The sequence below is a fragment of the Eschscholzia californica genome, unplaced genomic scaffold, assembly GCF_041429995.1.
Source record: "Eschscholzia californica isolate CP2 unplaced genomic scaffold, dmEscCali1.0.p SCAF_1, whole genome shotgun sequence".
NCBI classification, from domain to species: Eukaryota; Viridiplantae; Streptophyta; class Magnoliopsida; order Ranunculales; family Papaveraceae; genus Eschscholzia; species Eschscholzia californica.
Window position 1 is genome coordinate 84,421,182 of NW_028238198.1, and position 138,175 is coordinate 84,559,356.

Below are 138,175 nucleotides of genomic sequence, written 5' to 3' on the forward strand. Positions count from 1 at the left end.
CAATATGTATATTCTATTTTTATGTACAAATTAGTAGAGGCCATCTTTACCAAAGAATACACAAAACCGGTAGATTGTTTTCGTTAATAATATAGATTTTAAGTAAACCAATGTGGACATATAATACATCAAAGCCCGAAATGAAATTGAAATTAGAATGGAGGACCTAAACCTTAGCATATTTAGAGAGAGGAATAGCATTTAGAGGGCGGAAAAGGGTACCCTTCTATCTAGACCGTATATTTCAGTTCCTATGTTTTTTTTTTTGTTTTGTTGAAGACTCAGTTCCTATGTTATTCTTTAGTTTTTAGGTGTCTCTATCATTTTTCATATTGTTAAACAGAAGGTAGTTATATAACTTGTTTTGTTGAAAATCATAAATTATATGACATTATCAAGACTAGGGTATATCCTAGGGCACGGATACTCGTATCAATCAAATGTTACGAAATTTATTGTTATATTTTATTGAGAGAGAGAGATTTTTATTAGTTAGTATTTTTTTGTATTACTTTTTTGTTTCTTTTCTCTTAAATTAGTTATTATTCTATTGAGAGAGAGAGAGAGAGAGAGATTTTAATTTCTTTTTTTAACCCTTGAAATTTATTTTATTCTAAGAAAGAAACGATTATTGTTTTTTAAATAGGTAACTTTATTTCTATGAAGGACTATATTTTAAATTTTGAGAAGGACTTCTAGACAATATCTCTTATTAAAAAATGATGTATGTCCCAGTCATCGTTTTCCCTTCTGTTTTATTATATAGACTGGGGTATATCCTGTGCCCTCACACGGACACTTGTATCAATCAAATGTTACGAAATTTATTGTTATATTTTATTGAGAGAGAGAGATTTTTATTAGTTATTATTTTGGTAGCCAATATACGGACAACCATATTTCTTACGTGGACAACAAAATTGGGCGTAAATAAATATATTTGGTGGCAACTAAACTGAAGGATCTAAACCTGAAACTAAATATCCATTTCTTTTTTCTTCTTAATCACTATCTCCAACGGCAACACAATACACTCACCGCCGACCACCACCAGCAAGCACCATTTTCTCAGACAACTACCACCATGTTCGTGTTCTTCTTCAGCCCTTCTTCATTTTCATCCATTAACACATCATCTCATATGTTTCTCTTCTTTCTTTGGTTTATAAAAAAATTAGGGTTTTCTTGTGCCCGTGAATGCCGCCGGCTGAGGAGTTCTTCTCCTTTGTCTGTTGACTAAAGTTGCAGATGAAACTTAGCAGTATATGTTTCGGATATCACAAAAGCATCTCTAACAAGTACTAGAATGTTATGTAAAAGCATCTGTAATTACTGTCTAGCTTTACTAGACCGAGAAGAAGACCCACCATAATGAAGTTCAAGTTATAAAGTGGTACCTAAACTTCAAAGTTTCTCTTTAAGTATACTTGGAAATTGGAAGTACAGTAAGATGTGGTTGATGTTTATGGAATTTATAAGAATCTAATACTGAACTTCTTGAGTTTTCCATAGGATGCACTAAATTGCACAAATGAAAGTTGGAGGACGCCCTAAATTGCACAAATAGAAGTTGGAGGATATCCTAATTTACAGAATTTCAGATGTTTGTAGGTTCCTGAAATCGGCAATTGTGATGAAATCCTAGGTTTTTTCTTAAGAAAAAAAAGGAAGAGAGGCAGAGGAGAAGATGTGTTGTTGGTGGTGATGATGATGAAGAGGGCGAATCAAATATGAACATGATTGTAGTTGGTGAAGATGAAGAAGAAAAAATTGTGTACTTAGTTTTAGGTCCTTCAATTTCTTTTTGTTGGTGAAAGAGGTCCTTCAATTTGATCTCCTCAAATTATAATTATTTACGCCCCATTCATAGTTGTCCACCTAAGAAATTCGTTTGTCCACGTATTGGCCACCATTATTTTTTTGTATTATTATTTTTTTTCTTTTCTCTTAAATTAGTTATTATTTTATTGAAAGAGAAAGAGATTTTAATTTCTTTTTTTAAACCTTGAAATTTCTTTTGTTTCTTTTTTTCTTAAATTAGTTATTTTATTTCTAGGAAGGAAATGATTATTGTTTTTAAATAGGTAACTTTATTTCTACGAAGGATTATATTTTAAATTTTGAGAAGGACTTCTAGACAATATCCTTTATTAAAAAAGTATGTTTGTCCCAGTCATCATTTTCCCTTATGTTTTATTATATAGATTTATTTGTCCATTCACTTGAGAATTTTAACATGGTTTATGGTTATAGAGTTCCAAATAAACATATCACAAACTCAAGGTTGAATGATAAGAAATGGTAAGAATAAATCTATCAAAACAAACTTCTCAAGAGTGTACAAATTTAGTCAAAACTCTATTTCACGTTAATAAAAAAATTATACTATTACGTACAACCATTAGTTCCGCTTTCAACGGACTGAATATTAAATTAACGGTTGAACCTTACTGTACGGGTCTATGTATATTATTATTATTATTTAAAAGAGCTATTACAATAATTTCACTACCAAAATAAGTTCGCTCGTACATTATTCAACAAACAACTGTAACGGTAATAAAAACAAATATACAACTATTTTCAAGATCTTTTCATTATTTTATTCATCGTTATATATTTCTAAGTTGGCGGGAGACTATGATCGTATTTCCTTATACTTTACGTTACAAGAATCCAAGAAGTGATTAAGGCAACTTTTTGAATTACAAACAAGTTTTTTTTTTTATTGTCGAACTAAACTATCACAATCAAATAAACCATCAACTATTGAGACGAAATAAATATTACGACACATTTTGGTCGAATCAACTCAAGTTGTAATTTATATTTCACATCTGAATCGGAATAAGTAACAACGACAACAATTTTTTTTATGACCACCAAACGTCATACATTCAATATTACAACCACCTGGTTTCTTAGGGCATGTCCAACATGTAGAGGATGGGGCTCCCAAAAATTTGGGAGCCCCAGCCGCTCTAACTCGAGAGCCCTGGCGTGGACTTCCGGTGGGACTGGGAACCTCTACTCTTCGTGGAACTTGACATTGGAATTGAAAAAATTTGAGAAACTCTCAAAATTCAAGAACTCGATAAAATTGGGAGTCCGAACCCCTCCATTGAACTCGACCTTACAACAGGAGCATCTGTGCCAAGTTTACTATTTTCAGCGCTTTAGAAATTCATAATAGAAATTTTTAAAGTAAAAAAAAAAACAGAATCAGACAGAAAGAGAAAATTATTGAGAGGAGTTAAAAAAGAAAAACACAATCTCATTATTTTTATATATTTTATATATTTTATTTCTCTCTCTACCCACTAACTTCAAAGCCGTCGATCTCTTATCGTCTTCTTAAACTCTCTTTCTCTCTCTAAAACTTCTTCCTTCCCTTGCTCCAGAAGAGAAATCTCTCTCTCTACTTTCTCTCTCTCTCTCTCTCTAAATTATCAATCAGCTTCTCAATTTCACTATGTATTCTTCTTCTTCTTCCTTCGCGATTATGATTTGATAGCTTATCCTCAATCAGATCTATCTCCTCACCTACCATTACTATCGTTATCGTTCGAGTGACTCTTTCCATCTTAATTTAGGGTTACGTTTTTAAATTAGGGTTCCATTTTGGGAAATTTCATTCGGTTCGATCTGATCAGAAGAAGCTCCTTCTTCTCACACACACACACACTAAAAATGGCTTATCTACGTTCGGATCTGACGGTTAAGAGATGGTCGGAAGAGGATGAGATCGATCATTTCGATAGATTACCTGATTCTTTACTATTAATAGTATTTAACAAGATCGGAGATGTTAAAGCCCTAGGTCGGTGTTGTGTAGTTTCACGACGTTTTCATGGTCTTGTTCCTCAGATCGACAACGTCGTGGTTAGGGTTGATTGTGTGATTTCCGATGACGAATCATCTGGTACTTCTGCTTCATCAGACAGGACTCGTGGTCTTTTCTCCAATTTGTTTCGTCTTGTTTTTGGTCAAATTGTTAAGCCTCTTCAAGCCCTAGGTCAATTCCTTGGTCCAAAAAAATCTTCATCTTCTTCTTCAGCCATCAATGGCGGTGTTGGTGGTAATGAAACCTTAATCAATGATGACGAAATGGAATCAGGTGGTGTGATTCACCATTCTCCAACACAAGTCTTGAAAAACTTCAATGAGATCCGTACGTTACGGATCGAGCTTCCTAGTGGTGAATTAGGGATTGAAGATGGTGTTTTACTCAAATGGAGAGCTAATTTTGGATCTACTCTTGACAATTGTGTTATTCTTGGTGCTTCTTCAATTCTCTACCCAGAAGAAAGCCCTAAAGCTTCTTCCTTTGACGAAAATGAAGAAGATGGGTTTAGGGGGGTTGGTGGTACAGGTATTGTTGATGATGATGGAAGTATTCCTGAATCTTTTTACACTAATGGTAGTCTCAAATTAAGAGTAGTTTGGACTATAAGTTCTTTAATTGCTGCTTCTGCTAGACATTATTTGCTTCAACCAATCATAGCAGATCATCAAACCCTAGATAGTTTGATTTTAACTGATTCAGATAGTCAAGGAGTACTTTGTATGAATAGAGATCAATTAGAGGAGTTAAGGGTAAAACCATTATCAGCTTCAACTGCATCAAAAAGGACTCTTGTTCCTGCCCTAAATATGAGGCTTTGGTATGCTCCTCAGTTAGAGCTTTCTGATGGGGTTGTCTTAAAAGGTGCTACTTTAGTTGTAATTCGTCCTACTGATCAAACATCGGCGAAGAAAGAGATCTCTGATGCATCATGGGTTTCAACAGCATTTGAGGAACCATATGGGACTGCTGCTAGATTGTTGGCGAAGAGACGAACTTACTGTCTGGAGATGAATTCTTTCTGAGAGTCATGGAAATAAAGGTAATGAATTCAATTAATCAATCTTCATCTTTATTTTTTTACCTTGTGAATCTAATAGTATAATTCATATAGGATTGAATCTTAGTGAACTTTGTTAAAAATGGAAACTTGAAAGTTTTACTTTGAAAGTTTTACTACTTAGATCTTCTTTAGTGTTAACTATTTTGATCCCTCAAGGCTTCAGTGTCTTAATTGAATCTTAGGTTTTCTTTTAGGAAAGTAGATTTAGGTAGGCATCTACTGGCTTGTTTTATTCAACTTAATTTGAAAACCTACTCACTCTCTGAGACAGCTATTGCAATCCTATATATAACAACAATAAATTTAACCCTCTCGAACCATTAGATGAATTAGGTTTCTCCATGTTGGAGAAAACCTTTAGTTAAGCATAAACCCTTTTGCGTGTTCTGTATTTTATTTCTTATAAAAGAGGGACCGATATACCTTCTCTGGATCCCAATAAAGTCGCAGTAAATATATTAAAATTTTGGCCTCCCTAAATTCAAAACAGTCTACGTTTACGCCTGCTAGACCGACTTGGATGGGAGAGTCAGATATGTCAAAAACATTTTAGGAATCAAATAAAGGATTGAAATTTTCAAAATATGTAAGTCGAACAAAGAAAAACATCCGACCTTTACTTCAATTGGTAGTCCTTCTCAAAAGGTTTAACTTATCTCACTTTCGGTTTGTCGAATTGTCCAGGCAAAGTGCAATGACTCAAAGGAACAGGATGATCTGGGTAAGTTGGCAAACAGAGAAGATTAATATTCTTTATATTTGGGTAAGTTTTTACTGCAGTCTACCATCAATTCAAGAAATTGCTTCCGTCATAGCCAAACGATGATCTCCTGTATATTTGTTGCCATTTGTGCTTGTACTGGAAGTTAAATGCATCTGCTTTGTTTTTCTTTTTTTACTTCGAGCTTATGCATGTAAAGCGAACATCTACCGAGATTTATGTTATAAGAGCTCGAAGTTCGAATCGTAGCCATCTCCACCTTCAATCGAAGTCTCTGTGTTAACATGTGAATATTGTAGGCACAAAATGTACTTTGCTTATGTGAACATGCTTTCTTATGTTCCTTATTGCATTTAGTTGCCTCCTTTAGTATCTTTCTTATTATTTATCGCTTCATTAGGTCTCATATTATTGTAAACAACAAAATTCTCTTGCTTAATGCTAAGATGTTTCCTGTTTCTTTTGATTGATATGTACCTAAATTAATGCTTCTTGATGATTCTTAATGCTCATTAGCAAGTAGGATGAACTTTATAGGCTTGGGAGGAACATGAAACCCCACTAGTTCACTAGTACTACCAAGTTGAGATTTTTAATTACTAACCGAATATTTGTATGAATGGTTTCTTTGTCAATGACTTTAAACAAACTTCCGTAAATTTTCGCGAGGAGTAAGAGAAGCCTATTCTGGAGATACTTTTTGGAGGGATTTGGTAGAGTGACTCGAAGTCTCACTCAATATTAATGCGAGTAACTTTTAAGTCATATAAGCATTTCTTCTTTTTTGAATAAGATTGTAATGGAAGTGCAATCACTCTGCTCTAGTTTATAGGGGGGACAGTAAGGAACACCACCATGATTGTGTAGAGGAAAAAGCTTGTCTTGTTTAATAATATTCTTGCCAATAACTAAACTCCATAATTTAAGGTGCTCTTTTTGGATCCCAACCTGGAACTGCAATTCCAAAATAATTTGTATTTACTTGGTACAGTTTTTGCAAATGATCAAATCTTTTTAAGGAACACCAAACATGCTGTTGTGTGTGTGTGTGTGTTGTGAGATACAGGTTGTATGACAGAGAGTTGTATTCAATAAAGATTAATAATATTATTAGGTTGGGTAAGAATTGGTTGTCTATTGATAATTATACAACTCAATTATCCAAAGACCTCTAATTTCCAACTTGGATCCTCCTGAGGTGTCAAAAGGTGGGTCCAAATGGATGGGCTGTGCCCCGCCTCCAGCTCACCGATTATCCAAATAGCCATATTATAATTCTGTCAGCTCTCGTCCACTTAAGTCATTTCACAAAGTTGGATATGAGTCAAGTTCAACAGGGTCTTTGTTCAACGTTGATTCTACCAAGCCCGTTCCCATCGTAGTGGTTGGACTTAGCAGACAACAAAGGGGGACCATTTTTCAACCATACAATCGAAAAGCAAGAGAGGGTCTTCCTCTCTAATCTGGATTTTTTTTGAGAAATCGACTACGATTTACGTTAGTCGTTATAAGGCATTGATACATCATTAAGATGTGATAAACACGATAAATTGCCTGAGTTAAACCAATAACTAAAACGGTCTAAAGCTCGACAACAAAGAGCCTAAAGCCCGACTCTCTAATGTGGTGGAACTGGAAAGAGCAAAAGCTTGAAGTTTATTCTAGAACTGGACAAGTAAATGGGTATCAATTTCTGGTTGAGGAAACAACTATGTATTCTCATACATTATGGACCCAAACACGCGAACAAATCCAAGAATGATTTAGGTACAAATCATTAATTTAGTAGTCACATTTCACAAGTTCAATAAAGAAATTCACAAATTCCCTCTCTTGATCATGGAAGGTGAACAGCTTTCTTGATCAAGAAAGGCAAGTAAGTAGTAACACCCTTCCAAGTCAGTTTAACTACTTTTTACATACACAGAGAGTGCAATATTCAAACTCTTCATACTAAAAAAAATTTGAAGTCTTTCAGAGATTCCATCCTCTTTCCTTCTGAAACTGGTTTTGCTTTGGTTGTACTTCCTTCACTCCCCTGTTAGAGTTATTTATTAACAACCTCTGTGCCATTCTTCCCCTACCCACAATCGATACTCGAACTTTCTCCATTCCACCACCTCTTCTTATATGGTGGTGTTGCCTTGGTGATTTTATAGATATCTTCTTTTGAACACTTCTTCTCAATATACTATTGAACTTCTTAGCACCACTTCTCTGTCCTACTTTATGATCCCAATTCTTCTGCTCCGAACTCTCGCCTTCATTAATCTCAGCATCTATACTTTCTTTCTTCAAGTCAGTCTGGGTTGGTAGTGGGAGAGGGAGTAATGGTGGAAGAGAAGCTGGAGCTAAGATCGAGGAAGATGGTATTGGAGCTAATGAGTTTCTTCTAGGAGCAGTAACCAATGGAATCCGACGAGCAGGTGGACAAACTGAAAGTCTACCACTTCTAGTAGGTAGTTTTGGGTTTATTTCGGGCTTGTTTTCTTTCTCTGTTGGATTGTTAAATTTAAGGAAGCTATCTATTGGAGGTATCGGTGGTCGAAAGTTGTTATTTTCTGTGAGTGGACGGACGACGTTCGCCGACTCTTTACTTGATGGAGCTACATTGAGGGTTTTGTGGTTTCCAAATGGTTGTGTGGGTAGTGGTGGCTTTGAGCCCATGTTGTTCTGCTCTTCCTGCTGATTTTCCGCTATTTTAGTCTCCACGTGTTGCCGAGCTAGCTTTCTTTCTATAACAAGTTGCGACTCCAATTCCTTAACCTGCACAAAGATTCCAAATGCATTATAGAATTATACTAATATACATCACAATACAGATTTTTAAACGAAACAAAAGTAACTGGTAAGTTTCTCAGGAAGCTTTCTTTATCATGTAATTTCCGCGAAATTTGGATGCTGGAGAAAGTTTCGATTGCATATGAAATGTTGTTAAGTTCTTCTAGTGGTTATATGCAAAAACAAAAAAAGGTTCTTCTAGTGGAAACATAAAATAGAAACTGAATATTGCTTGCCAAACTAGAGAGAAAATGACGCATTAGATTGTCAAAATTAGTATTGCAATCAGGAAGAAAGGATTTCATCTCTCACCTTGTCTAATAAGTTCTTGTTGTTAAGGTCTCTTGACTTTGTCTTCTGTTCTAGGACATGAATAGTATCTTCCATCTTCTGAATATAACTGTCCTTGTTCTTGATGTCTTGCTTCGCCTTTTCAACCTGTAAAATATTTTTGAGAAAGCTTGCGCAGATGAAATAGCCTGGAAGTCGAATATAGTTCATCTTGCACTAAAGAATAGCTAAAATTATTGGTTTTGTACTACAATACATACCATTTGTTTGTATTTGACAAGTTCACTGCTGTCAAACTGCTTCTTAGAGGGACCGAGTTCAATTCCTCTAACTCTACTTGCAAAATTCAGTGAGCACAGTGTCTCACTCAGGTCATTCTCGCTAGGGCTTACTTGTACAAACATTAACGTTTTCGAATCTCCTCCTGTGATGAATCAGCTTATTATTAATACAAAAGCAAAAGAAAAAATAAAGAGAAAAGGGCAAAAGGAAAAAAGGAAAAAAAAGAAGTCTAGTTTATCGAAAATTCCATATATGCCCTTTTAAGTGACCGTGGAACCTAAACCCAAATTTCCAATCCTGACTCAAGAACTTTATAATGGAATATGGAAGTTGAAGAGATACCTAAGGAATCTTGAAGCAAGTGTGTGAGCTTCGAATTCCTACACAAATTTTCCAGGAACCAATTCAAAATCACATTATAAGTTTAGCAAAAAGTTGAAGAGTAAGGCAAGTTTGAAAAATGCGAAGTAAAGGAAAAGGTTGATTGATATAATCATACTAAGAGTTGTCCTTGCAAGCTGACCTGAAAGGAATATGTGGGCTTTTCATTGCCAGGGCAGATATCACGTCGCCAAGTGCAGATAGAGATCTGTTAATATTTTGGGCCTCCTTCAGTCTTTCTCCTTGAACATCTGTCTTTGCTACTCTCTCACTTCCAGCTAGATCAACAAGCCATAATTTGCTTCGTGTCGCTTCCCCATTTATTAAGTTTTCTCCTTTCACCATAACACAGTGGATGCTGCATTAAACCAGTGTAGATATTAATAAATGTCAAAATCTATTCGGATTAAAGAAAAAGAAGAGGACTTTACCAGTGTGATCGGCTGCTATGTTCATTTGCATTGGTTGCACCAACAGCTCTAGCATTGCTGCCTGTTTGGAGAACATCCCAGACCTCATCCATGTTGTTTACATGTGCTTCAACCAGTCCAGGTACATGATGGGTTCCTTCTGAAACTTGTCTTATTTCAAGCCTATATGTAAACAAATAAATACATAAACAAAATAAACCATTTTGAAGTAGGCATGTGTACAACTGAAGCAAATAAAACTGTTGGTAATTTAAAATACCTCCTCGTGCCCGATCCTGGTTGAGAACCTGACACGAGTAAATCTCGTATTTGCTCATTATAGACTTCTAAGACGCTAACGGAAATTTCATATCTGTACTGTCCCTGTCGATCTCTCATGATGTGAAATAGTTCCTCAAGGGTCCTATAGTTTACTCCTCGAGCTTTTTCTGTCCCCTCCATCGTGAATGTCTTCCCAGTTCCTGTCTGCCCGTATGCGAATATGCAGACATTGTATCCATCTAAAACCGATGTGGCAAACGGGGCCGTGTCTTCAAAAACATCAGCTATTTAAGCAAACACAAAGCAAGAAATATTTTTAATTAGGACACTACAGATGTACTACACTGAATGCAAGTGAATCTGTATCTCAAAAGCAATAGCCAATGATGTTAAGCGTTCTGATTAATAATTAGTACTAAAATTTTACCAATGAAGGGGTATTGAACAGAGAATCTTAATAATTTTGGATTGAACAAAACTGCGAAATACAAGGTACAAGGGATATGGTGTTCTTTCGGCCTATCAAGTACCTTGGTCCGCTTGTGGGCTAAAAACAGAATCGAACTTGAAGACCTTTTTGGGTGCTCCATTGGATTTTACTGTAAGCTCTCCATCTTTTGCAGATTCAAAATCAATTGACATAGAAGCTCCTCCAGCAACTTCTTCAGCATTCAGAGGCCTACATCTGCAAAAGACTCTTATGTTGCCTGCAAGTAAAAAAGAATGATAAGTAACCCGTTCCCTCACTCTAAATTCATTTATGTAACATGTGTACAGTTTTCTTACCTTTCAGTTCCAGAACCTTGTTATAAAGTTCTTTCCGTTCTTTAGCTCCTTTGGTGAATTTCATTTTGAGATCTCTGTTTTCCTTCTCCAAATCTATGTGTTGATTCACTATCGACAGGAAGAAAGAAGGAACAAATAACTTAACATATGAAGATATAGTTGATACCAAAGGATATGATCAAATGGGTTTGTAAGTTACTTGCTGATTGAACTATAGTTGTCATTTGCAACATATCGGCAAGGCACTTCTTATATTCCAATGCTTCCTCAGATAGTTTCAAATGCTCAAATTTCAGAATCTGTTGATATAAGTATTTGGAATGAACAAAATTGTATTTGCATAGAAGGAAATATTCAAATTGTTGAAAGAGAATCTGAGGACCTTAAACTTTTTGGTCAGGTCTCTGAGAGATGAAAACCATCTACTCTTCTCTGTAATTTGCCCCTCAATTGCAAAAGCTACAAAGAGCAAGCCAATATCAGGATGCTGTCTTATAAGAATTAAAAGAAACTGCTGGCCTGAACGGTGAAGGTTAATCCAATTTCTTTACCTAAAGATCCGACATGCATGGATTTACGCATAAGTTCACTTTGAAGATCTCTTAATGACATCCAAGCTTCTTGGCATTCTTTGCTCTTTAGTTCATACTCTTTCTTAAACCCTTGTAAAGTTCTTTTGGTTTCTGTTAGCTCCTTATACTGCTCCTCAAGATCTCTTCGAAGCTTCGAAACCTCCTCTTTGGTCAGTACATTACAAACATTTTCGTTTCCCTATAAAGTGCACAATTAACGAATACAGATGAGAACTTGTATTACTTCCCTACTTGGCAAGAATTAAGTAAAATAGAACATGAAGAAATCATATTTTGGAAAGCCTAAGTTCAGATAATTACTTCACTCATTTCATGCTCTTCGATTTGAGTATCTTGTCTATCTTCCACGAATTCCACATTTTCCGATCCTAAATACAGAATCTAATTAAATGTTGAAAATTTGTCGAAGTTGACCATTTGAAGCTCAAAAAAGAAATTAAAACTTACTTGCCAAAGAATCATCTAAGAATTTGACTCCACATTGTCTAGTCCTATCTTTTCCCTCTGTTTTTACGCCTATCACAGGTGACACGGAATTTTGAATTTCTCCGTTAGATGTTCTCACAATAAGCTCAAGAGAAGTTTCTGTAAGTTCGTCCTGTTTTTTCGTTTTCACTTCTGGAAATAAATCTGGAATTCCATTAGTTGTTCCCTCGTTTTCTAAACCAGCAATTCCTTTATCAAAAGAGAGCTCAAAAGAGGGTAAATCGACAAATCTATTGGGGCTTTCCTTGGAACCAAAACATTGAATATCAGGCGAAACAGCGCAGATTACCAGATCTGGAGATGTTAAAGAAAACCCTAGAAGTGATCGACCTAAAAAAGAAGATCTTGAATTAAAACCCCAAATTGCAAACTGAAAATTGGAGGCACTACTGATATAAAAGTGAGAACTTTTTTTGTTATTTACCATGGATTGGATCAGAAGAAAGCCAATCACTGGACTTCTCATTGTTATGAATCATTTCATCAACTTCCGCTGCTTTCGAACATTGTTCTTCCAACGTTACGTCTGTCAAAGGAAAAGATCATCAAGAAAATCATCAGTAACTAAGATGAATAGAACTTGATAAACAAATTGAAGAAGACTTACTATTAGTTACGTTAGGATCATGCATTTTTGAAGGAGTCGAGCTATGAACATGAAAATAACTGTCTGCGATGAAAACTAGGGTTAGATAAACCCTAAGAACCAAAATGAAAAATGAAAAAGATTATTCTTGCCAAGAAATTAGGGTTATAAGTGAGAATACCTTTGATGGAGTTCTTTTGTTGGCAAGAAACATCAGTTAGAAGAAGCGGATCTTGCCACAACTCTTGTTCCATTGATTGATAAAGTGATGGATCTCCGAGAAAAAGAGGGGGAGAGAATTCAAATCCGAACTATTTTGAAAAGGAAAAGAAAAGAAACGTCGACGAGTTTGAATCGCTTAATTAGAGAGAGAAAAAGAGAGAGAGAGAGATGAATCAGAAAAGAAAGTATTCGACTAATTAGATTAGATGCCGTTGATTTCGTTAAGGGAAGAAATCATTCCACCGTTATGTTTATTCTCTTTATAAAAGGGACCGTTGTGCTTTTGAAATTTGAATTTTTTGGTGCTTAAACTATCCAAGACTACGGGAGAGAGTCATCATGGCATTGTATAGTGGTTTGACACCTACTTTGTAGGTGTGAGCTCTCAAGTTAGATCTTTCCTTGTTGAGAAAGTGATGGCGTTTTTCGTCTGAAACAAAATATTTGATTCATGTAATAATAGAATTTTTTCGTGTGAAACAAAACATTTGATTCATGTAACAATAGAAAGATTTCTCATTCCTTAGCGGACGACATATGTGGTCATGAAACAAATTTATGAGAGACTAAAGGAATGATGAAATGTAACGCATCTTGTAAATTCAAGACTTATTGAATTTTGGTATAAATAAAGTAGAGGTAGATTAATTGGAATTTAGATCTCTTTAGTATAGTCTTTAAGGGCAAATATTTATGGTCATTATGGCTGAAATCAAACAGTTGTAGTGTTTATCCAAATCATGAATCTTGACGTATATTTGTATTATCGCTTTATTATGTATCAATGTCTTGTGATGATGACTCATGTAGTCCATGTCTAAACAAAAAAAAGTCTCCCAAATGGGTCATACCTCCCGAGTACATGTATTACAATTAGGGTGGTCAACTATCAAATGATCAATTTTACGGTCTTGTACCTATTACAAGAAAGAGCCTACTAAAAGTTGGTAAATGGTAAATGGCCTGAAATATGGAGTTGACCACAGGCCGAATGATGTATGTTTGTCTCCCACGAACCTTGTTGAGAGAGAAATGACATGTTCAATGTGAGACGACCATATAAGCATTCGACCTATAACCGACCCTATATTTTGGGTCATTTATCAATCGCGGATCTCCCCTCGCCTCATAAAGTTAAATAGATGTAAAGAAGCTAGCCTCAACCTAACGTAGTTAACAGTCATCGTTCATCAATTGTTTAATGCAGCTCCGATGGTTAAAAATCATATAAGCAACTAATTCTTTTAAGCTAGAAACTTGAAACTAAGGAGTTTAAAATCCTATAAGGCTATGTTTGGTTAGTTTAAAAATATAAAAAGACCAGCGTTTTAAGGAAAAAAGAAAATTTTCCAAGGTATAAAATTTTCAACGAAAATGCGAATTTTGACCAATCTTTCGGGGTGTAAAATTTTAAAAGGAAATAAAACTCTTCTTCCTCACTCCTACCGCCCCCATCAGTCACCACCAAATCCAGGTTCTTAAGTTTTTTTTTCGTCTCTATGTCCACCATCACCTATGTGTATCATTCTCAACTTTTTGGTTAGTCATTTTATGACATTGATACATCATCAAGATCTGTTAAGCACAATAACAACCTTAGATAAATTAGGAATGAAAGAGGTCTAAAACCCGACAACATAATGAAGAGTCCTAAAGTCCAACAACATACTAAAGACATAAAGCCCAACAACATACTCAAGAGGCCCAAAGTCCAACAAACTAATTAGTTATACCTTTAATAACTTAAATTCAATAACTATAGATTTCACCTTCTCTAAGAATCGAAACTTAGACTTTCAAGATTGTAGCGTTTATGTCAACACTTCGATTCGTATAGTTTAATAACCCAAATTCTTGTACATTTCTTGTTCAATTCGAATAGTTTGATAACCCAAATTCATGTACATTTATTGTTCAATTCGTATAGTTTAATAAGAGCATCTCCAATGGGACACTAACAAACACTCTATAAATCCTAATTGTCAAGTGTCAACAGAGATTCTCTTTCCTAAATGTTAATATAGAGACACTCTAATTTTTGTTGGTCTTCAAGGGAGACCTCTAAAGTCTCTACACTTAATACACATGTCTCTCTTCAATCCAATAGATAAAAAGTAGTTGAAAAGTAAAGTTTACCATTGATTGAAATTTTAAAGTAACACTTGAAGAGTCTCAAGTAGACACTCTCATTTTAGAGTTTCTCTCTCTAGACACTCTATAATAAATGTGTCCACCTCATATTAGAGTGTTTAACAACGTGTTCCATTGGGGATGGTTTTTTAACAAAAACTCCAAAAAGTCATATGTGGCACTCTAAGTGTTAGAGATTGAGTGTCCCATTGGAGATGCTCTAACCCAAATTCATGTACATTTCTTGTTTATGCGTTTGGGTGGTCATTGGCTTTCACACGAAATGTAAATTTTTCTGTTAGTGTAACAGAAAAAAAACTATTGGTTTTGTTTTATTTTGAAGGAAAAATTAGTATTCAATTAGGTATAGGCGGTGGGTGGGTATGGGGCCGGAACAGTTTGGGTGTCGGTGAGGTCATGCATTCAGTTTAAAACGTGTATGATTCCACTACTAACCTCACACTTGGTAGGTGGAAATTTTGTGGATCCCCAATTACCCATTGTCATTGTTGCCTTTTCACACAAGATAATGAAAAATAAATATCTGACATCTAATTGGTTTGAAAATAAATCATATATTAGACCCAAAAATTATTTACACTAGGAGAGAATGGCAAAGTTGCTCGCTTTTAGCATCTTTTGGAGAGTCATAAATTCCTTTCTTTTGTATAATTGATTCTACCGTTCGTATTAGAAAAACAAATTTAGAGTGTCACGTAAGAAATAGATACGTCTATAATATTATATTTTACGGATAAAAAAATCTAATTGATATGTTCATTAGTTGTTTCAGATATGTTAAATGGATCTAGACCGACCTTCTGGTCATCCTTCCACATATATTTGCCTCTAATGGAGAAGGTCGGCGTTTTATATAAACAAGAAAATTTTAGAATTTGTCAATTTTTTAGAAAACGAAACGTTTTTTTATTTCTCATCTCCGCGCACCACCACTACCATATCTCTTCTCACCACCACCACTCCCATTTATCTTTCCTATTTTTCCCCTTACATCTTTCTTTATTTGTTCGGGCAAAGAGAGAGTCCTTCACCGAGACACATACTTGATTTGGTGTGGAAGGAGTGGAGAGAGAGAAGAAGAGAGAGGCAAAATGAAAGTGGTAGAGGAGGTGGTGATGGTTTGAGCAGGGTCGTGTCTGAGAATTTAGGAGGTCCGTGCGAAATTTGATTGTGGGTCTTTCGTACAATGAAAACTATAGATGAATCCAAATGAAATTTATTTTTTTAGTATCATTTTTATAAGAGATCTAGTCAAAAAATCCACTATCACTTAGTGATTTGTGGACAAAAAAAATATGTTTTATTCTATCTTAAATTATACTTATAAGTTATAACTACATTTAACATAATTAAATTCTAAATTTTCACGGAATGTTTGGATCTTAACATAAAATCATACCAACAACTGGTAGTCCATTTCATTCGTCGACTATATCCATTTAATTTCGTTGGACTTTAGGCCAATAGTAATTCGACAGTTATCGTGCTCATCACATCGTATCGATGCCTTTGTAATGACTATGTTGTCAATATTAAAAAAAACATAAAACCATATTAAATATTGAGTTTGCAACTAAACAAACACGACTAGGAGCAAACAAAGGCTTTTAGCGAGCATAGCAGACTTAAAACGATAGGAAGCAAATAATATCTTTTTTGTTTTTCGTTGAAATAAAAGAAAATTATATCTTAGTACAATGTGTAGTTTAGAATATAAAACAGATTTTTCGAACACGAAATCTCTTATATCACGACTCAGAATTGGAGGTGGAGTACTGGTCGAAAGAAATAAAATAAAGTATGAAAAATGATAAATGTCGCCTACAAATTTTGTAGTAAAGAGTTTTTTTAATTCAAATTTGATCAAAGGATTTTTCATTTTTTCTGCCAAATAGGTGTCATTATCTTGTTCACATGTTTGTAAAGTGGGTAACCATAAGGCCAGTTAGCTGCGGTGGTTTTACCGGGCAAAGTCCAGCTGGCCAATCAATGCCAACTGATTGGCTAATACCCTTTCTGATTTTCATACGTAATGTTAATTTGCACGTTATCAAAATCTGCGTCTCCCCAAAATTGAACACTGGACGGACCCTCCAGATAATAAAACCGATGTTACAAAGAAAAAGATCTTTATAAAAAGGTCAGAAGTGACGAACGACGAAGCTCTCAGAAAACGATTTTTTCTCTTTTTCGGATTTGGTTTCTGCTATAAATTGGTAATCCTTTTCCCAGAAGAAAACCCTAGAAAAAAATATTTACTGATTTATTAGCAGAATTCCGATAGAGAAAAGAAAGAGTTTTCTAGATCTATTTAGTAGTAGTTTATACGTATGAGCTGGTTCGCTAATCTGGGGATTTCTTCGAATTCAAATCACTTCATTATTACTATTCTTTTGATTTTTGTTCTTCATTATTCTCCTCAATTATCTCCTTCTTTGATTAATCTCCAAAATCCATTCAAGTCTAGGTTAAATCACAATACTGGGTCATCATCATCATCATCAGAAGGAGAAGAATATGGATTCTCAAGATAAGAGTAATAATCGTCAATTAACTAGAGGTTTGTTTGTTTGTTCAACAAAATCTGTTTTTTATTTCTCACCCTGATTCTGTTTTATACCTTTTTTTTGAACAGTTTGAATGCGATCTAACATGAAGAAATCTTTTATTTTAACATCTTGAGCTTCCTGTGTAATTAAATTTAGTATTTTTGTGGATTGAAACGAAAAAAAGGAAGAAAAATTGTACCTTTTTGTTATGTCGGTGAAATTGGTATGTTGAAAATCATATAATATGTAGGCAAATCCATAAAATATTTTAAATCTCTTCATGTTATTACTAATGGGATATATGAATTTTGGGGTTTTAATGTGAAAAACTTAGTTAGTATAGCATTGAAGAATTTGGATCTAGCAGGTGAGAATTTGTAGTTTTGTCAAGGCAGTACTAATTAGAAATAAATCTTGCTACCCTACCCAGTTGAGTGAAGGGGGAAACTAGTAAATTATCTCAATAGACTGCATAATCATAGTTTGATTTAGGTAATTGTAGTTTTCTTATAAGATTCCTCAGACTTGTAACATTGGGTAGAGAATGACTTTTTTTAAATTCTTTCTTATCTGTCTCTTTACACGGTTTGACATGGAATTAAATTGGGAAAGAACATCGGTGCTAGGTTCTGATTTGCAAATATCATGTCTCTTTGAAGTTGTTCACTTACTGGAGGCGGGCTTGCCTTTACCGAGCCCAATTACCCTGATCCGAGCATAGCGGCTCTCCTACGTATATGACTATCTTGCCTTCCCTGCACATGTATTTTTAGTGAATTAGGAACTTTAGTTATATTTATGTAAGTTCAAATCAGATTTAGAACTTTGACGTGTCTCGTACGGATAAAAAGCAGTTATATACATGAAGCTCCATAGTTAAGTTAGAATTATCTCCTCTACTGATTAAGTTCTTCTGGACTTTCCAAATTGTGAGTGATAGATGGAGAAACCGAGAAAGTTACGTACAAAGTCGTAAATATTGTATCGGGATTGAAGTTGCTTAACATGAAGTATTTCTAGATTTTCCAAGTAGGCTTATGACAGTAAATAAAAACAATGTTCTAGTGTTCGAGCTAAAAGATTGATGGGTTTTTTTTATACTCCTTGGTTCTCATACTCTGGCCCTGGGTCCAATTGTACAATATGTCATACACTTACGCCTTTTATTTCTATCGAGACACAATAATTTACTCATCTATTGTTCCAAGTTCCAACCATTATAGCATCTTCTCAAATGATCTAAATTAAGCTCGTTATCTATAGGTTCTTGCTTTTCACATGAGGGAAAACAGTCTTCGCCTTCAGTTATTGTGATAGGTGGGGGTTTTGCTGGCATTTCAGCGGCTCGTGCTCTCCATGATGCTTCCATTCAGGTACAAACCAGACTTCATATATTTTTTAGAATTTGGTTTCATCATGAGAAACATGAACACAATTATAGGTACCAGTATCCAGTACCATGACTAGGTGTCACTTGTCAGCACTATGTCCGTGAGGTGTTGGACACCATGTCTTAGTTACTAGGTGCTTTATTAATCACAATTTTTTACTTTTGAATCAACTATCATTATATTGCACACAAGAAGTTAACTTAGAGTGGTACTTACGGTCTTAAGACGTTTTTATGCGAGCATACAATATGTACATCCATAATCTCACATAATACCCACATAATTGTCTCCAAGTGGCCGACATGAGTATCGGTGGATATCACACTGCTAAATATCCTTAACAAGGGTATCCATGTTCTTAAGTTTCATTTATTTTTTACATTGTCTGTTTTATTTTGACATCATTTGGTTCCATGTGAATACAGATTTATATAAGCCTTCGTGGCAGATTTTGTTACTAAAGCCGATCTACATGTTTTCTTAGGTTGTCTTGCTGGAATCACGAGATAGGCTTGGTGGCCGAGTCTACACTGATCATACATTTGGATTCCCTGTTGATATGGGTGCATCGTGGTATGCCTTCTTTCTTTTGTCTTATTAGTTGGTCAACATATGGCTATGAATCTAGAGTTCACCTTATCAAGTATATACTCTCATTTTTCAGGTTGCATGGTGTCTGCGATGAGAATCCCTTGGCACCTTTGATTGGAAGACTGGGATTACCCCTTTACCGTACAAGTGGCGATAACTCTGTTTTGTATGATCATGACTTGGAAAGGTAGCATCTTTAAAATTGCCACGTACCCATAAAGTCTTACTTTTTGGTTTTTTCAATCTAATAGTGATGGCACTTGTTTCACTTGTTTATATATATATATATATATATATATATATATATATATATATATATATATATTTGAAAATGAGGGCTTTCTGACGAGGTATTGTGCTTGTTTTCTTTTTGCAGTTACGCACTATTTGACACGGATGGAAATCAAGTTCCTCAAGAACTTGTAACAAAAGTTGGTATCATTTTCGAGAACATTTTAAAAGAGGCAAGACATTTTAACTTATCTATGCCCTTGTTGTGTGTAAATATGCTTGGCACAATTTTTCCTTGTAACGGATGTATTATTTTCTCGATGTTGCTTTTCAAACTTGAGTACTACGTTGCACTGGGGAGTTCTGGTATCTGTCATTTTTCTCTTCCCTAACTTTGTTACTATGGTGATTTCAGACTGAAAAAGTTCGCGATGAATACAAGGATGACATGTCTATAAAGGAGGCCTTTGCTATAGTTTTGGAAAGACGGCCTGATCTGAGGTAATTGTTGTATAAAGTATTTATATTTTCATATACCCGTAACTTAGTTGGTTAATTCAATATGTCTCGTATCTTGAAAAATGAGTGTTCTTGCAGGCAAGAAGGGATTGGTCACAAGGTTTTGCAGTGGTATTTGTGTAGAATGGAAGGATGGTTTGCGGCCGATTCAGATACCATCTCACTCAAGTGCTGGGATCAGGCATGTCTATATTTTAACTCGAATTAATCATGTTTTTTGCCATTCTGCATGTGCTTTACTGGTTGGTCCTCATCGCATGTTGGTGAAACCAGGAACGTATTTTTGTTTTGCCGTTAGCCTACCACAAAAACATTGATGATTAAACTCGTATCTTGCTTCCTTGAACTGAAAATACAGGAAGAACTGCTCTCTGGTGGTCATGGGCTCATGGTCCGCGGATATCTACCAGTTATCAACACTCTTGCTAAAGGTCTCGACATCCGCCTAGGGCATAGGTACGTAGTTAAATCTTAATAATTTGGCTTATAGATTGGTTGCAAACTCGGGTCAGAACTTTCAACATCTAGCATTTGCTCATCCTCATCTGTCCTTCAGGGTAACAAAAATATCTCGAAGAAATAATGGAGTAAAAGTCATTGTTGAAGATGGGAGAACATTTATAGCAGATGCAGCAGTAATAGCTGTTCCTCTTGGTGTTTTAAAAGCTAACCGTATAAGTTTCGAACCAAGACTACCCGAGTGGAAAGAGAAAGCCATTGCTGACCTTGGAGTTGGAACTGAGAACAAAATAGCCTTGCACTTTGATAAAGTCTTCTGGCCAAATGTGGAGTTCTTGGGAGTGGTTGCTTCAACATCTTATGGATGCAGTTATTTCTTGAATCTTCACAAGGCAACAGGTCATCCTGTTCTCGTTTATATGCCTGCGGGGCGCCTAGCTCACGACATTGATAAAATGTCGGACGAGAATGCTGCTAATTTTGCATTTCTTCAACTAAAGAAGATTCTTCCTGATGCTTCTGAACCGGTAAGTTTACCCAAACTCTCTTTAACCTCACTTGCCATTTATTTTTTCTACTTCGTCGGTAATAAGTTAAATGGTACGACACTTGGGTCTGTACTAATCGACGCGGGTCAATCCCTCCAATACGGTAGCCTACTAAAGGAAAGAAAAATTATCGGCAAAAACAAAGAAAAGAAATTGACGTTCTAGCTAATTTTTTCGAGGCGTCAATGATTTTAGTGTACTTACACAATTTTGTTTCCTTCCTTTGCAGATTCAGTATCTTGTCTCCCACTGGGGAAGAGACATTGATTCACTTGGATCCTACACTTATGATACAGTAGGTAAACCCCATGATCTGTATGAGCGGCTTAGGATCCCGGTCGACAATCTCTTCTTTGCAGGGGAGGCAACAAGTGCAAGTTATCCAGGCACAGTCCATGGTGCATTCTCAACCGGACAAATGGCGGCTGAGGATTGCAGAATGCGTGTTCTTGAACGGTATGGGGAGTTAGATATATTTCATCCTGTAATGGGCGAAGAGACTACAGTTCCTATCCTAATTTCTCGTATATAAACCCTACATGTTATACTTCGATTGATCATTTAGATTGTTATGGAACAACACTTGGTATATATTTATATCAAGCTTACAGACAACTTGGGCTTCCTTTTCATTTGCCCATTATGATTGATATATGCTTTAATTGGATGGGCTGAAATATATATAATATAACAGTCAATATTTTTCGAATGTTCATATTCGCTGAAGTTCATGTTAGCTTGACAATGCTTTATTTATATTTTTCATTTTATCTATTCAGGATCTGTTACCACTAATTTTATTTAACCATGATATTTTCTTATGGGGTTCAAGTACTTCAAGCTGGCTTCAACAAAAAAAAAAAAAAGTACTTCAAGCTGGCTGAAACATAAAGTTATGTGAATATTATGTTGTTTTGAAGTCCCTGGAAGCCCAACCATCTCATTTTGTCTTAAAAAAAAATCAACTTTAGTTTTCTTTGAAAACATAATGAACAAACTTTCAGAGACCTTTTGTAACAAGTAATTTCGTACATTGGTAGCCATAATTCTTCAAGACAAACAAAAGAGAAGTGAGAAAGGCAAAGTTACTTATGGTGTGTTTGGTTGCAGGATTCCTAAGTAGGATTTCTATCAAAAGTGAAATTTGGTAGGAATCATGAATCCTTGGTCTGTTTGGCTACCAAGAATCCTAGGACTCTTGAATCCTAAGCATTCCTAATTCCAAAATTTGTATTGGATCAAAATCTCACTCTACCCCTTAGGATTTGTTAGGATTTTGGATTAATGAACTTAAATTTCAACCTTAAAATCAACAAAAAAATGTTTTCTTCTACAAAATCATTATTTTTTTTTCAAAATCATTATTTTTTTCAAAAATCATATTTTTTTAAAGACGTTCAAAAATACTCAAATAATAATAAATTATAGGATTCTTAGTTGCCAAACAAGCCAAAAAATATTACTTGGATTCATGAATCCGTGGAATCATGAATCCCAAGGACTCGTGAATCCGCGGATTCATGATTCTGCCATCCAAACACATCATTAGTAGATTGGTATCCCATGTTCAACAAAAATCTTTTTTTCTTCATCTTCGAACGCCACTTTTGACCACAATCAGCTTCATTTTTCTCGAATCTCCTCCCTTTGCCTTCTTCCTCTCCTCCCACTACCACAACCATCTCCATGTATAGTAGCGGTTTGTCAACGACATTACCAACGTAGAGCAGAAATAGTGGTTGGTGTTGGAAAAGATCGAATATTTTCTCTCAAAATTTTGTACTCAACTAAATCTTCTTATTCGCGAGACAACAACATTTGGGAAAAACAATCGATTCGGACAATTGTGGGTGGGCTTCATAGTTAAAAAGGCTATAATAGATAAGAGCGTTTAACCTCTACGAAGAGTACCACAACAGTAGAAATGTTTTTAGTAAGAATTGTTTTTTGCAACATTATGTTCTGTTTTTCGTTTGGGAGTCAAGTCTTCTGGTAACAAAAAGTAGGGCAGACTTTCAATTACTCCATAATAGTTAAGTAATTGATAAAGACCAGTAACCAAATGAAAACCAAACAAATCTTAACCATTTCTTAATATAACAGCTGTCCAAACTTCTTTTCAATTTGATTAGTCTTCAATTAGAAACCTTCAAAATTGAACTTTACAAGCTAGCACACAACTCACTATCCATCTTATCTCAAAAACCCTTTGGTAGGCCAACCTTATCACAATTACACACACTCACCAATTGACACCTACAAATTTGTGGGTCTTTCAAATAGATAAAGCAAAATTTCATATTTAATTCTAAAAGTAGGAGTCGGCACTAATTGTTAAATTTTTCAAAACCATATTGATTAAGATTTGTGGATCAATTTCACTATAAATTTCACCCTACTTGTGTTTCTTTCTCATCAAACTTAGTCTCTCTTCCTCTCTCATTCTCATCCTATTAGAAGAATTCTCTAACTAGAAAAAAAGAAGTTAACGTAATGGCAAATTCATCTAGAGTTGTAAGGCTTGTAATGGAGGTAGCACCATCAAAGTTTGTCACTAAAATGAGACAAAGAACATCAAAGATGTTGGATACTATAATTGAAGAAGATCATCGAGATGTTAACGTTAATGAATCTCTTTCTTCATCTTCCTCTAAAATGTCATATTCGAATTCATCTTCGCAAGTAACAACCGTAAAAGCAACAACAACTTCTTCTACTTCTGCAACAAATTACTTCGTTAGGGATGTTAATCGGTCACTATCGATACATGGGTACTAATTAATTACCAAGGTTTTTCCACTCATGGATGAATAAGAAGTAGTTGGTGCAGTTAGATTTTTTACCCTAACTGAGAGAGTTAATGGGCTCAATCTAAAGTACTGCACTAATTAAGGATATGATATTATGATGTACTTTTCTAAATTTCTCCTAGGGTGGTGTTAGTGATTGTTATTTTTTTTTTGAGTGAGGAGTTGTTGCAACTTTTTTTGTGGGCTTACTCCTCTCTTTCAAGCCCATTTGGGATAATGGGTTAAATAATTAAGTTAGATGTTCGGATTGTTGATTCATCGCCAGAGATGGCTTAGAACCAATAGTTCATTATCTAATGGATCTTTCCGTTCTAATACTCCATCCCAGAGTTATCATTATTTATCAAATCTGTTCCTATCTAACGGAACGCTATTGGATATGAGGGAGTCTCTCCCAATTCTTGTACCCAAGAATTTAGCTAACTTAATTATCCCCCATGTGGTTATGTAAATTCAGTTTGTTATATGAATATCTATTAAGTATCAGTTCAAACATGATTAATCTCGAAGAAAATTTTATATTCAATCACCATATGACAAAAATGGCGAGTGCATTTAACATTTCCATTATTTGAATCCGTAATATATTTTCAACGTCATTTTCTTCGTATAACAAATCAGAAATCAATGTAACACTGCCTTGAATGGATCGACCAATATTCAAGCCACTTCTGTATAGAGAGTTTGGCCCAAGTGAAGTGTCAAAAGTGTTAGTTTCATGCCCTTAAAAGGGACATTGGTATTAGACAGTCCACATAAATCTGCACTAACCTACATACTAAGTTCATATTTGCACTAACCTACATACTAAGTTCATATTGAAATTGTAATTTTAAAGGCGCCTTTCAAAGTGTCGGCGCGGACTCTTTTCATCACACTCTCCTTCTAAAATTTGCTTTGAGGTAACACTTTGGCCGGGCGCCTTTTAAAATTACCCATAGTGAAATTGTATATGCACCAAGGATTGACTATAGGGTTCAATGTTTCTACAAACTCCATGGGGATAGAGGCACACCGCCCAAATTAATATTTTTCTAAACTCGCACACATTACTAATACACACCACGGCAGGGAAAATGCTAACGGCAAACCACCAGCAACATTTCTTCGACAGGTAATGACAAGGTAAAAATACCTATTTTTTTCCTAATCCACCACCACTACTTCAAAAGAGAGAGAGGTAGATTTTTTGGTAGAGTACGAATTTGTTAGCAGTATCATTTTTTATACGTGTAACTTTGTGCTATTAACAAAAATCTCCAAAATAATTCTACAAAAATAAAAAGTTTTAGGTAGAAATTAGATGGGACTTACAGGGATTAAAGCAGAAGAAGATACAAATTATGAGAAGCTCAAACAACCAAAATCTTGCCCATTTTCTTATTCCTTGACACTCCTAAAACTTTGGGTGTATAAAATTGGTCCCATCCTTTTTTCTTAATGAGAACATGACACATTCACAAGCATGAGGTGGGAATGTATTATACGACCACCCTAACTAAATAATATCTCAAGCGGGAATTTCTTTGGGTTATTTTGACCTTGGCGGCCTTGAACAGTACGTGCTCAACAATCTCAATCGCTCCTCTCTTTCTGCTCTCTATCTCTATACTTGATTGATTACCCATCTCTCTCTATCTCTATATTTGATTGATTACAGACATCATCATGTCAACAAGATGGATTTTGAAAAATCTGAGTTCCAAGAGAAGGTTTCTTCTCACATCTTCTTCTTATATCAGTACAAACCCAATCGAGCTCTACCCACCCCCATTCCTTTTTGCAACTAAGGTTTGATTCTTTTTATCTGATTCTGTCTTGTTTATAGATTTAAAAACTGTTTGCTTTTTCCTGCAATAATGGTTATGAAAATGGGCATTTTCAGAAAGTGGGTATTGGGTATTAGAGCTTTTTATACATTTGATTTCATTATAAGATCATTAACTAAGTCAAAAATTCATTTTTGGGTAATTGGGTAGATCTGTCATTAGACATCTGAAACATTTTTTTTTTCTAATTTCAGAGTTTCTTGAGTATCTATCTTAATGAATATAAGAAGATTGATGGTGTCATAACGACTACCAATTATGTACTAACTTTTAGGTTTTTTGGTATTAGTAGATTTTGGGTTGCCAAGAAAATACTTATTCATGGGGTTTTCGAGCCTTACACAGTCTCAAGTATCAAATTCATGATCACAAGAGCTCCTTGGTTGAGGTGAAGCTTCTCAGACATAACATATCATTGTTCAATTTCATGTTTTATTTTCATTAATCTTTTGCTTGCCCTTTTCTACTACAACTATATTCATTTTATTAAATTATTGTTATACTTAGACACACTTGCCCCTTAGAAGCATGATAGCAGTTAAGATGTCACTATCAACAAGACATGATTCTAAAACGTCACTAATTCTCGGCATATAATTGCTATATTGGGTTACAATTTTCTTTCACCACATGGTTCTTGATTCTTAATAATTGCTAGATTTCGCTCGGTACTCTGTGAATTTTATCAGATACTCATAACCTGGTTTATGCCTTGGAGGTGTGCATTTATGTGTTAGTTGACGAACCAATTCATAGTTTTCCCACATGAATTTGCCAACATTGAGTGTAATACAATTGTAAACATTTGGTTTATCCTTTTGTAAGATTTTGCTTGTAGAGCAAATTCTCAAAAAAAAAAGCAAAAAGCTAGTGGTTGTTTAACAATGTATAGTTTAGGGGAAAATGAAATGAAAAGACCATATATGAAGTGCTTCAACTCTGACGTTTTAAGATTTTACTCCGTAAAAATTTGGTATGGAACTCTAAGTTATTAAAGATTTGATAGCTTTTCTTTTCAAGTGATACATAGAATGTTGCAAACAAAAATATATACATATGATATCTGATGTCCTATAGGACCATCTTGTCTATGGATGAGGCGATGATCACTACCGTATCTATTAATGCAGTTAAGGTGATGTTTTACAGGAAGAGTTGGATCCATTTTCTCTTGTGGCCGATGAGCTATCAATTGTTGCTAATAAACTAAGGAGTATGGTGGTTTCTGAGGTGTAGTAACTTCATTTCCATTTTCTAAGTTATGTTTATCACTTATTAGCATTTTCTAAGTTATGTTAATCAAAATTAAGATTTACGAGGTTCATAGTAAAATTCAAGATTATTACTTTGTGTTTCGTTGAGTTAGTGAGAATTCTATGATTACATAATATGACTTATCCCTCTACAGAACCCTAAGCTTGCCTCCGCTGCCGAGTATTTCTTCAAGAAGGGGGTAGAAGGGAAGAGATTTCGTCCCACGGTAAGAAATTATGCTGCTTTTTTCTCAGGCTATATTAAAAAAGAGATTTTTATAACCGTGTTTTCGAAGTAATCTGTTATAGCTTTATTTGTGTGGAATTAGTGCAGAACTTTCTTAATTTAAGTATGACTGACAGAACAATCATATACGTCTTGTGAGACCAGGTTCTATTGTTGATGGGATCAGCTTTAAATATTCCAAACTCAAGCCCTGATGCTGTGATTACGGTATCTTCTGAGGAGCTACGCACTAGACAACAGGACATTGCCATGATTACTGAGATGGTCCATGTGAGTTTTTTTCGATACATGCTTGATGGTTTTACATGCGTCTGATGTATGTTGTTTTAACTGTTATGCACATAACTTAAATTAGTGAATATAGCGGAGGTTTTACTGACATTGAAGAATAGTTAACTATAAGCGCTAAGCTTGATACATTTTGAAGCATTCCTTGAAATGAATGAACATCACGGATACTATTTGAGCTGGAATTGTTATCAGTGCGGAAAGTAAAGTGGAGAAAGGTTCCATGTTTAAGTATTCAAAACTTTGAACTTGGATTGTACTCATGGGATGAGCTTCTATGGTGCTGGACCAACTAATGAATTTTGATTTTATATCATAGACAATAAAATTTTTCTTTTCCATGGCAAATGTTTAACTGATTCGTTTCTTTCTCAAGGTAGCAAGCCTTCTTCACGATGATGTTCTAGATGATGCTGAAACAAGGCGTGGTATTGGTTCATTGAACTGTTCCATGGGAAATAAGGTATTTTCTATGTACCTTAGTAGGAAAAAGTACATATGATTGCGTGATTCTCCTGTTCGCAAGAGAAACTCCTGTTCTCAAGCAGATGGTGGATCATGGCCTGCCTGTATCAGATATTCATGCCTCACGGGATGATGGCAACCCATTGTTTGATGTGTCACAGCTGGTAGAGCGCTCTGCTAAAAATTAATCCAGTAAGATAATTGTATGCTTCTGGTCCTTAGTGTCTTTGGATGACCAATAGGTGTAGTAGACATTATCTCGGTTAGTTGGTCAAGATTTCTATGACCACTGTAGACAGAGTTTCATAAGAAGCCAATTTAACGTGGCTTCTGAATCTGGATATGGCCGAACTTTTCAAAAAATTAATTGGGTATGGCTGAGTGACTAAACCTGAAAAAATGGGGTAAATCCTGGTCAAGGTCTCATTGTTGCTTGAACTTTCAGTCTTCTTAAGTCATAGGGACACGGCAATGGCTCCAGCTGTCGTGGCCTTGATCAGACATCTTCGGATTTGTATCTTTACGGATCCGGGTCCTGGTTGCAAGTTTTAAGATTGTACATATTCTATGATCATGCTCTTATATGTACATAATGTACGTCACAGGGTTGAGGATGATCAAATCTCTCGTGAAATGTCTATGTTTCACTATTATGAACCGAGGGGACTGTTTAATTTTTGTGGAAGAGGTAATTCATGAGGTAGCGGCGACTTGATGGATGAATAGTTCGCACAATACACATACCAAGAGTGATGTCAATAACCATGAAAGTGGAACAATGTCCAACCTATTTCAGTTTCATCAGTCATCGCTTCAATGTTTTTTACACTTCTATCTTTTTAAGAAGGATTTGTTATGTAATCTTTTTGCATATATTTTACTGGAATTTTTGTTTTTGCCTTTTCTTAATGTTTTTTCTTTACATATTTTTTTCTTGTTTTGTATTGATCTTGTGAGTTGTATGCTGAACCCATTCTCTCTATATGCAGATGGCTGTATTAGCTGGAGATTTTCTACTTTCTCGAGCTTGTGTAGCTCTTGCTTCATTGAAAAATGACGAGGTAGTTTACTAGATATTAATCACATTGTTCATCTTCTTTGAAGAATGTTGTCAAATCCATGAAATGGATTTATCTCTTGTCTAACTTTTTAGAATTCATAACATGAATGACCCATCTAACTCTGAAGAAATAAATCTTCTTTAGAAGGTCCAGCTAAAAGGGCTGATTCACTAATACAGTGAGCATGATGGTGCAGCTTTTTATTTATTCAACTTTGTTCAAGTTTGTCAAGTCAAATTTCCAACTCACTAATCATTACCGTGGACCTGTAGGTCGTTAGTTTAATTGCAAAAGCTGTGCAGCATCTCGTGACAGGCGAAACCATGCAAATGACAACGGCGTCTAAGCAACGATGTAGGTGCGCTACTCTGTTATTTCTCATTTACTTCTTGCCTAAACCCCAAAAGTTAGGGTTATCTTGTGATCTGTTAAATTGGATTTACAAATATATTTCCCTTCACTTGTTCTTTCTTCCCGCACTCTCACATGCTTCACAAAATTCAAACCATAGTTCTCTGCCTCTAAAGATCCGTTGGCTTAGAGAGTTAAGAAATGCCTTGTTTGAGATCAATTGCGCACCGCTGGTTAGCCACACACTGTCAGAAGAAATATTCTTATGTACAATGATTTTCTTCTGGAAAAATAAATATGCATGCAAATGGCCTTATCATCACCATCGATGTATTGAGCTGGTTTATCACCATCACTTGTCTGCATCTGTTGCACGTGGATTGAGGGTACGTCTAGATTTTGTGGGTCGATCTTGATGAGAATGTATTTTATGCGGTCCGCTGTTGATATAGCATATTATGGCACCGGAATGTTGGTGTCATTGTTCATTTCCCCTCCAGTTATGTTTCTTCATGTTTACATTTGGATAGTTCAAGTGATAGCATAGACTACAGAGGGAACAAGAACAACATAGTAAAAGTTTTGGAAGAACCGAAAAAGTTAAGATCGAAGTGGGTATCTTCCTCTGTATTTGTATGCTGCACCTCATATGCCTTCAATGTGTTTTCATATATGTGGAGAGGTCATACCTCTTGGTCAACTATATCGGTTATAAGTTAAAGTCCAAAATCGGGGTATCTGTACTCATGTGTGTTCATTGTTTTTTACGTGTTCTTACCTGTTTTTTGCAGCATGGAATACTATATGGAGAAGACATATAACAAAACAGCATCTTTGATATCGAACAGCTGCAAGTCAGTGTCTGTACTCACGGGCCAAACTGCAGAAGTCTCAATGTTAGCTTACGATTATGGAAAAAATCTGGTTAGTTTTTGCTTTCCCTATTCCTCATTTTCTTAGTGAAAATTTTAAGCAGGAAAACAACTTTATGAACCACTCGCTTTGCGTGGCTACTGGCTAGTGTAAAATTCTACTTTGGGAAAAGAATTGCAAAAACCAAAGCAGAAACAGAAAATTGAAGGAAAGATGATTGCAATAGACATACAGTTTGTTTCTTGCTTTAACCGTGTCGTTGCTAATTAGATTCGTCATATTTTACAGGGACTAGCGTTCCAGTTGATTGATGATGTACTTGATTTTACGGGGACATCAGCTTCCCTTGGAAAGGGTTCCTTATCTGACATTCGCCATGTAATATGTTTGTTCGTTCTTATGTGCTTTCAGTATGACCTATTTGTACGACATGATGGGCTCCTCAACTCATATTTAAATGTTACTTTCTGATTCTATTCATTATGTGTAGGGTATAGTAACGGCTCCAATATTGTTTGCCATGGAAGAGTTCCCTGAATTACGAAAAGTTGTGGATCGGGGCTTCAAAAACCCTGCCGATGTTGATCTTGTAAGCTCCAATATCCTTATCATTCACAGAGTTCATCTTTAGTTGTGTTTATACATTTTCTGTCTAGATATACATGTGTGTATTTATATATACTTTTATGAAGCGTGAATATTTTTTACTCACTGATCTGTATCCTGAAACTATAGGCAATAGAATACCTCTGGAGAAGCCGTGGAATTCAAAGGACGAAAGAATTGGCATCTGAGCATGCAAACCTAGCCGTTAAAGCAATCAATTTGCTTCCTGAGAGTGACGATGTGAATGTGAGAAGATCAAGGCAAGCTCTTATCGATCTCACCCAGATAGTCATTACAAGAACAAAGTGAAGATGAACAATGCTACATCTTTTAAATGAAGAGATATATGGAATCTATCGGTTGATTTTCTTGCAAGCAAATCAACTGCTGAAACACGAAAAAATACACTGAGGCTGAGGCTTGCCCGTAATCTACGATACCCTAGTTTTGGTTTTTGTAACTGTCCTTCTAAATTATCCTTGGTGTTGTAATTCTTGTTTTAGTTCTTATTGTTTCTCAACAATTATTTGAGAAAGCTTTTTGGATAGAAAAGATTGATAATAATGGTATAAAATCAATTGAAATAATACTTCCTCTTTATGATATATGTCAGTTCGTTGTTGGTTAAGTTATGAGATGTAAAAACCCTTCTCTCAGGAAAGAGAAAATCAGGCTTAAATGTTTATAAATGTGACGCACTGTGTCCCAAAATAGACACGAACACGCCCTGACAATTCATAGACGAGATAGAATTCCGACATGAATCTCCTCTGTGATGCTGATCACTTGACTCTCCCATGCTTAAGTTTTGAACTCTTCAAGCTTATATGTAAAAACCCTTTTCTCACAAAAGAGAAAACCGCCTAAAACTTTGGTGTTTGGTACAAAATCATCACATAATTTTCATTTCTTTATAAGGGATGGACTTGAGGCGTGTCTTACCAACTACTATACTTTCTTAACTACTTCATTTTTTTTTTGTTGCAAATACTACTTTCTTCAACTGTCCAAGTCAATCAACACAACCAATAAAGGGCCACATCCCTCTCTTTAACTAGATTACCTACCTATCTCTCTCTCTCTCTCTCTCTCTCTCTCTCTCTCTCTCTCTCTATATATATATATATATATATATATATATATATATATATATATATATATATTGATTACAGACATCATTATGTCAACAAGATGGATTTTGAAAAATCTGAGTTTCAAGAGAAGGTCTCTTTTGACATCTTCTTCTTCTTCTTATATCAGTACAAACCCAATGGAGCTTTACACACAGCCATTCCTTTTTCCAACTAAGGTATGATTCTTCATACTTTTCATTATAAGGTCATTAACTCAAGAGGGTGTTTGATTTTTTAGCACAACTGGTTGCTACTACTTGCGTGATATCAATTTATACGTATTATGTTTGTTTGTTTTCTATCAATTCTAAGTGCGTGAGTTTTGTTTTTATATTGATTCTAAGTGTCATAAAAATGAGAAATTGTCTATTTTGACTTTAAAATATTCAAATATTGTTAGCATTTCATATTAATTTAGTAAGTTCATGATTTAAGTACTAAAAGGAACTAAGATTGATGAGTACTTAGTGTCGAAAACATAAAAACAAACAATGAAGAATTATGAGGGAGAAACTGATTACGTTGTATCATGGAGTTTGGGTTGTCAGGAAACTTATTCATGTTTGGGTAGATCTGTCATTAGATATTTGAAACATTTTTTTTCCTCATTTCAGAGTTTCATGAGCTTCTATCTTAATGAATATAATCTTGATGGTGTCATAACAACTCCCATCATGTACTAACTTCTTTGTTTTTGTTATTACTAGATCTTGGGATGCCAAGAAACTTATTCAGGGGGTTTGCGAGCCTTCCACGATCCCAAGGATCAAATTCATGATAACAAGAGCTCCTTGGTTGAGGTGAAGCTTCTCAGATACCATAAGAGTCCTGTTTTCTTTTCATCAATGTTTTGCTTACACTTTTCTACTATATTTCATTTTTAGATACATTTGTTCCCCTTAGAGCATGATAGCAAATAGCACATACCACACTATCACCACGACATAATTCTAAAACATTACTAATTTTTTGTACATAATTGCAATGCCAGGTTACATTTTCGTTCACCTTGCTACTCCGCAAGCTTTATCAAATACTCATAGATATAATATCTAATGTCCAATATGGACTGTCTTGTCTATGGATGAGGGGCGAGAACTATTATAGATCTATTAATGCAGTTAAGGTGATGTTTTTACAGAAACAATTGGATCCATTTTCTCTTGTGGCTGATGAGCTATCAATTGTTGCTAATAGACTAAGGAGTATGGTGGTTTCTGAGGTGTGGTAACATACATGTTTTTATTTTCTAAGTTATGTTTATCATTTATTAGCATTTAACTTGTTAGTATCATCTCTATTACAATCAAACTTAAGATATACGCGGTTCATAGTAAAATTCAAGAACATTACTTTGTGTTTCAGTGAGTTGGTGAAAATTCTATGATACTACATAATATGACTTATCCCTCTACAGAACCCTAAGCTTGCCTCCGCTGCCGAGTATTTCTTCAAGGAGGGGGTAGAAGGGAAGAGATTTCGTCCCACTGTAGGAAACTAATTATGCTGCTTATTTCTTACCGTCTTTACTATTTTCGAAAAGAGATTCTTATAACCTGGTTTTTGAAGTAATATTTTATAGCTTTAATTGTGTGGGATCAATGACATAATTTTCAATACGTCTTGTGAGACTAGGTTCTATTGTTGATGGGATCGGCTTTAAATATTCCAAACTCAAACCCGGATGCTATGATTACGGTATCTTCTGAGGAGCTACGCACTAGACAGCAGTATATTGCCATTATTACTGAGATGGTCCATGTGAGTTCTTCGATACATGCTTGATGGTTTTACATGCGTCTGATGTATGCTGTTTAATTGGTTCATTTCTTTCTCAAGGTAGGTAGCAAGCCTTCTTCACGATGATGTTCTAGATGATGCTGAGACGAGGCGTGGTATTGGTTCATTGAACTGTTCCATGGGACCTAAGGTATTTTCTATGTATTCTTAGTTAGAAAAAAGTACATATAATTGCGTGGTTCTCCTGTTCGTAAGAGAAACTCCTGTTCTCAAGCAGATGGTGGATCATGGCCTTGCTACCTGTATCGAGAAATTCATGCCTCACAGAATTATGACGGCCCATTGTTTGATGGGTCACAGGTGGTAGAGTGCTCTGCTAAAAATTGTACGCTTCTGGTCCTTAGCATCTTTGGATGATCAATAGGTGTAGTAGACATTATATCGGTTAGTTGGTGACTCGAGCTCTCGTTGCTGCTTGAACTTTCAGTCTTCTTATGTCATACTGGGACGACTCTGGCTCCAGCTGACGTACCCTTTACTCAGACATCTTCAAATTTGTACCTTTACGAATCTGGGTCCTGGTTGCAAGTATTAAGATTGTATACATTTTTTTCAGAGATTTCGGACCTTATCGTGCTCTGGTATGTACAGAATGTACATCGTAGGGTCGAGGATGATCAAAATCTCTCGTGAAATGTCTATGATTCACTATCATGAACCGAGGGGACTGTTTTACTTTTATGGAAGAGGTAATTCATGTGGTAGTGGCGACTTGATGGATGAATAGTTCGCATAATACACATACCAAGACTGATGTTTTTTTTTTCAGTTTCATCAGGTCGCTTCTATGTTTTTTTCTTGTTCTGTATTGAGCTTGTGAGTTGTATGCCGAACCCATTCTTTCTAATGATGCAGATGGCTGTATTAGCTGGGAATTTTCTACTTTCTCGAGCTTTTGTAGCTCTTGCTTCATTGCGAAACAATGAGGTAGTATCTTCTTTCAAGAATTTGATCAAATCCAGTTAACTGGGCCGATGCACCAATAGAGTGAGCATGAGGGTGCGGTCAATTTTATCGAGTAAATTTCCAACTCCCTAATCATTAATATGTACGTGTAGGTCGTAACTTTAATTACAAAAGCTGTGCAGCATCTTGTGACAGGCGAAACCATGCAAATGACAACGGCATCTAAGCAACGATGTAGGTGAGCTACTCTGTTATGTCAGCACTCTCATGCTTTTCAAATTGTTGTTCACTGCCTCTAAAGAACCTTTGGCTTGAAGAAGTTAAGAAAATTTCGTGCTTCAGATCAATTGCGCACTGCTAGTTAGGCATAAGCTATTGGAGGAAATATTCGAATCTACAATGATTCTCTTCGTGAAAAATAAAAACGGATGAAAATGGCCTTAACATCATTATATTGAGCTGGTTTATCCTCATCATTTGCACGTGGATTCAGGGTACGTCTTGACTTTGTTGGTCGGTTTTGGAAAGAATGTATAGCATATAATGGCACAGAAACCTTGAGATGGTGCAATTGGATGATACAAGTTGGTGTCTTTGTTCATTTGCCTCCACATACGTTTCTTGATGTTGCATTTGGACAGTTCATGTGATAGCATAGAGTTCAGAGGGAACAAAAACAACATAGTAAAAGTTTTGGAAGAACCGAAAAGTTAAGATCGAAATGCGTATCTTCCTCTGTACTTGTATGCTGCACCTCATTTGCCTTCAATTTGTTTTCATATATGTGAAGAGGTCATACCTCTTGGTCAACTATATCCGTTATAAGTTAAAGTCCAAAACCGGAATATCTGTACTCATGTGTGTTGTTGTGTTATGTTGTTCTTTACGTGTACTTACTCGATTTTTGTAGCATGGAATACTATATGGAGAAGACATATAACAAGACAGCATCTTTAATATCGAACAGCTGCAAATCAGTTTCTGTCCTCACGGGCCAAAGTGCAGAAGTCTCAATGTTAGCTTACGACTATGGAAGAAACCTGGTCAGTTTCTGCTTTCCTAATTCGTCATTTTCCTACTGAAAATTTTAAGCAGGAACACAACTTTATGAGCAACTTGCTTTGTGTGGCTACTGGCTGTCTGGCTAGTGAATATTTCTACTTTGGGAAAAGAATTATATCGAGACCTCCATCCGAAAGAACTGCGAAAAACAAAACAGAAAATTGAAGGAAAGCTGATTGCAGTAGACATATAGTTTATTTCTTGCTTTAACCGTGTGGTTGCTAATTAAATTCGTCATATTTTACAGGGACTAGCGTTCCAGTTGATTGATGATGTACTTGATTTTACGGGGACATCAGCTTCCCTTGGAAAGGGTTCCTTATCTGACATTCGCCATGTAATGTGATTCTTCGTTCTTATGTGCTTCCAGTATGACTTATTTTGTACGAAATGATAGGGTCCTCAAATCAGATTTAAATTTTACTTTCTGATTCTGTCATTATGTGTAGGGTATAGTAACGGCTCCAATATTGTTTGCCATGGAAGAGTTTCCTGAATTACGAGAAGTTGTGGACCGGGGCTTCAAAAACCCTGCCGATGTTGATCTTGTAAGCTCCAATATCCTCTCATTCACATTGTTCATCCTAAAAGTTTGCTTGCATCATTTAGTCACTGATCTGTATCCTGAAACTATAGGCAATAGAATACCTCTGGAAAAGCCGTGGAATTCAAAGGACGAAAGAATTGGCATCTGAGCATGCAAACCTTGCCGTTAAAGCAATCAATTCGCTTCTTGAGAGTGACGATGTGAATGTGAGAAGATCAAGGCAAGCTCTTATCGATCTCACCCAGGTAGTCATTACAAGAACGAAGTAAAGACGAACAATGCAAATGAAGAGATTGTTTGGTGAAAGGTTCAAAATGTGGGCCTTAATAACACATCAAGTCCAATATTACCATAAAATAGGCGAAAAGTCCAAAAATAATACAAATTTTAATTTTCACTAAACAAATCATTTTTGCATGACATCATTATCTTGCATTAAACAAAACGTAATTAACTCCATACATTTTACGATTTAACTTCACGCAATTTGATTTTTATTCCGTATAAAACAAACCTATTCCTACACATATCTACACATTCACTAAACAAGTATCATATGAGTGATACATTTATGTATTTGTATGAGGAAAAAATCAATTGAAATAGTTAATCCTCTTTATGATATGTCAGTTTTTTTTTGTTGAATTAAGTTACGAGATCGAAATAAAAGGCAAAGCAAACAAAAGAACGAACAGAATACTGTATAATAAATGGAAGATGTTTGTAGATCGATATACTAATTCTTTCTCTTGTTCAAAACAAAAACATATATCAGTTTAAAGAGAAAGTGGTTTCGATTTTGTTTCCTAGTTATGATAACCAACTACACTTACAGAAATGGGTTGGCGGAATCTGCCCAGTTTTACGAATATATTCTACTTCTGTTGATGCTTTTGCAGCTTCTCGATTCTTATGTGCCTCTGCAACGGCACGTTTCTCTTCTGATCGATGTTTAGTAATTGCTGTTCTCTTTATCATTTTCTCTTGAGCATTAGCCTTTATTTTTTCAGCCCGGGCCTGAAAATGGTAAATCTTTGATCTTTAATATGGTTGAAGGTAATGCCTAATGGATTTATAACATTGCTTATGAACTTATATCTTCTGCCAAAGACAACAAACAACACTACTATAAATGACGAGAAAGAAATACCTCTATTCTCCTTAACTTGGCTTCTAATTTTGCTATCCGTCGACTCTCCCATGCTTGAATTTTGATCTCTTCACGCTTATATCTGGAATGCATAAACCCTTCTCTCAGGAAAGAAAAAAACGGCCTAAAATGTTGCCGATCGGTAAAGAAACAGAAACTTACAAACACAGAGAGATAGACGTAAGAGAGTAACCTGGCTGCATATTTAGATTTTTCAGCTTCTTCCCACGCAGCTGCACGATTATCAAACTCGATCCTTTCACGTTTTTCAGCTTCAATGGTTTCTTTTGGAAATGCACTGTTTTCTTTCTCTTCTTTACTTGCCCAAGCTGCAATATTCATTTTGCCAAGTTGGACACCAAGAGCAACAATCTCCTTCCTCGTCTTAAGATGCAAGTCTTGATCAGATAATTTATTTTGATTACTTTGTTTTCTTTGGCCAGTTTCATCCTCGGTGGTGGCATTCGAACGGGTCGATGCTCGTGCAGCTTGTCTAGGGCTTGATGGAATTGAAGAGTTTGGGCTTCGAATTGGAGTTGTGGCTCTAACAGGAGTTGCAGTTCTTGAAGGCTCTTGGCTAGCTATAGGTGTCATTTCAGTCCCCATATCTCTCATTGACACTGATCTTATGAATGGACCTAGATGAATTAAGCATTGAATTCATCATCGACGAATTTCGCACATACGAAACAAATTTATATATGGTTTATTGGTACACGTAGGAGCATTGAGAAGACCTAACTGAGGAAGAAAAGACGATGCAATATTGTAAATACATACTTAACGTACGCGTATCAGTATCCGACTCCAGTACAGACATCGTAAACGTAAACTGAAAAAGCTAAGAAACAAGGACACAACCGAATATTTCATGTCTTAGTCATTTGGTCCACTATTACATTATATGCAAAAGAAGTTAACCTAGAGCGGCATCTCATGTTTCTAACACGATTGTGTTCAAGAACACACAAGAATGAAAATATAAAATAAGTGACTGAGAGAGTTTAACACAAGTATTTAAGTATTCGTAAAGGAAAAACATAATTCTTCACATATGTAAGCGCTCGACATGATTTAACTTCGATAGCACAAAAAAAACTTACATGGAGGAATGGTAGTGTGTCTCTGGTTACAGGTCTGGTCTACTTCCTTCAAATCCTTATTGAGTGAATGCAGATCAATCGAATCATTTTTATTGCTTGATGTGTTAGAAGTTGGAGCAACCACAGGGGGAGCATACGGAAACTTCTCGAACACTACTTGTGAGTTTGGGTTATAGCAACTAGATGGAGGAGCGGTTCTGACAGAATGTGCGACTGGATGCCGACTTACTTGACTCTGTGAGACGTTTTTCTTAGAAGGCCTATATTGTCCATTCTGCTTATTCATTATCCATTTTTCAGCATCGTTCCACTTAAATGAAATTGGTCGAGAGACGGTCCGAGAAGTGTGATTTTGGTTGGATCTTTGCTGTCCGTTATTATGAAACTCGAAACTGGATGAACTAGCATTGCTATCATAATCAAGATTATCTTCTTCTATAGTGTGGCCGCCCCTCGAAGATTGTTGAATTTTCCCATGACTTGAATCTTCAAATTCCTTGGGCAATGTATTGTTTTGCATGGAGTAGCTATCGTTGCTTTTGCATGAATTCGATAATTTCAATGATGAAGCTTCAGAGTTTGACGATGTATGATTAAGGGTAGAAGCTTTTGAACTACCTACAAGAGAATCAAAGTCGAAGTAGATAAATATTTACTAAACCCCTAAACTAAAGAGATGAAAATTTCAGATACTTCATCAATCTAATTTCATCATGAAATCAAACTTGTGAGGATTAAGGGTTTGATTCCTCATTACCTTCTCCGACGAAAACTCCTCCATTTTCGTGATCTAGTAGGCCATTCGTAACGAATTCAACATCATTAAATCTGTTTGGAGATGTTCTAGCAGAGTTACTCTTTGATCCATCTTTTCTTTTATTAGGACTTCCAATAAGTTTCAACCTCAATTTACTTGGAGAAATTATCCCACACTGCATTTCAAAATCCCCAAATACAAAAATCAAAATCTTCAAATAAAAGTTTAGAATCAAACATGCAAATACAAAAATTATAAAAATAGGGGTTTAACAAATAGAATCCTTAAATACAATGATTCAAGAACAATATATCTAATCATTTTGACATTATTCATCAAAATCATTCAAGACCCACATACACAAATCCAACAAAAATCACAACAAACATAAGCTAGGGATACATACATTAATGATTCACAAACCATAAACCCAAATCTGAAATGGTTAAGTTGCTAATACTATCAGGAGCTTCTAATATACTCAATAGTAAAAGATGGGTTGTCTTTAATTTTGTTGGTTCTAAATGAGAGAAATTTGAAGAGAAGAGAAAAACATACCTGAACTTTGTTAATCCTCTCATACTCCATTGGGTTTGTTTCTCTCCAAAAAATTTCTGGGTTTGATAGAGAGAGGAAGAGAAAAGGTAGTAGAGAGAGAGAGAGAAGAAAGGTAGGTGGGGTTATGAGTTTGAAGAAAATCTCTCTCTCTCTCTGAACTCAGAACTGTTGAAGTCTAGTTAGTGGTGGGGGATGAGTGAGTGTGAGTGTGTATGTTACTTACTGGTAACCGACAAGTGAAAGTGAGGTAGACAAAGACCAGGGTTGGTGATTCTTTGACCATTCTATCTTTTGATGAACAATTTTGCTGTTAAGTCCTACTAATACTAGAGTACTTGTGATGGGTCCCTATGATTTGGACTTTAAACTTTAGACCTTTCATGACCTTGGAGATTTGGGATGGTTAATTAAAAATAATATTAGATTAGGTCTGTCGATATGTAGTCGAATATCTAAATCTGATATGTTAATCGAAGTTGACAAACTTGAGTTTGATTTGGTTAGACAAAATCTAAGCATTTTATACTTGTTTTCGAGGAAAAAAATTATCTTTCAAATACTTTTTTGAACCATAGACCATAACACATACGATTGTTTGCTGGTATCGATTGATAGAAGCGAAATTTTACGGGTACTGGGGCTAAGTTAGATCCAGTTATATAAAATTATAGAGATTTGTGTATAGGTGTATTACAGATCTTGTCAGACCTTAGACACTTATGGAGTAATGTGATTGGAAACCTAGGGCCCATGATGATTGATTGGTTCATGTTATCATGTACATTTTCATTTGTTTCTTCCCAGGCTTGTTTACCAGAAGAAGCTACCTGACATATTCTCTTTTCATTTTCTAACTTGTTGGACAAAAGTTTGATTTCTATGGGTCTCTGAAGTTTGTGCTAAATCTTGTCATCTGATCATGGTGATGTCATGAAGAACTCTATATGAATGCTCCCTCTACCTAGAAATATTATCAAATGGGAGCTTTTAATACATAGTCCAACCTTACTTGTTTTGTTTTGACATATCTAACAACCTTGATAGACTTACTTTTGCTAGCCATTTTGTTTGAACATTCAAATTGAGGAGCATAGTCACACCTAACCCAAATATTAGTATAAGTATAATATTTGTTTGATTTTCCGAAGATATTAGAAAATTAATATCAGTCTAAAATTTAACGGTGGGAATCTAACATTTGAACCAAGTTTTGTATGAAATACGATCTTCATAGCTAGACAAGATGGGAAAGAAGATACACACCCTTGATCTGCAGACGAGACATTGGAGAAAAGTAGAAATTGGGTACAGAAGCGACATGTTATTTTCATTTCTTAACTGCCACTAACATGTAAAGATAGCCTGAAGAAAAAAAAATACTAAAACTAAACCCACATACAAAAACCGTGAAGATATATCAACGGCTCAATATTTATAAATAACGAAAAAAAATCATAGAAATATTCTCGAAAGTCTCGCCTTATTAACAGTATTTTTATGTATATATACTTACAACGAGGAAATTTATTTCAGTATGTTCCTTTAGTTATTATATGGATATTCTTGCCTTAGCCATAAGTCTTATTTTCGCATTTATTTTCACCATTCTGTACTCTTGGCATGGTAGGCGAAAGTCGGTAGAGTTCAGTTGTAGACTTCCACCTGGTCCTCGACGATGGCCTATAGTTGGAAATCTATTACAACTAGGTTCTGAACCGCACAAGGACTTCGCAAACTTTTGTAACAAGTATGGTCCACTAGTATATTTCCGGTTAGGATCTGTCGATGCAATAACAACAAACGATCCTGATATCATACGAGAAATCCTCGTCCGTCAAGATGAAATATTCGCTTCTCGACCACGAACTCTAGCTGGAATACATTTGGCGTATAACTGCGGAGATGTAGCATTAGCTCCATTAGGACCAAAATGGAAGAGAATGAGAAGAATATGTATGGAAAATTTGTTAACTACTAAACGAATTGAATCGTTTGCTAACCACCGAGTTGACGAGGCTAAACACTTGGTTCAAGACGTATTCAATCGGTCGAAAAATGGGGAGCTTGTAAATTTGAGGCAAGTATTAGGCGCGTTTTCGATGAATAATGTTACGAGAATGATACTAGGGAAACAATATTTTGGAGTGGAATCGGCCGGGCCGGAAGAAGCTATGGAGTTCATGGACATAACACATGATTTATTTAGGTTGTTGGGGGTGATATATTTAGGTGATTATTTGCCTGTTTGGAGATGGGTAGATAACTTTATTGGGTCTGAGAAAGAAATGAGACAAGTAGAGAAGAGGGTGGATGAATTTCATTCAAGAATACTTGAAGAACATAGAAAACAAGGAAGAAAAAAGGAAGTAGATGAGATGGATTTTGTGGATATTTTATTGGGATTGCCTGGTCATGAAGATGGAAAAAGTCAATTGGATGATGTTGAAATCAAAGCTCTAATTCAGGTATACCTAAATTCATACAATAAAATGCACATAAAGGGATCATTTTATTTTATTTTTTCATTTTTGAGGCTCTTTTTCCACCCTTACATTGAGCCATACTACGAGTAAATCTAGGAGGCCTAAAATCCAACTAAAAAGTGGGCGTCCAACCACTACACTAAAAAGTGTGGACAACCACCGTCATAGTTAAGCATCTTAACAATCTAAATGTTGATGAATTTGTATAGGACATGATAGCAGCAGCAACAGACACGTCATCGGTGACGAATGAATGGGCGATGGCAGAAGTGATAAAGCATCCGCGAGTACTTAAAAAGATTCAAGAAGAACTCGACTCAGTTATAGGCAAAGATCGAATGGTAAACGAGTCAGATCTGACTAATCTCAATTACTTACGTTGCATCGTTCGAGAAACTTTCAGAATGCATCCAGCTGGTTCATTTCTAATACCGCATGAATCGATAAAACCCACTCAAATCAACGGCTATTATATTCCGGCAAAAACCCGTATTTTCATCAACACTCACGCACTTGGCCGGAACCCTCGTATTTGGGACAACATCGATGAGTTCTTACCTGAAAGACATTTGTTACAAGATGGAAGTCGGGTTGAGATCAGTCATGGGTCGGATTTCAAGATTTTACCATTCGGGTCGGGTAAAAGGAGGTGTCCTGGTGCACCAATTGGGTTGTTTTTTGTGCTAATGGGTTTGGCTAGATTGTTTCATTGTTTTGATTGGTTTCCACCACCAGGGTTGAAACCTCAAGATATTGATACAACTGAGGTTTATGGGTTGACAATGCCCAAAGCTCAACCACTAATTGCTATTGCTAAACCTAGATTAGCAAGTCATTTGTACTAATTATTTTATCATGGTTACTGTTATTAGGTTTAATGAATAAGTAAATTGTTGTTAATTAAGTTTTAACTGGGTTTGAGTTATCTTGATATAATAGTGGTGTTAAAGGGGGCAAGGGGTTTTGTTGTTGGCCAAGGTTCCACGAGCCCTCAACTCTGATATCACTTGCGAAATCCAAGTCTTAACAGTTGCTAATATTGTCTCTGCTTTTACCACCTCACACATGTACGGAGTTGTGTTCTTAGAGAAGGCTCCGCAAACCCCCCAAAAGGCCTCAGCATTTACTAAGTTTGAGCATACACCTAATCCCAGACTCCGAAAACTCTCGCGAACGATGTGGGACTATCATAGCCGGTCTAATCCCGACTCATTTAAAGTAGGCCCACCGGCTTGGCCGGGCCAGCTTGTGCTACCTATAGACACGGGTATGGCCTAGTCTGTTCGATATAAGTGTTTTATTCTTATTTTCTTTTCCGATATGACAATGTGTGTCGAAAAAGTATCACTGGCACACATGAGGCATCTTGGTTAAAAAACTCATCAACCGTTACAGATTTGTCCCATTTGTGAAATACACAAGAAAAAAACTTCTTTCTTGATCAGTTTCTCTTCACAGACTAGGTACTCACGATTATTTCATTCCTCACAAAATCTATAGATAAGAAACTGCCACTTTCTAGACCTCTAAAAGCCCTAAATAACTCAAATCTTGTCTTGTAATGGGTACTAAAACACTTCAAATTTACTATATATATGTATACCCCTTAAGCTCACATACAAAATACCCATAAATATATACTTAATTGGAAGACTAGTTAGAAGAAGATGATGATGAAGAAAGGAGTGTTGGTGTATGTCATGGTGGTTGTTGCCATGGTTCAATTGATGCTTGAACCAAGTGTTTCCATTAACTGTGCCGATGTAGCTCGAAACTTAGTACAATGTACTCCGTTTGTGACTGGGGCGACCCCTGAGCCAGCAAAAGAATGTTGTACTGGGGTGAGTAACCTTCGAGGAATGGCGACCACTACTCCTGACAGACGCGCTGCTTGTAATTGTATTAAAGAAGCCGCGTCTAGATACCCTAATTTGAAGGATGATGCTGTATCTGCTCTTCCTGGAAAATGTGGCGCTCAACTTCCTTTCCCTATCTCCAAGACCTTCGATTGCAACTCGTAAGTCCTCCTACTTGGATATTAAGTTTTTCTATTTCCGTTTTAGAGCCAATTAGGAAGAAGTAAAGAGACACTAGATATTATATTTTGGTCATGATTTTTTCTGTCTAAGTGGTACTGTTCTCACATCGAATATGCATCAAAGCAGAAGGATTATAAATAAAAATCCCCCTCATCCCCCACTCTCTTCCAAACAAATCCGTCTATTGATTTATTTTGTGAATGCAGGATCCCTTAAATCCAAAGGAAGAAAATATGAAGCAAGGGGAATAGGTGGGAGCACATATCTAATATCCATCATGTCAACTATGAGTTATAAATGAAATAAAAGTAGGTTTCAATTATGAGAGGTTGGTTTGAAGGAGGAATACTATGTATTATGTTTCTCTATAGTGTAAGTATAAAAAGTATATAAGAAGAGGTGTGCCAACTATATTAAATGAATCTTCTATCATTTAACCACATAACTTGGTCTTACAAGGAAAAGTTGGACACACACAAATAATATTGGATAGCAAATAGTGCTTTATGTTTTATTAAAAGAATACAATATATATTACCTCAAAACAAATCAACAAGATGATTATGCTTTTTTACTCTCCCAACAAAGAAGTTGTTTCATTAGATACAAATCAAGATCAAACCTATCCATATCTATTTCTCCGAAAAAATGTAATACGATCGAAGGCTTTAATTGGCCGATAGCGATGAGTTTACAATCTATTAGTAATGAATTAGTTCTCATTATGAGAGTTTGAGTAATCTTCACATCTATTTGGTTTATACTTTGAAAGTGTTATTTCCTCCAAGCTTCTAAATACATCTTCCAATGAAGATAGTTCTTCTTCGACATCGAAGGGTTCTTCCTCATTCATCCTTTTCCTGAGAAAAGCAATCCGCTTAAGCCCAATTTTAGCTTGTTCATCCATCTCCACCATCTTTTCAAGAGCACCTCTATTTTCTTCTTTCGCTTCCTTTAACCTCCGCTTTATTGATTTATAGCCGTCTAACGACTTGAGGAGATGTTCTTCTAGGGTTACATTATCGTCTTTGGGACGAATATCGTCTCCCCCTTGGTGCTCGATAGCACAAGCTTGTACCTTAGCCGATAACATAGCATTTTGGGCTTTAAGATCATTGAGATGCTCTTCCATTCCTTCTAATTCATGGGCTTTTCGGGCTAGTTCAGCTGCCATTATCTCTTTTTCCTTACCCAAGCTTGAGAACATCCTCTCTAGGCTCTTTCGTGCAGCCAAACTCGCGTTTAGCTCCTTTCTTAGCACTTCTTTTTCGTCGGTACTACTCGAAGTTCCGGTTTCATGAGGTAACTTCCTTTGATCTCTATGTGTTACATTGTGATTTTGGTGAGCCCTTAGTTCTGTGTTGCACCTTCTTAAAGCAGCCTCTCTTCTCCTACCAAAAGTTTGTGATTTTTGAAGCCTTGATTTAACTTCATCAATAATGGAGATCATACTTGCCACTCTTTGAGTTTTACGGCCATCGTAGTCTTTTGTGCACGCTTTATGATCTTCTATTAGTTTCAGTAATAGCTTAACATTCGATGCCAAACCTATTTATGTAACAAACATAATCAGTCATAAACAAAACCTAATGAGGAATTTTGATGCGAAATTAATCGTTCCAATATGATGTTTGTTTGTTTTCTTATCATTAATTACATTTGACTCAGTTTGAATCTGAATGATCTGACTCATTAAATTAGTAGGCCCAAATCAGGCCAAATTAATCATTCAAACCAGTAGGATATCACTAGTTAGACAAAAACAAACATTACGAAATCTAACATGAGTCAATTCATACTCTTGTGTAATAAATATCGAAAATCAAAACATGAACATATAGAAAAATGGGTCACCTTGTAAAATCAATGAAGGATCTGCACCATCAAGATTAGTGGGTGAAGAAACAGGGGATGAAACTGGTGATAATTCTGGAGATGAATACGTAGCTCGATCGAAATTACTCATTCTTTATTTATTTAATCATCAAAATGAGGGTAGAAAATCTCTTAATTTGTTTCTTTTAACTGAGAGATAGTATTATTATTAAACTGGTAGGCATAGGCAGGCAAAACACCAAAGAGAAGAGAGAGAGAGAGAGAAAGTTGAAAGAAAGAGAGAGAGAAATTGAATCTACCCTCTCTTTCTGTCTAATGTTTCTTCTTTCTTTCTTCCTTCTTCTTTTTCTTGATTTTCTTTATGTTTTTTTCAAGTTGCCTACCTAATCCAGTTAATTTTTCTTGTTTACAGTTTTCTTATCTATTCCTATCACTTCTATTTTTTTCCTTGGTTTGTTATGTCTTATTTTGGGAGATTGGTTTCAAATGAATTGTTTCCCTAAACACTTGCTGAGTGGTTGACTTTGTATTTCAATGGTTCAAATTTTGTTGACACCCTAACACATAGGTTGTTCTAGACCAATAGAAACATTTCCCTCTTTGCCCAAAAATAAAAAAAAACTTTGGTTATTGATGAAATTATGTGTATAGGAATAGAGTGATGCTGGATAACAAAAAAAAAACAAGATAGAATCGACAGAATTCCTATATGGTTTTTCGTGACTCGTGGTTCGGTAGATCAAGATCATTGGAAGCACGAATGACAACAATTTTAAACTGAGTTCTTACTTATACCCAATTCTTTTATACATGATTGAACCGAGTTCTTAACTCGATAAAAGAAATTAGAAAAGAAAAATTCCATGACCTCTTTCAGAGAGAGAGAGAAAGAGGGGTTCGCATACTTTGTTATAATCAACGAAAATGTGATCGGTACCCCAATCTCGCTTTGGTTTAAGTTGAGGGCCTTAGTTAACTCCATCGTTAATGAGACCCTTAAATATAACTTATTAACATGTTTGGGTTATTTCGAGAATTATCTCTTTCACTTAAAAAGTAAAAAATACCGATTTGAAGTGGCAGAGCTCTCCTTATACTTCTTGGGGTCCATGAGTTTTAAGTCCAAAATAAAGTTCAAAAAGGGTTTAGTATCCCATCTTCCTAGAAAATGGGTTTTTAATCCTTTTCCGTTTTGAAAGAAACACCAGGTTCCCACCCCACCCTACGAGCGCGCTAGATCCCTCTTGGCTAACGTCGTCGAGACAGATCACATGGTCTGACTTCCCGTGTAGATGTATGTTCGACACGGGAAGTCAACCCATGTGATACATAATGTGTTATGTATGACACATATAAAAAATAAAATAAAGTATGAAATTTTAACAATAAATAACAGGTAAGTTATGAAACAAAACAAAAATCAATAAACATAAAAACATTGTAACTTTGACATCTAGACATACTTTAACTAATTGAGAAATTTGGCCAAAACTCCATAAAAAATTTGAGTTTTGGTTAAAAATGATTTATCAACTTTTTATAGGCTTCAGCTCCCTATGACATTTTTGTAAATAATCTAATATAGGGAAAAGACGAAACTGACTTTATTGCAAACGAGAGCGCAAACCAGTTTGCAAACGAGATTGCAAAGCTTTGCAAGACAAATCAAATCGCAAAGTAGTGCAAACTAGTTTGCAAAGCTCTGCAAACAGATTGCAAATTGTGAGCAGAGTCATTGCAAGGCAAACCAGATTGCAAACTGGATTGCAAAGCTCTGCAAACCAGATTGCAAAGCAGTGCAAACCAGTTTGCAAAGCTCTGTACACCAGACTGCAAAGCAGTGCAAACCATTTTGCAGAGCTCTGTAAATCAGATTGCAAAGCAGTGCAAACCAGTTTGCAAAACTTCTCAAGCTAAGATTCTAAGGGCAATTTCGGCATTAGAAATGGGAATGTTTTTAGAATTGTCCTTCAAGACTATTTCCAAACTATATATGGGGCCTAAAAGGACAAAAAGATAACTTGTCTTTTTGACAAAAAAACACATGAAATTGGACATCCGGCCCAATTTCCTGGTAATAATATTAGGGTGGACTAAATGTGCCTTTAGTTGTAGATTTTTTGAGTGGAAACCTAAAAATTATATACCAATGGGCATAATTTATTGCTCTTCTTTTACGTTTGAGAAAATCTAAGGTTCTCTGTTAAACCCTAGAAGACGTCGATTGAGTGAAGAAATGGCAGCAGAATGTAGCAGAAACTGCCATCCCCGCGTCTCCAAAGAAATGGCATCTGGTCTGTAAAACCTTACAATTATTTCTTTTTCTATGATTCCTGTATTTAGAAGAAGTTCATAATTTTTCCCCAATTTGAAACCCTACAACTTTATCACTTGAAAGATTAATTTGAATCACTTGTTTTATTTCTAAGTAGTAATCAAATTTAAATGTGTGTGTGTGTTGATGAAGTCTTGTTAATTCAATTTAGGTTCATCAGAAGAGATGAGGGACTGGACTAAATTGCCACCAGAAATTATGATAATCATATTTTTAAAACTAGGGTTTTTTGAAACGCTAATGAATGCTCAATGGGTTTGTTCTGAATGGAAAAAGATTACCTTCCAACCTCATCTATGGCGTTCGATACATTTGCCTAGGCATTGGGATAAGTTACGAATGCCGAAAGTTGCAAGAGAAGCTGCAGATAGGAGTCATGGACAATTGGAAGAGTTGTTTATCGAAAATTTTGCAACTGATGAACTTTTACAGTATGTGATTTCTAGGTCAGTATCTCAAATTCTCAATATCTCAATCAACATGTTTAGGAGTTTCATCTTTCATTTCCTGTTATGAATGTTGGACTAATAACTTCCTTCTCTAGTACTAGTTAAATGTTATGGATCTAACGGTTGGTCGATGATATGATCCGCAAATTATGAACTCATTCGGACATCGGAATTCCTTAGTTTGATACTAGTTTTAGCCTGTTCAGAATACCGCCATTTCTTTTGTTCTATGTAGCAAGGATACACTTCTTTTGTACATATAATCACCCGTTTGGGCTTCCACAATCAAGGGCGGAGCGAGGGACGACCAGCCTGGGTTTAGGTTTAACATGTCCCATCCTTGGCACGTCGTAGTAGTGCAGGTCTTCCAAGAGTAATGGTACCCTTACCATTTTCCATGTTACATAAGTTTCAAGAAGATGTATATCTCTTTAATGCCGAGAGCAGTTTGAATCTCACCGCTTCTAAGAGATTATTAGTATTCACTCCAAGAATGCGGGCATGACATGAAAAGTCTGTTTTTTACTTTTTATAATGTATATAATGGATAGATGGGTGCATATCACTTTATCTTACCAATATAGCTTTACAACATAGTGCAAGAAATCTCCATTCTTTTTTTTTTATTGTAGAAGCAAGAACTTGAGACGGCTTGGGTTAGCATATTGTTACGAGGTTTCAGACGATGGGTTGATTGATATGGCTAAAAGACTCCCGCTTTTGGAGGAAGTTGAACTGCGGTTTTGTTCATTTTCACCAGAAGTTGTTGAAGCTTTTGGTAAACAATGCCCTCAGTTGAAGTCTTTCAGACTAGATTGCCCGGAAAAATGTATGGGAGTGGATGAGTACGCACTAGCCATTGCAGAGACCATGCCTCATATACGCCACCTCCGTCTTTTCCTAAATCAATTATCAAAGGATGACGTGAAGGCCATTCTTGATGGTTGTCCTCACCTTGAATCTCTTGACTTTTCTCAAAAAAATGATCTTCTTATGGATGATAAAGATCTACGTAAAAGATGTGTAGATGCCGGACTTAAAACATTAGGGGTTCCAAATTATGTTGATGAAATTAAATTTGAAGATGATGATTTTGAAGTACCAGAGGATGGATCTTTCGTTGATGAAGATGATGGTGGGATGTTTGTCGACTTTCTAGATGAAGATTATTCTGAACTAGAACACTATTCTGAAGAAGAGGAATAGTCTGGTTGTTGCTTTTATTTATATTCTTCTAACCTTGATAATGTGTTTCGTATTTCCAGTTCAGAAGGTAAAAAAATTGGTGTCTGAAGTAATATAGTATAGTTTTGTTCCTTAAGTGAAGCCCCAATAATTGAGAGATTTTACTGCTTTTAATCTTTTATCACTTAAGATAGAGCTTTGACTCTAAATCATTTGTAAAATTTCACCCCTTCAAGACATTTTTTTTCCATGCAGGAGATTCTAGGCCGGGTACTTGTTTTTTTTTTTTTTTATTGAGAAATTGACTACGTTAGTAGTTACAAAGTATTAAACTCACGAAGATGATAAGCACGATAACCGCCGAAGTTAAATCATGATAGAGGCCTTATGCCCGACAGGATGAAAGAGGCCTGAAGCCCGACGAGTTTATACATTAATTGTAGAAATAATAACCTAAGTTCAATATTTCCCAGATTAACACTTCTGGTGGATCGAACCCGAACTTCTACATTGCAAAGTAATGCACTAACTAACTAGACTATCAGTTGTTGGCAGGCTGGTTGCTTTTTGTTGGAGAAGAAAGAAGAGGACATTCATCCCTTGATCATCTTGTTTAAAGAAAGTGTGACCTAAGGTTGGTGGTATATTAATTAATTGGGTTAATTACATCTTGGCCCAATTTGTGATCAGCACTGTTTTGGCTTCCATCTGTGTTTCGCAGTTTGATTTGGCTTCAACTTGTTCCGAAATTATCCTTGTGGGTCAAAATGAAAAAAATTTCACAACACAATTAAAAGTACCAACGTCACCTTATATCTCCCTCTCTCTCTTCCATTTCATCACCTCTCACATTCGCTTCATCTTTGTCGCCACCTTATCATCTTCTCTTGCGAAGGTCGTCGGCCTACTAAATTTTTGTCGACCTTGTATCTTGCAATGATGTTTCTCCAGCTGGATTGATCGAAACGGCAAAAAAACTTACTGGAAGAACTTGAACTGTTCCATTGTTCATTCACGGCAGAAGTTCTTGAGGTTGTTGGTCGTTTATGTCCTCTATTGAAATCTTTCTGTCCAAACTACTGAGCCTACTGGTATTTACGCTTACAGTGCAATGACAAGGCCCTAGCCATTGCGAAAAGCATGCCTCAACTTTGCAAACTCAATCTTGTCGGAAATAAGTTGACAAATTATGGCCTAAGTGTCACTCTCGACAGCTGCTCACACCTTGAATCTCTTGACTTGCGACAATGCTTCAATCTCAATTTGGAAGGTGATCTACTAGAGAGATGTGTATATGGAGTTCGACATTTGAGACTTCCGAGTGATTCTTCTTACAACCATGAGAATATAGACATCCTCCCAACTAAAATATGTGAGTTTGGATATGAAATATTAACTTCCATATAGTAATTAGTAGCTATGTCAAATTGAATTCATATTAGTTAATAGTTTATAGTTGGAGGCATTTTCATCTAATCAAAGAACAACTCAACATCATTTTCGTTTGTGTAGTTTTTGTAACTGATTCACTTCATTGATAAGATACTTTAAGTATTGATTAATATTATCGTTCTACTTTCGATTTGTTTATTGAAGTATAAAAAGGGATTGAGGTATCGATTTGTTTTTGACGCTTTAGATTATGGGTAATGAATTTGATGAAAGGATTAAATGTTTTAGATCCCACAGTGAAAATGAAATGTCGTTTCGTTCGTGAATATCTTGATATCTTCTCAATCATGAAAGAATACTTAAAACAAGTGGGAGAACGAACATTAGACCCATCTTAGAAACATGTTTCGTTGGTAAGTCAGTTGTGCAACATCTATTTACCACATGTTTGGGACAACCCGTTTGCCACTCATCAGCCTAGATGTCGTACAACTCGTTTCCCTCTGGTAGAGATTTTGGCCCTTTTTACTGACTGCGAATCATGAGTCTATAAACTTCTACAAGAGTCCATAAACGTAGAAAACAAAAATATAGACGTGCAGAGAGAAAATATAGTCATTCAACACTAAAAAGAAAAAAAAACTGCAGATGCAAATTGGAGTAGAAATCGATGAACAAAGATAGATACTTCAAACATGTGTTTCGAACAACTTGTTATTCATAAGAAACTGATGGAAGACTGGAAGAATGAGATTTAGATTGGTTTTAATTTATTTTTTAGAATTTTATTTTAGTTATTTTAATTATACATGAAATTTAATATATTTTAATGAATTTTAATTAATTTTTAGTTACAACAATTCAAAAGTCGAATTCTATAATCTCTGTTGGAATTCTGACGTTGAAATTGAAAGAGATCAGAGAGTCCCAAATTTAAAGACACTCAGGATTGACAAATAGGAACCTCTACGTTAAACTTGCTCTAAGTGATATAATCTTGCTGGTATGATATTGTTTGGAGTCTCCCTCAAACTCAAAAACCTTGATGCCCCAAAAAAGCAAAAGTTAATGCCTACATCAATATCAACCTTTAGAATGTTGATGGAGCATTAGTTGGAGCATATAGAAATTAAAAGATAATTATTATCTTGTGTTTTGGATGAAAATAGAAGTGAACGAGGAGAGAGAAAGTCCCGTTTTTCACCCCCTTTTCACCCAAAACGAAAACCCTAAATCTCAATTATCTCCTTTCAAATCCTATCAATCTAACCACAATACTCACATGCAACTAGCTATTCTAACCCAGATTACCAAATTACTCCAAAAAAGATCAAATCAAAGCCTCATAAACAAAAATTAGCAACAAATATCTCACTTTCATCAACAGGGACATGAACTAAGAGCCAACAACATCAGTGTGTCGCGAAAATCGGTGGCTGGAGTTGACTCGGATCTGAATCAGGGCAGTATTTCCCCCTTTTCACCTTTTAATAGTTACTAGGCAGTTGTACTTTAGGGTTCTACAACACAATATCGATTTAATCGTATAATTTTCAAGTAGCTTATCATTTCTCCACTGTTATCCTTAATCACAGATCCAGTTTTATTCTTTATTATCGTTTTTCTTTTGTTGCTGTACGATCTTAGTTCCATGAGCAGAGTTAAGCTTGTGTTCATCTTGATTATCTGGCATAAGGTTAGGATCACTAATCATCCTCTTGCTGAACCCTTATGCCTTTCAATCAGGTCTGAAATAAATTTCATTCATCTTAACTTTCCGTTTGACCCAGGCCGACACAAGACTTCGAATATAAATCTCTATCCTCATCATGAAGTTTCTCTTGCTTATACTCTTACTTTTGATGATAGCGTTGGGCTATGGTGACCTTATAGATGTAACTCTGTTGACTATTTCTGTAACATGTTCACTTCCACCCCTTTTCGCAATTTTATTGCGTGCATTTGTCGGATTAGCGAAGTATTTATACTTGGGCTATAACGGCGATCCCAATTTCCAGGTGTCTGACCTTTGTCTACTTTGTAGGAAGTCGATCAGATACGGTCTCTGAATATGGAGAATACTGGTGGGATACCCCGGAATCATTCTATGGTTCCATCTTGCAGACACCTTTGTTTCTTCTTGAAACTATGGGTGTGTTTAATCCATGTTAAGTGTTACCAGAAGTTAGGTAAGAGTTTTATCTTTAATACAACCAGACGGACTCTCATGATCAAAGTTTTCTTCATGCTTAAGAAGAGAAGCCAGCCTTCAAACTCACAGAATGAAGAGTGCTATACAAAGCGAAGTTATTTTCTGCACTTCTTCAGCTTTGTTATTTTGGTTTACTACTTTATGTATTGTAATTTTGTGTTTGTACTTTGGATACTATAATAGACTCTTGATGTTAATGTATTTCCTTTCAACAAAAAAAAAAATCTTGTGTTTTCAACAATTGGTAGGTGATATCTCCCTCAAGTAGCAGCAGTCCATGCATAGTAGGGGATAGGGTTGTCCAATCTCCTCGTAATTGTAGTTGAAAAGTAAACCCTAGATTCAAAAAAAAAAAGTTAATTTCTATTTGGCCCCTATTTTGTGACCAGCTTTCTTTATGGCTCCCAAATTTCTGTAAATTCAAATGACCCCCTATTTTTCATGTAAATGACATAACTACCCCTCTCATTAATATATTTTCAAAATAAAATTAAAAATAAATCTTTAATTCCACCTCATTTCCTTCGTCGGAGAAGGTAATGTGAGTTGGAGAGAGCATGGGTCAGTTGGAGAGAGAGAGAGAAAGAGGTGAGTTGGGAAGAGAGGTGAGGTCTGAGGTGGAGAGAGGTGACATGGAAAGAGATGTGTGGTGGAGAGAGATGTGAGGTGGAATTAAGGTTTTATTTTTAATTTTATTTTGAAAAAGTATTTTAAAGGAAGGGTAGTTAGGACATTTACATCAAAAAAGGAGGCCATAGTTGAATTTACAGAAATTTAGGGGCCATATAGGAAACTGGTCACAAAGTAGGGGGCTAAATAGGAATTAACTCAAAAAAAAGGTTAGCAGAATTGAAATTAAAAGATACAGAAGGAAAAACGATGACTGAGACAAACATTCTTTTTAATAAAAGATATTGTCCGGAAACCCTTCTCAAAATTTAAAACACAGTCCTTCTTAGAAATAAAATAACCAAGTTGAAAAAAAAAATCGGTGTCCTTAGAAAAAAAATAACTAATTTAAAAAAAAAAAACAAAAGGTCTTTTAAGGGTCAAAAAAAGAAATTAAAATCTTTCTCAATAAAATAATAACTAATCTAAGAAAAGGAAACAAAAGAAAATAATACCAAAAGATTAGGGTCTTTCGAATATAGCAACATTAAATATGGAAAGTCGGGTGAAATTAAGGTTAGAATTTCGTCACATGTATGTTTGTGCCCTGGGGCACGGGATATACCCTAAAAGCCCTATACTCAAATATGGTCTAATAGGCAATCTTGGGGATAAAATGGTTAGTTAGTCACATTTGGGAGGCCAAAGCAAAATGAGAAAGAGAAAGGAACGGAAGTTTAGGTTAGTGGTCGGTACTTAGGTTAAAAGGGACGCCATTCAAAAACAACGCGGAAATTTGATCGTTAACGACTAATCGTTATTTCCGTTGTTTTACTCGTTTTCTTTTCCTCCTTTTGACCTACTAGACTATTACTATAAATTTAACCTCCATTTTCATTTCTCCTTCAATCTTCCCAACCCCAAAATCTCCAAACCAAGAAGAAGAAGATCTTTGAGGATTGAGATTCATTTCTTGATTCACAAATCTATCAATTTCGGATCATCTTGTGAAATTATTGACTTCGATTTCGAGCCCATTCGAAGAGAGTGAAGAAACAATGAAGTGAAAGAGTTCAAACAAGCAACTAAGGGGAACTCAATAGATGGATATGCTCATATGCACCAAATTTCCATGGTGGGTGAAAGTTACTCGAATTTCGACTCCGATTTGTCTCTTGACTCTACTTCATTAATCCCTGAATGGGTTACAAAACTCGACTTCGAGTTAGGTAATTCGTCTCATTTTACTTCACCAAGTAATAGCCAAGAGCAATCTAGCTCGCCCGATAATTTATCGGGTATTAGTCCTATTGATAATTCTTCCTTCGACACGGATATTACCCAACCCCGTTTCTCAAACAATCAAGAACAACGGGAAGAAGAACCAAGGTCCCATTTGGATTCAGTCTTTGTTAGACATGTTCTTCGAGAAATTGAAACTGTTCTAATGAGTCCTGATATAAACGAAGACGATGAAGGAACAACTCTGGGTGGTGGTGTAGATCATGGGAACAGACGGCCCGACCCTATATCAAGTCAACCTCATAAAGAGCAACGGGTTAGTCAGCAACAGAGATCTAGCCATGGGTTTAAGGCAGAAAAACGTCATCTGAGTGACAAAGGAGCCAATGTCATACCAAGAGAACCCTAAAGGAAACTTGAAGAAGTTGTTGATTGATTGAGCAAGAGCTCTATCTGAAAACAGGATATTTGATTTTGATAAACAAGTTGAATATGCAGATCTGTTGTATCAATCAGGGGAAACCAATCCAATGTTTAGGGGCTTATATGGTAGAAGGTCTAGTGGCAAGAAAGAACGGGTCGGTACGAATATATATCAGGTATTGATTGACGAGTACCCGGAAGCAGTGAGTTGCTATCATATATGCGGATCTTATACGAACTATGCCCATATATGAAATTTGGATATATGGCAGCAAATGGTGCAACAGCAGACGCATTCAAGAACGAGCACAGGGTTCATATAATAGACTTCCAGATCGGTCAAGGAACACTGGAACACAATGGATGACTCTGATACAAACGCTTGCAGCAAGGCCTAGATTTATTAAAACAAATGATTCAATAATTAGTTATTATTTTCGGAGGAGTAACGGAAACAAACATCCTTTTTTAATAAAAGATATTGTCTAGAAGCCCTTCTCAAAAATTAAAATATAGTCTTTCGTAGAAATAAAGTTACCTATTTAAAAACAATAATCGTTTCTTTCTTAGAAATAAAATAACTAATTTAAGAAAAAAGAAACAAAATAAATTAAGGGTTACAAAAAGAAATTAAAATCTCCCTCTCTCAATAAAATAATAATTAATTTAAGAGAAAAGAAACAAAAAAAAATGATACAAAAAATAATAACTAATAAAAATCTCTCTCTCAATAAAATATAATAATAAATTTCGTAACAATTGATTGATACAAGTGTCTGTGCCCTCACTTGATGAATGCACGTGACGTTTTCGTTGGCCCTCATGTCTTCACCTACCCATCATTTATATGTCTTTTTAAGGTGGTCCCACATTTAGGGCGCGTCTATAGGGGCTTACTAAAACTACTGTAGGCGCCTCTTCTCTGTAGGCGCCTATCAAATTTGCTTGAGCGCCTCGAGCGAGCACCCCCCACCAACCTGTCGTTCTTCTTTCTTCTTCTTTCTCAATTTACTTTCTCTCTCTACTTTCTTCTTTGTTCTTCTTCAATAAAATGTTCCGCAATAACTAAACTCAAGGGAATGAAACGAACAAGAAATATGATATCCACCCTTGAAATCTTAAACATCTACCATAGAAATCTTCTCTTAGAAATCTTAAACGTCTACCATAGAATTCTTCTTCAAAGCTTTAAAACAATAAATAAACCCTAAAAATCTTCTTCAAAACTCTGAAACCATAAAAACCCCTAGAAAATCATCTTCAAAACTTTGAAAGCATTTAAAACCCTTGAATCATCTTCAAAAGTTTGAAAGCATTAAAACTCTAAAATCATCTTGAAACCTCTTCAAAGATCAGAAACCCTAAAAATCCCATTGAAACCAAAAAAAAAAATGAAAACCCTGGTTCCGGACTCAGACTGAACTGTTCGAACTCACTCGGGTTGGACAGTCCGAGTTTATTCGGACTGGGCTAGTCCGAGACCACCCTTTGGGTCTCGGACTGATCACCCGGAACGGGAGGCGCCTTCAGCTGTCGGGATTTGACCGTGGGTCAAACCCTTTGGGAGGCGCTTACAGCAATTTGGGAGTCGCCTTTAGATACACCCCCACATTTAACTCAACTTCCAACCTCGACAATCAACAAATAAAAATTGTAAAATTATAGTCAAATCGAAAAGGTCACCCTGGTATACCCACTCAAGATTGCTATCTTTTTTTAGTCTGATCCACTGAAGATTTCAATTCTAAGTTAATAACCTAACTTTTTTTATCGGTTGAAAGGGTTAATAACCTAAGTTAGGAGGATAATGAAATTATAATTTATAGAGTTATTTCCATTTTGGCCCCTTACTTTGTGACCATCTTTCTTTTTGGCTCCCTAATTTTCATAAATTCAAATTTAGCCCCTGTTTTAATGTAAATGTTATAAATACCCCTCCTATAAATATTTTTGCAAAATTAAACTACCCTACTAATTTTTTTAAATTACCCTTTTTGGCCTCTCTCTCTCTCTCTCCACCTCACTTTCTATAAATGGCACAAATACCCTTCCTATAAAATAATTTTTTATGAGATATTTTTTAATAATTTTATTTTGAAAAAATAATTATAGGAAGAATATTTATGACATTTACATTAAAATAGAAGGTCAAATTTGGATTTATAAAAAGTAAGGGACAGACAAGAAGTTGGTCACAAAGTAGGGGCCAAAATGGAAATAACTCTAATTTATAAGCATAAAGTTTGTGTAATTCCTTATAAAATGTTTGGTATTTTAATAACCTAAGTTGGGAGGGTAATGAAATTATAATTTAGAAGCATAAAGTTTATGTGGATTCCTTATAAAATGTTTTTTTTACAACTCTTTATAAGATGTTTTTTTCAGAACTCGTTATAAAATGATTGGTATTTTAATCCGTTTCAATTTAGTTGTTTTGTCAGTCGGTATCTGCATCAGTACATAGGCCTCACAGTGTAGAACAATAAACTATTTTTTTTTTGTTGAAATGGAGAACGATAATCTTTTTTTTTTTTGTTTGTTAAAAGAGGAGAACGATAATCTAGTAACTAGAAATATAATGTCTAGGTCCAAAAAATGAAATGTCGACTCTAATTCAAATGAGGGAAATGAAATTGTACATACATTTTCGAAATCAATTTTTTGGATTTAGAAGGTTTCAAAATTTGTTGGATTCTTCGAAATTGAAACAAAAAAAAAGAGAAATTATTGAGAAGAAAAGCTAGAAAGATAAGATTCTCATGTTATCGTGTCTGATTGTTGAGATTAAATACTCAATCTTTCTATATAATGAGAACTGAAGATCGAAATTTGTTTATCATACCTTCTTCTATCTTCAATAATCGATTTTAAAGTTTTGTTGAAGAATTTAAAAGAAAATCGAGAGAGAAAGAGAGGGAGACAAAGACAGGAGGGGGGAGTGGATTTTGGTGGAAGCTTAGAATATAAGGGGACCATTTTTACTTCATTACAAGTAACTCTTGTGTTAACTCAGAATAACCCTCTAACTTACTAGTCATTTAAGTTCAGGCTCCTAATCTAACTCTAACTGTTTTAGAGTTGTTGGGTCAAATGATTAAAATTTTCTTCTAAATTTTTATTGCAAATTAGAGACCCCTAACGGTCTATTTTATTTTAGGGTTATTATGGTCAAATCATATGGTTTAGATGTCTAGTATAGTTTAAGAGAAAGAGAGAAAGGAGAGAAGTGATGATAGAGAAAGGAGAGAAGTGAATTAGCAAAAGGGTGCTTCTAAAGGCACCGGGTCAAAAGGATGTTAGCATCCGAAAATTTTATTGATTCGGGTCAATGACAATTGACCCGAGTTCTCTCTAAGCATCGGTTTTAATGTGGGTGACGTTCACCTTCATTTGCTTCTTCCATCTTGTTCTTCCAAAACAAAACTGATACTATCTCCTCTCCTTCCTCCTCCTTCACTAAGAAGAACACCATATATTATGTCCATTTAGATGGTGTATTTATGAAAAAGATTAAATAAAGTTCTCCACTGAAACTCAAATACGAAGATCAAGCAAAAGATATATATATATATATATATATATATAGCAAATGTTAAAGGCCAATCCCTTTGCATTATTCATCTATACTCAAAATTGCAGCAAAATTACTCATCTATATATATATATATATATATATATATATATATATATAGATGAGTAATTTTGCTGCAATTTTGAGTATAGATGAAGCTAATGATGAGTAATTTTCTCTTGGCATCTATCATTAGCATCTTTATGTTCTCCACCTTCATTAGCATCTATCATTAGCATCTATATATATATAGATGAGTAATTTTGCTAATGAAGCTAATGATATTAAATTGTCTCTTCAGTATTCTTTCAAACATGATAATAATCCCCTTAACTTTATATCAGGTAGTCACTTATGGTTCTTGAAAAAGAAGAACATAAAGATGGTGCTGATGATATTAAATTGTCTCTTGGGTATTCTTTAAAACATGATGATAATCCTCGTAACTTGGTATCAGTTAGACATCTTATGGCTCTTGAAAAACAAAAACATAAAGATGGTGCTGATGATATTAAATTGTCTCTTGGGTATTCTTTCAAACATGATGATAATCCTCATAACTTGGTATCAGGTAGTCATCTTATGGCTCTTGAAAAAGAAGTGCATAAAGATGGTGCTGATGATATTAAATTGTCTCTTGGATATTCTTTCAAACATAATGATAATCATCATAACTTGGTATCAGGTAGTCATCTTATGACTCTTGTAAAAGAAGAACATAAAGATGGTGCTGATGATATTAAATTGTCTCTTGGGTATTCTTTCAAACATGATGATAATCCTCATAACTTGGTATCAGTAGTCACTTATGGTTCTTGAAAAAGAAGAACATAAAGATGGTGTTGATGATATTAAATTGTCTCTTGGGTGTTCTTTCAAACATGATGATAAACCTCATAACTTGGTATCAGGTAGTCATGGCTCTTGAAAAAGAAGAACATAAAGATGGTGAGAGAGAAAGTAGAGAGGTGAATCATGAGAGAGAAGTGACACGTGTAATAGTGGGAGTACTAACTTGTGAGGATGACGTAATTAAGTGGGACTTTAATCATCAAAAGTGGTTTTCGTGGAGAGAGAAATATGCCAAGCGTGGGCATCTGACGAGTTATAATTTTAGATCACCCGGATCGACGATATACACCGTTGATTGTTTAGATTAAAAAAGCACAAGTTGGTACTGTTACAAATATTCAGTTTAGCCTATAAATATAAAGAACGCCTCCTTCAATCACAACCACTTTCAGTCCAACAACTCATTCTCTCTCTTTAAAATCTGAAAGCCCAATCACTCTCTAAATTCCATCACTCTCTAAATTCCATCTCTGTTCTCTCTATTCAATATCAAAAATGTCAAAAAAACCTGTGGTTGATATTGGTGATTTCAGAGCGATTTCAGAAAATATTGGTGATTTAAGAGTGGAGACTTAACCCCTTCATGACGATGCTGATGATATTAAATTGTCTCTTGGGTATTCTTTCAAACATGATGATAATCCCCTTAACTTGATATCAGGTAGTCATCTTATGGCTCTTAAAAAAGAAGAACATAAAGATGGTGTTGATAATACTAAATTGTCTCTTAAGTATTCTTTAAAACATGATGATAATCCTCATAACTTGGTATCAGGTAGTCATCTTATGGCTCTTGAAAAAGAAGAACATAAAGATGGTGCTTATGATATTAAATTGTCTCTTGGATATTCTTTCAAACATGATGATAATCCTCATAACTTGGTATCAGGTAGTCATCTTATGGATCTTGAAAAAGAAGTACATAAAGATGGTGCTGATGATATTAAATTGCCTCTTGGGTATTCTTTAAAACATAATGATAATCATCATAACTTGGTATCAGGTAGTTATCTTATGGCTCTTGTAAAAGAAGAACATAAAGATGGTGCTGATGATATTAAATTATCTCTTGGGTATTCTTTCAAACATGATGATAATCTTCATAACTTGGTATCAGTAGTCATCTTATGGTTCTTGAAAAAGAAGAACATAAAGATGGTGTTGATGATATTAAATTGTCTCTTGGGTGTTCTTTCAAACATGATGATAAACCTCATAACTTGGTATTAGGTAGTCATGGCTCTTGAAAAAGAAGAACATAAAGATGGTGCTGATGATATTAAATTGTCTCTTGGGTATTCTTTCAAACATGATGATAATCCTCTTAACTTGGTATCAGGTAGTCATGGCTCTTGCTAGATTGAGAAAAATAGTTTTGTAAATAGTATATATTGTAACTGGTTTGATAAGTCGTTTTGCTGTCACGATGTTTATAACTTATTAAATGAACTTTTGAAAACGTGACGGGTTTTGGATTGGTCTTCTACCAGAATAACTCGTGTCGGTGAGTACTAACCCCCTACCAGTTGTTAGTTTGCAGGTGTTTGATCGTAGCCTCGAGGCGGAGTGTGTGTTCCAGCCGGTGATAGTGTTTGACAAGGCTAGCAGTGTTACGCCGTTTTCTTTGGTTTTTCGTTATTTTAAAGTTATGTTGTTATTGCAGAACCAAACTGGATTATGTATATATATAACACTTAAAGTCGTTTATGAGTTGTATAGATGTTTATGCGGCTTTTGTAGCTTTTTTTGGTGGTTCAGGTTTCGACCCGAAACTGAGTTGAGTTTTTTTAGCTTCCACTCGATAGTTTATTTCTTGTATATGCGAATGTATGGTTTGCATGACAGGTTTTACAAGTACGACCGATTCGATTTATAGAGGAGACTCTGCCGGATTTTTGTCTCGTCGTGAATTGCCGGGGCGTGGTCGTGTCTTTTTTTAGACACGGGGCGTCACATTTCGACCGGAAGGGGCATGTGCTTCCAAGTCATATTGCGAAGTCTATTTCTACTGCAAAGTAATGTTAACTTATCAGGGATCAAACATGTCCAATTTCTTATTAGGAACCAATTCTCGTTTAGCCGAAAGTACTAGAGTTAGCTCAAAAACTAATGTTCGGAATGGGAATTTTGCTACATTTAGTCCAGGGGCTAATTTGAAATGTGGTTTTGGTTCTGGAGTTACTTCAGGGGTTAAAAGTCAATCTGGAACAGGTTCTGGAGTTACTTCAGGGGCTAATGTTCAATCTGCCAATACGTTGGGAGATACTTCAAGGGCTGATATGCAAGGAAAAACTAATTGGGCTAGCCTTTTTGCTAAAAAAGAGGTCACGGGTCGAGAAAAGCTTAAGTTTATACCTCCTTCCCGCAATGATGGTAAGGTATGTGCTTCGATTCCTCCTTCTAAAGACTCACATATTAAATTTTGTGAGCGATTTGTTATTGGTACTTTTGTTGGTAGACGTCTTGATTTTGGTTTTGTGAGAGATACCTAGCTTAAGTTATGGAAACCTAAGGGTGATGTGCAATTTTTATTGGCTAACAACTGAAAAGCCGATATCTATTGCTTAAGTTATGGTTTTGTGAGAGATACTCCTTTGCTTGAAACTATGTAAAATAATATGACATTGTTATCTGTTACTCCTTCGCTTAGATATATTATAAGAGTGGTGGAGTTGGAAACTTGGAACTTTTTGTCACTTTGCCTCTTTATAACCTATGAATGAGAATGGGCAATAAGTACTGGAACTTGGATTTTGTCAACGCAGTATGTTTTGTATTGAGCTCTGACTTGCGATTATTCTCTCATTTTCTGCCCTATTTTATAGTATAAATATCATGTGCCAGCTTTGTCTTTCCCTGGATTGGGCTCTGTCCGGGAGCTTGACTTTAAAAGTCCCGAGAGAAGGCAAGGGATGTGACTTTGCTTAAATGCTTTAACCTTTATGTGAGAGTTGGCTAACAACTGAAAAGCTGATATCTATTGCTCTTATGGTCTTATCCAATTTATTAGTTCCCGTTCATTTTTTATTTTTTTGTTAAGGCCTATCCGAATAACATCTTGATTCAATGAAACAAAAATTATATGCAAGTCTTGTTTGGGATTTTATATATACTTTACGTTTCTATGATATGTTTGCATGTTCGGAGTATAAATAGTTCATATCTAAATCCTTCACAAGTTCGATAGTCCTTGTGATGCGGCTAAGCATATGGAGTCCGTTGATGTTGTGGCAAAGGAGCTAAGCAGCTGGAACGAAGTTTCTGATTATTATCCCGTTTTGAATACACGCGCAGTCATCTGACGAGTTATAACTTTCGATCACGGGGATCAGACAATCTATCCCGTTGATTAAAAGACCACAAGTTGAAACACATTTTGTTCTTTCTGTTATAAACATTCAGTTTAGCCTATAAATAGTAATTAAAAACTCATCTTTTAATCACATCCATTTTCAGTCCAACTCACTCTCTCTCTCTCTAAACTCTCCAATCACAACCATTTTCAGTCCTGGAACTCGTTTTCTCTCTCTCTATACTCTCCTTTAATCACAACCATTTTCATTCTCTCTCTCTAAGCCCTCTCTCTCCCTCTCTAAATTCCATCTATCTCTAAAATCCGTCTCTGTTATCTCTGTTCATCAGTACCAAAAATGTCAAAACAAGCGGTGGAAGTTAACCAAGAAGAAGAAGAATTTGCTGATTATAACCATGACTTCAATGAATTTGCTGATCCAGAGAATTATTTCCCAAATGATAAAACTGATAGTGTTAAAAACCTTGAATGCAAACCAGATACTATTAAGTTTGATGATCCAATCGACTTTGTTGAGGGTGGTGAATCATTTACATATAATCTTGATGAGGGTGGTGACTCGTTTAAGAATCAAGAACCATATACTATTAAGTTTGATGATCCAATCTACTTTGCTGAGGGTGGTGAATCATTTACATATAATCTTGATGAGGGTGGTGAATCTTTTAAGAATCAAAAATCATATAATCTTTCTGAGGGTGGTGAATCATTTACATATAATCTTGATGAGGGTGGTCAATCTTTTAAGAATCAAAAACCATATAATCTTGCTAAGGGTGGTGAATCATTTACATAAATCTTGATGAGGGTGGTGAATCTTTTAAGAATCAAAAACCATATAATCTTAATGAGGGTGGTGAATCATTTACATATAATCTTGATGAGGTGGTGAATCATTTAAGAATCAAGAACCATATACTATTAAGTTTGATGATCCAATCGACTTTGCTGACGGTGGTGAATCATTTACATATAATCTTGATGAGGGTGGTGAATCTTTTAAGAATCAAAAACCATATAATCTTGATGAGGGTGGTGAATCATTTACATATAATTTTGATGAGGGTGGTGAATCATTTAAGAATCAAGAACCATATACTATTAAGTTTGATGATCCAATTGACTTTGCCGATGGTGAATCATTTACATATAATCTTGATGAGGGTGGTGAATCTTTTAAGAATCAAAAACCATATAATCTTGCTGAGGGTGGTGAATCATTTACATATAATCTTGATGAGGGTGGTGAATCGTTTAAGAATCAAGAACCATATACTATTAAGTTTGATGATCCAATCGACTTTGCTGAGGGTGGTGAATCATTTACATATAATCTTGATGAGGGTGGTGAATCTTTTAAGAATCAAAAACCATATAATCTTGCTGAGGGTGGTGAATCGTTTAAGAATCAAGAACCATATACTATTAAATTTGATGATCCAATCGACTTTGCTGAGGTGAAGAAGCCCCATATAATCTTGATGAGGGTGGTGAATCATTTAAGAATGGTGATTTTGGACCAATTAATAACAACACATAAATCTGGGATATCTTTAACCATGATATTGGAGCCGGGTTTTGGGGGTGGCACTAAGGGCAATAGCTAATTAGGGTATAAGGGCAATTGCTACTGCAAAATTTTTAGGGAGAATTACTGAAACCCCCCAACTTTGATAATGTCTTTACTGAAACCCCCACTTTAATTAGTAATTACTAAAACCCCCAACTTCGTTAAATTAAACGGTTTTGTGCCGTTAGAGAGAGTGAAATGACTACAAAACCATTTACTAAAACCCGACCAGAAAAAATACATGAAAATGGGGCGCCGGATGCTAAATAAGGGGCGCATATATCAGTAGTTCTCTTCTCCCTCACTGCCTCAACAAAAATCGCACAATCGCACATCTCCAACCCTTTTACCTCCATGAAAAGGATTGAAAGTTTTTCAACAAAAATCGCACATCTCCAATCTAGGTTTAATGTTCTTACCAAAAAGACAACATCTCTAGAAGCCATGATTACAATATCAACACAAGAAATAGCATTTGGGAAATTTTTCTCGCCTTTTTAATTTCATCAATGGCTTCATATGATTGAAGTGAGTCTATATTAGAAAGTGATATTTTCTTACCAATTGGTGATCATGTGATCATGGTGGTTTTTACCTTAGAGATAGACTGAAGGTTATTAACTTATTAAATTTGAGAGATATTGGACTTTGATGATGGTCATTGAGTTTGTTAGAAGGGGAATAATGAGGGTGAGAAGCTTGAGGGGTAGGATTCATGATATGTTCTTTCCTTGGTTGTGTCTTCTGGCTTTGTGGTGGGAATTGTTGGTCTCCTCCTGACGCCATTGTTGATTAAGAAAGCTTTGATTTGCTAATCAAACTTGTTGTTAATTAAGTAGGATTGAATTATGAATATGAAGAAGGAATTGAGTGATGATGAGATTTATATAGTGAGAATGACAAAGGGACATGGCTGCCATGTTTCAGTTAAATGAGGTATAGGTGTCAATTGAATTGAATGCATGAATGAGGTATTGGACTTTGATGAATATGTGTGTTGTTGGATTCTCTGAACCACCAAAACCCTAGTATGACTGAAATTGATAGGGTAGTATGACTGAAATTGATCACTAGTAGTTCAGAGAATCCCATCATATAAAATATGACCAATGGTTGCATATACATGTGATAGGGTTTGGGTGGTTGTGCATGGTTGCAATTTGATAGGGTCTAGTATGACTGAAATTGTCATCTCATATGAATTTTGAGTCATCTTGGCCCTCCATTTACATCTTCTCTATTCATTTCAAATAGTTGGGAGGTTTCAGTAATTACTAATAAAATTGGGATTTCAGAAATGGGGTAAAACGTTTTAAAATATCAAAGTTAAATCTAACGAAGTTGGGGGGTTTCAGTAATTACTAATTAAAGTGGGGGATTTCAGTAAAGGCATTATCAAAGTTGGGGGGTTTCACTAATTCTCCCAAATTTTTAGTCTTTTTCTTCTTCATCTTCTTTTGTTTTTTTACTGAATTGGGGGGGAGGGAAGGGGTGGCGCCGGTAATGTTGAAGATTGGATGGTGCTGAATGGGTCTTGGTGAGTGGCGTCATCTGTTAGAGGGAGGGTTATATTGTCTTTTCATGTTTTTCTTTTTTGTTTTTTACAAATCAATACTGAATTCCAATGAATAAAACTGTTCCCCTGATATTATTAGGGTTTTTTTCAGTTTCCATTTCGTCTCCTTACAAAATGTTTGTTTGTTCAGTTTCCATTTCGATCTTCTTACACACAGGTATCTCTTTCTAATCTGGGTTGGAATTTTGGTTTATTTTCCTATGATAGTTTATAAACCCTAAATTACATTGAAATCTACCCAACGAGTTCGTGTGAAGACAGTTAGGGTTGGAATTTTGATTTTTTGGATATTTTTTCTATGATAGTTTATAGGACATAAACCCTAAATTACATTGGGAGATACTTCAAGGGCTGATATGCAAGGAAAACCTAATCGGGCTAGCCTTTTTGCTAAAAAAGAGGTCCCGGGTCGAGAAAAGCTTAAGTTTATACCTCCTTCTGGCAATGATGGTAAGGTATGTGCTTCGATTCATCCTTCTATAGATTCACATATTAAATTTTGTGAGCGACTTGTTATTGGTACTTTTGTTGGTAGACGTCTTGATTTTGGTTTTGTGAGAGATACCTTGCTTAAGTTATGGAAACCTATCTCATCAAAAAAAAAAAAAGTTATGGAAACCTAAGGGTGATGTGCAATTTTTGTTGGCTAACAACTGAAAAGCCGATATCTATTGTTGAAGTTATGGTTTTGTGAGAGATACTCCTTTGCTTGAAACTATGTAAAATAATATGACATTGTTATCTGTTACTCCTTCTCATATATATATTATAAGAGTGGAGGAGTTGGAAACTTGGAACTTTTTGTCACTTTGCCTCTTTATAACCTATGAATGAGAATGGGCAATAAGTACTGGAACTTGGATTTTGTCAACGCAGTATGTTTTGTATTGAGCTCTGTCTTGCGATTATTCTCTCATTTTTTGCCCTATTTTATAGTATAAATATCATGTGGCAGCTTTGTCTTTCCTTGGATTGGGCTCTGTCCGGGAGCTTGACTTTAAAAGTCCCGAGAGAAGGCAAGGGATGTGACTTTGCTTAAATGCTTTAACCTTTATGTGAGAGTTGGCTAACAACTGAAAAGCTGATATCTATTGCTCTTATGGTCTTATCCAATTTACTAGTTCCCGTTCATTTTTTATTTTTTTGTTAAGGCCTATCCGAATAACATCTTGATTCAATGAAACAAAAATTATATGCAGGTCTTGTTTGGGATTTTATATATACTTTACGTTTCTATGATATGTTTGCATGTTCGGAGTATAAATAGTTCATATCTGAATCCTTCACAAGTTCGCATATGGAGTCCGTTGATGTTGTGGCAAAGGAGCTAAGCAGCTGGAACGAAGTTTCTGATTTCTACAAAAGAGCATCGGAGTTGTACATTGAGTGTGGAAGATCACAACCTGCTTCAAATGCTTGACATTTTAAAAACTAAAATTTTATAATCTCACTGTAAAATGTATTCGCTTTCACACCCTATTTCAACAACAAGTTCGACAACTATGACAATGTGACTATGATAGTATGATTTGAGGGTTGAGGGTTGAGGTCTGCCTTGTTATACAATAGTTAGTCAACTATGCGTAAAAGTGGAGTTTGGAGTTCCACTATATGGGAGTGAACAAAGCATTGATAAACCAGTAAAAAATAATAAGAAACAAAAAAGCTTTTAGTATGTCTGAAACTACCTTATGGAGCCGAAGCCACTGACATTTCAGATTGGGAGACTAAAGCAGACAAGTCTGAAACTGTTTACACTTTTTCACTCAGAGACAGGTACAACTTATAAACCTAATCTTTTACTTTCTTCAAGGGCCATTGCTAAATTGCTAATAGTACCACACAATATATTAACCTAACATAGACAACTTGTTTATCCTATAGTCAAGAATAAGGCCGACCCTCAATTCCTTAAGTAGTGTTTGTGATAGTGAGCAATATCAGAACTCTGACTTGGGTATTACTGAACTCACTCGGCTACTTAATACACATTTAGGATACGGGATAAACCTCAGTCGGAAAGGTTAGTTCTTCAAAGCTTACTTGTACAAACAAAAGATTAATAAAAGATCGCTGACCAAATTCATAGCTTATATTATAAAGAGACATTAAGATTTTGAAGAAGCTTCATGTATTCATATAAATAACTAAAGTTCAAATAAATAATTCAGACACTAGAAAGAATCTAAATGGAATTATCTCTTGATTTTTGCTTCAAGTAAATTTTAGAATTCAGTAAAATTAAACTACTGACACACGACACTAAATAATTTTTAGCTTCACCTAGCTTGGAAATTGTAGTTCTTTTCTGTGTCATATAAAACTTTGCTATTGTCATCTTTTAAGTCTTTATTTTATAAAATAATATGTTATAAATGTTTAATAAAATCTTATTTTATCTATTTCTTATAAAATCTATTATTTTATAAACTTTTTTAAATAGTCTTTATTTTATAAATTGTGATAACCAAAGATTGTTTTACTCGCAAATTTACTTCAACCCAGATATTGAGTTGTCTGATGGCAAGGATGACTTCAAACCCTCTATTGAGTTTGTTGATTATACCGATCACTTCTATGAATTTGAAGTCAATACCATTAAACTAGAATATTTCAATTAAGATAAAGAACCATTTCATCATGAAGAAGACAATCACGACATAGGGAACTGGTGAGATTTTTTTTGATGTTTTATGTTTATACTTAAAGATTTGTCAGGATCTTATTTTGTCAAGTCTTTATTTTATAAAATAATATGTTAAAATGTTTTATAGAATATTATTTTATCTATTTCTTATAAAATCTTTTATTTTATAAAAATTTTAAACAGTCTTTATTTTATAAAAAGATTATCTTATATAATATTTTTTATAAAAAATATATAATATTATAAATTTTATATAAAATCTTATTTTATAAATATTAATAAATATTTATAAGTATTTCATTTTATAAAGAGGACTAAGATAAAGAGGGACTAAGCTTAGGAAACCCTAGACCTATATAAATTTGGTTTACTCCTAATTAATAGATCGCAATACCTATGGTCATTCTTACACGTATCAGACATCCCACACCAACCCCCGTTTGTAAAACTAAACACTGATGCTTCTTGAGTTGACACTAAAGAATCAGTAGGTAATTAGCACCATCTTTCATAAAGACAACAGAAATTCTTATATGCTCACACTTTCATTTTTAACACACGAACAACAGAAGAAGGAGAAATCAAATTAAGGCTTACTTTTGAAGGAATAGCCGAATAAGCAATCATTCATTAAATCGAGTACCTTCATTTTGAGAGTGATAATCAGACAATAATTAATCATCTCAACAACTCAAGAGACCAGTTACAATGGCAAACCAGGGCTCATGTCTCATCAATCAAGCACTTGTTGCCTCATTTCAAGCCACGATTTTCACGCATACTCCTCGTAAAAGCAGTGATCTAGCTGACTCTTGGCTAAATAGGTTAGGAAGAACAATTGTACGAGTAATTGGGAGTTTGTTCCCTCTATTATTAGACATAGATATTGTACAGACTCTTTAGTTTTTTAACCTATTTTATTTCGACGAAAAAAAAGATAACAAAACTTCATGATAGTTTATATGTTGATACATAAAGACCCCTTCTTTTATCTCGCTTTAGGCCTACCGACTACTTGGGCCGGCCATACCAATCAGTAAACCAAAATTCGAATCACACAGACTGTAACCACTAGAATTTGATCACTTACACATTGACCTAAGCTTGCCCGTAAATTGATTCCATAAATAAGAACCCATAATAGTCAACTTCTTCAAACCTACTAATAATCCCACGCAACACCCAACCAAATCTTCCATTAAATTCTTAATAAAAACAAGAATTTTCCATTAAATTTCTCCTGCAATTCTATAATCCAAGATTATCAAATTTTATACTCCCAAAATCTAAATAACCCAAATCAAGATTTCAACTCAATTAAGCCAAATCCAGTTGATTTAACAAATACCTAACAACCAAAACAGAGTATAAAATCTAGATGGGTGGAGAATCCCTGTTTTAAACAAGAAAATTTGATACCCTAAATATATGATATTTAGGTTTTTTTTTGGGTCATGTACTCACACAAAAGGTCAAATTCAATAGATGATCTGATGGAAGACTGGATTAATTCACCTCCATATTCATATTCATCAACATCAGATGAAGAAGATAAACAATTACAGATTAGAAAAAAGAGTAAAATTGAATCAAGAAAAGGGGAAGTAGATCAAGAACAAGAACAAGAACAAGAATTGAAGAAGAAGTGGGTAGAATTGCCATCAGATGTTGTTTCATTGATATTTAAAAATCTAGGAGTAATTGATATATTATATAGTGCACAATCTGTTTGTTCAATATGGAGAAATGTCTCAAAACAATCTTGTTTCTGGAGATCAATAAACATTAGGAGGCGATCTGATTTGTTTGTGAGATATGATTATTTACAAATTATGATTAGAGAAGCTGTTGATAGAAGCTCCGGTGAATTGGATCAATTGATTCTTGAAGGTTTGGGTACTGATCAACTTTTACTTTATGTGTCTCAAAGGTAAAGTTTTCTTTTACAATTTGTATTTCTTCGTGTTCGTGTTATTAGAAAACTATTCGTAGTTATAAGCGATTTCTTCGACTGCATAACTTATGGGGCAGACGATGTCATCGTAACAAAATTGTAGCTCGATATTACTTTTCAATATATCATCTTAACTCCTCGTTCCGTTATCTACTCTCAGATGCAACGCATTGAGGTGTCTACGACTGATATCTTGCTACGGAGTGTCAAGTGTTGGATTGACTGAAATCGCCAAGAAAAATCCCTTGCTGGAAGAACTTGAACTATGTGACGGTTACTTAAAAACAGAAGACATAGAAGGTGTTGGTAATTTATTGAATCAGTTGAAGTCATTTCGGTTGAACGACAGAGGCTACCAAAACATGAAGTTGTGGGGTGATTATGATGCATTAGCCATTGCAAATAGCATGCCTCAACTTCTTCACCTCCATCTTTTTGGATGCTCAATAAGTGATTATGGTTTGAGTGTCATTCTTGATGGGTGCCCACAGCTTCAATCTCTTGACCTTCGTCAATGCTTTCGCCTCAAACTACAAGGAGATCTTCTAAAGAGAATTGCAGATGCTGGAATTACAAGTTTAAAGCTTCCATGGGACTCTACCGATGACTATGAATATGATTTTTATAGCTAAGAATTCGATTCTTACTAAGAAAATTATTTTCTTTGTGTTTGACCTTATCAACCATGTATACTTGAAATCTTAAACAAAATAGTACAATTTTGATACTTGGAACCAAATATTGAATCTGAATATATGCGAACTCCGAGTACTTCAAAAATTATAGTGACAGAAAATCGTAAATTTTTATGTTGGGTTGTTTCATGTAGGTTTGCGTAAATTTTTGTACATTTTTTCTCAACTTAAAATGTGTGGAGTTGAGCCCATTTGGTTACAAAATCGACTGAAGTTCACCAACCTCAATAAGGTCGAGAACTGAGAACTGCTTAATACAACTCAAATTGTAGACTCTGGACGAATTTTATTATAGAATTGGGCTCAAGTCTATCTAATTCAACTACAATTTCCAACTTTAGAACATTGGCTATCTTTTTTTTGTTGAACTACATTGGCTATCTCATCAAAAAAACTTTAGAATATAGGCGTTGAATATAGGAGACGTTCCTTCATTTTTTTTCAACTTAAAATCGGTAGAGTTGAGCCAATTTGGTTACATAATCGACTCAAGTTCACCAACTTCAATAAGGCCAGGAACTGCATCATACAACTCAAATCGTAGATTCGGGGCGAATTTTATTAGCCTGAGTCTATCGAATTCAACTATAATCTCCAAATATTGGCGTTGAATACAATAGAGTTTGGCGACTTTGCAAAAAAGTTGGGTGCATCTTATACCATAACAGTCAAATTAGATTTACCAAGTCTTCGAAACATACCTAAAGTCATGAGTCACATCATCAAACTTCAAACCACCTCTCTCTCTCTCTCTCTCTCTCTCTCTCATCAGTCTTCCTATTTTGGGTTTAAGCTTTCATTTTGATCAAACTGAACCAGATTCAATGGAAGAAATGAAAAGGAATTGGCTAAGCTTGCCACCAGATGTTATGTCTCTGATATTTCTTAAACTTGGGGCAATACCCATACTATACAAAGCTCAATTTGTCTGTTCTGATTGGCTAAAACTCTCCAAAAACCCCCAATTCTGGCATTCAATTGATATGAGGACACCCTCGGATTCATTTCTAGGGTTTGAAGATATTTTGAGTAAAGATAAAATGGCAAGGGAAGCAGTTGATAGAAGCCAAGGTCAATTAATTGAGTTTTCTGTGGAAGAATTTGCTACTGACGAGCTCTTGCAATATATAAGCATAAAGTAAGTAAATTTGATCTTTTCAATTATATATTTCTTTACAGTATAAACCCTAAACCCTAGATTGTGAAACCCCAAAATTAGAGCCAATTAGTATTCAATTTTGTTATGTTTTTTATAAGATTATAAAATTATAGACAAACTTTTGTGTATAGGTTTATGACAATATGACTCATATATTACCAAAATGAAAATTTTCGAGACTATGAAGTGTGACCGGTGTGTTAGAGTTAGCCTTACATTGGTTGTGGGGAGGGGGTTGGTGTCTTGGTGGTCACTTTATATGTGAGGAAAAGCCTTAGCTTTTGAGCTAGGTTTTGGCGTGACAGGCCCACGACCACTTCGGCAAAAGGAAAGTGCAGCCACACAATAGTGCCATAAACGATTCGATCTATAAAGAGAAAGGGATAGAAAATCTATTAGGAGAAAGCCGAGTAGCATCCATCTCTTTGTTTGAGCATGAAATGGTGTAGATGAAACCATGAGAACTCTATTCTTTGTTCGGTTTGTCGTCTCTCTCGTTTCATCTGTAATGCACTCGTTAGGTGGGTATGGTATGAAGTAACATGCCGATTGTAATAAGCTGTTTCAGACACTTATTATGGGAATTCATTTCTTAAAGAGATGTGTGGTTACTTCTAAGGGCTTTTTGTCTTTGGGTGTTGAAACAATAGAGAGAGAGTTAGATTTTATTGTTGGAAGTCAACCACCTCGAACATTAAGGTCGTCTCCATGAGATCTCAAGCTTTACTCTCTGCATTTTCGAGGGAACCCTATTGAGGAAGACTAAGAAAGTTAACATGGAACTAGTATTTTTATGTTTTATTGAATGAAGTTCATGACTGACTCAAAAGAATGTACATGTGATTACTTCTTCTGCATTACAATAAAACTGTACTCTTTATGTATTCTAGCTGCAGTTCGTTGAGATGTCTTCGACTTGTATCTTGCAATGATGTTTCCCCAGCTGGATTGATCGAAACGGCAAAAAAACTACCCTTACTGGAAGAACTTGAACTGTTCCATTGTTCATTCACAGCAGAAGTTCTTGAAGCTGTTGGCCGTTTATGCCCTCTGTTGAAATCCTTCCGTCTAAACTACCGAGCCTACTGGTATTCACGCTTAAAGTGCAATGACAAGGCACTAGCCATTGCGAAAAGCATGCCTCAACTTCGCAAACTCAATCTTGTCGGAAATAAGTTGACAAATTATGGTCTAAGTGTCATTCTCGACAGCTGCCCACACCTTGAATCTCTTGACTTGCGACAATGCTTCAATCTCAATTTGGAAGGCGATCTACTAGAGAGATGTGTATATGGAGTTCGACATTTGAGACTTCCGAGTGATTCTTCTGACAGCCATGAGTTTTATGCTCGAAGTTTTTGGTTTCCACCCAACAAGTCAGGGTTGGAGCTCAACAATTTCTGGAGAAGATGATTTACATGGTGATTGGTGAATATAGGCATTCTTGCAACTAGAATATGTGAGTTTGGATATGGAACATTAACTTTCGTGTATAGAGAATTGAATCAAGCCGCAGATTACTTGTCGAAGGTTAAACCGATTAGGGAGGAGATACAAGAGAGATCGTTGATGCAGATACACTAGGAGTCATTAGGCCCCCCGTAGAGTTCCCTGTAATGTTTTTTTCTATTTTAGTGGTTTTGTTTTTGAAGTAAAAGAAGAAATTAAGGTATCATTTTGTTTTTGAGATTTTAGATTATGTTTAATGAGTTCGGTAAAAAGATCAAATTTTTTAGATCACATGATGAACCTGAATATGTCTAAGGTTTCATTCATGAATATATTCTCAATCTCGAAAGAATACGTAAAACAAGTGGGAGAACAAAAATTAGAGGCATCTTAAAAATATAAATGTACGAAAGAAATGTTCGTCTGATGGAGTTATAGCCGTGAGGCTACTGTGTTTGGGGGAAATGGAAAAAAATGGGTACAAAATTTCGGGCGAGAACCAACTTCGCATGGAGAACCAACTTCTCTTTTCCTGTCGTTTGACACTGAAAACCCAAGACATAGTAGTAATAGTGGCCCCAATACTCGGGTTATACGTGCATGAAACCCAAGCCCACCTACCAGTTATAGACTACAGCTCGTTTGCCACTCATCAGCTCGTACAAACTACAAAGCCAAGAGTTGCATTCTGGGGTTTAATTTCCGTCCCAAACGCCTCTCTCTGCTGAATTCTAGTCAGAATTCGTGGTCAGACAAAATTCAATAAAAAGAAGGAAGCATTAACATTTTGTCTGACCACCTCCTTGGGTCGGGATCTGCCTGGAATAGTGGCTGGACATACAATTAGAATTTTTCCCAACCTTATATAGTACCATATGACAAAAGTTGTAGGTCCAACAAAATAGTCGGTGGGGTCTAAGTCAAATTGAAGGTCAGTCGGAACTGAGAAGTAATAAAGGAACATCCCAAGCAAAATTAATACCCTACCCTCATTTGAACTCAAAGCTAAAAAAAGATACTAGCAAAAAAGCAAGAACTAGACAGAAAGCTAGTTTTCTAGCTTCTCCCTCAAAACTGCATAGACAGTTTATCAGGATTCTGACTCTTCCTTCCTTTAAAGTTTGAAATATTTCATTTTCATTTTATTCATCACAACAATATTATTAATATCTTATAGTACTATTTTCTCACTTTATAGTACTAATACTACTCAGTTGCTTTTGCCAAGTAGGTGGGCAGTGGGCTCTTTATATGCTCTTCTTTCTTGTTCTTTGCTCACTTCCAAGTTCTAGAGACTAGAGAGATAGAGAGGGAGAGGGAGAGAGAGAGAGAGATTAGTGGTTTTTGTATCAAACCACTATGGAAAATGGAGTATGGGTTTTAAAGAAAACCCATTATTTGATGATGATAGTGATGAAAATCTTACTTCTAAGTTGTATAACAATAGAAGGAAGAGTAGAAGAGAAAGCAGAATCAATTGTTCCAATCCCAACATTTTCACCACCAGAAGGAAATACTACATTTTTAGGGGGAACAACTTGGTGTATAGCTAAACCTGGTGTCTCACAGGTTGATTTACAACAAGCTTTGGATTGGGCTTGTGGACCGAAAGGCTTGACGGATTGTAGTCCGATTCGATATGGTGGACCTTGCTTTCAACCTGATACTCTTCTTTCTCATGCCTCTTATGCTTTCAATAGTTATTATCAACAAAATGGTAATTCTGATATTGCTTGTAACTTTGGAGGAACTGCTACCTTAACAAAACTTAATCCAGGTAAATTTTAATTTTTTGTTTTAAATATGTTACAAGTTTTTTTTTTTCTTTTTCGTGTTGAGTTATGAGTCAGTGAATTTGATTACGGATTACACAACACCATAGCCGGCCCAAGTGTTTGAGGGGCTCAAATCTGTGTCATAATTGATACCACAGTGAGAAATACAGATAACAAACGATGGTGTTTTAATGAGGATGTAAAGGTTATATACAAACTCTTGAACGTTAAGCTGCAACTTAAATTCTACTCGTATCTTATCCAAAAATAATCTTAAAAAATTTAGTTCAGACTAGTCTATAAGACCTAGATTTCGGGCCTCTAATGACATTGGAGTACAAAGCAATTTTTGGTTACTTTGCGCCTGAATCGACCTATGGGTGGCAAAGTTTCAGGTCTATCTCCTTGTATTCTAGATTTTAACAGATATTGGGTCAGAATTGGCGCTAAGGGTGCAAAGTTTGAGATATATCTTGTATCCTAGATTTTGTGATTTATAGAGGTAGGATACCCCAAAGTTTTCCGGTCAAACGGAAATGACACCATATTGTGGTCCTTAAGCATGAGAATGTGTTCAATGTGGTCCTTGAATTCATAGGTTTAGGTCCCTAAGCATGAGAGAGTATGTTTACTTAGGTCCTTGAATTCGGTCACAGATAGGGGACCTTAAACCTTGACATCCAAGTAAAGCACCAAAAAACAGAGGATTCGGGTATTTCACTTTCTTTGATTAGTTAAATTAAAAAGATCATCATGTCTGGTGCTAATCAAATCTTTGTGTTTATTCTTTAATTGTAGGTTACGGAAAATGTAGTTACGATGCCTCAGGGTAAGTCCATCTATATCCCTTTTTTAATTACATATCTCGTCCTTGTGGTACTATGTAATATACAATCAAATTAATAGAGTACCCTCAAAATATTATTTGTTAGGTTATATACATATTATTATTATTATCTTGCCCAGGATATTATTTACTACGTCACCAGAATTCTAATACATCTTGTCACGTTCAGTGTGATTTATCACGTGTTTTTATTCATGACATGAAATGTTTGTTATGTCTAGTTCTTTCACGGCTTAGTTTGAAACCATATTAAGTTGTAGGTGATATGACTCTAAAGCCATATATAATTTGCTTGCTCGTAAGACATTCCTTTATCTATGTGACGAATACTCTTACATAATTTATCCAAGTCCTAACTCCTCACATGATATGTCTAGGTACACTTACCCTTAAAGCAAAACCATTTCACATTGATTTTGGGTTATGGTATTAACCTTTTCTTTTTAGTTCAACAAAAAAAAAAAAACTTTTCTTTTGGTGTATCTTTTTTTTACATTTTTTATTTGTGCTTCATTGTTTCAGGCCGGTTGGTTCTTCATCACCCCCTCCTCGTCCTCCTCCTAAAATGGGTTTTATCTGGTGGGAACTTGTAGGGACTATTATGTTACTTTTGTTTTTAAGAAGCTAAAGCTACAAAAGAGTTGGCCATTTTTGGCCTCACTTGTTTCTGATTTTTGGGCACAACTAGGCCTTAAATGAAATTGAGAATTCTTATCATGTGCCCTTAGAAAACAAGGTTAATTAGCTAGAACTAGAAGGTACAAGTTGGAGATTGAGTTGTAGAGGTGAATTCTTAAAGTACCTAAAAGGAGAAAGAATAAACTTTAACATTTGCTTATACCTAGGTTTAAGTATTTTGCTTTGGTATTCTTTTCTTTGGTGTTCTTCCAAGAATTAAGTTCCTTTTATGTTTTGGGGTTCCTTGATTAGCAAGTCATTAATATTTAAGTTTATTTATTTTTCTAATCATGGCATAACATAGCCCTAGTCAATTACCACCGAGACAATCAAGTCGCACAACTTTGACTAATCTACGGATTATGAAATTTGTTGACCGATAATTTGTCAATTCTGATATTTAAACTAGTCCATTGACTAATATATTGACCCTAAAGTGTAATTTAATTTTAAGAAGTCCCATTACTATTTCAACAAAAAAAAAAAAAGTCCCATTACTAGTACACCTATCTTGAAACTTAAAAGGGGTAGTAGGGGTACAAATTGAACTAGTGACCTTGTGGTACTAGTGCCACTAGAAGTCCCACTTGAGTTATACACAATCATAAATTTTCACATAACTAGAGGAGAATAGGGAAAAAAACAGGATCAAGAAATCAATGAGACAGAACTTAAAAATGGAAGAGGTAATAGATAACAACACAACTGATCAATTTATAAATATATAAAAGATAAGTAATTGAAAGATGATTAAGCAGCTTTTGCTGTATGACTAATACATGATGAATCGAAGTCATTCAGATCTTCAACCAGATCTCCATCTTTATCTATATCTAAACTACTCATTGTTATGATCCCATCATTACCCATTTCTAGATCTGCAATCAGATCATCTTCTCTCCATTCAGATCTCTGTTTCATCTTCTTTAGAGCTTCTTTTCTCACTTCATGATCTAATATCCTGCACAAAGAAAAGTGACATTGAGAGGGAAAGAAAGTGATTAAGATTTGAGATGGATAATGATCTTGATCTTTACTGAGTTAGAGAGAGAGAGAGAACATACTCAGTAGAAAGAGCAAATGGGTGTCTGATCCCTATCACACATAGAGGAAGGCCATAGCTGCAATTCTGGATCAAGTTGGGCTGCATTTTTCTTTCTCTTTTTTAGCAACTTTTAAAGAACAAGTTTGAGCAAAAGAAAAGGAAAATAACTTCTTCAAAGAAGAGATAGAAGGAAAAGTGGAGAAGACAAGAAAAGTGGGTTTATTTTGATTTGTTGAATTTATGTTGTTTTCTTCGTATATGGGTAATGGGGGTTTGAATGTGAGATGGGAAAGTGGTAATTTTAGTTAGGGTCTCTGATGGGCAACGAAAAAAGAAAAACATTTTAAACTGTCTTCATTTGACAGCCAATGTGAGAAGGGCAATAGTTATATACACTTACCATTGTTACCTTTTCTTTTGTTGAAAGCTTACCATTGTTACTTTTGGTTTCGGTGTACCGATTCAACGAGTTGACTCAGCGAGTCTATAACCGAATCACTGGTGAAATTGGTTACTACTTTGATTTTATTTGTAACTCAATCAAAATCATTTTCTTTCCAAATTAATGAAGAAAAACTAAGGAATATAACAACTCAATATCTTTCGTATTTCTAACCGATAATGTCTGTTATCCAAAACAGATGATTCGTAGTCGAATCTCACTATCGATTTAAGATTGGAAAGAGGAATTGTATTCCTTCTGTGTTTACTGATTTATTACTTAAAAATCAACACACTTCTGATTTTAAAAAATCAGAATGTCTTTGATTAAGAAATCAGATAGACTAAAAAGAAAAAGAAAAATCAGAGGATTAGAAGAAGAAGATTTTTTTTTTTTAATCGAGGCGAGGTATTCCTCTTTCCTTAAGACAATTGACGCCCTGTATAGTACCAAACAGTTACCGGCGTTTGTCTCCCAGGATACAACGATTACCTTTCAATTCAATGGTACTTCGAATTAGAAAGCAGTCGAACTTGAAAGTATACTAACCTCTGACTGAATGCAAATGGACCAAACTTCTTGCTTATGAAACTCCTTGAAAACTTTGATAAATATTTATCTTAAACTCTCTAATATGATCTTCTAACAATGCTTGATGCTCTGGAAAAACCCGATTGAAATTTGGAGTTGATTTGGGTCCTATAAATAGGTTTTAAATAGGCACATTCATTAGGGGCATGTCTGTTGGTTTTTAGGGACGCATCTATTGGAAAGAAACGTGACGGGTCACTTATTAGCAACAGACATGTCGGCTCGGATTAGAGTCGTCAGACCGCGCTCAAAATCTCGGGAGGAACGCCCTCCGTTAGATCTAGAGACCGAAACTAGCCCACAATCTAAAGGAGATAAGCTGTTGGATTGAGGTTCGGGAGATATCCCACTTCGTGCCCGACAAGGATTTAACCAGATCCGTTGGATCTTGCACATTTGCGCGGAGCGAACGTCTGCCATCAGATCTGGTCGTGTTCGTTTTGCGTAAATGGTCCCCAAACCAACTTTTCGTTATTGCGACTTAGTCCCTAAATCAACCAAACATCGATCGAACTTCAGACTTAAATATCTCATTCATCCGGAATCGGATTTGAGTGATTCTTGACTCTAAACTTAAGAGCTCGACGAAACAAACGCAATGGTGTGCTTCGTTTCTGAGTTTGACGACTTGAACCGATCCAAAATCGACTCCGATTCCAACAGTTACCTAGTAGGCTAATACACTCAAGTTTTTCACATTTCTTGGATACACACATGTTGGTCAAAATTTTTGACCAATATCTTCTTCCTTTGTTCTCTTCTCTCTTCTTCTCCCTCTTAAGCCTCTTCTACCCAATCTTTTCTTCTTGTTTTTGATGTCTTCCCTCTTGTTCTCAAGTTCACCATTCTAATTTCTCTTTCTTCTCATGAGCAAAATTTGAGAGAATGTTAAATAAATTTTTCGTCGGAAAGATAAAACCGATGTTGTACTCAAGTTGCCGAAATGTGAAACTGATGGGTAACCCAAGACATTGATGGAATCTAACCGACTGATAACAAATAACTGTATTTGAAAATAATATTGATAAGTTTTTCGTCGGTAAGATGAAAGTGATATTGTACTCAAATTGTCGAAAAGATGAATCCGTTGTGTCATATAAGGCAGTGGTAGCATCACGTTGATCCTGTAATGCAATTTATCGGAATGGTACCTCCGATAGGTTACCTCCATGAAATTTTTTTGCTTTTCAATAATAACACGACTTTCATTGAAAGAAATACTTTATTTTTTTTTTAGGGAAAAAGCTTCATGAGACATTGTGTTGACAAAAAACTACACCTGGGCCCTCGACGATAAAATGTCCATCGAGACGTCAAGCCCAACTCGGCTCGCTTGTCCTTGTTTGGGCCCAGCCCAGAAGTCTCTTAATGGGCACTCGTCAACTAGACCCTAAAACTCGTGTCAAGGCCCAATCATGTGCAAAGAGTTTCCACGTGCACAAAGCTCCACACGCCCGAATCTCCACACGTCTGGCGCTCGACACGTCTATATCTCCACGTACCGCGTGTAAGAGATTATTTAATGAAGAGATCCTCTACATGTCAAATATATCCATAATGACAAAGATCTCAGACTTGGTCAACGTAACTCCAGCAACGAATATTCCCCCATTAATGAAAGGCATAACATGGTAACGTCTCACATAAATAATGAGACCATGTACATGCACACTGAGAGTCATTACCAGAGAACATGCACAATCGTTGTGCATGTACAACTCGTGCACACGTCAACACATCTCAGGTATCTTGCCATGCATTTACTCTGTAACGGTCAAGCCTTCACTCCCCCCAACGGATCACTCCTCAAGCCTATATAAAGAGGAACACTTTCATTTCTCAATCATCGAATGCAGAGCAAAGCAACCCATACTACTTCTTCTTTCTCCACTCGCTCTCTGTTCTTCGACTATCCTTGAGACATTTTGCATATAAGTTCACCTGGTTCTTGTCGTGGACACTACTAGACGCCTCAAGGGTGTTAAAGCTTATCTTTGCTCGACGCTTCCTGTTCGACGCTTCCTGCTCGACGCTTCTTGCTCGACGCTTCCTGTTCGACGCTTCCGGCTCGACGCCTCCTGCTCGACGCTTCCAAACGTCTTCGAGGAGATCACAACCTTCTTCTTGCTCGACGCTACTGGTAACATCTACTCTCATACTTCTGATCATTTCACTCCCGTAGATTCGAACTCCGGTCATTCTACGAGCCTAGCCACTCTCCGATTATACATCAACGGTTATACCCTCGGCTTTTCATTTATTATTCATTGTAATACTTTGCTGACTTGACCGTCGGAGGGCCCTTGGCAGGCACCATCCCGGTGTCCCCCCAAGCCTTCACGGGTTTGTTTGTGTCTGTTCACCTTCTTTTGCAGGTTTCTTTCACACGTTGCTGGTGCCCATCAATCAAGAACTCGACGTTTGAAATTCCAGAAGACGTTTCCGCTACCGACCTTCTGACTTCCGACCCGTAGACTTCTCACCGTCTACAGACATTCTTGTATCTTTTTTAGTGAGTGATTTTTTAGTCCCTTTCAACAAAAAAAAGAGAGTGATTTTTTAGTCTTTATTGTTTTATATGGATAATAATAAGAATGTGAAATTTATCCACTTTCCTCAATTTTGGAAGTAGTGGAAGATTTGACTTAGTCAAAACAAATTACAGAGTCAATCCAAATGTAAGTGTGGCAGTTAAAAGTGGTGAGTGTATATAAAATTCCTTTATTGAGAGAGTGAATTTCCAAGCTGTTATTTCTGTTATAGGCGCTCATTGAGGGCACTTTGTAGAAATAAAAGTGTAGTTTTCTTTCATTAAATAGTCATTATAATTTCAAAACAAAAGAAGTTATGTACCATTATGACCCATTTTGTCCATTTTCTAGGAATAGTTATGATAAACAAGCTATAATAGTTGTAGTTTCAAAAAAGAGAACTACAGTATGATAGTTGTAGCTTTCCCTATTATATTTAACACAAGAAAACACACTAGCTTTGTAAAAAAGTTTAGTTTTTTGCTTAGATCAGTAGACTGATAAGGGGAGTTTGAACTTTAAACTAGTTTTGTAACTTCCAAATAGAAAAAGTTTCAAGTAGAAACATGCATGAGCAGGAACAAGTAAGAATAAATGTAGCATTCTTCTAGAAAAGAAATTATAACTACGCTTAGTGACTTAGTATACTGAATTTCGATAGTATTCATCAGCGCAGAGATGCATGACTTATAGGAAAAATTGAATACTTTCTGTCTGATGATTGCAACTTTTTCTTTCTCATAAGCAAGTCTTGTAAGAAAAAGTGGTTTCAATACCTAGTAATTCGTACATACTAGTAAATGAAGTTTATTATAGTCTTTGTGGTCCCTTGCCTTTTAAGATTTTTTCGGTACTAGCCCATGTATTATCTATGTTCCGCGTAGTAAAAGTAGTTTTGCTCTTAACACAATCCATAACTTTCTGTGTGAGCAAACCAAAGACGTAGACCAAATCAAAGTAGAACTGTGTTATTTTATTTATATTTAGTACTATGTGTTTCTTATATTATAATTTTACTCGTAAAGTGACAATTATTTTTGATCAATTATATTTTTATAGTCACTTTCAAATCATTTTATCTGACATATCAATAAATTTCCACAACATTGTATCTAATACTAAGTAGAATGGCAACATTTCCTTCATTTTGTTGCCTAGTTCTTTGTCTTGTTTTTTCAACAACAAAAAAAGACAGAATGATAACATCCTTCAAAAAAAAAGTAGAATGATAACATCCTTCAAAAAAAAAAAAAAGTAGAATGATAACATGGTTCTACAATGAATTGACTCCAAAAATTTGACCTTGAATAATAGTAGTAGTATCCTAGTAAGATAGGAAGACTTCTTTCAACAAAAAAAAAAAAAAAAAAAAATAGTAAGATAGGAAGACTTGGCTTCTCAAACAAAAAAGCAAAGAAATAAATTCATTTATATATGTATTGGAGAATATTTTGAAAAAAGTAAAGGGAGTGAGTTCTATAGGCGCCTCACTTTACTACTATAGGCCCTTCATTTCCACATTAATGTTTCACCAAATTTGCTTGCATAGGGGCGCCATTTAATAATTATGTGAGGCGCATATAAATACAGGGTAAGGCCGTAAGCTGTGACGATGGCGCGAGCTTTCATTTTGGCCCCCCTCCCGGAATCTTTTATTTTATTTTTTCTTACCTTTGGCTCCACGAGGATCGGAGAAAGAAAGTGAACACAGTATATAAAAGAGAGAGTCAGTCAGAAAAAAGATCAGATCCAACTTCTCTCTCTCACCATTCAATCTCATTCAAGCTAGGGTAACAACTAATTATCCCTACTACTACTACTACTATCTTTTACTATCTTCTTCTTCTTCTCGATTCTTCTTTATTTATTTGTTTGTCTCTTAGCTCTTCTTGTAAATTCTTGATTGATTCAATCTCTGTTTTCTTCTAAAACCTAAATTAACCTCAGCTTTTCATGGCATCATATTATTAACTAGTACTGTCTTTTTTTCATTTTCTAGACACCTTTCCAATTAGAATGAATTAGATCTCTCTCTCTATATCTGTCTTGATAGAAATATAGCTTTGTTTGATTGTTATAATTAAACTTATCTGATTTCTTTTATACTACTACTTATTATTTGGTTCATGAGGTTGGAGAATTGTATGGGATTCTTGTTGGTATTAATTAGGTTTGAATTACTATGTTCTAGTAATCATTAGTATCACTTCTGCCAAAAAGAAAAAATCTTTTTAGGGATGCAAAGAAATACCCAAACTTTGATTCAACAATTTAGGAAGAAGTTTGTTTTACTCTCTGTTTGTCAGTTTTTTTGTTTTATTTTTAGCTCAGGAAAGAGGGATTTTAACATAATGTGTAATAGTCTCACTTTAAGAATGATTCGTTTGTGAAAGTTAAAGTTTTCTTTTGTAAAGAAATCCCACTTTAAGTAAAAGAAGATTTTTATGAATTTAACAAGTTCTACCAATCTATAATTCAAATACTCTTTTTTTCTTTTTGTAGAAACTAGTATTTTCACTCTGATTATTAGTTTGATATATTTTTTCTTGCTTGGGAAATAAGGATCTTAAAGTCTACAATACTGGCTTTGATATATTTTTGTTACATGATGCAGGAGTAACTTGGGAAGTGAATAACCCGTGAAAGTTTAGATCGTTTATAAGTAGTTCTAGTTCAAGTAAGAAACGGGTAGAGATGCAGTGTTAGTGGAAAAAAGAAACAAACATTACAGTTGCTGAGAACTGGTGGAAGATGGGTTTCAAGCCTTTGCTTTGGTATTGTAAACCAGTAGAGAATGGTGCATGGACAACGCTAGTTCAGAATGCTTTTGGTGCTTATACGCCTTGTGGTGTGGATACTTTGGTCATTTCAATCACCCATTTGGTTCTTCTGGCTCTTTGTGTTTATCGAATATGGAAGACGATGAAAGATTATAGAATCCAGAGGTTTTGTTTGAGGTCGAACATCTATAATTATCTATTGGGTTTGTTAGCTGCTTGTTGCACTGCAGAGCCATTGACCAGGCTGATCATGGGCATCTCAGTTTTGAATCTCGATGGCCAGATCGTGCTCGCTCCGTATGAGGTGAAATTTCTTGTTCTGGCTTTGTTTGATTTGCTCATGGAGCTGCAGTATTAGTCACCTCGTGTGTTTTCTGTTAAAACTAACAAGCATTCCAGAAAATTTTGAGATTTCGTTTTTGTTGCTGAAGAAGGTTCTTTATTTCAACTGATTTAGGCTTAGTTCTACATGAAACTGTGATTATGTTTAGCTAGTTATAAAATCATATTCCTGCCTAGTAAACAAATTTGAGAAGTTTATCTTTAAGAGTTCAAGGGCGACACTGAATCTTCTGAAGTCATTAAGATCCAAGATAGAGAAGTTCAAAAGCTAACAATGTTGAAGGCTTAATGTTATTTGGAAGCTGAAGTGATTTTTTATCTTTTCATTTTCCATGTAACAGATGATTTCTCTCCTCATTGAGGCCCTCACTTGGTTATTCATGCTGGTTATGATTGGTCTAGAAACTAAAATCTACATCCGTGAATTCCGTTGGTACATCAAGTTTGGAGTCATTTATGTGCTTGTAGGGGATGCTGTTATGCTAAATCTTGTTCTCTCTGTGAAAGAATACTTCAATCAGTAAGTTCTCTTATAAGTCATCAATTCGTCAATCTTAAAGGTGCATGCTTCACGAGATCTATTACTTCATAAAAAGTTTACTGCTCCCCATTAAATTGATATAAAGATTCTGGTTCTTCACTTAAAAAATAATATATTGGTCCAGTATTTGGTGGCTCAGAACTGCCTTTGCTTGAAACTATGTAAAATAATATGACATTGTTATATTTTACTCCTTCGCATAGATATATTTTAAGAGTCACGGAGTTGGAAACTTGGAACTTTTTGTCACTTTGCCTCATCATAACGAATGAATGAGAAAGGGCATTATGTACTGAAACTTCGATTTTGTCAATGCAGGTATGTGTTGTATATCTACATCAGCAAAGTTGCCTGCCAGGTTTGCTTTCTTACTTTTGCAATTACTCTCTCGTTTGCTGCCTATTATATAGTATAGATATCATGTGGCAGTTTTGTCTTTCCTTGGATTGAGCTCTGTCTTGGAGCTTGACTCTAGAAGTCCTGAGAGAGGCAAGGGATGTGACTTTGCTTAAATGCTTTAACCTTTATGTGAGAGTTGGCTAAGAGCTGAAAAGTTGATATCCATTGCTCTTATGGTCTACCCCAGTTACGAGTACACCTTCTTTTTTTACTTTTTGTTATGGCCTATACGAGGAACATCCTGATTCAATGCAAAACATTTATATGCAGGTGTTGTTTGGGATTTTATCTATACTTTACGTTCCTAATTTGGATCCTTATCCTGGCTACACTCCAATAAGGGAAGAGATCGTTGACAATGCAGAGTACGAAGAACTTCCTGGAGAGGAGCAGATTTGTCCAGAGAGGCATGTAAACATATTTTCCAGTAAGTGATAGTTGGATTCTCAAATAAAGTTGTGTATTATTAAAAAAAAGTGGATATATCAATCATAATCAGATCATATAAACCTTGTATATGATTTAAGGTTTACTCGTGTTTTCTTCACAATGAGGAGACTACAAAAATCAATATACAGGAGAATGCTCCAAAATCCGAAGTCTGATTAGAAGTGAAATTTATAATTTTGTTGTATTGCGATGTTTATACTGCACACCTAAAGTATTCTACAATTTTGACAACTCTTATTTTCCTAATCAAGTTACTTCAAGCCATAAGAAATGTTCTCCAATAGGTAATGTAAGCAAGTACAGACTCGCTATATTCTTAACAAGAACAAGAATGGTTTTATTGATTATACAAAGGGAAAGTAGAGACTTGTTATTAAATGTTAGGGTTTATTCATATTTTCCCACTATTTTCCCGTAAATTCAAGTTTGGTCCCCTTTACTAACTGCAGTTCCCCTCTGGCAGATATTGTTTTCGGATGGATGACTCCTCTCATGAAGCTAGGATATAAAAGACCCATCACTGAAAAGGATGTCTGGAAATTAGATACTTGGGATCAGACTGAGACGTTGAACAACAAGTACTCATCATGTTCAGTCCGTTTTGCTTCTTCATGAATTTAGATGTATTTTGGCTTATCACATTTGCAATGATTTCATTGAAAGGTTCCAGAGCTGCTGGCGCGAAGAATCTCAAAAGCCTAAACCATGGCTGTTAAGAGCATTAAATGGTAGTCTTGGTGGAAGGTACGAACACTGCTTACTGTGACAACATGAACATGACACTTACACTAATTTTTTTTTGGGCTAATAGTAACAATTGGCCATTATCGATGTCAGTTAGTGACTTAACTCGTGATTGGGAACCCATGTTTGCAATATTCTTTTTTCCTACTCTTTGGATATGTGGTATCTTGGTCTTCTGTTCTTATACTTATGTGTTCCATCTTTCTAATATAATCATTCTTTTTCTTTGTTATAAAAAGACCTGCTTATCATGGCCAAATTTAAATGTCCCTTGAAGAGACTTCCCTTCTTGATGAAGATTCGATTTTTTTTTACCCTATTGCCTATTATGTGAAATTGTTCTCAATGTAAATATATGTGCCTTTCCTCGTCAAGATGTTTACTTATTACTTTTCTTTTGTAGGTTTTGGTTGGGAGGTTTCTTCAAGGTAATGAATACATCCTTCTTGTGTCGTTGGATGAATTTTGTATGCTACATCTATGCAGTGTGGCTGCTTGTAGCCTCAAGGCACTTGGATGTAATTACTTCTTTGTTGCACAATCAACTCTCCTTTTTTTAGCTGTATTGATTTGTTCTTCCTGTTTCTAGATTGGGAACGATCTTTCTCAGTTTGTAGGCCCACTCATTCTGAATCAACTCTTAAAGGTTAGGTTTTTTCTTTCAAATGCTTTGTCAGTAATCTACTTTTCTGTACGAACCTCATGTTGCAGTGCCTCTCATTTGTATCAATGGCAATTCTCATGCAATGTTTGATACTAAATCGAAGTGGTCAAGGTAGTCATAAAGCATGCCTTTCTAGTTCAATTTAATGATAATATGTTTTCTTTCTTCTTATCCATACAAGTACAGTTACATCGCAACCATCGGCTTAAAGCAACAATTTTACGTACTAATCGTTGTAGGAATGTGTAAGAGGTTGTAGATATACCTTGAATACAAAATTGATTCTTCTGTTTTGGTGTGTTTCCGACTCTTAGTTCATATTTGTAGAAGTTTGCTGGCGTAACCAAATTTTGTTTAGATCATACCTTGGATCTTGTTACTAAATTTACAACTAACAAAACGCTTCTCCATATGTGCAGAAATTGTAGAAACTCTATTCTATATTTGTAGAAGTTTAGGGCATGATGGTATATGCATACTGATTGATGGATATGAAATTAATTCTCATGTTTGTTTTGTATTGCTCCCTAGACCCTAGCTACTTGCCGCAAGTTGTTGCTTCTAATTTGCTTATTTTTCAATTTCCTTGATTTTCTGTCATTTGCTTCTTATAATTATCCACAGTCTATGCAAGAAGGAGATCCAGCTTGGATTGGTTACATCTATGCCTTCTCAATTTTTGTCGGAGTGGTATGACTCTATATGCAAATTCCCTATCTTCCCTTTCCTGTTCTATTGATATTTTCTGCGCTTAAGTAATTAATGTGTATCACTTACAAAAAGTATAGAAAAAGTAACTTAGACATCGCCGAGTTCAAACTGTATGGGACATGTCAAGTCCGGTCCAAGCGACAGTAGCTTGCCTTTACCTGATTAGATTGTATAGTAATGTTTTCTATGTATGGAAGAATACCAGTCATTTGACTTTTTATCCCTCAGTATAAATTCCAAGTAAATGTCGATGTGTAGTAAAATCACTTAAGTTTATTTGGTTTGTTTTGGCACAGGCCTTAGGGGTACTTTGTGAAGCACAATATTTCCAGAATGTGATGCGTGTAGGTTACCGGCTGAGGGCAACACTGGTATGTTGATATGATATGAGCTTTCCTCCTAAGGGGTCTATATACTTTCTCTCTTTTCTTTGTTATTTGAAGTTTTCTTTTGTTTCCAATCTACCTGTGTTTTGTGCACTATGCTGATATTTGCATTGTTTGCTTTGATTTTCTACCGTGTGCACTTTAAGCCTTGAAGTGCATTTTCAGCTGTTTTGACCACATGAACTCAAAATTATTTGATCTCTTTTTATTCTAGGTTGCTGCTGTATTCCGCAAATCTTTACGATTAACACATGAAGAGCGTAGAAAGTTCCCTTCAGGAAAAATTACCAACTTGATGACCACAGATGCCGAATCTCTTCAGCAAATATGTCAACAGCTTCACAGTTTATGGTCAGCGCCGTTTCGGATCATCATTTCCCTGGTTCTTCTGTACAGTGAACTAGGTGTTGCTTCACTGTTAGGCGCTCTGATACTGGTTCTCATGTTTCCCTTACAGGTACTAAACCCAAACGCCTAGATTGTGACAAACATGGTTCATTTCCGGATAGTTGCTTCAAACTTTTTCTTTTTTTAATCTTGATCTCTGTTTCATTTCCGTTCCACAAAACTTTGGTATCCTATATCTGTTACAATGCATATTATGCTTAGCTCCTATGTTTTATTATATCAATCAATTATAAATTTTCAACAAACTTTTTTCTTCTCAATCTCTCCGGATAAGATTTTCTTCTCGGCTAAATGCCTCATTTATCACTGGAGTAGAAAATTGGACTGGGCCAAGACCATTTCTTTCTTTAGTATGGTTGACTCTTGGAGGGTTTTTATTTCTCTCTTGTGATATTTCGTGTCTCGTTTTTAGCCTCTTGGGCTTTGTAAATTCTCCTTTCTCTTTTCAATTAAATCAAATTATTCAAAAAAAAGGTAGATCCCCTGTTCGTGTCAATATCTCGAATTCATGACTGCAAAATGATGATGTAATAAGTGTGCTACAACATACTTAAGTTGACACAGATTGAACCTACTCAAGGCTATTAATCTAAGGCCTGTAAATGTTGAATCTTCTTTGGTAAATTGGTAACGTTATTTGACTTTCGCTAATTTTGTTTGTTCGTTTTGTCATGGAATATAGACCTTTGTGATAAGCAAAATGCAAAAGCTGTCTAAGGAGGGTCTACAACGAACAGACAAGAGGATTGGCTTAATGAATGAAATTTTGGCTGCAATGGACACTGTGAAGTATAAGCCCTTTTAAGAACAACCACTTCTTTTGTTTTATATTATGATAGTTGAGGTCATTCTGACTCTTTATACTTAAATGGAGTTAGATGCTATGCTTGGGAGTGGAGTTTTCAGTCTAAAGTTCAAGGTGTCCGAGACGATGAACTCTCATGGTTCCGCAAAGCACAACTCCTAGCTGCGGTAGGGTATAGAACGTAAATCTTGTCTAAGCCCATAATATGTGTGGTTGATATTTTATTTCACATAAATTTTTTCATTAAAAAGTGGCATGATATTCATTACTAAGTAAAGTGAGATGTCGAAGTGCATCCACTATTGTGCATGTTCTGCAATATCTTTATCCTTGAAGCTTACAATTTTTTTTTTCTAGTCTGCTCCTAACTTTTTGTCTTGTCTTCAGTTCAATTCTTTCATCCTGAACAGCATTCCAGTTGTGGTTACAGTGATATCATTTGGGGTTTTCACTTTTCTTGGTGGGGATTTAACACCTGCAAGGGCATTTACATCACTTTCACTGTTTGCAGTGTTAAGATTCCCCTTGTTCATGCTTCCGAATCTGATTACTCAGGTACTGTAACTTTCATATTGTATATTGTATAACTGTTGATTTAGGGATTGCTGCTGCAACGATAAGATAATCTATCGTTGGCAGTGCTAATATTGTATTTTCAAATCACTTCTATCTCTTGTTAGAGAAAAATAAATGTCTTTTAGCTATTGGTCTTCTCTTGATCTCACTCTCTATTAGAGGTTGATTTCCTTTGAAGTGAATCTTTCTGTCTCTTCGCACATCAGAACGGTAGTTTTAGAAAGAAGCTGATAATTCATATGATACCCAAATAATGAAGCTCCCTTTGAAAATCTTTTGATTGATAGAGATTCACTAACTTATACTACTTAAAATTTTAATGTAGTCTTATGTAATTCTTATTAATTCAGTTTCTTTTTCCCTCAAGAAATTGAAGAGCTGTCCTGCATTTTCAGTTGTCCTTCGAGAGTTTGGTAGAACGAGAATCAGGATGACCTGCTAAATAACATCATGTTGATTACTAACATATTTTTAATTCAGTGGTCCGGAGTCTAGAAATAAATTAATTGTTGATTGGCTAAAATTAGGCTTTTGATTGTATATACATATCTGATATTATTAAAATAATATGCACATTTAGCATAACAAAGTATTTACTTCTTACGTAGTTACGCACATCTAAAATGTTTAGTTTGTCTGACAGGTTGTAAATGTAAATGTATCGTTGAAACGTCTAGAGGAACTTTTTTTGGCCGAAGAGAGAATTCTTCTACCAAATCCACCTCTTGAGCCAGGGCTTCCAGCCATATCAATCAAGAATGGTTGTTTTTCGTGGGATCCGAAGGTCAATCAATTAACTTCTGATCTAATTTTCTATCGGTATTACTGTGAATTTTGTGTTTTCTTATTTTGTTATTGCTCACTTTAAATCGGGCAAATTTATTGGAGTTAGAGGCCTTACCTTACAAATTTGGTTCTACGTTCAATGTAAGGTTTATGCATTTGATAATCTGTAGACTCTCTCTAGGTCTGCATATGATTCAGCAGACTAAAATGCTGTCTTTATTAGAATGTAAAATTTAATACAGCTGTTACATACTTGCATAATTATTTCCATGTCCTGTTAAGAATTAGAGGATCGTTTCATGGTGGCACAGTTAATATTTACCTGATTCTAGTTCTTACATAGTTGATAACTTTACTACTTTAATTGGTTCCTAGTTCATTTTACTACACTACTACATTTCACAGTCTTAATGGATCAATACTTAAAGCCTCCACTGCCTACATCATTAGATCCTTCTCATAGAAGATGTTAAACCTCGTCAGTTTAGTAAAAATTCTACAAACAACAGTATCTAGTCAAGTTGCCTTAATGTTAAAAACTTGAGTATTTTTCAATGGTTGCTTATTCATGTGTTATTTCTGCTTTCTTATATCATTTCAGGAAGAGAAGCCCACGTTATCCAACGTCAACTTGGATGTACCAGTCGGCAGCCTAGTTGCAATTGTTGGCAGTACTGGGGAAGGTAAAACTTCACTAATATCAGCTATGCTTGGGGAACTACCTCCTACAGCAGATTCAGAAGTTGTTGTTCGAGGAACTATTGCTTATGTTCCGCAAATTTCATGGATTTTCAACGCAACAGTGAGTTACATTTTTCTAGTCTCTATCTTCAATTGATTTATTCATTTTCAGTAGCTACTGGCTAGATGATAACCAATTGCCGATCATATCGGCTCCAACATGCTATAGTCTTCTACAATCCTAAGTGTAACATTATGCGCTCATAAACAACAAAACCCTCTTTAACTGGAAACAGTTATTAACCACGTTAAATAAACCCTATATTTAACAATGAAATGCCTTGATATCTCCATAATTATATCCTACCAGGTACGCAACAACATTTTATTTGGGTCTCCTTATGAAGCAGCACGCTATGAGAAAGCAATAGATGTGACTGCTTTGCAACATGACCTCGATACACTTCCTGTAAGTAAAGAAAATCACAAAGGAATTTTGTGAAATTATCGTTTTTGACTTCCGTCGGTGTAATATTTCCATTGCTTTAGTTTGTAGTCCACGTTTCCTTATTGTCTTCAACACTCATTTCTCAGGGTGGCGATCTCACAGAGATTGGTGAAAGGGGGGTGAATATAAGTGGTGGACAAAAGCAAAGAGTGTCCATGGCTAGGGCCGTGTATTCTAATTCTGATGTGTACATATTTGATGATCCTTTAAGTGCTTTAGATGCTCATGTTGGTCGACAGGTATTTTCATCCTTTTAATCATGGTCACCTTTTGGGTCACAAATATCTTGCTTGATCCTGTGTTGTCGTTCCCTCTTTTGTCTCCTCTGGAATATGTTGATCTTTAATTAGAATAGTTTGGCATTGTTAATTTGAGGCTGACATGTTCTGGTTGTGGGAACATTGCTTTCTTAATCTGTGTCGTACGATCCTTTTCCAGTCTTCTGATGACAAATAAGAAACAACTGTATCAGTTAACAGTTGTATGAAATTTTTTACTACCAATAATTTCATTCCTAGTGGCTAGAAGCAATATATTTATCTTTATTACCAAAAGAATCTACCTCCAGGAGTCCAAATATATACTTATCATCTCTTCTTCAGGTTTTTGATAAATGTATCAGAAATGAACTACAAGGAAGAACCAGAGTGCTTGTCACAAACCAGCTACATTTTCTTCCCCAAGTGGATAAAATTCTCCTCGTTCATGAAGGTATGGTGAAAGAGGAGGGAACATTTGAAGAGCTTATGGATAATGGAGAACTATTTAAAAAACTAATGGAAAATGCGGGAAAGATGGAGGAACATGTGGAAGAGAAGGAAGAAGAGAAGGAGAAGCCCGAGCAGAAGATCCTAGAACCCACTGGAAATGGCGAAGTAAATGGGTTGCCAAAAGATGCTAATCATACAACTAAAGCAGCAAAAGGCAAGACCATACTTATCAAGCAGGAAGAACGGGAAACTGGTGTTGTTAATTGGAATGTTCTGATAAGGTAATACAACCATCAACAGTATTTCATGCTTGCAGTATTAAATTTGTACCTCCCAACATATTAATTTGTTCCGAGAAGGAGAATCATGACATTCGTTTCCAATGTCAGTAACCTTCTGGAAGATTGCAGCTCACTAAGCCAAAAGTATAGATAGATTATATTATAACCTTAGAACTTAGAGTGGGTGTCTAAGGTTGGTGTGTTGAGTAAACTAGTTAAAGGAACTGTAACCATCGATATGGAGTTCGTAAATTCAGTAAGCGTCTCCTAAAAGAGTGTGGGAGCAGAGTAAACTGTGCTCCAAATTTGCACTTGATCTTATTTTTAATTTAAATCTAATTAGCTTCAGCAGCTCAGCTCGGGTAACGACTCGCTATTAATGTAAATAGATGTCTTCTTTACTGATGATAATGATATTGGGAGAGTTGTGATGAAGGAATTGACAGGCGTAGACAGAAACAAAAATTCTTCATTTTTCTTGGTTCAGACAGACTTCAGATCACATTTACATATTATATCAGTGAAAGTATATTTCCATTCTTACCCTATAATTGTAATGTGAAAAAGGCTATGTATGATCTGTCGGGATAGTTGTAACAAGTTACCATATCTTTTTCAACAACACCATGACGCTTTTTTGTACTGATACTACAGGTATAAGAACGCACTGGGAGGCTTATGGGTAGTTATGATACTCTTTATCTGCTATATCTCAACTGAAGTTCTCCGAATTACAAGTAGCACGTGGTTAAGTGTTTGGACTGATCAAAGCACTCCAAAGACGCATGGCCCTGGATATTACAATCTGGTTTATGCGTTGCTATCTTTTGGCATGGTAAATGGTTGCTTTAGTAAATAACAAAGTTTCGTCAATGCTTTTCATCAAACTGCCAGTTTGGGTTTTGAAGAACTTTTTTCCAGTCGTGATGTTCTGGTCATAATTTTCTTCACACAAGAGGAAGTGGTCAGGGTCACTTTTTTTTTTTTATAAGAAACACAGTGATCATATTTGTGGCAAAAAAAAAATAGTTGATGTTTGGTAGAAAAGTATTGGAAGAACAACCAATGGCTCCATACTATCTTATGCCTTAAAATATGTTTTTCTCAAGATTAACTTTTCCGTGACTGAGTTTGTGCATCTTGCCTGCTACTACGAAAAGCTTACTGTACAAAATACATTTGCTGAATTCAGGTATTAATAACCTTGGCGAACTCCTATTGGTTGATCATTTCAAGTCTTCGTGCTGCCAAAAGATTGCATGATGGGATGCTTGGTTCTATGTTAAGAGCTCCAATGGTTTTTTTCCACACCAATCCAATTGGACGGATAATCAATAGATTTGCAAAGGATCTTGGTGACATAGATCGCAATGTTGCTGTCTTTGTAAATATGTTCCTGAACCAGGTTTCGCAACTCCTTTCAACTTTTGTTCTGATAGGCATCGTCAGCACCATATCGCTCTGGGCTATAATGCCGCTTCTAATTTTATTTTATGCAGCTTATCTATATTTCCAGGTACGCATATCTTCTACTCAAATAGATTATGATTGAATCTTGTGTTCACAGGTTACTAATTGACCAACTTACAGCATTTAATTTGTTATTAATAGTTAGTTTTCAATATTAGGGATTTAACAATGAAGAGGGCTAATTTCCCGTTCAGTCCCCAGCATGTAGCCAAATTCCCTGTTGGGCCCCAACATTTGACTAACTCCAAATTTGGCTTCCCATGTTAACTATTTTGTTAAGAAAGGGTTAACTTTGATTTTTCATTTACAAATTACCCTCCATCTTCTTTCTAATTTTTGTCTTCCTTTCGCTCTCTCCCTCCCTCCTCTTTGTTTCTCTTTCTCTTCCTATATTCGCGTTCCTCTTCTGTCCACTGAGGAGTGATCAGTGAAGGTTCTCAAAAAAGAAACACAGAAACTCAGGCAAAGGAGAAGTCCGCTTTGTCAGAGGGGTCCATGGAGGTCCTCTAAAAAGAAGACATACAAACGCATAGAAACTCAGGCAAAGAGGAAGTCCTCTTTGTCAGAGATTGGAACCCCTTCACTAAATTGCGGCTACGTTACCACAATATGTTCTTAAGCAGTTGACTGTGAAGAATATTAATGTTTCACTCTTATCATCCATTTTAGTGAGAAAACATCGTTATCTGTTTTGCAGAACACAGCTCGTGAAGTAAAACGTTTAGATTCGGTAACCAGATCTCCTGTTTATGCGCAATTTGGGGAAGCATTAAATGGATTATCGACTATTCGTGCATACAAAGCCTATGATCGGATGGCTAAAATTAATGGGAATTCCATGGACAATAATATCAGGTTCACTCTTGTCAACATGAGTGCAAACCGCTGGCTTTCTATCCGTTTGGAAACACTAGGAGGTATAACGATCTGGATAACAGCAACCTTTGCTGTCATACAGAACGAAAGAGCAGCAGACCAGATTGCCTTCGCTTCTTCAATGGGTCTACTTCTTACTTATGCTTTAAATATAACTAACCTATTGACAGCTGTTCTGAGACTTGCAAGTCTGGCTGAGAATAGTTTAAATGCTGTTGAAAGGGTTGGTACATACGTAGATTTGCCTTCAGAAGCCCCTGCTGTTATTGAAAGTAATCGTCCCCCACCTGGATGGCCTTCATCTGGATCAATCAAGTTTGAAGATGTGGTCTTGAGGTACAGGCCTGAACTTCCTCCTGTCCTCCATGGCTTGTTCTTCACAGTTTCTCCTAGTGAGAAGGTTGGCATAGTTGGGAGGACTGGCGCTGGGAAATCTAGTATGCTCAATGCTTTATTTCGTATAGTGGAACTTGAAAGAGGAAGAATCTTGATTGATGATTGTGATGTGGCAAAGTTCGGTCTGACAGATCTTCGTAAAGTTCTTGGGATTATTCCCCAATCACCAGTTCTTTTCTCAGGTATGCAGTAGTAGAGTTCTATTTAATCAAAGACATCTGAATTACTTGGGATGAACTTATGGTGTGACTTCATAACTCATCTGAGTGTGGATCTGTTGATTTACTTATTTTGTTCTCAGAGTGATATTTTTGAGCTAAACTTTCTGGGTTTCCAATTGCCAGAGTTTGATTTTTTTTTATACACCACTTCTTAATTTTATCTAGGAACTGTACGATTTAATCTTGATCCTTTCAATGAGCACAATGATGCTGACCTTTGGGAGGCTCTGGAGAGAGCGCACTTAAAGGATGTAATCAGAAGGAATTCTTTGGGTCTCGATGCTGAGGTAAGTGCTATGACTTCCTTAAAACATACATCACTAGAGTTCATTATGTTAACCTCCTTAATGGGATTTTCCTGCTAAAAGTGCTTCTTAATATAAACTTTCTGAAGATGTTGTCTCGGTTTGACTAGGTTTCTGAGTCGGGGGAGAATTTCAGTGTTGGGCAAAGGCAACTATTAAGTCTTGCCCGTGCACTTCTACGACGATCAAAGATTCTTGTTCTTGATGAAGCAACGGCAGCTGTGGATGTTAGAACCGATGCTCTTATCCAGAAAACTATCAGAGAAGAATTTAAATCATGTACCATGCTCATTATTGCTCATCGACTAAATACTATCATTGACTGTGACCGCGTTCTCCTTCTTGATGCTGGGAAGGTATGTTTTTGAAGCTATAACTTCTTTGTTCATTTACGTCCTCATTCCATATTACGAATTCCAAATTCCGAATCCCCTTAGAGTCTTACTCAGAGTTTGACTCAGAGAGTCAGAGATGATGTGCCACCTTACATACTTCCATCATCTGCTCTTGGAAATCTCAATGATCTAAAATTGCTATATGCATTGTCAAAAACTCTTAACTGTATGTAGTACTTCATTCCACAATAGCTAGTGATTTTAGACTATTAATTAGGTCAAGCCTTGAACGTGAAGCCTGAAGAAACCATCTTGTTACGACCTCTTCAGAGTTTTGAACTCACTCTGGAAATATTTATTGGCAAGATTTTCCAAATTATATGTTCCCAAACATCTGATTTGGAAACATTTTTCGATATATTCACCATTGGGGAAATGCCATATAAGGTTACCTTAAATTTCTTTTTGAGATTAAGAACATTGTCAATATCTCAAATGTAGAAGCTGAAAGGGTTTAGGGTGCATTTATGATACTTACGAGTTGAACTTCTTAACCTATTTCCTCAGGTTCTGGAATTTGAATCCCCAGAGGTACTTCTCTCGGATGAAAGTAGCGCTTTCTCTAAGATGGTTCAAAGTACAGGAGCTGCAAATGCTGAGTACTTGCGAAGCTTAGTCGTCGGTGGGGAGGAGAAGATGAGAAAAGAAGAAAGCAAAAGATTAGATGGTCATAGAAGATGGCTGGCCTCTTCTCGCTGGACTGCTGCTGCTCAGTTTGCACTTGGTGTTAGCCTCAGTTCTTCTCACAATGATCTGCAACAATTGGAGATCGAAGATGATAACAATATCCTCAAGAAGACAAAGGATGCTGTCATCACTCTTCAAGGTGTTTTGGAAGGGAAGCACGATAAAGATATTGAAGAGAAGCTAGACCAATACCAGGTTCCTAGAGATAGATGGTGGTCAGCTCTCTACAAAATGGTCGAAGGTATGTGTACGAAGCCTAAAACCTAGTCATGTATTTGAATATATATGCATACACACACACACACTATGCTTTTTTTGTTCTTCTAGTTATATTAGGTCCAATTTACTTGCATCTTCTTTTTATATAATTTGGACCAACTATTGTTTTACTACACATAAGACATTAACCTAGAGCCGTATTTTATGGTCAAAACATGTTTCTTTGTGTTTCTTACATCACTAGATAACCTATTCAAAGCTTCTAAAATTGTGAATCACAGCATTTGAACCTTAAAGCCTTGTGTCCTTCAACTTGCGTTCTTGTGTGCGTGACCATGTAAAAATTCAGATAAAGTGATAAACTAAACACACGTAAATCATCTCCACTATTATGTATTCTCACATTGAGGTAATGGATTGTTTTCTTTTGCAGTTCACATTTAAAATTAATGTACGATCAATGGAAAATCTGAGGGATAGATCATCTAGTTTCATTTTCCCTATGTGCATAAATAGATAATTTTACGTATATGTGATACAATAGTGTGGAAATGATGGTTTGTATTCCATTTTTCAGGTCTCTCAATGATGAGCAAGTTAAGTCGAACTAAGCTCCATCAATCAGATTATGGGTTCGAGGACAGACACATCAACTGGGACCAAGCTGAGATGTAGTTAGGTACTTTCATATTTCATATCTCTTAAATTGCAGACTTTAGAAACTACTGCAGACCTAATACTGGACCAAAAGCCGAAAGTATGAACCCTGAAACATAATTTATAAGTTTTATCTATCTGCTGGAGTTAGATCTTAAAAAAAGCTTCCATTACAAATGGACGAGCTTTCAGATATAAAATACGTTTGAATTTGAGAAAAGAGTTTCTTTTAAGATATGATTTCATTAAAGACACAAAAGCATACATCAACTCATGTTAAATATGTATAATGAACATAAATCTAAGTCAGATTAAGGCCCGTGTATATAAAAATACAAACACTACGTAAAGAAAATCATGTTACTAAAACATTATATTTTGCTCAGCAATGAACGTTAATGATTCATCGATGTTTAAATTTTCCCTCAGGTGATGCTCCGGCCGAAGAGATCAGATTAAATGCCTCCATTTGATATCTTAAACTGAAAACAGATGCTGAAACAAGAAGAGGGGAGTGACAATGGGTAAATTCGGATATTCTCATTTTCCAACTACAGAGGCAGAAATCATTGTGTAACTATTGTTTGTGGTAGTATTTGAGAAACTCAATAACATTATTACGGTTTTGATCTTTTTACCTTCAACTTTAACTCTAATCACAAGTTTCACAATTTAGTACTCTAATTGATGTGTATTACTCTTTAAGTATTAGTCTTTCGACTATCATTATATCATAAACCCTCATAATCAATATCACGATCATATGATATGGATGCTCATATGGAAGGGATTAAGACCATATATAACTTGAAACAATGACCAGAGCCCTTGAACTAAGCATTCAAGCATGAAGGAGCCAGATTTCGATTCGTTACCATCCCCACCAGTTAGATATTGACAGACTAGCACACCGTGTTGAAATTTTGAGTAAGCCTCACAAGTACGGTCTATTGATGGAGACCACTTAGCAGGGGTTGGCTCACGCATTGAGTTGTGGAGAGTGGGCGACTCACCCTCTCAGTTTGCACAACTATTCCTCCTTTCTCTCCCATATTTTGTTACTCAATAATATTAATATATATTAAAGTAGAAAATGAACGCATAGAGTAGTTACTATCGATTTGTCACTAAAGTAAGCAGGGGTGGCCCTGGGCCAAAGCGAACAAAGCGTCGCTTCGGGCCACCGACTTTTAGGGGCCACCGAGACATTAATTTCTGTAAGAAATGTATAAGAAGTCCAACTCTCTAACAAAATTATAAGGGTCTCATTAAAAAAATGTTAAGTAAAAAGGACCACCAAATTTGATGATCTTTAAATAGATGGTGGACCCAATAGTTTGTTTGATTTATGTGAAAGTAGAGTAGAAAGTGTTGATTCAAAAACTGGTGGAGACAAGTTATGATTACGAGAAGCTTAACCCATTTAAAAAATGTTAAGTAAAAAGGGCCACTAAGACATTAGTTTCAAGCTCCACAATTACAAGAAGCTTTAGAAGAATTGGTGGAGACAAGTGATGATTCAAAAACAGTTTATGATGCCAAAAATATATTAAAACAATACTTTGAAAATTTTGAATTCCTTTTAAGCATGGTTATTTGGCATAATATATTGTTTGCGGTAAACTCTGTTAGCAAAACACTTCTAACTGGAGATACGGATATTGATGTTGCATTAGAGAAATTGAATGGACCCATTCGTTATCTTGAGGATTATAGAGAAGTAGGATTTGAAGAAGGCATGGTTGAAGCTAAAGAGATTGCCATTAAAATGGGAGTTGAAACAACATTTCGGGAAAAGCGTATTATTCAAAGAAAGAAACAGTTTGACGAGAATGCGTGTGAAGACTCTTTCTTCATTTAAGAGCATATTCGAGCAAACTAGAAATACAAAGAAATATTTAGTTTTCTGTTTGAGTTAAAAAAGTTAAACTCCCAAGATGGTGGTGATTTGAGATATTCATATATTTGCCTTGAAACCTTCTTCAAGCATAATGAGTCATATGACATAGACAGACTAGACTTATTTTCTGAATTGAAAATGTTGAAGCGTCTTTTACCAAAGAGATCAAAAGACCAACTGAAGTACTAGATTTTTTGAAAGATATGAAAGGTTGTTAACCGAACACATGAGTTTCTTATAGAATTATGTAAACGATACCAGTTATTGTTGCCTCTGCAGAAAGAAGTTTTTCTAAGTTGAAGTTGATTAAGTCTTATAGTCGATCTACTATGTCAGAAGAAAGGTTAAACTGGTTAGCTATAATATCTATTGAGAAGGATATAGTTGACAGTCTTGATTATTCGACGATTATTAGTGACTTTGCATCGAAAAATTTAAGAAGAACAAAATTTCAGTGATTGTAATTATCAAAAAAGTTATTTTGTTATATAAATATGATGAAAATATTTTGGGGTACTTATCGTTTTCATGTAAATACATTTATACGTTTTACATTTGGTAGAAAGGGCCTCATTTTCAGACCTCGCTTCGGGCCACCGAAAAGTCAGGGCCGCCCCTGAAAGTAAGGAATAAATGATGGAAATGATGCCACAAGATCAACCTATCTCCTTTGTATTTTCTTGAGAAACTACAATCATTGTCATCCTAAGTAGTTTTTGGGTATGAAAGTAGTCCGTAGACAATGATGTGTGGAAACGACGGTAGTGAGAAGGATAGAGAGAGTAGAGGGACGGAGAGGCCGGAAGGATACAGGAGTGGAAGTGAAAAAATAACACTTGGATTTATAACGGATGGTTAGTTAGGGGGCCAAATTATCTATTGGTTAAAATATGGGGGCTGAACAGACAACTTGGTGTCCTCTAAGGCCTAAGCCGGTGATATCATCATATACTTGAAGGCAAAGGGAAAATCGGACCAGCGTTGATCTTCTTCGGAGTAGGAAAGAAAAAGACCGACCACCTGTCGTCAAACCAGAAAGACTTCACCCTTATCGGACATGGCGACTTCCGATCCCCATAAATTAATCTCCAAAGCTGATAAACTGTCAGATCTCTCTCTCTCTCTCTCTCTCTCTCTACCTTTGCACGAATCCGATCATAAAGAAAATTATGGTCTCATCAATGTGAATTTACCTGATTTTCATTGTTCATATTGACTATTGTTTTCGATTTTTATGTTTATACCTATAATCAATCGATCTGGCATTGAATTCATTTTTTAGTTCCCTTCATTTCCTGAAGCATATGTCGATAATAAACCTAAGCACTTCTAGTTTGTATTAGCCACAACCAAAGACATTGGTGATGATGGGTATATTTTACTTGATTAGGTTTTCCTAATTTTATTCCATCTTTAGTTTTGTCTCTACTTTTTTATAAGTTGGATTAGTGGAAATTAACCTAATTTACTTGAATGGGTTGTATGAATAGTTTGGGGAAATAACCCATGTAACCTGTTACCAAGTTATAAACTTGGGGCAGTTTGTTGCTATTTGTGGTAGCTCTCATGGCTTAGCTTGTATCTTGTTTATGTTAAGTTTGCGCAGATCCAACTCAAAACCGATCGACAATGAGTTGACATGACCTCGATCAACTTCTTACGACACGTGGGAGAATGTTAATGTATAATTAGTGCATAAGATTTGAGCTTATAGCCACTAAGTATTTATATCAGAGAATAGGTTATAACAACTGCAAACGTGTAACTAGACAGTACATGGCAACGTATTGGTAATTGTTAACCTTATATTTTGCTTTAATCTGTGTCTTCAGGAATTGCTTTAATCTGCGTCTTTCATTGTTCATATTTAAGTTTGTTAAGGTTTTATTCAGGTTCTGTAATTCAAGAGTACTTGTTGAATCTAGTTGCAGAACAAAGATTGAATCGTCTTTTAAAATTATGATAGTTATTTCAATTTTTAAGGTTATTTACTTATCTCGGGTCATTGTTCGGCGTAGTTGTTGGTCACCATTTTTCTTTTCACTTTTGTTTAGAACCAAACTGACTCTTACTCGGTGGAGTGCGGATTGGAGAAACGCCACTCTCCTATATGAACAGGCTGGTTAGTCCTTCCACCTATTAGTGTATAATATGAACCATAAAATATATGTGTGGAGTTTCTCTTTAACAGCTGATGTTGTTGTAGCTGCTGGTTTCAAGATTACCAAAGATAATCAGAACACAAAAACAGCTTATGAGAAGGCCTCTAAAGGACAGGAGATGCTCTCGTCGTATCCTCTTCGCCTTTTACTCTGGGGCATTTATATTTCTGTCATATGTTTGCATGTTCGGAGTATATAAATAGTTTATATCTGAATCCTTCACTAGTTTAATAGTCCTTGGGATGCGGCTAAGCATATGGAGTCCGCTGCTGCTGTGGCAAAGGAGCTAAGCAGCTGGAACGAAGTTTCTGATTTCTACAAAAGAGCGTCTGAGTTGTACATTGAGTGTGGAAGATCACAACCTGCTTCAGATGCTCTTGCCAAGGGGGCTCGGTATGTTTATCTTTTTTCCTTTGACCATTAGTTTGAAACGCCTTTTAGGGTACTAGGTTTTGTTCTTCACCCCTCTTAGTCTTGGACCTTGATTTGGCTTGACTTCTAAAACCTGAAATGTTATAATCTCAGTGTAAAACATATTCCCTTTCACGCCTTAGTTTAACAACAAGCTCGACTACTATGACAGTATGACTAGGATTTGAAGTTGAGTTCTCCCTTGTAAAGTTAGGTCGAGACTCGAGACTTGACAGTTCTCCTTCGGCAATGAACTCAACAACAATGACTAGGATTTGGATTTAGCTCGATAAAATAGTCCATAACATAGTGTTGTATATTTGAACTATGGGATCTGCTCATCTCAAAGAAGTAAAGAGAATTGGTTTATCACGAGGCAGAGAATTAAAATACTTGAAAAAGAGAAATTAAAGTTGCTTCTGTTGTCTTAGAAAACTAATAGGTATCCAGTTTCATGTTATAGTGCACTTGAAGATGCCTCCCCTGATGAAGCTGTTCAGATGTACGCTGATGCTTGTGCACTTCTTGAAGAGGATGGCAAGGAACAAATGGCATTTGATCTTTATCGTGCTGCTACAAATGTCTATATTAAGCTTCAGAGGTAAGAAAATTTAGTGACACAATTTTAGATTCATTTTGGAGAGGCACAATTTCCGTGTTTTAGCTTAGCATGTCATTTCAAACTTATGGAAAATTTATAGTATATTTATAACGGGTTGCAAAGAGGAGCGTGAAACAGTGGATCATTTGCAAAGAGGAGGGTGAAACAGTGGATCATTTGCTCCTTCACTGTCCGAAAGCTACTCCCCTTTGGACTTTCTTTGTTTCTTCTTGTGGTAGTAACTGGTGCAGTCCAAAGTCTATAGCTCAGACCATGGAGCAATGGAACAGGTTGTTTGCTAAACGAATCAAGAGGGACCTTTGGACACTTATTCCTTTCGCTATAGTTTGGGTTATTTGGATGGACAGAAATGATCAGACTTTTAAAGATTCTCATGGCGGTTCTAGTTTAGAGGTGGAGGATATCCTTGTTATCCTTTTCCATTGGAGCAGGCAATTAGCTTGTGCTAGGGATAAGTCTTGTTTCGACTTTATCTCTAAGTGGGAGGATGTTTTGATCTAATTTTTCTTTCGTGTTGATTTTGTGTTCTTTGTTTTTTGTCCTGCCCTTATATTCCCCCTTTTTCTCCTAATATTAATTCAAATTATTCAAAAAAATAAATATATTTCATAAGTTAAATCACATACTAGGAGTGACTCTATATGATCAATCCATGAAAAGGTTGTGATTTGGAGTTGGGGCATCCATAGATTTTTTTTTTTTTACCTTTTATCCATTCTGAATTTCAATATTCGGTCTCGATTGCTTATAGGTATACTGATGCTGCAACTTTTTTATTAAGATGGGGTTTATCTGCAGATCAGTGCAAAGCTATCAACAGTCAGTGCAAGGTAGTCAAGTGTCTAATCCATTTATTGATACATTTGAATTTTGTTATATGGATACCTTTTCTTGGTATCAGTACGAAGTAATGGGGATTGGACAATACATATTTCGATTTTCTTGTTTTAGTTGCTAGGTCCATTATTTACCTCATTTATTATTTTCTCTTGTTTTATATATCCTGTATTGTCTCTTTTCAGGCTTATCTTAGTGCAATCTTAGTTTACCTATATGCAGACGACTTCAAGCAAGCAGAGAAATGCTACAATGATTGTTCTCAGTAAGTCTGTCTTCCCCACACAACGTCGTACAATTTAAGTATCTTCGTCAAGATTTTAGCTTTTTTGTATCTTTTATGGTTTTAATCAAAGTCTAATACTGCCACTTATTGTTTAAGGCAGTTTGCTATTAAGATATTTACCTGGTTATATTGACTATTCTCTCGTTCATTCAATTATCTTTTCCATCTTCTGTTCCGTTGATAAGCAAAACCTCGAGGTTAATATGGTGTATGTGCATTTTATTGTAGGATCGAAGCTTTCCTGGGTAGTGATCAGGGCCGAGTTGCTAGTAAACTTCTATCTGCTTATGCTGATGGTGATGTTGAAGAAATTAAACGTGTTGCCCAGTCTAGCACTGTTTCAAATCTTGATCATATGGTAACATTTGCTCTCCCCCAAATCATTACACAGACAAACACGGTTATACTTTGTAGATGTACATTTTGGAGGTTATCTTGAAGGTAGGAGTAGGGCTTTAATGAATACCATAAGGCCCTTGATTGAACCCATATCCAAAGTTCGGGCGTTGATTGGGCTCAAACAACTAGCTGAATTGGCACCTCCTGTAGTTTTGTTATTTAATTGATTTGCTTGTTAAGCTGTTGGTATAACAGCTAACAGGTTCGACGTCATTGTATTTGCTTTGTTATCCTTTCAAATATTTATCTTAGTACCTGATTCTTTGTTTTTCAGATTATCAGGCTCGCGAGAAAATTGCCTACAGGCGATATCAGCAAATACAAAACTGGAGCAACCAACGAAGAAGAAGAAGAAGAGGCTTTAGACGAAAACGATCTCACTTAGAGTTTTTCCCTAAGAGAACTTGAATATAAAAGAAAAGAAACAAAGTTGGTTTTTCTGATACATATAAAATGTAATGTGTTTGTAAACCTCTGTACTTCTCATTCATGTCAAGTGGTGTGTTATATGATATGAATAAAAGGCAGTTTACTGTGAAATTTTATGAATATTATTACAACTTTCAACAGGCAACCCGTTTGCAGGTTTTCATTTCAGTGGTTCGAGATACAACGTCCACAAACATTTAGAGACATTTCAGTTTAATGGACATAACAGATGTTGTTACTTACACTGAACATGCTCGCCGAAAAACTGTAACTGCTACGGATGTTGTTTATGCACTTAATAGGCAAGGAAGAACCCTGTGTGGCTTTGGGAGTTAGGGTTTCTCTTTTAGTAATTGGGATCTTTATTTTTTTCAATTTGGGGGTTTTGTAAAAAGAAAAAGTGAAGTTAGGGTTTCTCTGTTGCTTTGAAATTAATGAAAATCCGATGATTATTGAAGTTTATTGTTACTGTGTTCAATTTGGGGAACGCCCTGCTACTAATTTAAGTCAAACTCAAACAATTAGGACCTAAATAAGTAAATAAGTTGATTAACAATTTAATCCCCCTGACTTTTACCCTTTCATGTGATTGACAATCGACAAAGAGTTACATGGTCTCCTGACCCCCAATTCTTGCCCAACCCAACTAGATACAATTTTTGACGCCTATAGGAATGCCATTTTACCTTTAACAAAAAAAAAATATATATATATAGGAATGCCATTTTAGTTTTTTTTTTTTTTTTTTTTTGTTAAGGGTGCCATTTTAGTTAATAATAAATTAAGCTATTTTTCCTTCAGGTTTTTTTTTTGTTGAAACCCTTAAGGTTAGATCTGAAATTTGAATTTTGTGAAGTTAGTTTTTGTTTCATGATTTTCTTTTTTTTAAAAGAACGTTTCATGATTGATATACATTGATAATTATGATTATGGGTTTAGTTTACTTAATTAGGTTTTGCCAATGTTAATCAATATATAGTTCTGCTTCTACTTTTTTACAAATTAAATTGGTGGCCAATACGCAGGCAACCGTTTTTCTTATATGGGCAATTATCTTATGTGAACAACCTAAAAAAATTAATTTTTTTATATGAACATCAGTTTTTAAGGGGACAACTCTATATTATTTTCACTCAACTCTTAGAATCAGATGTATTATTTGATGACCTCCCTCTTTCTCCATAAACCCTAGGTTAGTTTAGTCTTCACCTCTTCTATTACTTGTTCTTCATCGTCACCCAAATTTCTAGAGAGAGAAATTCACTATTTTTATCTTCACTACTGTCTAGGGCCACCACTACCACATTAGATAATAAACTCCAGAAAGTTCTGGAGGTCTCACGTTCAAATCTCATAGAAGGTGGAATTTTTGGTTATTTGATTTGGAATTGTGAGGGTATAAATAATGTAGTTAGGCTTTAGGTTATTGTCTTGTTGGGCAGTTATTGAGCTTATCACATCAATGCTAAAATGTAACGACTACCGTTGATCGTAGTCGACTTCCAAAAAAAATGTATACGATCACCACCATCATTTTTCTTTTTTATTCGCTCCTCTTAAGTCGTTCGTGAGACCCCTTTCATTTGAGATGGGGAGTCGATTATCGCGAGAACTTTTATCTTAACTTGTAGACTTCTTTGACCAAGGGAGAACCTTTGTCTTCTTAAACTTCTTATGAGACGGCCGGGGAGACGGGGGAGTCGTTTATTCATTTGAAGAAATTATATTTCTACATGGCAATTGTCTAGCTTCCTAGACATCTCCTTTGCATAAGAGTCCCAGAACTTCAACATCTGCTTCTCCATGGAGTATTATTATTTCTGGTATTCACAACAAGGGTTTTGTAGAGAAGCTCTGAAACTATTCAGTCAGTGACATGGTTAATGGAGGAATAAGACCAAATGAACCTTCATTGGTTTGTACAGTTTCAGCTTGTGCACAATCAAGATATTTGGAAGAAGGTGAATGGATTTTCAATTACATAAATGAAGAGAAATTCGAAGTTAATGTTAGTTTCGGAACAACTCTAGTAGATATGTTTGGGAAGTGTGGGAAAATTGAGGAAACAATTGAAGTGTTGTAATGAAATGGGTATAAAGAATGAAATGACATGGAACTCCATGATTGCTGGATTAGCCATGAATGGATATGTAAATGAAGCTCTGCAACTATTTTGGAAGATGCAGAAGATGAGTTTTGATCCTAATACAGTAACTTCAACAGAATGGTGTTTTAAGTGGGTGTAGTCATTCTGGATTAGTTGAGGAGGGTCGCCGAATGTTTTTTGATATAATGAATTGTTTGTTAAATATAAGACCAGAATAGAGCATTATGGTTGAATGGTTGATTTACTTGGAAGGGCTGGGTGATGTAGAAACGCAGCGGAATTAAAGAAGACGAATAAACTTAACAAGAACGATAAAATAAAGATGAAATAACTCGAAAATACTAAACTTTATTAAACTTCAAAGGGATTTTCTCTTCAATCTGAGAATAATGGACTAACTAGATATCCTTTTATAGGATTCTGGACTTTCCTAGATAGACTTGAATTAAACTTTCCCAAATAATTAAAATACTGCAAGTGCCTAAATAACTAGACTCAAATCTGGACCTTTCCAATTATTGGAAATACTAAAATAACATAATTTCCTAAACCTAAATTCTCTAATAATCATACTAAAATTAGGACTTCCTAAAACTACTCTCTATGGCCGGTTGGCCCATGACCGGGTTCGGTCATGGAAAAAGTCTCCACGCCGGGTGCCCCTGCATCAGCATCCCCTTCTCCCAAGAGGTTCGTCCCGAACCGTTTCGATTATGAAAAGTTGGATGTATCCGCGTCAAGGAATTCCTCCATGGCGATTCTTAATTCCCACTTCATAAGAATTTTGTTGTGAAAAATACCACTTTGCAAGAAATCACCAACCTTATTCTCAGTCTCAAATTGCAATGAAGCTCGCAAAATTATTATTGGTGAATAAATTGCGTTCATTTCGCCATCCTCCCATGGTAGACGCAACCATTTAACAATCTTATTCAAGAAATCCTTTATTGGAACTTCATGATGAACTCTCTGCATCCTATATGCCTTCATAACGTCCGTATTGACCTTGTTGTCCCATAAATTTGGCCCTTGAAAGATGTTTCCAAAAGTGTTGGGCTCGTCCAAGCTGAAACCAGATGTCAAAAGAGCAGTCTCAAACAGCAACAGAACCAAATCCTTAACTGACTTGTCATTCTTGTCAGCATCAACCCTCTTTCTAAGTTCCTCCATGATTGAGTTCTCTGGGTTGATTTCCATGGTTTTCTTACTTGACATGTAACCAACCATGCTTGAATCTCTCAGTGCTTGGGCTTTCATGATTCGCTCCATGTTTGCTGTCCATCCGTATTCTCCAGTCACCAAACAGCAAGGGGAGTCCACAACACGGTCTGAAACAATGACCTTCTCTACCTTGTCACCGAGAACATCCTTGATCACCTTGCACAGTCCCTCAAACTTCTCCTTCTGACTTTCTTTCTTCTTTTTCTCATCTTCACTTTCCTCCAATTTCAATCCTTCTTTTGTTGCTGAGACAAGTTTCTTTCCTTCAAATTCCTTCAACTGGCCAACTGCGTACTCATCAATGGCGTCAACCATGAAAAGTACTTCATAACTCTTCTTCTTAAGCTTCTCCAGGAAAGGTGAGTTTTCAACTGCTTTCTTGCTCTCACCAGTGATGTAGAAAATGTCACTTTGACCTTCCTTCATCCTGGTCACGTAATCCTTCAAGCTGGTCATCTCATCACCACTCTTGGTGGAGTGGTATCGGAGTAGTTCAGCTAGCTTGGTCTTGTTCTGTGTGTCCTCGTGGATTCCAAGCTTGAGATTCTTTGAGAATGCCTCGTAAAACTTGTTGTAGTCTTCCTTGTTCTCAGCAATTTCAAGGAACATCTCAAGGCACTTCTTCACCAAGTTCTTACGGATGACCTTGAGGATCTTGTTTTGTTGAAGCATCTCTCTGGAAATGTTAAGGGGAAGATCCTCTGAATCAACAATACCTTTCACGAAGCTCAAGTACTCAGGGATGATATCTTCACAGTTGTCCATGATGAAGACACGGCGAACGTAGAGCTTGATGTTGTTGGGTTTCTTCTTGTTGTCAAAGAGATCGAAGGGTGCCCTCTTGGGTACAAAGAGAACAGCCTTGAACTCAAGCTGACCCTCAACTGAGAAGTGCTTCACAGACAAGTGCTCTTCCCAGTCATTGGTGAGACTCTTGTAGAAGGCAGCGTATTCTTCCTTGTTAATCTCCTCTGGCTTTCTCATCCAGATGGGTTTTTGCTTGTTCATGACTTCCCATTCATGTGAAACTTCTTTAATATCATCGGGTTCATCTTCTTTAGTTAATACCCAAGCAGATCGATTCATAACGTCCGTCCTAGTAGTCGTATCAATCAAATCATTAATCACATCTTCTTCCTGATTGAAAGATAAAATTGGCGAAGAAGATGGTTGACGTATTATTGTTTTAATGTCGTTCACCATATGTTGAATCTTAGCTAAATCGGATATTAACAATGGACCCGTTTCGACAAAAGACGAATGTGGTGGCGGTGGTGGTGAATAGGAAAGAGAAGATGATTGTGTTGGTGGTGGTGGTTGTGGTGAATAATAAGTGTATGAAAGTATAGGTGCCGAAGATGGTAGAGGTGGTGAATACGGTGGTGAATAATAAGAGTACGGAGGTGGTGGTGGTGATGTTTGGGATTGATAACGGGACAGTTGTGGTGCATAATTAGAGTACGGAGGTGGTGGTGGTGTTGCGATTGATGTCGGATAATAAGAAGATGGAGGTTGTGATGGGTTTTCTCGTACGGTTTCTCCCGGATTCCAATGATAATCGTATGAATCTCTATTCGCATACAAACATGAAGCGCATAAGCATCGAGTAGTTATTCCTTCATGAGTATAATCTGATGGATTATAATCTTCTTTTGGAATAGAATATGATTGATACTGATTTAACTCGTCTGGAAAAAAATTTCTAGAATCATTCACCAAAAACTTTGGTGGCTCTGATACCACATGATGTAGAAACGCAGCGGAATTAAAGAAGACGAATAAACTTAACAAGAACGATAAAATAAAGATGAAATAACTCGAAAATACTAAACTTTATTAAACTTCAAAGGGGTTTTCTCTTCAATCTGAGAATAATGGACTAACTAGATATCCTTTTATAGGATTCTGGACTTTCCTAGATAGACTTGAATTAAACTTTCCCAAATAATTAAAATACTGCAAGTGCCTAAATAACTAGACTCAAATCTGGACCTTTCCAATTATTGGAAATACTAAAATAACATAATTTCCTAAACCTAAATTCTCTAATAATCATACTAAAATTAGGACTTCCTAAAACTACTCTCTATGGCCGGTTGGCCCATGACCGGGTTCGGTCATGGAAAAAGTCTCCACGCCGGGTGCCCCTGCATCACTGGGTGCCTGGGTTGATAAAGGAAGCTTTGGAGTTGTGAATGGAATGCCAATTGAACCACATCCAGGATTACGGGGTGCTATTTTTGGTGCATGTAGAATTCATGGAGAGGTGAAAGTTGGTGAAGTAGTTGGGAAGCAATTGATAGAGATGGAACCTAAAATATAGTGGAAGGTATGTGTTATTGTCTAGATATATTTGCTGCTGTCGTGACACAGTCGTGTATTCTGGTCTCTCTGCAAGTGCTATCACCCCAGATATCAATGGTGAGGTGAGGTGATATATCTGCCTGAGTTGCTCAGTACCGATGACCATGAGTCAGATGTATCTGCATTCTATGAAGCAGTTCCTCCTTTCGCTCATCTCCAAGGATGTTGATCAAGAAATTCCTGAAAAACAGTGCAAGCCTGTCGACTATGTATGCATATGCCCTATTATATATCACTGCAAAGGTTTGGTTCTCATATTAGTGATGTGTAGGCTACATGTACATTTTTTCTTCCTGTTGTCATCAATTTCTGTCACTTACAAGGTCTGTAGGCACGTGAATTCTGTGTCTTTTTCTGCAACAATCACTTCAATACCATGTTCAAGGTCAGCTACAACTAGCACTTCTTATAAGTACTGTAGTTTAGGTAAAACAACTTATTGGAAAGTCCTTGTGTTTAAATTTGTATGATATTTACTTGTTGTGTGGTTCTCTTTGCAGTTCAATGGTGAACTTCAGAATCCAGATGTTAGCTACTACTTTATCATTTTTGGAAAAAATTCAATTGAAAACGTGCATAATCTTAAAGCCATGTTGACCTTATTTTGTTCGGCTTCAGGTCAAACAAAAAATTATAACAAATCCAATATTTTTTACTCCAAAAATTCACATCCAAAATTTAAGCGAATTATAATGAAAACCCTTAAGGTAAAATACGCGTCTACTTCGGAAAAATACCTTGGAACTCAACTTTTCATCGGTCCTCAGAAGACGAAAGTTTTTAACTCTATCCTAGATCAAATGGGTATCAGAGCGCCATACTGCATAGCCTGATATCCAGGCTCTGATACCAATTGTCAAATGGAATCACTCCTTCCTCTCTCAGGCTGGTCGGACAGTAGTTGTTTCAGTTGTAGCGGCAGCCATTCCCCGATATCAGATGCAATGCTTTGCTATTCCCAAAAGCATAAGCAAACGCATAGTGAATTTGCAAAAGTCATTCTGGTGGGGAAAGTCCAAAGGCATTGGTACTAAAGCATGGTCTTACATATGTCTTCCTAAAAAGCTAGGAGGGTTAGGTATGCATCACCCTCACCTTGACAATAACACCCTCCTTAGTAAGCTGGCTTGGCGCCTGAAGTCTGAACCAAACGCCATTTGGGTTAAGTTTCTTAAAGCAAAGTATTTTCCGCAGACTGAATACCCGGGTCCAACCAAATCCCATCATTCATGGAATTGGAAAGTAATCAGAAAACGCTATGATCTCATTGAAAATCACATTACATGGGAAGTTCAATCAGGAGAAAACATAAATATATGGAAAGATATGTGGATCCCAGGGGAAATTCAACATCTACAGAATACTAATAAGTCAGAGCTGACTAAAGTGTCTGAACTTATAATTGATAACAGATGGGATGACAACATTCTTAGTCACACCTTCCCTGAAAACATTTGTAATCTTATTAAAGCTATCCCCATTCAGTCCGAGGGTACTGATAAGATGAAATGGAATCTAACACAATCAGGTAACCATTCGGTTAAATCCATGTATCAGCACCTTAGTTCATTCACCCTATCTACTCCTCCTCAGGAAGTAAATTGGAATTTTATTTGGTCTATACCCACCATTCCTCGCATTCAACTTTTTATATGGAAAATTTGCACTAAAGCGCTACCAGTTAGACAACGAATAGGGAAATACATCGGGTAACATTCTTAACTGTCCTAATTGTTCTGAAATAGAATCTATAGAACATGCTCTGTTGCATTGCCCAATAGCGAGAAGTATATGGTTTCACTTTAATGTCATCGCGACGAATATTCCTTCTCTATCTGAATGGATCATGTCGTGGCAAAATCCTGACCAAACTAGTTGTACTGCTGATAACATTCATTTCGTCACAATATTATAGCATATATGGAAAACCATATGTGATCACTGCTTTCAGCAAACATTATACAATGTTAAAACTATTTTAGATCTCATTAAAACATTTCCAAAGACTAGTAATGCTCAAGTAAAACCTGCTGCTACAGCTACCGTCAAGTGGCAACCACCAATCCGTCCTTTCATAAAAATTAATGTTGATGCATCTTTTGTCAATGTGGAACAGGTAATAGGCCCAAGTTTTATTGTGCACGATTTTTTATCCAAATTTGTTTCGGCGAACGTGAAAATTGCTAGAGCAAGAAACAGCGAGGAAAGCGAGGTTATAGCCATTCTTAACAGTCTCACTTGGGCTAAAGATAACAATCATATGCAGGTCATCATTGAAAGCGACAATATCAACCTGATAAAACATCTAAATAACCCAAGCCATCAAGTTCAATGGCAATCATTAGTTCATATTCGTCAAATTAGAAACTTAAAGCATGAGCTTCAGCAAGTGAAATTCAGCTATATCAAAAGAACAGAGAATTCTCAAGCTGATAAGTTAGCTAAATGGGCGCGCAGAAAGGAAAGATCTAAGGAGTGGTCCTGTATTCCGTATTTTCTTTTAAATATGTATGTATTGTAATGCTACCCTGATTTCTTAGTTGTTTTAATATATATATATATATATATATATATATATATATATATATATCCTTAACAAAAAAAAAAATGTTAGCTACTTTTAAGCCAAAATGCATGATTGCCACATGGACCTACAAAGTTAGCCTTATCAAATTATCAATACTAAATGAGTAGTAATTGAGGTTGAGCTTCAACATTAGCTTGAGCCTAGCCTCTAATTTGTGGGGAATTAAATGCGCGCGTTCAACCTGTTTTCCCATCTTCCTTTGGCGACAAGCATACTTACCGTCTTTAGTTTAAGAATATACAAGTAAACTACTTAACATCTTTTAGTGAAACAAATCAACAGAATAATCGAGCAAAAAGAGTCCAAACACAAGACTGACACCTAAACATATTTTAGTGAAACAAATCATGGGAATAGAAATATAGAGTTGAAGTAAACTACCTGAAATTTGTGCCCTAAAAGCAACATCGTTTAGTGAAACGATTTTTTTCCTCAAATTGTCGTGGTTTATTAATTTTAGATGTTACATAAATGTCATTGGTAAAGTAATAAAAATTGGCATGAGAGAAAAAGGAATAGGATAAGAACTGAAGGAAGGTAAGGTTTCTTCTATCTTCATGCTAGGAGCAGATAGACAAGGATGAAGAGCAGGGAAAGAATCTAGGGTTTAGTTAAGTTGGTTAGGGTTATTAGGAAGCTTAGACGGTTTAGTTAAAAAAAAAACAGAGTTTGTGAACCGTTTTTTGTTGTTGAGAAGTCGGTTAAACTTTTTCTAAATACAGTAACAGAATCGGAGGTCACGTCCGTAGTTCTCTATAAATACAGTAACAGAATCATCCGATTACAACTTCTGCAAATTTCTTCTCTCTCTCTTAGTTTCTTCCAGGGCCGACCCTGACTTTTAGGTGGCCCGAAGCGAAGTCCAGAAATGAGGCTCCATGTATTATGCGTAAACTTAAATTTCACGTTAGGCCCTCATGAACCTACGTCACCCAAAAAACCATCAGAAAGAATATGTGTAGAAACTAAACATTTTTCCCATCATTCAAAAACGCATACATAATATGTTTTTTTACTGATTTAATCATGGTTGGATTCATCGCAATAGTTAACCAACAGACAAGGGTGCACTTTTTTGTAATGTTAAAATAGGACAATTTTGTCTTTGATTTTCAAGAGTTTTATTGTTCTCTGATGGGCCTAAAAATAGGTCTTTTCCCGCAAGTATACGGGGTCAAGTTATAGTATTGAAAATAAGATCGAGTATCGTCCCAAGGGATAAGTAGGCAATTTCGGGTATTGACGGCAAGTTTAGCCCAATAATCGAAATGTCAAAAACTAACTTAAACTAACACACACACACACCCCATTCATAACTTTGATGATTGATTTGTGAGAAATAAGAAAACAAATAAATGTAAATAAACTATCTAAGAGAGGGGAGAAGATGATATCTAAGGTTATAAAATCCACCACATAATTTCACTTTATAAAACAAACACTTAATTACTTAAATCTCTTTTGTATTTACTCGAGATCCAATATAATGAACTATTTGGATTCCGGATGATATTCTAGATGAAACAATTTTATAATTAAGAATTTATGATTGACTACCATATAAAAACTAATTTCCTACACTATCATTCAAGATCTAAAAGGCATATCTCATCTAATAAATCAATAAAAGCATGAAATATCTAATTATAATACATGAATGACAATAAGGTTATAGAATCAACATGAAATGACAATCAATATGCATCAAAGCACATCAAAGGATTTAATTAATCAAGAACAAGTATTATAAAAATCCAAAATGGGTTTCATTTACAACCTTAGATTGCTAAATTAACTATACATGGAATCTAGAATAACATTCATTGACATTGTAAAATAAATGAAAATACTAAGAAATTAATGGAAAGAAATCACCAAGAATGCTCAAATTCCATATTCCCATGCATCTCCATTTTGATGTCCAAGATTTGCTCCATTTATGTTCAAGAATTGTACTCCAAGAAATCCAAGTAATAGCTATTTTATTGCAACCCAAATAAGAAAAAGAAAAGGAAAGAAGAAATTAGATCTAGAAAGAAGTTGGAAAGAAGAGATGAAGAGGGTTAGAAATGGTGGAAGAATATGGAAGAAAGAAGGAGATGACTATTAATGGTAGAAAGAATAGTGGTAGAGAAGAAGATAGAAAAAGATGGATTTAATAGAAGAGGGATTGAGTAAGAAGAAAAGAGAGAAAGAAATAGGTGAGAAGAAGTAGAAGAAAAGAATGGAGGATTAGGGTTAGAAGATAGAAAGAGAAGTGGCTTAGAAATTAGGTAAGGAAGCCATTGAGAGGGTTTGCAAGTCTCGGTTTTAGTGGAGGAGAAAGGGATTTATTTATAGATGGGTGAGGATTTTTGGTGGGTGAAATGGTAGAAAAGATAAAAGGAAGGGTCATTTTAGGAAGTTCTAGGGGTTAAAATGTGAAGAAACCCTAATTTACACAAATAAGGTTGGCGGCTGTGGTTAATAAGGGAAGGAGGAGGTGCCATGTGTCGCAAGGAAAGAGGGTAAGGGAATTAGGGTTTGGTTTCTCAAACCAGAGAAAGAGGAGACACGTGTCAAACGTCGAAGGAGGTAGTGGGAGCGGGACCACGGTATTATCATGCATCGAGATGTACTGAATCTGGCACCTAAAGGGAAGTTCTGGTGCTTCGCTGTATAAACTATTAAGTTGCTCACGCTATAATATCACGCCACATCACCTTATCGTGTCCCACCAGCCAGAAAGATGACCGAAAAGATCCCAGCAGTCAACATTGATTGACTCCTACTTTGACTTTGCATATTTCCCTCATCCGGACTCCGATTTGACTTCCGTTTTCTCCTACGGACTCGTCTCGACCTCTACTTTTCAACCACGCACTGACCTTGGCCAAATTTCCAGAATATCCTTGACTCCAAATGACCAAAATACCCTTTATGCATCTTTTTCTCATTTTTAACCGTTTTTCACACCTAACTCTGCAAAAGACACCTAATCAAGAAAACCAACCATTTTATTATAATAAAGACTCGAAACCGACTAACTTGGCTAAATTAAACGATTTAGATGGGACATTTTCATGACCCATCAAACATCCCCAAACTTAGATTTTGCTAGTCCTCGAGCAAAACAAAATAAAAGAAAAGACCTAACTCACTTTCGGAGGAATCCCGGTTGCATTTAGCGTATGCAACAAGCCGTTAAACCCCTAGGTTGTCCTAGTGGACGAGTTTTGTCTCGTGAGGGTTTCCAGAGAATGTACCCACAAAATTCAAAAACATTTCAAAAATACAATAGGGTCCAAAAAGCACTCAAACTCAACTAGGATGGACCAAAAATATTTATCTCCTAGAAAATTTTGGCAAGCTAATAGGAATCAGTCAAAGTTAACAACACTATACAGACGTTAAAAATCTTTTCACTAATAATCTAGACTCGAAGTGTACGTGACTAGCCACAATGAGAATCACTTCAGTTTCAAGCAGACAAAACCTTGATCCCTATCTTAATACATTTCGCCTTGACTTTGACCTCACAGACATACGCTCTAAAAGATGAATCACTCAGAAATGGTTCGCTCGTATGTGCGAGTGTGATCACTAAACTTGAACTCAACACATAAAAAGGGTGAGGACAACATTTTAAAACGAATGATCTACGAAAAGGAATATAACCACTAAATGGAATGGATAAGCTCACTTACCCTTCTCACCCACTCTACCTTATAATAATGCTTCCTAAAGGTCAACGGATACAAGTGATGAGATGGATGGTGATGAGATCCCGAGAATGTCGACGCCTTCAATGCTAGAGAACTTCAAGCAACTTCCATACTTAGCTTTTTGCTTCGAACACTTATTTTACATAACAAACTAAAGTTCACATGAACTTTCTTTTACACAAACTTTCTTTTTTTTTCAGAGATTTTTCTCTTCATTTCCAATTTCAATTTTTTTTTTTTTTTTTTTTTTTTTAAACAACTACAAATACCAACACTAGTATTCTCAACAATCAACTTTTCCTTCTTTCACACTTTGCTTTCACATTCTTTTTTCTTTACTTTTCATGCCTTCATTCTCGAGAGTCATATGATGAATGGATGGTGGAGTATCCGTCTTCCTAAAGTTGACACTATTATCGGGTTTCATGGACTACAAGAGTAAGGTTTATTCGCTATCCTGATGTCACTCCTAGTGGCTATGGAAGTTGAGCGCACGAGATCAAATGAGCTCTTTTAACAAAGTTGCGAGGTTGAGTAGCTCTTCACTCTACTCGGAATTAGCGCAGAAGAGTACACTCAAAGGTAATAGAAAGGCTCAGAAATCTCACAAGGGTTAAGTCTCCACTAATGATTAATCTAGTTCACTCAGAACCGTCTACCCTTCACTTTCATAATACTCACATGGCTAGCACACAGACGACCTCAAGACTCGATATTCATGAAGAAACCTTTAACAACCGGATAGTACGATCAACTCGACTCTATAACTATTAACAAGCCAAAAACAACCATTAGACTCACATTTTCGGTCCAAAATTGAAAAAATTTTGAACCCTCTTGAATTTTCGAAATGAAGGAGTTAGCAAAAAGTTCTTCCCTATCCCCAAACTTAAACCGAACATTGTCCCCAATGTTTTGAAGACTATGCCAAAAATAAAAAGATGAGAGGGAAGATATTACCATACTCCACTGTCCTATATCAGAAGCATGGGTTGCCTCCCAAGAAGCGCTAAGTTTATCGTCTTCAGCCAGACGATGATGAAAGAAAAAGGAAAGAAAAGTTACTGTAAACCTACTGGAATAAGGGTTGATGACTCCCCATACAATAGTAATCGGAAGATTTGAGGGTCAACCCAAAAGATGAAGTATCCAGGAAGGTTCAGTCTCACGTCCATGGAATGATATGGCAGTTTAAGTGAGACTTCCAATGTGAATGAGTTATCCCCAAACTTAGATGAAGCAACAATCATTAAGTTTGGCGATAAACTAAAGTTGAAAGACATTGGATAAAACGGATCCTCATAAACATGACAAATGGATTGAGAGACCATGGTAGAGTTCACAAGCGATTGCAACGGGGTAACTTGAACTTCCGAGGGACATGGTGCATAACTATTTAAGAGATTGGACTCATCTAGATCAACACTCAAACTAGGAGGTTCTAAAATGACCTCATTGGCTCGTTGTAAAATCACCTCCAAGTTAGGCACTAGCTCATTTGAGTCTGACTTAGGTAAAGACTCCGAAAAACTTTCTAAAATTTCTCTTATTATGACGTCATCGGTGTCCTTAAAGAATTCTAAGGTTTCACCTAAGTCAAATGAGTCATCACTCTCTTTAGACATTTCTGCAAGCCATAACTCATCATCTTCATCTTCTGTAATACCTCCAATTGGACTCAAAAGGGTATCATCATGACTAAGTGTAGTAAAAGATTGAGAATCAAGACATAATACAGACTCAGCTTTTGGATCTTCTAAAAGTGGCTCAAGAGTTTGCTCAACAATGGACTCGTATGATAATGGAACATTGATGTTGACATGTTTGAACGATTTCACTACCTCATCAGATTGAGGTAACTTCATCCTCTCCATTAGACGCTGAGGGTATGGAGCTCTAGGAACATAAGGTTCAAACGTTGGAGGTGGACTCTCAGACTCACGAGCCTTCTCAGGATTATCACGAGGGTGTAACTTGTTATTCTCAGGAACTCTTACTCTCTTGTCAAGAACTCTACCTCTCCTAAGGGTGGTAACTACATTGGTTTGATCGGGTGGTTGTCTAGCCAATGTACATTCTGATCCCTGCCCTGGTTGGCTCAGAACCTCACCATTTTCTATCTGACTAAAGGCTTCTTGAAGTTGACACACCTGGTTTTTTAGACTAATCAATGTCTGAGTGGTCGCTTGCATAAACTCTGGCGTGTTCATGGTGTCCTCTAATGTCATCTTCTTTTCAGAAGAATGTTGGACACTGGATTGAGCATAAGGATCGCTAGAGGCACCAAACTCAGGATGGTTCATAGAAGTACTGGGTTGACTCTGGTATTGACCTTTAGACCAAGAGAGATTGGGATGATTTCTCCAGCTTGGATTATATGTATTACACACAAGTTCTCTCGAAGTTCCCCATTGATGAGATTGCACGGCTAGTTCCTCTAAGAAGGCCATGCCCTCGTCGGCGGTTTTATTAGAAAACCCGCCATTACAGAATGATTCAACCAGGGATATGGTAGGATAATCTAGTCCTTCATACAATATTTGGACTAGTTTCATTTTTCCGAACCCATGGTGTGGACACTCTAGTAGAACATCTTTGAATCTCTCAAGATATGTATGGAGAGACTCTCCTTCGAGTTGCTCAAAATTTAGCAGACTCAGCCTTAAAGCTCTGGTTTTATGCGTGGAAAAGAACTTTTGTAGAAATACACCACTAAGTTCTGCCCACGTAGAAATAGACTCTGGTTTTAAGGCATAAAACCAAGACTTTGCTTTATCCTTTAGAGAAAAAGGGAACAACCTAAGTGTAACGGCATCTATCGAGTTAGGGACGTTCATAGTCTTACATACGTCCTCAAATTCCCTAACATGATAATACGGGTTCTCATTCTCTAGACCACGAAACACCGGAAGCATGTTGATAATCCCTGACTTTATCTGGAAATAAGTGTTAGTCGAGGGTAACCTAATGCATGATGGCTGACAAACCATAGTTGGGTGCATGTAATCTTTGAGAGTCATAGGTTGATTCTCGGTCCTAGCTTGATCAATGTGATCCTCCATAGTCTCGCTTAAAGAAAGGTTTTCAAGTAAAATACTCAAATCAGACTCTTAACAAAATGACCCCTCTCATCACACAACCTAGGAGGCATACACGAAAAGACAAGACAACGGACTCTTTTGACTTTTTTTTATTTTATTTTATTTTTATTAAGAGTAACGAAACTACGAAGATCCTAAGGAAAACAACAAAGCAAGCAAGCTGACTCCACCAAGCAACCTAGACACAATCTAGACGACCGGGTAGTCTTTTTCACCTAAAAATTGATCTAGACAGCTTCTACTTCTTACCAAAACTTGAACTATGATTCTTATGAGGAGTTACTCCGTCACAGTACAACGATCAAGAATTGTGTTCTTGGATCGTTCCCTCTTCCTGGGAAAACTCCAAATACTAATCAAGTTCGAGATTTGTCAAGAATGTCCTATAAGCTCGTTACCCTTTGGCCAATGTCTAAATCGATTTTTAATTTTAAGTGAGGCTTGGGATCGGCGATGTTGTTACCTAGATGGGCAAGAGACCGGTGATGAAATCCGACTCCTATCTTGTAATGGGTTAATGCCCTTACTAATATGATAATTAAACTAACAGTTCGACAATCAATTAGGCAAGCAAAAACATCACAAGTACCCACTTACAGGAGATTCGTGGGTGATCTAGAAGTTACCTCCCGTTCAAGACGGGCGACGACCTTTGTAGACGACCCGGGCCACTCTCCCGTGAGTGTTCGAACCCGAGGCTTCGTTTTGGTTACAAATTAAATGCCCTCTAATTTAGGGTCAAAACAATAAAGGCCTTATTACAAAACAACAAAAATAAAGAAATACAAAAAAAGATTATAACACTCTCTCACCAAAATAAAAATAAAGTAAAAATAACTAAAAAGGGTCTTCTTGATGTCCTCTTCCTTGATGCTCCCTCCTTTGTGAATCTACAAAAAGAAAGGAAAAACAAGTCAAAGTAATCAAAATAGATAAAAGTAAAAACCAATTCAAGATTGAAAATAAAATTAAACTTATCCCCGGCAGCGGCGCCAAAAACTTGATGGGCCTAAAAATAGGTCTTTTCCCGCAAGTATACGGGGTCAAGTTATAGTATTGAAAATAAGATCGAGTATCGTCCCAAGGGATAAGTAGGCAATTTCGGGTATTGACGGCAAGTTTAGCCCAATAATCGAAATGTCAAAAACTAACTTAAACTAACACACACACACACCCCATTCATAACTTTGATGATTGATTTGTGAGAAATAAGAAAACAAATAAATGTAAATAAACTATCTAAGAGAGGGGAGAAGATGATATCTAAGGTTATAAAATCCACCACATAATTTCACTTTATAAAACAAACACTTAATTACTTAAATCTCTTTTGTATTTACTCGAGATCCAATATAATGAACTATTTGGATTCCGGATGATATTCTAGATGAAACAATTTTATAATTAAGAATTTATGATTGACTACCATATAAAAACTAATTTCCTACACTATCATTCAAGATCTAAAAGGCATATCTCATCTAATAAATCAATAAAAGCATGAAATATCTAATTATAATACATGAATGACAATAAGGTTATAGAATCAACATGAAATGACAATCAATATGCATCAAAGCACATCAAAGGATTTAATTAATCAAGAACAAGTATTATAAAAATCCAAAATGGGTTTCATTTACAACCTTAGATTGCTAAATTAACTATACATGGAATCTAGAATAACATTCATTGACATTGTAAAATAAATGAAAATACTAAGAAATTAATGGAAAGAAATCACCAAGAATGCTCAAATTCCATATTCCCATGCATCTCCATTTTGATGTCCAAGATTTGCTCCATTTATGTTCAAGAATTGTACTCCAAGAAATCCAAGTAATAGCTATTTTATTGCAACCCAAATAAGAAAAAGAAAAGGAAAGAAGAAATTAGATCTAGAAAGAAGTTGGAAAGAAGAGATGAAGAGGGTTAGAAATGGTGGAAGAATATGGAAGAAAGAAGGAGATGACTATTAATGGTAGAAAGAATAGTGGTAGAGAAGAAGATAGAAAAAGATGGATTTAATAGAAGAGGGATTGAGTAAGAAGAAAAGAGAGAAAGAAATAGGTGAGAAGAAGTAGAAGAAAAGAATGGAGGATTAGGGTTAGAAGATAGAAAGAGAAGTGGCTTAGAAATTAGGTAAGGAAGCCATTGAGAGGGTTTGCAAGTCTCGGTTTTAGTGGAGGAGAAAGGGATTTATTTATAGATGGGTGAGGATTTTTGGTGGGTGAAATGGTAGAAAAGATAAAAGGAAGGGTCATTTTAGGAAGTTCTAGGGGTTAAAATGTGAAGAAACCCTAATTTACACAAATAAGGTTGGCGGCTGTGGTTAATAAGGGAAGGAGGAGGTGCCATGTGTCGCAAGGAAAGAGGGTAAGGGAATTAGGGTTTGGTTTCTCAAACCAGAGAAAGAGGAGACACGTGTCAAACGTCGAAGGAGGTAGTGGGAGCGGGACCACGGTATTATCATGCATCGAGATGTACTGAATCTGGCACCTAAAGGGAAGTTCTGGTGCTTCGCTGTATAAACTATTAAGTTGCTCACGCTATAATATCACGCCACATCACCTTATCGTGTCCCACCAGCCAGAAAGATGACCGAAAAGATCCCAGCAGTCAACATTGATTGACTCCTACTTTGACTTTGCATATTTCCCTCATCCGGACTCCGATTTGACTTCCGTTTTCTCCTACGGACTCGTCTCGACCTCTACTTTTCAACCACGCACTGACCTTGGCCAAATTTCCAGAATATCCTTGACTCCAAATGACCAAAATACCCTTTATGCATCTTTTTCTCATTTTTAACCGTTTTTCACACCTAACTCTGCAAAAGACACCTAATCAAGAAAACCAACCATTTTATTATAATAAAGACTCGAAACCGACTAACTTGGCTAAATTAAACGATTTAGATGGGACATTTTCATGACCCATCATTCTCCTAGAGTGACTTCTTAAAACATTGAGTTTGAGATTTCAGATTAGATTTGAAGGAGATATCTCACAACAAAGATGGTCATTTAGATTCATCTGGTGTAATATAAAATTTGTCTAATTTAAATAATTTTGAACTTTCGTTAACTACATTACGTATAAAAACAGTTTTACGTTTTACATTATTGGAGAAAATACCACAAAATTGTTTGGCACGGACAAAAATCTCGACCTCCACTTATAGGAAGGAACTGGAGGTTTCTAAAGAGGCCTAGTATTTGAAAGGGTTGAAAAATCTTAATTTTTTGGCAACTCTCATTTGATCTAACTTTATTAGGACAAAAAAAATGGTGTGACCATCCAAAACAAAGGTTATTTCCCCAATGGCCCCCTACTTTGTGACCAGCTTCCCGCCTGGCCCCTTAGATTAGCAAAAATACTCATATGGTCCCCTTTTTTCTGACACCGTTAACTTTCCGTTACTCTCTCTCCTCTATCTCATTTTCTCTCTCTGCCACATCATTTCACAAGCCACATCATCTTCTTCCCCGCTGGGTTCGCCGGCTGAGTTCTTTGAGAGAGAGAGAGAGGAGAGAAATAAAAAAAAAATTCTTTAGAGAGAGAAAAAAATTTAAGGTCGCCGCCCGGGAATTTTGGTCGGTCGGCGAACCCAGCGGGGAAGACGATGATGTGGCTTGTGAAATGATGTGGCAGAGAGAGAAAATGAGATGGAGGAGAGAGAGTAACGGAAAGTTAACGGTGTCAGAAAAAGGGGACCATATGGGTAAAAAAAAATATCTTTAGAGAGAAAAAAATTTAAGGTCGCCGCCCGGGAATTTTGGTCGGTCGGCGAACCCAGCGGGGAAGACGATGATGTGGCTTGTGAAATGATGTGGCTGAGAGAGAAAATGAGATGGAGGAGAGAGAGTAACGGAAAGTTAACGGTGTCAGAAAAAAGGGGACCATATGGGTATTTTTGCTAATCTAGGGGCCAGGCGGGAAGCTGGTCACAAAGTAGGGGGCCATTAGGGAAATAATCCCCAAAATAAATACTTAAATTAATTGTATTTTACAAATACCAAAAAGATAGTAAGAGAAATTCAAACTATAATAACCATAATATTTACACTATTGAAATAATTTAATAATGAAGTCAAAAATAAATAAAAGTAAAGCTTGGTATACTCTAATAATTAATTAATATTGTAGTCAACGGTTGGTAGTCCAAGTGGTTCCAAGGTGTTGACATAAACTCTAGAAAGCCCTGTAGGTCCCAGGTTCGAATCCCAGAGAAGGTGGAATCTTTGGTTATTATTGTAACTAATAATAATTCCAAGTACAAATAAAAATGTAGAGAGATGAGAGATAAGAAGGGGAGATGGAGGAGAGAGATTCACATGTGTCAAACCTCAAAAGGTTACCCTTATTGGTTTGAATTTTACGCTCTCACGCTAATTACGAGCTGGCCTTAAGCGAGGCATTGCTCGCTTTGGGCCAGGGCTGGCCCTGGTTTCTTCTCTCTCTCTTAGTTTCTTCTCTCTGTAAATTTCTTCTCTCTATCTAAATTTCTTCTATCTCTAATGGATCATCAAGTAGAATTTGATAAGGAAAAAGAACCAGTAGATTTGGAGAAAGAAGAACCAGTAGATGACAGTGATGAAAAAGAATCACTAGGTAAGAGATTTCATCAAGGACATGTTTCATATCCAAAAGCAAGGATCGAATACTAATATTTTTCCGAGTGATCTTGATGAGGCTGAGATTAATAGAATAGTATGGAAATTGTTTTTAAAGGATCATAAGTTGAAGAAGAAGATTATAGTAAGGAAAGAACAAAAGGTAATCCAAGGAGTTCCTGCTGACGAAGATGAATCATACAAAATCAGGTTCTTCTCTCTCTACCTCTCTCTCTCTACAATTTCATCATTCTTCCTATTTCTTTTTCAATTCAATCATAATTTTCTTTCTGGAAATGTTATGCCGAGTCGACCTAACGGGACGAAAAGGTCGTGACAAATTGGTATCAGAGCTTGATGGGTCAAGCTAAAGAGTATTGTGCTCTGATCCCATATGAGAATTGGTATCAGAGCCTTAAGATGTACAGGCTAAAAATATATTACACTCTGATACCCATTTAACAATTGGTATCAGAGCCTATGTGATAGGCTAGAAGAGTATGGCGCTCTGATCCCATTTAACAATTGGATTCAGAGCTTGATCAGACAAGCTAATGTGTATATTGCTCTGGTCCTAATAATGGATGAATTTAGAGCTTGATAGCTTACGAGATATGTGATGGATTATCCAGAAGTAAAGAAGACATTTGTAGAGAGAAAGAATTCAGTAGATGATCATCAGAACAAAGAAGAAATGGAACTAGAGCAAGCAAGGCTAAGAAAATTCATCCAAGAGATGTACCATATCCAGAAGCTATCAAATCTTGTTGATACTAGTATTTCTCTCATTGATCTTGATGAGATTAGTAGAAAATGGAAACTATTGCAAGAGCATAAACTACTGAACAAGAAGATCATAGTAAAGAAAGAAGAAAACGTAGGATTTATGTCTGGCAAGAAGTATCCAGAAGAGGATCTCGATGAAATTAACCAATCGGAAGCTAGGGAGAAAGAACTTGGTGAAAATAATCTTGTAATTGGTGTACCTTCTCTGAACAAAATCAAATTGATACTATTAGAGCAGGAGTAGAAGAAGACTATGGAAGAAAACCCAATTTTAGGAAAAAATTTGCCTAAGAGTATCAACAATGTGAAGATCTCAATCAACCTAAAGATTGTTTCGTCATTGTTTTGTCTGATGATGCTGATAATGCCGGTGTTCGCGGTGGCTGTGATGGTGTTTTTAAAGGATCATAAGTTGAAGAAGAAGATTATAGTAAGGAAAGAACAAAAGGTAATCCAAGGAGTTACTGCTGACGAAGATGAATCATACAAAATCAGGTTCTTCTCTCTCTACCTCTCTCTCTCTCTCTCTCTCTACAATTTCATCATTCTTCCTATTTCTTTTTCAATTCAATCATAATTTTCTTTCTGGAAATGTTATGCCGAGTCGACCTAACGGAACGAAAAGGTCGTGACAAATTGGTATCAGAGCTTGATGGGTCAAGCTAAAGAGTATTGTGCTCTGATCCCATATGAGAATTGGTATCAGAGCCTTAAGATGTACAAGCTAAAAATGTATTACACTCTGATACCCATTTAACAATTGGTATCAGAGTCTATGTGATAGGCCTGAAGAGTATGGCGCTCTGATCCCATTTAACAATTGGATTCAGAGCTTGATGAGACAAGCTAATGTGTATATTGCTCTGGTCCTAATAATGGATGAATTTAGAGCTTGATAGCTTACGAGATATGTGATGGATTATCTAGAAGTAAAGAAGATATTTGTAGAGAGAAAGAATTCAGTAGATGATCATCAGAACAAAGAAGAAATGGAACTAGAGCAAGCAAGGCTAAGAAAATTCATCCAAGAGATGTATCATATCCAGAAGCTATCAAATCTTGTTGATACTAGTATTTCTCTCATTGATCTTGATGAGATTGGTAGAAAATGGAAACTATTGCAAGAGCATAAACTACTGAACAAGAAGATCATAGTAAAGAAAGAAGAAAACGTAGGATTTATGTCTGGCAAGAAGTATCCAGAAGAGGATCTCGATGAAATTAACCAATCGGAAGCTAGGGAGAAAGAACTTGGTGAAAATACTCTTGTAATTGGTGTACCTTCTCTGAACAAAATCAAATTGATACTATTAGAGCAGGAGTAGAAGAAGACTATGGAAGAAAACCCAATTTTAGGAAAAATTTTGCCTAAGGGTATCAACAATGTGAAGATCTCAATCAACCTAAAGATTGTTCTGTCATTGTTTTGTCTGATGATGCTGATAATGCCGGTGTTCGCGGTGGCTGTGATGGTGTTGGCGGCAATGATGGTGGTGGTGGTGGTGGTGTTAGCCGCGATGGTGATGCCGTGGTGGAGTAGTGGAATAGGGAGGGGTATTATTGTACTTTTTTTTACTACTTTTTCTTTTTTTTTTGTTGAAACTTGAAAGTCAAGTTTTGTCTGGTGGTCGCCGACTCGCCGTGGGGTTGAACAATAAGAGAATACCCGATACTCCAATTTCTAGCTTTTCTCACATTTTCAACCTAAATCACAGTAGATTGATCAAAACCAATTGACAATAAGTGGAGATGACCTATACTTTATATTCTTGGTTGCTAGTTACCCATTCTCCTATGTGGGACTATTCTCACATCATGTTCTTCACTATTGATCATCTTTTTGGATGGGGATTTGATTTTCTTAGAAAAAAAATCATTTTGTTTCGTCTAGAGAGATTAGAAACTTATACGAGTAGTTTTTAACATGTTGGTTTAGATTTGAATTTAGCATAAGTACAGCACAGGGTTTTTTTAACTTTTGATTTTGATCAGAGGGATCATTGAAGATGGGAAAGAACTTTTTTTTTTTTTACCATGGTGCTCCTTACTTCACTGTCAATGACAATGGTGTGATGGACTTGGTACACGAATGGGAAGATAAAGGCCTTGTTGCAGAGTGGAAGGAGCATTTTGGGTGTTTTGATTGTGCGACAGCTCAATTTGTCGGCTCTTATAAGGTTTTCCACTATACCCATCTTTGGAATTGTATCTATTTTCTCCCAGTTTGCATTATAACTAGATACTATATCTAGCAACTTCTCTTATTATTAAGGAAAAACGGATTAGAAAATGGAAACCCGCTGCGTTAATGAGATAGAGGTCGATTTCGGAGCATCATTTTTCACCATCTAATCTATTTGCAGTTATTAGATAAATCTGTGTAACGACAGTATGGGAATTGTATACAACACCAGTATGATATCAGATGCGGTAAACTAAACTCAATTCTCACACTGGATAAATAGTTTTTCATTGAATAACTATTAACTTATTGTTGAATCTCCCATAAACTGTTCTACAATTTTGCAGGGAAGACCCCTAAGCTGGTATTTCTTGTCATAATCTCACGATTTTGTGCAAGTACACACCCACTGTACATACAGAAACTCGTGCTGTACCCGCTAAGTGACTGTATCTAACAAGAGACTATGTGCCCTACATGAATATACTGACCCTATAAAAGGTGGCTAAAACGACTATATTGATGTAACATAGGAAATAACAACGAGTCTTGCATTCATGATTAAGTTTCTAGATTAAGTCGAAGATGGTATTAGAAGTAGATTGAAAAAGCCATGATCTATAAATAGGACCTAGAGGATTTATTTTAAAGGTATAGAGTTAGAGAGAATTTTAGAAGAGTCTTCGTATAGATTTTGACTTTGTCAATGACATATTTATTTTAATGAGCTTTTACTTAATTGTATGTGAACAACAAGAGTTTTGTATCATATGTGAATCTCATTATACAGCTTCAACTTACATGTTTACAGTTTTACGCCAAATCTCTATTATATTAGGCTTAAAGTGATCTTAGTGTCAGTTCTTGTAGGGTGGGAACACGTCAATTAATAAATACATCGGTGTTCCAGGCATGAATTCTATATGTAAATCCCTTTGCCACGATCCTGGTATGTATCGCTTTAACAGTGTTACTGTATTTTACTCTTTAGAGAAAGATTTCCACCTTAGAAGATTGTTTCTATTTTCTTGCTTACTTTGTCTCTTAAGGAGTTGATTCTAAGTTTGGAGTAACTGTTGGGAGTATACAGTGGGTGGAAGATAAAAATTATGGTTATTAATTGATCTGGACGGGCGAACATTAGGGCATTTAGATAGTTTGGTGGCAGCAGACAAAATATAGTTTCTCCAAAGGCCACAACTGAACAACTACCACCTTTGGATTTCTGTTTTTCTCGTTTTTGTCCCTTTTCTGTTATTCGTTAGTATTCATGGATGATTAATTCTCAGCGCAGTTGCTTTCTTGTTATTCGTGATTTGGAATTGTTGATGTCACTCATTGAATTTCACCAACTTGTCGTGTATTAGGAATTAATTGATGAACCAGCTCATTGAATTTCACCATGATATCTTGGATATAAAAGTCTCTACATATTTGACGATTAGGTTTGTTATTAGGTCATTTAATTTTTCCACTTCTGTAACATTTACACCTAGTGACTCAACCACTATACTCTTATTTTCAATACTTCAGTTGACTACAGTAACTTCTGTTTGCTAAAAGAATTAGTATAATGTATCTTACTAATTGTTCATATGGTTTATGATCTTGTCAATATGACTTGGTCTCCTGAATTGGCACTGAAGTTGCAAGAAGTTCCAGTTTTTTTTTTCATGTTTTGCTCTCATGTGGCATTTCCAGAACCTTTGTTAAGATTTTCATTCTACATTACTCAAAAATTTGTTCCCGGTGGAAAGCATAATTTATATACACAAATGCAGCTTCCAGAAGCCATCTCTGTGACCAAATAAGCAAGCGATATTCTCCAAGACTTGGTATGCTTTCATTAGCTTCCATAATTTTTGGCCTTTTTGACATACTTTGTCCGATTGCCTGAAAGAAGTTGATCGGATTTTAAAACTTATTAGCTTAGACAAGAGTACTAGTAGGCCCCTTGATCTTTAAACTTTAATGAAGGCGGATTAAGCCTAGAAATTATTTTTTTTATCGACAAGTATCAAAAATCCCAAACTTCATCATACACATTTCTGGCACATTACGACACATTTTCAGATAATATCACGTGAACTCGCACATTTTAAATGATACAACATTCTAAATGTTAGTTATAGTTTAAGATTAGGTTTCCACTATACCCATCTTCAAATTTGTATCTACTTTTCTCCTAGTTTGGAAGATAACCAACCTCTCTTATTAATAAGGAAAAAAGAAAAAGGAAACCCGCTGCATTACTGAGATAGAGGTCTATTTTGGAGCATCCTTTTTCACCATCTAATCTCTTGCAGTTGTGAAATAAATCTGTGTAACGACAGTATGGGAATTGTATACGACATCAGTATGATGTCAGATGCGGTAACCTAAAATACATTCTCACACTGGATCTCCGGTAACTGTGCATGTACCTGTAATTTTATAGGGAAGATCCCTAAAGTGGTATTTGTGGTCCTAACACCTTTTATCGTGTCAGTACATTCGTGTCAGGCACATAGTCTATTGTTAGATGTTGTCACCTAATGGGTACGCCATGAGTTTCTGTATGGATAGCGTGTGTACTTGCACATAATGGCGTGGGGCGAAAAAGCAATATACTGATGTAACATAAAAAATAACAAAGAATCTTGCAAGCATGATTAAGTTTCTAGATTAAGTGAAGTTGGTAATAGAATATATTGGAAAAGCCATTATCTATAAATAGGACTTAGAGGAATTGTTTTAAGTGTAAAGAATTAGAGAGAATTTTAGAAGAGTCTGCATATAGATTTTAACGTTACCAATGAAATTTTAGTATGTGGTGTACTTCACTTATGTAACTCTCATGTTGTACTCAGAGAGAAGTTAAACTCTCGACCATGTACTCAGAAGGAAGAAATCAATATAAAAATGAATGAATCAATAATAAATCCTTATGTGAAAAAATCAATAATAAATTAATGAATCATTCATCTTCATCTTTGAATGAACAACATATAAAATTTGTTCTCGAAATTGAATGACCACCATGAAGAAAAACAGTAAAACTGCTCCAAAAATGGATGAACACCAAAAGAAGATGAGTCGAAGAACAACAATAGAACCCTAGAGAGAGAAAGAAGAGAGGGGTTAAGAAGAAGACCCCCTAACCTGTCAATTTCCCAATCTGTAAATCTCTCAATCTCCTAGTCCGGTGAACCCTATAATTATCAGATGGTGGAGATGAGATTTGGGGAAGAGAATAAATGAGAGGACAAAGCCTTCCAAAATTCTGAAGGCACCACCCAAAAAGTCAATTTTATATATCACTTTATAAAAGCACCCAGCTCAGAACCCAATTTATACATTTTTTTTAAGGGCAACCCTCGTTTTCCTACATCCTATCAAACAGTTTAAAGTGTAATTTCTTATCAGAAAAAATTGATTTTCTTTCCCATCAGAAAGAAAATGACTTTTTTTTCTATCAATTCTCACGTATCAAACAGACCCCTACTTATGAATGTAATTCTCGTTTAACTCAAACAAAAAATAAAATAATAGAAAAGGAGATCCGTGGACTCACACACGAGCCAATAAAAACCCATCATCTAATCTTACGGACAAAATCACAGAAGTGAACAATGACGCGGATTACAACCCAATCCAACGATACACAAAGTTTCTTTCTTTAACACATAGATGGATGGCTATAAATAACTCGAAAGAACTACTCATACCATTCCACTCCAAAACCAGAAGAAACCAATTTTAGAGAGAGAGAGAGAGAATGTCGGGAAGAGGAAAAGGAGGGAAAGGGTTAGGAAAGGGAGGAGCAAAGAGACATCGTAAAGTTCTAAGAGATAACATTCAAGGTATTACAAAACCAGCAATTAGACGTTTAGCAAGACGTGGTGGAGTTAAAAGAATAAGTGGGTTGATTTATGAAGAAACAAGAGGTGTTCTTAAAATCTTCCTTGAAAATGTCATTAGAGATGCTGTTACTTATACTGAACATGCTCGCCGGAAAACTGTAACTGCCATGGATGTTGTTTATGCACTTAAAAGACAAGGAAGGACCCTCTATGGATTTGGGGGTTAGGGTTCCTGTTCTTTTTTTCCAATTTGGTGGTTTTGTAAAAAAAAAATTGTGAAGTTAGGGTTTCTTCTCTGTGGTGGAGAAATTTGAACTGATCATGTTCTCTAATGCAATTAGTTGTATTGCTTTGAAATCAATGAAAATCGGATTATTATTGAAATTTATTGTTACTATGTTCAAATTGGGGATTTTTATTTGGGGAAATTGTTGAAAGCCCTGCTGCTTATTTAGGTCAATCTCAAGTAATTAGGCACTAACTTTATTTGATTAACAATTTAATCCGCCCCCTTTTTTCCTTAAATTTGATTGACAACCAATAAAATTATATGGTCTCCTAATTCTTATCCAGCAATATACTACAAATTAGATGTGAAATAGGAGGAATGAAGGTTGAGGCTTGTACTAGATGTGAAATTGGCCTAGGTACCTCTGTTTCTCTATAAGTAAGATCTGAAATTTGATTTTGAGTCAGCTTTTATGAAGCTAGTTTTCATTTGATGAATAATTTACATTTTTTTTTTTTTTTTCCGACATAACTCAAATCAAGATGAGGCTTATAAAGATTAAAGCAAACAGAGATTTCTAAATTATGTTGAAATGGACGAGTAGCCCCTCTAGAGTCCTTGAATGCTGGTTGGGGTATTAATTTCAATAGTCGTCTTGAAAAAAAGGCAAGGGAACAGTTGCGGAAATGAAAATGTTCTTTGCCCTGCACATCTCGGATGCGATATGTGCACGATACCTTTCAAAAAATTAAAACGTTTTCTATATCTCGGACGAAAAATGTGCCGTCTGCCAGCGTCTAGCACATATCTCAGACGAAAAATGTGTCGAGTGCCCGTGTCTGGCACATATGTCGGACAGAAAATGTGTTGTGAAGAACATCAATTGTTGGGGAAAAGGTTCCTTCAGGCCTCAGCTCTAGTTCATGGACTTGCGTTTGTTAAATTTTTCACCCTAGTCTAGAACTAATTTAAATATGATACTGACATTAACACACTTTAATAAATAGCTGGAATGGCTCAGTTGGTTAGAGCGTGTGGCTGTTAACCACAAGGTCGGAGGTTCGACCCCTCCTTCTAGCGGTATATTTTTTCCATTTCTTTCTTTTTAACGCCACCATCAGATGTCTGCCTTTAAAAACTTCGAAAATCCAACCTAACGGGCCCAACTTCTCGTTGTTCTGCTACTCAACATTAAACCCTAAGAACTAACCCTATAAATGTAGAGAACTAGGGTTTCATTAATCCGCGTAACACCGTACCAACGTAGAAGAAGACTCATCGGCGGATTCTTGAGCAGCGAAGATGAGAGCCAAGGTAATCTTTATACTATCTTTCTATAATCTCTTCTTTCTCTCTCTAGATCGATCCATGTATATTGTAAATTCATTAGCTACAATCTTCACCCCCTTAAAATTACGATTTCTTCTTATAGGTTTATGATCTGTAATTTTTTCATCTTCGATCTATATCTAGAAATAATCTGAATCTACTGTATAATCCTGAACAGTTACGTGTTCACAACTCTTTCTAGGGTTTTGCTTTGCTGTTGTATCTGAATCTACTGTATGTTTTTTTGTTTGTTCAAAAGATATCTATAGATTGAAATGGTATGTTAATCTGATCGTTTAATGTGAAGAGATTTTCCTATGCTGTTTATTCATCTTATTCAACTGAACATTGTATGTGAAAGAATTAGGTTTTAACATTCTCCTCTTAGTCTTTGGTAATTGGTGACATTTTATTTGCCAAGTGAGTTCAATTGGCATTATTCTAGATATCGCAAAATCATTTCTATTATGTTGATCGAGTTACCTTAGTTGTAATATGCGCGGCCATTTCTATCAGGTGGAATGCCTCATACAAGCAGTAGTCCCAAATTGTAGAACGAATGATAATTTAAGTATCAAAGTTAGATCGTTCTTAGTCCGAAAATTGAAATTAAGCCCTTGGTAACTCATCTTGTTATCAACTCAATTCTTTTTCGGTGGTTAGGTGTTGGATTGAGAACTGAAACACAATTTGGTTGTTTTCTTGTAATTTGATTCTCAAGTATGTGAGATGTTGACAATTGGGACTAATGGCTACGATTCCCTTATTCCCAATCTATTTGAAAGGAAAATTATAGGTGTATTAATAAGTATCTATCTCAACAAGTCTTTTAAATGTTTAACCTCAAGATTTCAAAAAATGATCACACGAAATTTTGTTCTTATTTGAAATCCTACTTTCATGCTTTAAGCTTCACACATATCCTTACATTATGCTGTGAGTAAATTTATATGTCGGTTTTATGTACTGTTATTTCTTTATATTGAGTAAGTTTTTGTTGAAACAGTGGAAGAAGAAGAGAATGAGGAGACTGAAGAGGAAGCGCCGGAAGATGAGGCAGAGATCCAAGTAGAAGATGACGGCATTCTCTTGACAAGTTTCCAACATCCCGACTTGGGGATATCGGGTACTTGGTTTGGAGGGTATCGGGGTACTTGGTTTGGAGGGTATCGGTTGCCTTACTAGGTTCTTCTCGGTTCTAGACATTTTGCAGGATCTTGTTGTTTCTTTTTTATGAAGAAGACTGTTTTAGTTTATCAACTTAAAGTAGTTATAAATTCAGGATATCTGTTATCTGAATATTATGATATGCTTAGTTTCGGATTTGATGTTGGTAATCTTAATATATCTGTTTCCCGTTTAGTGAATGCATTTTGCCTTTGATAATCCATAATTTCATGGAATTAGAGTTCTCATAAAAACATGGCTTTTTCACCATTCGAGCACATCACTTTTTAAAGATAGCAGGATTTCCTAATGGGATTTCATTGAAACATGGTTGGGGTTACCTTGTTAGGATGGCGAGAGCTTCTGCCTATAACGATAATGTCATAACTTTATCCTCGGTGATGCATTCTTAAGAAAAGCAAATGAGGGCTTTATTCCTCGTTTAGTAACTGGTAGAGAGCCCTCTCATCATACTTACACCGTCTGAAACGGTTGTTTAAAACTTTTTACTAAAGAAGAAGCTCGTAACTTCTGTATAATGTGATTCGAGAGTTAATCAACCTCAATTGATGGCTTCTATAGCAGAGACCTAAGTTCTCTTTATCCTCTTTTTAGAGTTTGTACTACTTTCTTGCTACTTCGTTCAACTGCATCGAAATCCTTCACACTTCTTGCATATTTGATTTTTTTTTATATTCTTACATATTTGATTTAGGACTTTTAAGAAATGCTCAAACGTTCTCGGGTATATTTAATTTAGTCCTTCAACTTCATTTTCAATGTTGGAGGAGAATATTCTCACATGCTTCAACACTTTTATGAGCCACAAGATCATGTGACTCTTAACCATGTTACGCCATCCACTCACTCTTATATTTATATACAGAGAGAGAGAGAATCTCTACATGAATACCTGTGAACTAGGTTAGTTTTATCTGCTCAAATTATCAATCACTGGGATTAAATGGAGTCACCAGGAAAGGTTAAAGAGGAAGAAGTGATGTTTGGAACTTCTCTTATAGTTCCATCAGTCCAAGAACTAGCCAAACAATACAATACTCAAATCCCACTTCGATACATTCGCAACGATAGAGAAGACTACTCTTCAGCTCTTGATCCCACCATTAACTCGGAGATACCTATTATTAATATCCAGAACTTGCTTTCTTCTGTAAAATCCATGGCCGATTCGGAACTAGATCGGTTACACTCTGCTTCCAAACACTGGGGGTTCTTTCAGGTATTCTCATTGATAATATTTTGATTGGGAGTTTATTTGTTTGATTCATATTAGTGATTAATTAAGGGTTAATTCTGAAATGACTTCCCGATATGACCCGACTCACTAGTTTAGTCCTTCAAATTGTTCAACATGTCTTTTTGCCACTCTAACTAATAGTTCCTTTAGATTTACTTGAATGTTAACTTTCAACTAAACTTGAAAGAGTAATGTGTATGAACATCAGATTTTAAAAGATACAGGGGATCTAGTCTTCGGGCAAATGGGGCTTCCCCTTCGTCGGCAATTTGTATTTCTTTTCATTTTATTGAAGGTTTTATTGATAGAAGTCCTTAATAAAAGCGAGAGATAAAAAGAGAGAGAAATAATAAAGAGTGAGACATGAAGCGAGGGTTTGAAGTCGGTAAATATGTAATGACTAACTTGTCATCTTTGTTCTCTATAGGTGATAAACCATGGAGTGAGTACTTCACTAATAGAAAAAGTGAAGTTGGAAATTGGAGAACTGTTTGAACTTCCATTTTTGGAAAAGCAAAGTTTATGGCAACAACCAGGGGACCAAGAGGGATTTGGTCAATTATTTGTCCAATCCGATGAACAAAAACTTGATTGGTCCGATATGTTCTATATTACCACACTCCCAACCAGGATAAGAAACCCCAATTTATTTGCTAAGTTACCTTCTTCTCTTAGGTATGTATATATAGCACGGCATCTTATTGACATATGAGATGGGTATTGGACAAAGGCCATTGTCCTACTATTTCACTAGATGTGCAGGCACCACATG

The 138,175-nt window shown here is 35.9% G+C and overlaps 16 protein-coding genes, 3 long non-coding RNA genes, 1 other non-coding gene and 2 pseudogenes across 30 annotated transcripts in view; 17 read left to right on the top strand and 5 right to left on the bottom strand.

Annotated features, from left to right (window-relative positions):
• The first annotated feature begins 2,877 nt into the window (after positions 1 to 2,877).
• LOC147570277 (F-box protein At5g46170 pseudogene) lies at positions 2,878 to 6,092 on the top strand (annotated as a pseudogene). The gene is made up of 2 exons (XR_015231404.1): positions 2,878 to 4,886; positions 5,592 to 6,092. The product of XR_015231404.1 is annotated as an F-box protein At5g46170 pseudogene (transcript).
• A 1,281-nt stretch (positions 6,093 to 7,373) lies between these two features.
• Positions 7,374 to 13,337, bottom strand: LOC147570278 (Di-glucose binding protein with Kinesin motor domain-containing protein). 2 transcript variants are annotated; one of them, XM_086656873.1, is made up of 17 exons: positions 12,688 to 13,337; positions 12,528 to 12,590; positions 12,345 to 12,446; positions 11,882 to 12,250; positions 11,735 to 11,802; positions 11,393 to 11,612; positions 11,224 to 11,300; positions 11,041 to 11,140; positions 10,842 to 10,949; positions 10,586 to 10,762; positions 10,054 to 10,339; positions 9,795 to 9,956; positions 9,506 to 9,721; positions 9,325 to 9,362; positions 8,961 to 9,124; positions 8,722 to 8,847; positions 7,374 to 8,394 (listed from the first exon to the last, which is right to left on the bottom strand). In XM_086656873.1, the coding sequence occupies exons 1-17, from the start codon at positions 12,758 to 12,760 to the stop codon at positions 7,603 to 7,605; spliced, it is 3,141 nt and encodes a 1,046-aa protein (XP_086512999.1). In that variant the 5' UTR covers positions 12,761 to 13,337; the 3' UTR covers positions 7,374 to 7,602. The 2 variants fall into 2 exon arrangements, with proteins under 2 accessions (XP_086512999.1, XP_086513000.1); XM_086656874.1 differs by lacking the exon at positions 12,528 to 12,590 and having other exon boundaries at positions 12,688 to 13,069.
• Positions 13,338 to 16,938: 3,601 nt separating this feature from the next.
• Positions 16,939 to 21,876, top strand: LOC147570279 (polyamine oxidase 2-like). 2 transcript variants are annotated; one of them, XM_086656860.1, is made up of 11 exons: positions 16,939 to 17,095; positions 17,347 to 17,439; positions 18,692 to 18,801; positions 19,304 to 19,392; positions 19,484 to 19,597; positions 19,787 to 19,874; positions 20,057 to 20,142; positions 20,239 to 20,341; positions 20,519 to 20,616; positions 20,717 to 21,146; positions 21,397 to 21,876. In XM_086656860.1, the coding sequence occupies exons 2-11, from the start codon at positions 17,397 to 17,399 to the stop codon at positions 21,697 to 21,699; spliced, it is 1,464 nt and encodes a 487-aa protein (XP_086512986.1). In that variant the 5' UTR covers positions 16,939 to 17,095; positions 17,347 to 17,396; the 3' UTR covers positions 21,700 to 21,876. The 2 variants fall into 2 exon arrangements, with proteins under 2 accessions (XP_086512986.1, XP_086512987.1); XM_086656861.1 differs by having other exon boundaries at positions 17,024 to 17,095; positions 17,347 to 18,075; positions 18,150 to 18,801.
• A 3,471-nt stretch (positions 21,877 to 25,347) lies between these two features.
• On the top strand, positions 25,348 to 31,550 carry LOC147570280 (solanesyl-diphosphate synthase 1, mitochondrial-like). Of its 5 annotated transcripts, none has more exons than XM_086656863.1 (13): positions 25,348 to 25,535; positions 25,638 to 25,768; positions 26,099 to 26,194; positions 26,956 to 27,036; positions 27,215 to 27,286; positions 27,451 to 27,576; positions 27,971 to 28,057; positions 29,049 to 29,120; positions 29,393 to 29,478; positions 30,263 to 30,395; positions 30,633 to 30,722; positions 30,835 to 30,933; positions 31,080 to 31,550. In XM_086656863.1, exons 2-13 carry the CDS (start codon positions 25,646 to 25,648, stop codon positions 31,257 to 31,259), a joined length of 1,245 nt encoding a protein of 414 aa, XP_086512989.1. In that variant the 5' UTR covers positions 25,348 to 25,535; positions 25,638 to 25,645; the 3' UTR covers positions 31,260 to 31,550. The 5 variants fall into 5 exon arrangements, with proteins under 5 accessions (XP_086512989.1, XP_086512988.1, XP_086512990.1 ...); XM_086656864.1 differs by having other exon boundaries at positions 25,463 to 25,535; positions 26,096 to 26,194; XM_086656865.1 differs by having other exon boundaries at positions 25,490 to 25,535; positions 26,937 to 27,036.
• Positions 31,551 to 31,964: 414 nt separating this feature from the next.
• Positions 31,965 to 37,022, top strand: LOC147570281 (solanesyl-diphosphate synthase 1, mitochondrial-like). Its single transcript, XM_086656869.1, has 12 exons — positions 31,965 to 32,259; positions 32,791 to 32,883; positions 33,225 to 33,305; positions 33,501 to 33,572; positions 33,719 to 33,844; positions 33,927 to 34,013; positions 34,739 to 34,810; positions 34,942 to 35,027; positions 35,700 to 35,832; positions 36,099 to 36,188; positions 36,301 to 36,399; positions 36,488 to 37,022. Exons 1-12 carry the CDS (start codon positions 32,131 to 32,133, stop codon positions 36,665 to 36,667), a joined length of 1,248 nt encoding a protein of 415 aa, XP_086512995.1. The 5' UTR covers positions 31,965 to 32,130; the 3' UTR covers positions 36,668 to 37,022.
• LOC147570282 (uncharacterized) lies at positions 36,027 to 41,238 on the bottom strand. 2 transcript variants are annotated; one of them, XM_086656868.1, is made up of 7 exons: positions 39,967 to 41,200; positions 39,409 to 39,583; positions 38,652 to 39,269; positions 37,742 to 38,186; positions 37,549 to 37,630; positions 37,232 to 37,415; positions 36,027 to 36,583 (listed from the first exon to the last, which is right to left on the bottom strand). In XM_086656868.1, coding segments are annotated over exons 1-7 (1,536 nt in total). In that variant the 5' UTR covers positions 39,997 to 41,200; the 3' UTR covers positions 36,027 to 36,581. The 2 variants fall into 2 exon arrangements, with proteins under 2 accessions (XP_086512994.1, XP_086512993.1); XM_086656867.1 differs by lacking the exon at positions 36,027 to 36,583 and having other exon boundaries at positions 37,084 to 37,415; positions 39,967 to 41,238.
• A 136-nt stretch (positions 41,239 to 41,374) lies between these two features.
• Positions 41,375 to 43,360, top strand: CYP703A2 (cytochrome P450, family 703, subfamily A, polypeptide 2). The gene is made up of 2 exons (XM_086656870.1): positions 41,375 to 42,431; positions 42,659 to 43,360. The coding sequence occupies exons 1-2, from the start codon at positions 41,520 to 41,522 to the stop codon at positions 43,292 to 43,294; spliced, it is 1,548 nt and encodes a 515-aa protein (XP_086512996.1). The 5' UTR covers positions 41,375 to 41,519; the 3' UTR covers positions 43,295 to 43,360.
• A 789-nt stretch (positions 43,361 to 44,149) lies between these two features.
• Positions 44,150 to 44,470, top strand: LOC147570284 (non-specific lipid-transfer protein A pseudogene; annotated as a pseudogene).
• Positions 44,471 to 44,973: 503 nt separating this feature from the next.
• Positions 44,974 to 46,794, bottom strand: LOC147570285 (uncharacterized). Its single transcript, XM_086656871.1, has 2 exons — positions 46,343 to 46,794; positions 44,974 to 46,036 (listed from the first exon to the last, which is right to left on the bottom strand). The coding sequence occupies exons 1-2, from the start codon at positions 46,452 to 46,454 to the stop codon at positions 45,201 to 45,203; spliced, it is 948 nt and encodes a 315-aa protein (XP_086512997.1). The 5' UTR covers positions 46,455 to 46,794; the 3' UTR covers positions 44,974 to 45,200.
• A 1,549-nt stretch (positions 46,795 to 48,343) lies between these two features.
• On the top strand, positions 48,344 to 50,543 carry LOC147570286 (putative F-box/LRR-repeat protein 9). Its single transcript, XM_086656872.1, has 3 exons — positions 48,344 to 48,618; positions 48,811 to 49,105; positions 49,741 to 50,543. The coding sequence occupies exons 1-3, from the start codon at positions 48,561 to 48,563 to the stop codon at positions 50,312 to 50,314; spliced, it is 927 nt and encodes a 308-aa protein (XP_086512998.1). The 5' UTR covers positions 48,344 to 48,560; the 3' UTR covers positions 50,315 to 50,543.
• A 16,418-nt stretch (positions 50,544 to 66,961) lies between these two features.
• LOC147570287 (uncharacterized) lies at positions 66,962 to 68,619 on the top strand. Of its 2 annotated transcripts, XR_015239092.1 has the most exons (4): positions 66,962 to 67,014; positions 67,145 to 67,210; positions 67,359 to 67,508; positions 68,253 to 68,619. It is a non-coding gene; the product is annotated as an uncharacterized LOC147570287 (long non-coding RNA). The 2 variants fall into 2 exon arrangements; XR_015239086.1 differs by lacking the exon at positions 66,962 to 67,014 and having other exon boundaries at positions 67,028 to 67,210.
• A 2,174-nt stretch (positions 68,620 to 70,793) lies between these two features.
• Positions 70,794 to 72,434, top strand: LOC147570288 (putative F-box/LRR-repeat protein 9). The gene is made up of 2 exons (XM_086672712.1): positions 70,794 to 71,630; positions 71,815 to 72,434. The coding sequence occupies exons 1-2, from the start codon at positions 71,155 to 71,157 to the stop codon at positions 72,284 to 72,286; spliced, it is 948 nt and encodes a 315-aa protein (XP_086528838.1). The 5' UTR covers positions 70,794 to 71,154; the 3' UTR covers positions 72,287 to 72,434.
• Positions 72,435 to 72,918: 484 nt separating this feature from the next.
• Positions 72,919 to 75,248, top strand: LOC147570289 (putative F-box/LRR-repeat protein 23). The gene is made up of 2 exons (XM_086656875.1): positions 72,919 to 73,487; positions 74,399 to 75,248. The coding sequence occupies exons 1-2, from the start codon at positions 73,174 to 73,176 to the stop codon at positions 74,919 to 74,921; spliced, it is 837 nt and encodes a 278-aa protein (XP_086513001.1). The 5' UTR covers positions 72,919 to 73,173; the 3' UTR covers positions 74,922 to 75,248.
• A 939-nt stretch (positions 75,249 to 76,187) lies between these two features.
• Positions 76,188 to 78,532, top strand: LOC147570290 (major pollen allergen Ole e 10-like). Its single transcript, XM_086656876.1, has 3 exons — positions 76,188 to 76,734; positions 77,531 to 77,561; positions 78,102 to 78,532. The coding sequence occupies exons 1-3, from the start codon at positions 76,317 to 76,319 to the stop codon at positions 78,205 to 78,207; spliced, it is 555 nt and encodes a 184-aa protein (XP_086513002.1). The 5' UTR covers positions 76,188 to 76,316; the 3' UTR covers positions 78,208 to 78,532.
• A 417-nt stretch (positions 78,533 to 78,949) lies between these two features.
• Positions 78,950 to 79,665, bottom strand: LOC147570291 (uncharacterized). Its single transcript, XR_015239117.1, has 2 exons — positions 79,322 to 79,665; positions 78,950 to 79,218 (listed from the first exon to the last, which is right to left on the bottom strand). It is a non-coding gene; the product is annotated as an uncharacterized LOC147570291 (long non-coding RNA).
• Positions 79,666 to 84,326: 4,661 nt separating this feature from the next.
• LOC147570292 (ABC transporter C family member 2-like) lies at positions 84,327 to 100,548 on the top strand. Of its 2 annotated transcripts, none has more exons than XM_086656877.1 (28): positions 84,327 to 84,656; positions 85,481 to 85,950; positions 86,330 to 86,508; positions 86,848 to 86,887; positions 87,199 to 87,355; positions 87,842 to 87,956; positions 88,042 to 88,122; positions 88,526 to 88,550; positions 88,712 to 88,768; positions 89,411 to 89,476; positions 89,794 to 89,868; positions 90,098 to 90,340; positions 90,974 to 91,080; positions 91,170 to 91,263; positions 91,484 to 91,651; positions 92,316 to 92,456; positions 93,060 to 93,260; positions 93,510 to 93,608; positions 93,734 to 93,886; positions 94,250 to 94,638; positions 95,293 to 95,473; positions 95,831 to 96,154; positions 96,806 to 97,562; positions 97,767 to 97,888; positions 98,017 to 98,262; positions 98,809 to 99,229; positions 99,785 to 99,886; positions 100,294 to 100,548. In XM_086656877.1, the coding sequence occupies exons 2-27, from the start codon at positions 85,618 to 85,620 to the stop codon at positions 99,880 to 99,882; spliced, it is 4,872 nt and encodes a 1,623-aa protein (XP_086513003.1). In that variant the 5' UTR covers positions 84,327 to 84,656; positions 85,481 to 85,617; the 3' UTR covers positions 99,883 to 99,886; positions 100,294 to 100,548. The 2 variants fall into 2 exon arrangements, with proteins under 2 accessions (XP_086513003.1, XP_086513004.1); XM_086656878.1 differs by having other exon boundaries at positions 84,649 to 84,840.
• Positions 100,549 to 102,668: 2,120 nt separating this feature from the next.
• Positions 102,669 to 107,021, top strand: GSNAP (gamma-soluble NSF attachment protein). Its single transcript, XM_086656879.1, has 9 exons — positions 102,669 to 102,868; positions 103,819 to 103,886; positions 103,971 to 104,055; positions 104,161 to 104,319; positions 104,801 to 104,938; positions 105,711 to 105,789; positions 105,982 to 106,061; positions 106,311 to 106,440; positions 106,756 to 107,021. The coding sequence occupies exons 1-9, from the start codon at positions 102,822 to 102,824 to the stop codon at positions 106,864 to 106,866; spliced, it is 897 nt and encodes a 298-aa protein (XP_086513005.1). The 5' UTR covers positions 102,669 to 102,821; the 3' UTR covers positions 106,867 to 107,021.
• A 2,304-nt stretch (positions 107,022 to 109,325) lies between these two features.
• Positions 109,326 to 112,388, bottom strand: LOC147570294 (heat shock protein 82-like). The gene has a single exon (XM_086656880.1). The coding sequence runs from the start codon at positions 111,439 to 111,441 to the stop codon at positions 109,729 to 109,731; it is 1,713 nt and encodes a 570-aa protein (XP_086513006.1). The 5' UTR covers positions 111,442 to 112,388; the 3' UTR covers positions 109,326 to 109,728.
• A 20,903-nt stretch (positions 112,389 to 133,291) lies between these two features.
• LOC147570295 (histone H4) lies at positions 133,292 to 133,804 on the top strand. Its single transcript, XM_086656881.1, has one exon. The coding sequence runs from the start codon at positions 133,336 to 133,338 to the stop codon at positions 133,645 to 133,647; it is 312 nt and encodes a 103-aa protein (XP_086513007.1). The 5' UTR covers positions 133,292 to 133,335; the 3' UTR covers positions 133,648 to 133,804.
• Positions 133,805 to 134,655: 851 nt separating this feature from the next.
• Positions 134,656 to 134,729, top strand: TRNAN-GUU (transfer RNA asparagine (anticodon GUU)). The gene has a single exon. It is a non-coding gene; the product is annotated as a tRNA-Asn (tRNA).
• An 89-nt stretch (positions 134,730 to 134,818) lies between these two features.
• LOC147570297 (uncharacterized) lies at positions 134,819 to 136,345 on the top strand. The gene is made up of 2 exons (XR_015231405.1): positions 134,819 to 134,963; positions 135,985 to 136,345. It is a non-coding gene; the product is annotated as an uncharacterized LOC147570297 (long non-coding RNA).
• Positions 136,346 to 136,945: 600 nt separating this feature from the next.
• LOC147570298 (protein SRG1-like) overlaps positions 136,946 to 138,175 on the top strand; it is a 2,560-nt gene continuing 1,330 nt past the window's right edge. The window contains exons 1-2 of the mRNA XM_086656883.1: positions 136,946 to 137,385; positions 137,831 to 138,078. Of these exons, the coding sequence (XP_086513009.1) occupies positions 137,110 to 137,385; positions 137,831 to 138,078 (524 nt within the window). The 5' untranslated portion in view covers positions 136,946 to 137,109. The remainder of the gene's footprint in view (positions 137,386 to 137,830; positions 138,079 to 138,175) is intronic.

Excerpts from the sequence above, each read along its gene's own strand:
- LOC147570278 (XM_086656873.1), bottom strand. The coding sequence starts at position 12,760 with ATGGAACAAGAGTTGTGGCAAGATCCGCTTCTTCTAACTGATGTTTCT. Across the intron at positions 11,613-11,734 it reads AAGAGCATGAAATGAGTGAA|GGAAACGAAAATGTTTGTAA; the intron begins GTAATTATCTGA and ends TGCACTTTATAG. Across the intron at positions 8,848-8,960 it reads TTGTCAAATACAAACAAATG|GTTGAAAAGGCGAAGCAAGA; the intron begins GTATGTATTGTA and ends AATATTTTACAG.
- LOC147570279 (XM_086656860.1), top strand. The coding sequence starts at position 17,397 with ATGGATTCTCAAGATAAGAGTAATAATCGTCAATTAACTAGAG. Across the intron at positions 17,440-18,691 it reads TAATCGTCAATTAACTAGAG|GTTCTTGCTTTTCACATGAG; the intron begins GTTTGTTTGTTT and ends CGTTATCTATAG. Across the intron at positions 20,342-20,518 it reads CACTCAAGTGCTGGGATCAG|GAAGAACTGCTCTCTGGTGG; the intron begins GCATGTCTATAT and ends CTGAAAATACAG.
- LOC147570280 (XM_086656863.1), top strand. The coding sequence starts at position 25,646 with ATGTCAACAAGATGGATTTTGAAAAATCTGAGTTCCAAGAGAAGGTTT. Across the intron at positions 25,769-26,098 it reads CATTCCTTTTTGCAACTAAG|ATTTTGGGTTGCCAAGAAAA; the intron begins GTTTGATTCTTT and ends TGGTATTAGTAG. Across the intron at positions 28,058-29,048 it reads ACTGTTCCATGGGAAATAAG|ATGGCTGTATTAGCTGGAGA; the intron begins GTATTTTCTATG and ends CTCTATATGCAG.
- LOC147570281 (XM_086656869.1), top strand. The coding sequence starts at position 32,131 with ATGTCAACAAGATGGATTTTGAAAAATCTGAGTTTCAAGAGAAGGTCT. Across the intron at positions 35,028-35,699 it reads GCATCTAAGCAACGATGTAG|CATGGAATACTATATGGAGA; the intron begins GTGAGCTACTCT and ends CGATTTTTGTAG. Across the intron at positions 36,400-36,487 it reads ACCCTGCCGATGTTGATCTT|GCAATAGAATACCTCTGGAA; the intron begins GTAAGCTCCAAT and ends CTGAAACTATAG.
- LOC147570282 (XM_086656867.1), bottom strand. The coding sequence starts at position 39,996 with ATGGAGTATGAGAGGATTAACAAAGTTCAG. Across the intron at positions 39,584-39,966 it reads AGAGGATTAACAAAGTTCAG|TGTGGGATAATTTCTCCAAG; the intron begins GTATGTTTTTCT and ends TTTGAAATGCAG. Across the intron at positions 38,187-38,651 it reads ACACACTACCATTCCTCCAT|GTCCATTCATAAGATCAGTG; the intron begins GTAAGTTTTTTT and ends TAATTCATCTAG.
- CYP703A2 (XM_086656870.1), top strand. The coding sequence starts at position 41,520 with ATGGATATTCTTGCCTTAGCCATAAGTCTTATTTTCGCATTTATTTTC. Across the intron at positions 42,432-42,658 it reads AAATCAAAGCTCTAATTCAG|GACATGATAGCAGCAGCAAC; the intron begins GTATACCTAAAT and ends GAATTTGTATAG.
- LOC147570285 (XM_086656871.1), bottom strand. The coding sequence starts at position 46,454 with ATGAGTAATTTCGATCGAGCTACGTATTCATCTCCAGAATTATCACCA. Across the intron at positions 46,037-46,342 it reads TCCTTCATTGATTTTACAAG|GTTTGGCATCGAATGTTAAG; the intron begins GTGACCCATTTT and ends TTACATAAATAG.
- LOC147570286 (XM_086656872.1), top strand. The coding sequence starts at position 48,561 with ATGGCAGCAGAATGTAGCAGAAACTGCCATCCCCGCGTCTCCAAAGAA. Across the intron at positions 48,619-48,810 it reads CTCCAAAGAAATGGCATCTG|GTTCATCAGAAGAGATGAGG; the intron begins GTCTGTAAAACC and ends AATTCAATTTAG. Across the intron at positions 49,106-49,740 it reads TTACAGTATGTGATTTCTAG|AAGCAAGAACTTGAGACGGC; the intron begins GTCAGTATCTCA and ends TTTTTATTGTAG.
- LOC147570288 (XM_086672712.1), top strand. The coding sequence starts at position 71,155 with ATGTACTCACACAAAAGGTCAAATTCAATAGATGATCTGATGGAAGAC. Across the intron at positions 71,631-71,814 it reads TTACTTTATGTGTCTCAAAG|ATGCAACGCATTGAGGTGTC; the intron begins GTAAAGTTTTCT and ends ATCTACTCTCAG.
- LOC147570289 (XM_086656875.1), top strand. The coding sequence starts at position 73,174 with ATGGAAGAAATGAAAAGGAATTGGCTAAGCTTGCCACCAGATGTTATG. Across the intron at positions 73,488-74,398 it reads TTGCAATATATAAGCATAAA|CTGCAGTTCGTTGAGATGTC; the intron begins GTAAGTAAATTT and ends TATGTATTCTAG.
- LOC147570290 (XM_086656876.1), top strand. The coding sequence starts at position 76,317 with ATGGAAAATGGAGTATGGGTTTTAAAGAAAACCCATTATTTGATGATG. Across the intron at positions 76,735-77,530 it reads CTTAACAAAACTTAATCCAG|GTTACGGAAAATGTAGTTAC; the intron begins GTAAATTTTAAT and ends CTTTAATTGTAG. Across the intron at positions 77,562-78,101 it reads TGTAGTTACGATGCCTCAGG|GCCGGTTGGTTCTTCATCAC; the intron begins GTAAGTCCATCT and ends TCATTGTTTCAG.
- LOC147570292 (XM_086656877.1), top strand. The coding sequence starts at position 85,618 with ATGGGTTTCAAGCCTTTGCTTTGGTATTGTAAACCAGTAGAGAATGGT. Across the intron at positions 87,356-87,841 it reads GCATGTAAACATATTTTCCA|ATATTGTTTTCGGATGGATG; the intron begins GTAAGTGATAGT and ends CCCCTCTGGCAG. Across the intron at positions 88,769-89,410 it reads TTCTGAATCAACTCTTAAAG|TCTATGCAAGAAGGAGATCC; the intron begins GTTAGGTTTTTT and ends AATTATCCACAG.
- GSNAP (XM_086656879.1), top strand. The coding sequence starts at position 102,822 with ATGGCGACTTCCGATCCCCATAAATTAATCTCCAAAGCTGATAAACT. Across the intron at positions 106,062-106,310 it reads TGCTACAATGATTGTTCTCA|GATCGAAGCTTTCCTGGGTA; the intron begins GTAAGTCTGTCT and ends ATTTTATTGTAG. Across the intron at positions 106,441-106,755 it reads TTTCAAATCTTGATCATATG|ATTATCAGGCTCGCGAGAAA; the intron begins GTAACATTTGCT and ends TTTGTTTTTCAG.
- LOC147570294 (XM_086656880.1), bottom strand. The coding sequence starts at position 111,441 with ATGGTGAACGACATTAAAACAATAATACGTCAACCATCTTCTTCGCCA.
- LOC147570295 (XM_086656881.1), top strand. The coding sequence starts at position 133,336 with ATGTCGGGAAGAGGAAAAGGAGGGAAAGGGTTAGGAAAGGGAGGAGCA.